Source organism: Lytechinus pictus, chromosome 2, assembly GCF_037042905.1.
Source record: "Lytechinus pictus isolate F3 Inbred chromosome 2, Lp3.0, whole genome shotgun sequence".
NCBI classification, from domain to species: domain Eukaryota; kingdom Metazoa; phylum Echinodermata; class Echinoidea; order Temnopleuroida; family Toxopneustidae; genus Lytechinus; species Lytechinus pictus.
Window position 1 is genome coordinate 4,422,100 of NC_087246.1, and position 136,447 is coordinate 4,558,546.

At 35.3% G+C, this 136,447-nt stretch overlaps 4 protein-coding genes and 2 long non-coding RNA genes across 8 annotated transcripts; 5 read left to right on the forward strand and 1 right to left on the reverse strand.

The window, feature by feature from the left end:
* Positions 1-5,192: 5,192 nt before the first annotated feature.
* On the forward strand, positions 5,193-7,388 carry LOC135156152 (uncharacterized). Its single transcript, XR_010295302.1, has 2 exons — positions 5,193-5,479; positions 6,119-7,388. It is a non-coding gene; the product is annotated as an uncharacterized LOC135156152 (long non-coding RNA).
* A 22,241-nt stretch (positions 7,389-29,629) lies between these two features.
* Positions 29,630-33,757, forward strand: LOC129254972 (nuclear receptor ROR-beta-like). Its single transcript, XM_054893521.2, has 5 exons — positions 29,630-30,050; positions 30,344-30,525; positions 30,749-30,988; positions 31,354-31,606; positions 32,565-33,757. The coding sequence occupies exons 1-5, from the start codon at positions 29,792-29,794 to the stop codon at positions 32,810-32,812; spliced, it is 1,182 nt and encodes a 393-aa protein (XP_054749496.1). The 5' UTR covers positions 29,630-29,791; the 3' UTR covers positions 32,813-33,757.
* Positions 33,758-54,244: 20,487 nt separating this feature from the next.
* On the forward strand, positions 54,245-72,368 carry LOC129254970 (tRNA (uracil-5-)-methyltransferase homolog A-like). 3 transcript variants are annotated; one of them, XM_064107682.1, is made up of 17 exons: positions 54,245-54,266; positions 55,281-55,713; positions 57,204-57,292; positions 57,974-58,049; positions 58,592-58,713; positions 60,006-60,155; positions 60,415-60,463; positions 63,483-63,546; positions 63,913-63,948; positions 64,717-64,934; positions 65,806-65,903; positions 66,356-66,465; positions 67,101-67,222; positions 68,350-68,425; positions 68,967-69,086; positions 69,838-69,934; positions 71,027-72,368. In XM_064107682.1, exons 2-17 carry the CDS (start codon positions 55,294-55,296, stop codon positions 71,190-71,192), a joined length of 2,013 nt encoding a protein of 670 aa, XP_063963752.1. In that variant the 5' UTR covers positions 54,245-54,266; positions 55,281-55,293; the 3' UTR covers positions 71,193-72,368. The 3 variants fall into 3 exon arrangements, with proteins under 3 accessions (XP_063963752.1, XP_054749495.2, XP_063963754.1); XM_054893520.2 differs by lacking the exon at positions 54,245-54,266 and adding an exon at positions 54,371-54,677; XM_064107684.1 differs by lacking the exon at positions 54,245-54,266 and adding an exon at positions 54,789-54,820.
* Positions 72,369-75,412: 3,044 nt separating this feature from the next.
* Positions 75,413-89,495, forward strand: LOC129254969 (uncharacterized). The gene is made up of 5 exons (XM_054893519.2): positions 75,413-75,628; positions 77,182-77,287; positions 77,883-77,993; positions 78,589-78,651; positions 85,639-89,495. The coding sequence occupies exons 1-5, from the start codon at positions 75,528-75,530 to the stop codon at positions 86,092-86,094; spliced, it is 837 nt and encodes a 278-aa protein (XP_054749494.2). The 5' UTR covers positions 75,413-75,527; the 3' UTR covers positions 86,095-89,495.
* Positions 89,496-91,167: 1,672 nt separating this feature from the next.
* On the reverse strand, positions 91,168-95,918 carry LOC135156162 (uncharacterized). The gene is made up of 3 exons (XR_010295312.1): positions 93,763-95,918; positions 93,207-93,326; positions 91,168-92,731 (listed from the first exon to the last, which is right to left on the reverse strand). It is a non-coding gene; the product is annotated as an uncharacterized LOC135156162 (long non-coding RNA).
* A 16,072-nt stretch (positions 95,919-111,990) lies between these two features.
* On the forward strand, positions 111,991-115,712 carry LOC129276383 (protein rolling stone-like). The gene is made up of 3 exons (XM_054912764.2): positions 111,991-112,934; positions 113,273-113,501; positions 114,224-115,712. Exons 1-3 carry the CDS (start codon positions 112,839-112,841, stop codon positions 114,727-114,729), a joined length of 831 nt encoding a protein of 276 aa, XP_054768739.2. The 5' UTR covers positions 111,991-112,838; the 3' UTR covers positions 114,730-115,712.
* The last annotated feature ends 20,735 nt before the right edge of the window (positions 115,713-136,447 follow it).

A 136,447-nucleotide genomic window follows, 5' to 3' on the forward strand; every position in this document is an offset into this window, starting at 1 on the left:
AAATGTAAGAAATGTAAATGAAAGAATGAATGGAGATAAATGCACTAATAAAATGTAATTTGCATTTTGTTGATGCACTTATATGAAAAAAATCAATCAATCAATTACATAAAGCCAAGTGAATTGTAGCCTAAGCGTAGACAAAAACCTAAAAGATAGAAAATAAAACAGGTGGGTGTTTCATGAAAGTTGTCAGCACTGACTACATTGTCAATGTTGACAATTTCAGTGAAATCCTTGGTTTTGATTGGCGGAAAGGCACTGGCCTCTGACTGTTACTATGGTAACTGTCGGAGAAAGACCACTTGTCAGTGCTGACAACTTTCATGAAACGGTCCCCAGGAAGGGGACAAGGAAATCTAGCTAGATCATAATCAGGGGCCGTGGAACGGTTTTCAAAGTGGGGGGGGGGGGGGGACTGAGCCAAAAGTGGGGGGCTGACCATGCAAAAAATCACAATAATATGATAATTTTTACGTTTTTGTACACGCTTCCGCAGCCCCTGATAATAACATAAATTATTATAATTATACTGTCCTCATACGTGTGATATTATTATTTAACGTTGACACTGATATCTCCACGTAAAAACTCTTTTATCTGGTTAGGATTTTCTCTTTGTGTTTCTTAAAATTCGGTAAGAAAATCTCATTCAAACCACAAGCGTAATCTTAGCCCAGCGGCTAAAGTATTGATGCTCTAGCCTACACTTCAAAATGTACAACCTGAATTGACACGGAATAACTCATTCTAATTCGTACATGCACACCATCACACACACACCATCAGACACACACCCACATATACCCACGCACTCACACATATATTCGTAAAGTTTAAAAAGTGACGAGAATCTTTAGAAGAGATGAGCCAAGAAAATAATTATTTGAACATATACCTCATGCAAAATCATTGAAGGATTTTTTTGGTTTCTCGCATTTCAGGAAGGAATTTCAATTGAGACAGACATAAATCGTTTGTCTTAGTGAAGTATCTATATAAAAGCTGATATTTTGTTTGGTGTTGAGTTGCTTTATAAAACAAATTGGCAACATAATGTCAATCTTTAAAGAATAAATTGACAAAAGAGCAAATTTAAAGTAACTTTAGAGTGAGTTTGGAAAAAGCACAAGTAAATTATTATTTTTTAAATTTCCACCAAGTAAACTCCTCAAAATTTTGAGAAGTTTATTTGGTGAAAGTAAAAATAAAATCAATCGTATCAAATCCGCTCTCCTTAACCTCAATCTTAGACTAATTAACATTGCTACTACCACTATATCTTTAAAGACGTATTTTCAAATTAATATCATTTATGATTTATAGTGTGACGTTATACATGTACTTGGCCAAGAAGTCTGGTCATAGCCTGTTGCTCCTTGAGCGTTAAAGTGTCATTAGCATGAAAGGCAAGAACTTCGTATAGTGTGTGAACCCTGATCTTGCAGTACACTCAAACTCTATTTGCACAGACATGACAGAGGTCTCTATTACTCCATTACCTCACGGCAGTGTAGCAGCGATAACCTTCATGGCCAGTCGTTTGTTCATGTTTTCTTAGATCAGCATCCGATTGCTTATATTATGGGAGTTGGCGCCACCCAAAATTTACTGCAGGGAATGTGTGCGAATTCATATGGAAATGAAATGTATCCAATTCTTTAAATTAAGGTTGTTTATAGCTTTCTGTCAAACATCCATAGGCCTACACGATGTTGAGAAATCTACTTATCCCGGGGGGGGGGGGGGAAGGGGTCAATTCCATTGACGAGTAGATCTATAAAAAAAAATTACCATGATAAATTGTATATAGCCTGTGAAAAATTGCTACTTCTAGGACCACTGGAAATGTTCTCACTATGAATGACAATGATATTAAGTATTTTTAAAATCATTCTCACGGCGCACCAAGAAATCTACAGTAGATATCTTTGATATATACCATTTTAGAATACAATATTTATTGGGGTCCGCATAGACTTCTTAGTTTTAATGAAAGCATGACATGAGCAAAACACGTATTCATTAAATGATTGGTAAATGAACAGAGTAACAGAGTTTCTTTCACATCTGAAAAAAATACACACTTACCACACAAACGCATTGACATTGTGATGTCACATTTGAGTAGCTCCCCCATTTTTTAATATATGGAATATAAAACCAATGAAATGCCATTTCCTAGAAAGTTGAAATAACTTGTTATTCTTGCATGTCACACAAACTTTACACCCCTTAATGATTTATTTTGTAATCTTGAACCATAAAAAATGTAATTTATCGAAGTGATATCACATGCACTTTTAAAAGAGTTGGGCAAAAAAAATGCCCAAATGTTAACCAACCCTGGGCAACATACTGTCCACACAACTATTGGTTAAAATCTGCCCAAATTGGGTAATAAAAAGTAATAATTGGGTAATAGATTTGCTCAATTTGATAATAATTGCCCAGAATATACATGTATATATATTATCAACATACATAACCCGACACAGTGGATAGTATTTTGCCCAACATTTTAAGTGTGTGAAATATGAAGCAATTGCTCGTATGTGACATCACAAAATCAGAATATTGAAAAGCCATAGCTTTTTGATGCTTTCAAAAAGGGATATTTGTCAAACCATCCTTTATGTTTTTTTCTCTTATTTCACTTTGATTTTATGACGTACTGAAGCATGTAGGTATCACTAATTATTGTCAAGAATTGATCTCATAATGAGAAGTGATGGTACACGGATATGAAAATGCACAAACAACTGCAAACGACAAAAATGCATGTTTGTGTTTGACGTGTAACTCTTCATTCAACAGTTCAATATCTGAAAGTAATTGTTTTGATAATAAGTATTGACACTGATAGAGGAAGAAATCTATTCAAATGCAGTTTTATGACGACAATACAATACTGAGGAGTGATATATCAGAATAAACTTTGGCTTAATAAAGATATAGTTGTGAAAAAAGGAAGATGTCTAGTAAGCCTATAGTGTATAGGGATGATGATTAGAAGTCTGGGAATAGGATTACCATGAAACCTATTAAAGATATCTAATAAACATACAATGAAGTATAGGTGAGGATATGTGTGTGTGTGTGACTAATCGTAAGTGTGGGAGTTGTGTGCGCGCGTTTCTCTGTGTGCATTTAAATATGAATATTAAATACATCTTCACATATACGTATTACCTTAAAATGAAATACGATGTGTAGCAAATACAAATAATTAAAAACATCCTGTGTAAGCGTCGACTTGGTCATATAAACCTTTTTTTAAAGAAATCCCAATACAAATCTCTACTGAAATTAAAGTCACACTTGTAAGATCTGAGTAAAAATTGGTAAATTCCTTTCCGATACTACGAAGAAAAATAGAGTTTTATAGAGATTTTCACTTTTTATAGAATAGTGTTTATTATTATTTTTTTTATCATAGTGCAAACAAAATTATCAAATCATGGTTGTGACAGTCATATGAAATAATACAGTTTCGATACAAAATAGTCAAAATACAGAAATCGTATACATGAACAGTCGTGATATGCTCTGAGAGAAAAGTGAGTTTGAAATCATTGAGAAAGAAAAAAAAAATAGATATAAATCAAAATACATCCAAAATACGTAAAACGTACTTAACACAACAATACTCATATGATATAACATCATGGCCCTGGAAAGCGGGAGTGCTTCAGCACCCCCAAGATTTTCCCTGGGGTGCTGCGTGTATTCATTTCCATATACAGTAGGCAGCACCCCCATGAGTTTTTCTACATTATATCAAAATTAGATTAGACTAAAAACTATCAAAATATCATGATTAAAAGGAAAAAATGCAAGGAGCTGCTACATTCTCTTAAAAAAGCAGAAGGCCTTCTAGCACCCCTCATATTTTAGATGAAATCTATAATAGAAAATAATTATACTAAAGTGTGTTTTATTTTTTGTTCTGAAGCATTACAGGGATAGTCATTAACTTTACCTGGGTCGAATGCACGACAATATGGATTAAACAAAGAATATTATTTAAGATTCTCTTGTACGTGTATAAATAATTTCATGATCATGTACCAATGTACGTTTATTAAGGGGGCACTTCAGCTTCACAATCCTAAACGAGAAAGTTTGCGTTCATGTAGAGATCTTTATCGACTAACCTATCAGGCAACCCGGAGCAACTTCGGGTGAACGTAGTTTTACTGTTGCTGCGGCAAAAGAATGGAACAAGCTTCCCATTACATTGAGATCTGAAACTTCTCTTCATAGATTTAAGAAACAGTTGAAAACTTACTTGGATCCAATATAGATGTAGCCGTTTAGTTGTAAATTGATCTAAAGTGTAAACGCTATGATAGAGTGTACGTTGTATAGCGTTCCTAAATGCCTTATTTATTATGGATCAATTTAAAGATCGTGTAGGCCTAAATTATTCTATCATCTACAACCTCACCACTGTGAACCCATTGGTCTTCTCTTCTTCTTAACCACTAGAAGTGAAGGATCTGAACAGATGTGAAACTTTTAATTTAACCCCCGTGTCGTAAAGCAATAGACGCAACATTTTCAAATAGTCAAGTTCGTAACCGTCGAGCACGTAAAAATCACCCCCAATTCTTTTAATCCATTGTCCATGGGAGAGGAAAACACATGTGAGATTTTTCCCCACCATCGAGAGCTTTTATGATATTTAGAGGGCATAAGCAATTTACTTTGCCAGGCGTGCAGGTGTATGCAACATGTCACGATACAGCGTTCCATTTCCTTGCCATTTTTTTTATTAGAAATGTAATTTTAGGTCCATTATTTCGTATCGTTTATTCTAGCGTTGAAGGGCATTTACTATGTCCACTTCGTAGGCCGATCCAAAATCTTGGTTTTCTGCGTCTTGATGCATGGCGACATGACAGTGCGCCAGATGATGTCATTTTAAATTCAGAGAAATAGATAGAGAGACGTAGGGAGAGAAAGAAAGAGAAAGAGGGTAGAAAAGCCTCAATCAGGTGTGGGATTTGTGTGTGAGTTATACAATGCGAGAGTTTGTGTGTGAGTTTGAATTTTCGCATGCATTGTAAACACGCGTAGTGTGTGTGAGTGTGTACGTGTTCATTTGTAATTGTGCATTCACACACACACACACATGCTGGTTCTTAATCCCTGTATCTACGTCAGAGAGGCTCAGTTGAGTATCAGAGAGCGGTACCGTTAAGACGTGTTACCCTAACTAGAGTACGAGGCTGGCCCTCGTACACCTTAAAATAATCCAAACTGACGAGGTAGCAGGATCTACCGTTTATTTATAAAACCCGGGCGCTGGTTTCGTCGCGGGAACATAACAATATATAGAAGAAGAAATATATATCATATTTTTATACAACGTAGTCATCTTTAGAAGAAATTGTAGTGTTCCATCATTCATCAAGCATCACCTTCCCACCACTATCATCATCATCACCATCGGTCAGGGCTGGACCCTTACAAGGTGAGTCTTTCCTTTTCAGTTGATGCTCAGCTGTGAATGTTGGATCAAGGATTTGTTATTCCTAGATTCTACATCAGATTGTAGGAGGTACTATCTTTTAAGCATCATCTCCTTGTTATTGATATTTAATTAATTCTATTAGCGATTGATGTCATGATGGGTCTGTGATAATGAATAATGTGCGGTTAGAATACTGAAGACGTGGGGGTGTGGGTCTGAGAAAGGGTGAGAGTATTTCTTCGCGACCGCTGGAACCATTTTACATTGATAGAATGAGGATGTGGTCGACAAGAAACATCTTTCTTCCATTTCATATGTAACCCAATGTGGTGTAAGGTGATAATGCTGGTTTTGCAGAGTAGAGTTGGGTTTCATTCCACATATCTATTAAAGATATCTTTTATATTCTGAACAAAATGAAATTTGGTTGATAATGATATTGCAATGACTACAAAATATTTTTATTTGCCTTTTTGCACCACTGGGGGGGGGGGGGGGTCGTTGAATTTCCAGAATAAGCGTTGTGGTGCATCAACAACCTTAATACATTTAATAGTCAATTTTAGTTCCTCCCATCGTGACGAAAATTTTCTTTGGTGTTCCATTTTTTTCTTCAAACCTTGCTTTCTTTAAATGCAGATCTACAATAACAAATGTATATTTCGGTAAATGCATTTTTGATGCTTAATTTTGGTGAAAGATTTTCTGTATGTGCTCACTTTCTCATATGTTGTCTGCTGTTGATTTATATTTGGAGCATTGAATGTAAAGATATTGGTCTACATTTGGACACTCTCTCCCGTGTCTCTACCAATTTTCTCGTCATATGGAATTTCTTGGTTGAAATGATCATGCATTCATTTTTGGGGTATAGATTTCATGAATAGGTTCACGTTCATGTATATTAAACCAGCGGACCACTATTTTTCCATTATGATATAGTCAGTTTGCCGCAATTCTGTTAACATTCTGATGAATAAATAAAAGTACATCAAGATTCTACCATTCTACATGCTTATGGATTGATTCATAATATGCAGGAAAACGTATGATAATGATGTCATTATTTGAGTATACGCCATATCACCCAAAATAGTTATGACGGTCTGTCAATAGGACCAAAGAGCACGTATGGGTGTATCAACTATCATTTTATTGAGTTCAATGAGGTACATTTGTATCAACTATCATTTTATTGAGTTCAATGAGGTACACTCTCTCGGGGTTGCGATGCTTAGTCTGTAACTCCTTGGTTTATTAACAGTCATGGCGTTTCATTCAACTCCATATTTTTCTACAACCAGTCCTCCAATTTCCACCTGACCGAATGACGAGTTCGGCTAAATCCCTCATAGTTCATTTCGGCTAAGAAATTAGACCAACAATTAATTGGGTAAAGTGATAATTGAGACAAGTGGTTATCTGTTAGATACTATCATGACTATAACAATCAGATAAATTACCGGAAAGGCAAAATCAAACGTGGTTTAAAAGGGGTTAGACTGAATGAAGATGGGCAAAACTGAAATAAGACCAAGTAATCATGGAGCATAAAACAATTCTCACCCTAAAATTCGTTGACCGGAAGCGCAGCATAAAGCAAGTATTATTTTGAATGGATAGTCACAATAACAGAAAGTTCTCTGCTTCTTATAATGTTCGTTTCAAAAACTGTTACAAAGATTATATGAATGAAAGTAGATGAAAAGACTTTCTTTACCATTGACGATGGCTATTCTGTCGACCATTAACTGAGCATTGCCCTGAATATGCCCTAAAAGTCAATGCATACAATAAACAACAAGGCATTTTATATGTCTTTTCATTTTCATGTGCATTATGGGTGAGTCGATGATGTCAAAGGCGCATTATGATAAAATATGGAACTCAAATATTTGAAGTTTTATTTTTTTTTAAATGCCAGAAGATAGGCACGATAAGAGAGAGTGTTGCGTTATTGTCGTTGCGTAAAAGTTATTACCCATGTTACATGTTATTTTGAGACGACTTTGAAAATTAATAGATTTATAACAGATTCAGTGTTATATAATACAACATTGGATTTCGCTTTATCAACTTGATTTTTAAGATGCATGTGGCCATTAAAGTACGTAATAATTATTGGTAAATTCAATGATTATTCATTGTCAAAGTTTAAGTCATGGTAAGATGAAAAGAAATCTACATCATGAGACATGATGTGTAAATGAAACCATTTTTATCTACGTTTAGACTATAAGTGGGTCTCTATTATTTTCATCCTTCATAATATAAAACCAGCTCCCTGGAGTTAGAGAGACCGTTCAGGACATGCAACATCCGTTTACAAATAATATAGATCAATAAAAGACAAATATTTATAATTGCCTTTTCAGTTTATTGAGAAAAATAAGAGCGATTTCATGTATATATTGGCATGTGTTGACTGAATCTAAATAATTGGTGAAAGTTGTTGAAGTTTCATATGACATGAAAGTAATCACTACTTGTTACGACCAGATATTTTAATGTAAGCATATAGGCACTATATGTCCGATGTAATTCGCGTTATCGAATGTTTTCCAAAGCTTTGGAAAGGAATATAAAACCACATGCGCTGATAGTATAGAAATTGAATCAAGAATGTATATTAATACTGAAATGATATGAGGAAATGAGCTCACAGGTTGCCATTAGCTATTGGCATCTTTTCTTAACATAGGAGTGTGGACAGCGGTGAAGTCATTTAAATCTCATAGATCTTTTGATATCAGAGTGATTTCCGTCGTAGTTGATAGTGATTCTATAGTAGATTAACAATTAAACTTGATCTTTAACAAATTGGGGTACCTGTGTTCTGTCTATCACACGAAGGAAAGGATATCATGTAATTTGCATACGATGCCCGTCCATGATGAAAACGAGTTCGATTCTTGCTGTGTGTGTTAAAAAACTCACACGTGACTATGACGTATGTCCGTCCAGAACGCTCTTGGGTCGATTCAACAAAAAAGGAGAGGCGGAGAGAGAGAAACAAAAAACAATATCGGGATCAATATAATACTCCGATGTCTGCTGGCATGTATCGTTAAAGGAAAAGAGATGCATAAGGATATTTGAATCATATTTCATTTTCTAATTAGATTTTGAATGATCATCAACCCTTGTCCTTGATCATGTTGCTGATTATGATGCCGTAGCTTGGCAACAAATTCAATACCGCCAAAGGGGTAACCAGCGGCCATCTTTAGTCTTTTTGAATAATCATACAAACTAGCTTTAAGAATCCGGGCTTCTGTCACCCCCACAAGATCCCGAAGGTTTAATATAATCCGTAATAATCCCCGAAGCATAACAATTATTGAAAGGTTATAGAGCAGGTTCGGCTCCAGCATTTTTCTGAAGGTGTGCATGTTGTCACCAAATTTTGACAAGCCCCCCCCAAAAAAAAAAAAAAAAAAAACAGGTCATCATTCACAAATTGAAAAATTGAAAAAAAAAAGAATCAAGTAGACACTAATGAGGGCATTTCCCCCCAAAAAAAACTTCACACGCAAATAAAAGGTCATCCCTCTCACAAATAAAGGCGCTTTGGATTCTTCTCCCCCTTTTTATGGGATGCGCCCGCACATCCCCCACCCCCTATGGATCCGCGCCTGAAGAGTAAGCAAGATGCTAGGTAAGATATATAGTATTGATCGAATGCATGGGCAACGACATCCTCTCGCGTGCGATCGAATGGAGAATGAAATTTCACTATTCACAATCTTTCCCCCATCCTTTCTCTCCTCTCTTCCATATAGGATATACCATTCTCATTATCCTGTGGCTTGCCATGTGATGGGTTGAGGAAGAAAAAAAAAACCCTTTAAGGTTGTGGTCAAGTGTGAACCATGTTCATTTATATTCAGCATACGCGCAAGAGGGAGGGGGTGGAGATGGAGAAACGAAGATATAGCATAGACTAAGACGGTGAAATATTTTTGATTGCGGTAAAATTTAATCATAATAATTATACACAAAAAAGCACGTGATTTTATAAACTTTGATATATCATGTGTACTGAGACATGGAGATTTCTATACACAAACTAAGATAATTTAAACAGATAAAGGCCCTATAAAAATTGAAATATTAGTCGATAGACTGATAAAGAGTTGAATGGATTGACGGGCGATAGACTTAGAATTAGAGATTAGAGATTTAGAACGGCTGGCACAAAGAAAACGGAGGGAAATGTGATAGTGAGAAAGACTTATTCCCCTAACGGCTATTAAGATAAGGACGGCCATTGACACATGCGATTTAACTTTAACTCCTTCAAATAACAGTTCCCAAACCAAACAGATATATGTTAATTTTCAAAGTACTGAGCTGAGTATAGTGATATGAATCTGTGCGCCATATAAATCTTATTCCAACAACACTTCATTATCTCTGTCATTAAGTCAACGTTACTTTGGACTTTACCCCCGTTTTCACTTCTACATTTGATTTGAGCAAACTGATAAATTTACACTTTATTTGCGTCATTTCATATTTTCTATTCATGTCGTTTCCCTCTAGCGAGTTTGATATATCTTTTGAAAAAGTTACCTTATAAGTACAGAACCGGGGTACCATGGCAGTGAGTCGTGACAGCTTAGGACTGCCTGGTACGACGGACATAATGGCAGACATGGTATATGGGTTTCACTGAATGGTAACCTCTTCATATGGTTTCGGGTAATTTCGCTCGATTAGAACCCATTTACTTGATGTGAACTTGGAGCGCTTATCCAACAGAATCATGATTTTGAATTTAAAAATAAAATGTTACCTTGGAAGTGGGTGGGGCGGGGTAGATGGTGGATGGATGCATGTGTGTGTGTATTATGTGCGTGAACTCTTGACTCTTTCAGTGTGGTTGAGTTTTAGAATGAATAAGTTTTTTCTCTATTTTTGTAAAGTTTGTGACTCGGTATTTTCTTTTCGGACTGAAGGATTGCAATTTTGCAACAACTGTATAACCGTTCCCGCTTTACCGTAATTGGAAAAGAAATGAAACAGATGCATTGAATTTGCTGTGAAGAATCCACTTCCGTCCACTTCACTTCCGTGGAACACTAAATGCTAGATGAATGTGAAAAAAAAGTTCGTTTTTCATTCGTACAAGTATGTGTGTTTTTGTCTTGGATGTTTCGTATGACAATGTCTGTAACGGATGCAGGTCTACAGTCACACAATGATACCTACTCCAAACCAAGATGTACCATAACGTACTAGATATTGGAATCTGCATCGTTGGTGTGACTGTACATTGGTTCAACGATCGACAAGTAAAGGAATCAAGAATGATAGCTCTCAGAAGATTAATGTCGCGTCCTCATGTTGAAGAAAGGTTGAACGTATCAAATCCATACAACTTGTGAATCCTTGCAAGATTTCTACGGTTCATCTTTGTTTCCCGTATTCTTCTCGTCACACGATCAGTGCGGGCCCAACGCATTAGTAAGGTGTCCTTAAACCAGAATGGCTTAACGAGGGAAGAGATACGAAACTCTCCCGGAGAACAGAGTATAAAGCAAAATGTGAAACATAAGCTTTCACGGGCAAGCTCCTTGGGGCAACGAAGGGTCATTTCCATTTTCTCTGCATCTACTGTAACGTTGGACTTGTCTTTGAAGATATCAGCATCGTCCTGTTATCATGATCCCATCAAGATATTTTTGATTTCGTTGAAGTAAAATAAAGATATTTGTTAATGATTCCTCTCGAATTACTGTTTTGATTACTCATATTGCCCATGATTTCACCACGTCTTCAAATCAACCTTGATGAACGCGCCGATGGGTGTTTAGTTGGTAATAGGATATTTATTTTTGCCCCTCAAAGATCGGTCTTTTCATTAATTCCCAAAGGGAAATTTCGTCCAGAATCTTAGCATGATTAGTTAAAGACTTTGAAGTGATATATTCGATTGTCCATGCAGTAGTGTTGACGAGAGGTATTAATTACAAATGATCTATAGTTTACTATTACTTAAATATCTTTTGGTACGTTTGAAATCAGTTGCGCTAAAGATTAGCAAATATATTTCACTGGATGAACTTGCCACTAACGATTAAATGCTTGTGACAAATATACAAGAAGAACAAAATAAAGAATTCAAAACAAGTGACATATAGGTCTTTATCTTTCGCTTAAAAACATGAAAAATGAGAACGGCCCTTTATTGATATTCAGTTTGTTCGACACGAGGACAGTAAAGACTCTCTCGGTTTTTAGGAGTTTGAATGAAAGGTATGGAGAAAATGAGATCGGGTTATCATCAAATCACCGGATAGCTTCATAAGATTGACCAATATAGAGCTTACTGAGAGTTCATGCAAATAACCGCGTTGATCAGAAACTGAAAAGACTATCCCGAAGAAATAGAATGAGCATGATGAGGGCACTCAGGACAGTCGAATCATTTTAAAGAAATGTCCTCTGAAAAAAAAAACCAACAGCAAAGAAAAGATGTTCATGACAGGATCCATTGATATTACATTGATCACCGCCAGGCTACAGGCCGAAAAGGGGCCAGAGTAACAGTTATTGCTAGGATGTTCCCACGACTTCTCCACCCATCTTGTTTTCCGTCGATCAATCCATTTCACCATTTCATTTTTGTTTTAACATGTTTAAAGGTCATTCTTATCTGTCTGACAGTTAAAATTGTATTCTCCTCCCTCCCCCTCTCCCCTACTCTGTCCCCTTCACCCTTTCCTTTCTTCACCTCACCCCTCTGAATCTGGATTTTCCCGAAACACCGATAGAGGGCTCATGTCAGAAACGTAGCCTTTTATAAATAGTATTTCTTGATAGCAGTACTTGATCAAGCCGATACAGTGTCCTTGCTAGGACAATAAAACACATCGCATTATAGTAATTGCTTCTTGGGTTTTCTATTCATCTGCAGTAGATCGCCATCGGTCATATCACATTAGCAGTCCAAACATTGTGTCTTCATATTTTTGCTAGATTATGTTTTATTTCTTCTCAGATTTTGTTGTTTCTTTCATCCGGGGGTATTAATTCTCCGAAAAGCCCGCGTCCCTCGATATTTGCATGCACTTATAACCGGCATCGCCGATGCAAAGTAAAAGATTCGTTGGAATTGCTGACCAGTAGTGAGAGAAGCGTTTGAACATTGGACGACAAAAAAGAGCTGCGGTGATGCCTCTGAAGCGTAGTATGTTGAGTTGAGAATATCAGTTTAAAAATAATAACATGTGAATATTTACTACAATAATATTCACTAGCCATCTTAAAATAATGTATTCTTCAATGGGTCGCGAATGTCGGCATCTCAATATAACTTCGCATTTTAGATTTCAGACACTTTTCATGTACATATTTCCTTCTTCATTTTCGGTTAAAGATCGGTGGTCTTTGATTATGTTTGCTGCCCCCTCAGAACCCCTGATAAGGGGGCTCCAAACTCTAAAACCATACCCTTAAAAACGGAAGTCATGGAAGTTACTTATGAAATGAGAGGGGCATAAGAACGAACATGTTTTAGATGGCTCTCTGCAAATTGGGATTAAACTTGAATTTGACATAAATTGCGGGTTTGAAAACTGACGCATGAAATGAGGGGCTTATATAGGAACGGAGGAGAACGGGTTGGGTCAATGAAACAGGGTGATCATGTGCTTAGGAACGCCCGGCAAGGCGTCAAAGGGGGTGGTAAAGGCGACACATAATGTCATACGTGAGTAAAAAGTTGGGAGTTTATTGTCTTTTTTCATAACCTCTTTTACCTCTCATTCACCCTAATAATTTTGCTGATTTTTGTCACATATTGTGATGAAAAATAAAAGAAGTGTGAACAAAGTATTCATTATTGCATTATACGAGCAACAACGAGGAACATAAGTCTAAATATCACCGCCTAAAGTATGCCAAGTCAAACCTCAAACTAACCTGGATTTCTGCCATCAGTTTGAAATTATATTTAGAGAAAATAAGAAACTGAAGAAAATCAATATATTCCGAGGAAAATACACACAATATATGTATTTACCCAGCGTTTATCGCATGGGGCAGTAACGTGTATGCATTATTCCGGACATTGTGTTTGATCGAGTTTGCCTTTTACCCTAAGGATCCACCAAACAAAGTCTCATCCGTGTGTCCCCACAAAAAATCCCAAACTAAATTTGACCCATTTCTCAACTTCTTCTAGCTAACAAGAAATAAACAGGGGATCACCTAACAAAATTAAGTTGAGGGGGGAGAAGGTGGGGGGGTCGCAAACTACAATACTAGCCTTCATTTTCTCTTGCTCACTTCTCTTGAAAATCCATCTCAAAATGTGTCCATTGCTTCTCCACCGAACACACTTCAAAATGCTTATACCCCGCGGTCATTCATCGAATTCATCGAATTTGAGTGCTTTTCAGTGTAATTGAACACCCAATTTCTACGTTTTTCCAACAACATAACCTATTTGAATGTAAAAGAAAAAGAGCCTTCCTGACGTACAATGGAAAACTCGAAATATCAAAATTTGTTTACGCTTGAACTTGGACTTTTTTTTTTTCATTTTCGGTATATGTCTATCGAAAAGATTCATGTGATATTCTATAAGTTGAAATCTTAGAATCAAATAGCAGATAGATCAATCATTTGTTTGGTAAGATGTCGGTGCTTGGTGTACATGTGTTAAATTAGGTTAGGGTTCACGATAGAAGCTCTTTAGTTTTGCATACATCTCGTATGGTATCTTACCGGAGAGATGACGAAACGTGATGAAACCAAGAAAACTGGTTTCAATAAATCCCCGAAAAGCCTCCTCATAACATGTTTGTATGATAATACACAGGCTTAAATTTTGAAATGTCTGCAAGTGGAACTTTATTGCATGTTCTGAAGAACTATTTATATCTAAATAAAAATAGGAGTAAAATTCACAAAGCAAAATGCTGAAGATTTCATCAAAATCTGATAATAAATAGCCAAGCTATTGAATTTTAAAGTTTGGCAATATATTGTGAAAACAGTTATATGCGCGTCATCATGAATATTCAATAGGTGGACTGATTCATATTTTTCATACATGTGTGAATAATATATATCCCTTGTAATGAAATAAGTTGCAGCTATGAATATCTAATGCACTTTTTGCAATTTTGTTCTTTTAAGGAAACAAGTGGGGATATGACATCATCACTTTTCTCATTGAATATTCATGAAGATATGCCTAGAACTGTTTCACTGGAATAATGCAAAATCTTTCAAATGCCATAACTTTGCTATTCCTTGTCCGATTTTGATCAATTTTCAGTGTTTTATTTCGATATCATGCAAAATCGACATTTACAAGTGCTTCAAAAGCTTGACCAACACGATATAGCGGAAATGTCAGAAAAGATTGGAAACTCTATTTATTCATGTAGTCATATATAAAAACATCTTCCAACAGGGTAAAAAGTTGGTCAGCTCGTAGGATGCTTACCATAAAGGTCCCGCATACCAATAATCAAAGAAGGACACACCTTACAAAAGAATGCTAAAAAGAATATCAGTTATGTACACCCATCATATACGAGTACATAAGGATGAACCAATAAAGAGAAAGGACAAAAAAAGGATGATTGACAAGATAATCAATACAGAAATAGATTTAAGGGAGATGGCAAATGAGATAAGATAAAGGCTAAATAGTCTAGAAAAGGTAAATTACCACGTTTTCATAAGGACATTTACGTGAAAGAAAAAAAAAGCCCCTATCTTTTATATTCTTGCAAATCCTTTCAGGAATATAGGCCCCAAAGGGAGAAACGCTACGGTCCCATAAGTAGCCCATGCAGGGATTCGGTCGAGATTTATCTGTGTGTGTTTGTGTGACATCTCAAGATGGCAATGCTAACAATTTAGGATTCTATTTAGCGCCATCTACATCGGCCATAGATCTGCACATTAAAAAATCTCCGCTGAGAGCACGATGATATGGCATCCCGTGTCGCTAAATATATAGGCATTCAAGCACTGCTTCTTAATAATTTTTCACTGAGGGCCAAAAATTGTTGAAATAAAGTACGCAGGGCCACCAGATAGAAAAGATATGATTTCACTTTCCTAAAAATTAATCACACAAGTGATCAGTAACGCAATGAGTCAAAAAATTGAGGGGTATAGAACATTACACTCTTAAAATTGTTGGGCAACATACTGTCCACACAACAATAATTGGTTAAGACTATCAAATTCTGGGTAGTTTTAAACCAGTGATGTGTGCTTTGGGTGAAAACTAAACAATATTATTTGAAAACTACCCATATAGTTGGATACAATTTTTTGAACAATTGTTATGTGGACAGTATGTTGCCCAACATTTTAAGAGTGTACGTATGGGGAAATCCCCCCCCCCCAAAAAAAAATGCGACTAGCGAAGCGAGCGAGCTAAATTTTCACCATGAAAATCTTAGGTTTGTCACAGATTTTTATGAAATATTCAGAAATTCCAATCATCTTTGAACCATGATAAAACAGACAGTGAGAATAACTTTTATTTAAAGAAAACGTAATCTTAATAATCGTTCTACTGGAATAAGATGAAGACACAGTGTCAGTGGAAGTTCAAACTTCCAAATAATTTCAATACTACTACTAATAATACATATGATTGATTGCAAACTTTCCATCCAATAAGTTGTTCAAGGCGCTAACAGAACAAATACGTCAAGAAGTTAAAAGTACAGGTTCGGAAAAAACAAGTATATCAGTACTACAGTTGTTAGCAATATAGGGGCAGATCGATGGCATCAGTTCTGTCGGTACATTTCTGTGCTCGTGATACTCGATGATGACTATCATTAATATATTTATTTTTTATCATAGATATTTGTAATGATTTTTGGCGGGCCGCAGATTCAAAACAGGGAGTCTGCAGTGAATTAAGCATTTAAGTATCTTCAAATAAAAAAGTAAAGATAAATCGGCTTCCTGGGTGTGATTTCCATGAATCACGTGATATTTGTTTCGTGAAAAGGTGAAAATTAAAAAGTTAAGTACAAAAAGGGAGATAGGGTCTAAACTTTTGTTCATGTGTCCATATTTTCTATTTCGATCCAAAAGCATTTCAATCCTAGAACAGTAATGAAACGCTTTGCAACTCATGGCGGATAGAGGGTGTCTGTATGGAAGGGACAAATAGATGCGGCTTATATAGGGAGGGGGGGCGGATTGTATGAAATTTTAAGCAACAGATAAGGCCGAAGACATTTGATGGAGCTATACTACATTTTTAAGCTCTTTACATATCAATATTCAGCGCGGTTCCTTTCGCCGCCAACCATGTTTGAAGAAAAAACAAAATGATTTTATAATATATTATAATATTAGCATATTATAATGCATTCACGTTAAACTCAAAGATCAAATATAATATCAGTCAAACATTATATAACTATTTTTGACAAGGAAAGAAACATAGTATGGAATGGATGGGATACCGAAACGTATATAGAAAAAGAAACCATAAAATTATTTATATAATTGATATTTATGCTCATTACTCCAATTCGTTCATAACGCACACATTCATACTGAGCTTGATAGGTTTCATATATCTTATCCTACATCGCAAGATATGAGAACCTACCCCTGCGTAATATGGAATCAACCATTGGCCTACTTATGAAACCTTTTAATTTGTTACGTAATAAGGCCTTGAATCGTCTTCGTTCGTATATATATTCTCATGAGCAGACACATGTCCGTTAATTCTTTTTTTTTTTTGGATTTGAAAGTATCTGTTTTATCATTGGGGATACATGTCATGTATATATAATTTTCGACAATCACATATACCGTCTTTATAAAGTGATTGACAGATTGACATGTTATCGTCGAAAAAAAAATGTTGGAATAAAGCATTTTCAACCTTATTTTATTAATATTGATCTAATATGACTTGTGGACTATCCTACCGCACTCATTCTGTCAAATTAAATGTCATGATCATTAGTAGCTGTTTTTATTTTGATATAGCGGGACACCTAACAAAGTAGACTTCCATGCTTGTCTATCTTCCGACATTTTTTTGACAGTTTGCTTTGGCTCTCCATGAAACATGATCAGGAATGATATTGAATGACCACCCTGAACTTGTTCATTAACAGACGAACGATCAATAATTGTGACCTGAAATTTCGCAAAAAATGAATGATATTTTAACTGTGCTTGAAAAAGCGCATGATTGTGATGTATACCTTGTCAATATCGATAAACAACATATGCAATTACTTGGTTGAATGTTGAGGAAATTCAGAGAGAGCTTCAAAAATTAAACAGAAAACAGGATTTTCAAACAAGAATTTTGAGGTTCACCCCGGGTTCACCCAAGCATGATATGTGCACACTATATAAAATTATGTACACTGTGTAGGACTAATTTCGGTGGAACCTCAAAGCATTAAAAAAAAAACCTCCTGCATGTATCTCGACTTTTATTTAAACTTACAACAATACCTCATATGAAAAAGAATAATAACTTTTTTAATCAATTTTCTTATTTTGACTTTTTTTTACGACTTCTTGATGGTTTTAGAGCGGCTAGTCACAATTGCTTCAAAAAGTATTTCTTTTGAGATGAATTTGACTTTGAAGGTCCTCTGAAAATGGGTGTAAGCCCTTATAATAAAGACGTCCTCAAAATGTATTATGCTTGAATGTGGAAGCTATAGGCATGCATACGTGTAGCCCGGCAAGTGAGATATCAAAGATGTTCCTCCTCCAGTCGATTCCTCTCACAATCGTGGGTAAAACATTGACAGTGCCATCAGTTGCCTCACCCTATCATCGTAGTCGACGCACTCATACGAGCTACTTGTGACATCTAGGAAGACCCCTCGTTAGTCATGCTCGCACGTAAGACACACGCATCGTCTCGGAGGTAGCTGCACGCAGTCTTACTGCTGGTCACAATATTTGGGTCAAACATGTCAGAACGGTCATCAACGCACACCGCTTACCCACATCAGCGTTCATCATCTTGTCATTTACATAACAATACTATTTTGCACCAGGACATTGTTTTGGAGAGGGAGGATGATGCAGACACTGGTGTTTACTTGCCCTACTGTGTCATCATCGGCACCAAACCTTAACTTTTCTTGTGATTTTATGATAAAACATTGCTTCAGTTCTGATATTGTTTGAGGGACGATAGCTTTTGTTCTGCTACCAATTTCAAGATACGAAGGAAAAGAACTGGCATTTGACATTCTTGAGGTAGGTGATGAATTTATTTGTGGCCTAGTAACTTCTTAGTCATTTTGTGAAGGAAAAAAGCATGGGGTAATTGTACAAGAATTAAATTATACATCCGAGAGCTTGTTGATATGTGTTGAATATAATGTGTTATTCTTTCTTCGTTTTTTTTTCTTCTTGCAGTATTAGGAAGAATTCCCTTGTTGATATTGCTACGTATAGAACTTCGGCCTATAAGATCCATACATACAAATAATCAGTTTCTTCAATGAGAAAATTATTTTAAAGGCCACTAGGTTATTTCAAACACGCAATATTTTACCCATTCCCACTCCCCGAAAACTTATTCTAGCTTTCACTGACCCAACATTTTAGCCGTACGTTCCCCATCTTTTGAAGCGGGCAAACTTGACTTAGACCGGGTAGAAAACGATTTAATCTCGTAAAAAATATATTTATTGAGTATAGTTATCGAATGTCACAAAACCGTATGTTGTTTGCACCTTTTTAATCTCTTTCGAGTAATGATATGGCACTGGTCATTATTTACACGGGAACAATAATGCCCACAAACTGATATGGATGAGTTAGCGCGGACAGTGTGTTTCAACCTCGTTGGGAGTCACGTTTTTATCGCGAAGAAGAGCCAAGATTTGCATATCGAACTGACCATAAAGTCACGCAGCATTTGACGTGGTGCATGGGGATATGCATGTATAAAGGATTCTACTATACTTCTTCGCTTAGGACAAACAGTTAGGATTTTAGTTGCATTCCATCTGGGAGAAATCCTACTCTAGTATGGTGACTTCTTTAAAGAAATTTGTCAAGTCTTTACGAAGTTTTAATAGAGTAGGATTTTGAGCTCCAAACGTTATATCCGCATGTCATTCAGAAGGTACATAAGTATTAATGGGCTATTATTATACTTCAGCTTTATTTTCGCTATATTTCGATGCAATCGAAGCAATCCAATGTGTTTCTCTCTATTGGTATCAGTGCACATATAGATGAAGAGAGTATATTCAAGAATAATGACTGATTAGTTTACTTCATGGCCATACGAACATCTTTTATCACGATTTTTTAACGATATTGAGATGTTTGATCGCTGAACCAATTACGCTTCACACGTCCCTGGTCTCAAAGACATTCAATGTCTAGAAAATAATAAAGCATATGGGTACAGCACAGAAAATAAGAACAAAAACCATCCAAGTACAAAGAAGAACACAACAGGTAGAAAACTGGGAAGAAGAAAAAAAAACAGAGATAGACAATGGATGATATTATAATAATTAAAAAAACACTAATTTTCGAAGGTGTTGTGTGTCGAAGGTTTGGAGATGGCGAGGGGGGGGGGGGTAGAAATATACTTAACTTATACAAAAATGGCCCCAGTATTGTCGACCCATGGTTTTAACGACAAAAGCATCGTCCAATGTTTAATTTTATTGACATAACGGTATAACATTACGTAATTAAGATAAATGATGGTAAGTGATCGATGATAATAGCATTATTTTGCTGGGCTTAGAAGAGTAAATAAGATAGAAGCAGATAACCACCATGATAATTTTTCAAGGAACACATTCTGAACCTGAGGTTACACAGGCCTAATTCATTCCCCATAGACTCGTGTGTTAAAATGGCACTTTAAAAAATTCATAAAAAATAAGGATGAAATTCGGGGGTCGAATGTTTACTACCAGTGGATAGGATATATGTCTGGCAATCCATATCTGACCAGAAAAGGGTCCCTCGACCGGCTCATTTTAAAAATAAATTGGCGTGTTTGAAGACACCGTCGGGGGAAGCAGATTCATCACCTCAAACAGCAAAATAGCCCTAATCCTTCCGCCAGTCGCAATATAGTCCAAAATTGGTGATATTTCTTCCCAATTTGGGAAAAGGAAGTTCAATAATTACCAAAAATAGAATCAGTGTTAGATGGACAATCATATGCATACACTTTGTTAATCAGCCATATCAAAATAAAAAAAATAGCAATGGGTTGGGTCGAATGAATATCTATCGCCTGCCTCTAGTGATTAGGCCCGTGTGGCCTGTATTATATGGCACATGAAGGTTTCTTTTTAATTTACCTTCCTGGCTTTTCTTTAACATCTGTACACTCACTTTATCACAAAGAAATGCATGAAATATACAGATGTGTTATGTAATGACCAATTTTAATGTTACTCCTAATGTCTAGTGCCCTATGGATTTACACACATCCTACCTGCCTATATGTAGCTCAACAATGGATGCAATGTAGGGCCCAAATCCTATAATGCAAATTGTAGATATGAATAGTGTGCATATCTGGATTCAAGATCTGCCCACAATATAAATACCAGATTCACATGAGTTAGATTAGATAACAATAAAAAGAAATGAGAATCAACATACAAGCATACTATACATTCACATCTTCCTATGACAAGGGCCCAGCCAAGGGATGTAAGAGAGAGACAGGGAGAGAGGGGGGTTAGATGGCTTGTATTCTAAATGGATGGGGGCTAGTCTGGCTAGAAGTCAGTAAAAGTTGAACAAGATAGCAGTAGCACTCATTCTCAGCCCCCCCCCCCCCAACATACAAACTATGCTTTTCTCTATACCCCCCCCCCCCTCCCTATTGAATCCACCACTCTTCAGCCAAATTCTAAAGTTTTCTCTTCTCCTTCCCTTCCCCATGAACCAATTTCACAAGTGCAATTAATGCAAGGCCTATCTAATGTGTACTATATCTTGTGATGGGTGCTATACACGATTTACAACAGCGCTCGTCGGTATACGAAAACACACGACAACGTGCAACGCATAGACAAACACACAGCCTACACAGCCTAGCCTAGGTACACAAACACAGAGTTACTAATCACAATTTGTTACCTGTTATACCCCCTATGTAGCCTTGTATATAGCCATGAAGTTCAGTTTTGGACCTCTTGATGATTGAAACATGTATACTAGTGAAAGCAATCTGCTACTGAAGAGTTTGGGCCCCTTTTGGACAGGTATTTCATCAACTTGAGAATTTCCCTACTAATAGGCTATGGTCAAGGATTATAGGTTACACAGGCCTAATTCATTCCCCATAGACTCGTGTGTTAAAATGGCACTTTAAAAAATTCATAAAAAATAAGGATGAAATTCGGGGGTCGAATGTTTACTACCAGTGGATAGGATATATGTCTGGCAATCCATATCTGACCAGAAAAGGGTCCCTCGACCGGCTCATTTTAAAAATAAATTGGCGTGTTTGAAGACACCGTCGGGGGAAGCAGATTCATCACCTCAAACAGCAAAATAGCCCTAATCCTTCCGCCAGTCGCAATATAGTCCAAAATTGGTGATATTTCTTCCCAATTTGGGAAAAGGAAGTTCAATAATTACCAAAAATAGAATCAGTGTTAGATGGACAATCATATGCATACACTTTGTTAATCAGCCATATCAAAATAAAAAAAATAGCAATGGGTTGGGTCGAATGAATATCTATCGCCTGCCTCTAGTGATTAGGCCCGTGTGGCCCTGACTTTTTCGTAGTATACTCTCCAAATCATCGCTCGTGGGCCCAGCAGCCACTGAGCAACGCCAGATCGACGGTGTTCTATATCCCTTAAGTTGTTGAACGCCAAATAGGGTAGCAGCAACTCCCATGTTTAACATATTTTGGTCTGACGCGGCCGGGATTTGAACTCCCGACCTCCGCTTAGTTGCGAGGTGGACGCTCTAAGACAACACACCACAAGCACACTAAACAAAATCTTGAGTTATTTCAGATAACTATATCAATTTGACATTTCAGTAACATGCATTGATAGAACAAGGCCTATAACAACACAAATCGAAATATTAAATACGCTGCAACGTGACTCGCTTTTATTCCCTTCTGTCCGTGTTTGGAACACATGGAAAAAAAAAGAATCAGACTTAAAACCAATTCATATATTAGCAATCAAAAATTGTATCATTTAAGCGCCACCTGATCCCGCGAATTTTGGAGGCAAGCAAATAGAATATTTGTGTCTGTTACATCTCACGGTGGTGACGTCTCGGTAAATTTGCATGATACTTGATTTTTAATGAAAACAGTTAGTCTTTGAGATCAGCCGTATTCCCATGAATGTATTACCATAGTTACCCCAAGTGGCTCTGCAGTAGATAGTATATCAGCAACCATGATTAGGCGGCTTGATGTCGTTTTGATCTTCTATACATCTATTTTTCCATCCACCTACTCTCCCCTCTGTATCTACCTTCTCTCTCTCTCTCTCCCTCATGTAGTCGTAAAGGTAAAATGATATTTATTTTTGATAAAAAAAAATCACATGTTAGCCGAATGTACATTGGTTCAATTTTTGTACATTTGTCAAAACATAATCTAATGATATAATGAAAAGAAATAACTACACCTTAAAGACTAAGTACATTCATGGTTGAAGGGCGCTATCATCGAAGTTACTTGCTTTACCCTTTATGCTTAACCTGTAACAACCCAAAGTACTTGTTTTTTTAAGGAGAAAACTGAAAAACCAGGCCTTCGTCCACGTATCACATTTTATCACATAACGAGTGGAAGAGTATGTAGTAGCTGGTACCCATACATAATTATGAAGCGTAAATATGGTCCGTCGGACGAAGATGAACAAAATGAAAGACGATCCTTGAAACAAGTTGGCTACCTTACATTTGGATTTGGAGAACATGCTACTAATTAACAGACATGAAAAGGGTTTGGAAATTTGCCGGGATGGGGAGGGGGGGGGGGGATTTGCAAGAAACAGATGACTACTACACTCTAAATTCCAAGGATTTAAGATCCAGATCGGCTTTGAATAGTGACCAGCCGAATATTAGATTTAGTATTAAACCTTGTAGATTTAAATATAAATCTAAAAGATTTGAATTAAAAAGTTTTGGATTTGAAAGTTGATCCTAAAGATTTAAAATAAATCCAATATTCGGCTGGTCACTATATATCCTAATTAGCAGCATTTACTAGCTAACATTGACGAGTCTCGCGCAATATGTGCATGAATCTATAAACTTCCACGAAATGGCGTCTTCCCGATGGAGCATGTGAGATCACGTGTTCTGAATCTAATCACATGATATCCAACGAGGTTCATATACTTGCAGCCGGGGCTTGCTGGCGTGTTGCTCATGCATGTACACAGACTGTGTCAGCAAGAGTCTCCCACCTTTGATGTTACGATGGTCAGGTCGAAATTAAACCCATTGGCCCGTATTCTGAAGTCAGGTTTAACTTAGACCATGGTCTAACTCTGTACTAAAATTATGGGAAGCCAAAAGTGTCAACATTTTTATTAAGTTGTATGTTTCTTATATTTACTGTGCTCTTTCCTGATTCTTCAATGGTGAAGACAATCATCCATTTATACTTCCTAGACAATTACGAATGATTTGAGAGCCAAATGAGCTGGAATGTGATATCTTGACTCCTAGTGATTTATGTAACAATTGGCTATCCATACTTAAACCACAACTTTAAACCTGAGTTTAAGTTAAACCCGACTTCAGAATACGGGCCATTAACATTCATGTCTTATATGCGTGTGTGTATGTGTTCGTAGATGTATGTGTGTGTTTGCTTGTGTTCAGGGGGATTAGAAACCATACGAAATCTCCTTCGATCGCAGACTGCGGGTGGGGTGGGGGGTTTGATTATGCCCCCCCCAAAAAAAAAAAAAAAAAACCGTAGGCCAATAATTCACAACATCTCTAATAAATGAATGCGGGATCCTTCAACTTCACTTTGATGATACGCCTTCGTGATAAGTTCGGTCACTTCGCTTCCTTGGTTGCATTTACTCATGGTTTACTTACACTTAAATAAATTCTGCATATAGCCATGTCCTTTATGTAAAGTAAATAAAAACTCCCTAATGAAGTTTGAATCAAGGACCACTTGATGTCCTGATTTGCAGACACATGTGTTCATGATTTATATTAATGGGTGTTTTTTTAACTGTTTGAGATAAGTCACGATAAAGAAAAAATATATACTGGTTTCATCCGCTTTGGTTCTTGGTAATTAATTTTGTACAATTTACATCATTGAGCACTACTTGGTGTGAAAAAAAAGAGAAATGCTTTTCTATTCTACAACGATGTTTTGCTTGGATAAAGTCCCGGGGATAAAGTTCCTTTGAAACGGTATTATTAAAGTAGTGTTTTAGAAGTATATCTTGTATTGCCCTCTGACATTGTCTGACCTGTGAAATGTCCTCTTTTGCCTGAAGAAAAGTTGAAATCAACAAAATAATTGGTTTCTGAAAAAATCATTTATTCCCATGCGTTCATATTTTTTTATTCACTTCTGCTACAAATCATGTAGCCCTGTACTTTATCTGGAGTAATATATTGAATCTCTTATAGTTTTGTGTAGGTTGTTTTGTTTTAAATGCTAATTCAGTCGAGTATCTCATAACGATATTGATCAAATAAAATGATAAGAGGAGAAATAATCCATTAGAGTGGCAGAAATTAGCATCTGAGTGCGTGATCAAGATCAGCGTGTCGTATCACCAGTAATATGGTGTGCATGGTCAGCGATATCTCGTCAACCAACCGTAAGAAAGTTTTGAAATTATTTGGCAAAGAATAATTCTATATAATTCTCGTAAATCAACACAGCAATCACACAATTGTCCCCGTCATCTGAAAACTCTATGCAGTTTGCCCCAATTATGGTGACCTATTATCAAGATTATGTTATGAGTATGCAGCATCTGTTTTGCTGGTATGGCTGATGTATACTGTTAATGAGCAATAAAGCCATATATTTCACCTTCAGAGGCTACATTCTCTTGGAAAAACAAGTCTTCGGTAAAATTAATGAAGGAGTTGATTTTCAGTTATCAAAGAGACATCCTTGTATGTTTTCTAATAAAATATGTATGTTTTTCAACCAAGTATTATGGATCAAATAACCTGTTTTGATAATACACACCAAAATGACAGAGAACACAATCTATCAATCGCTTTGTATTGAGGATCATTTTTACAATAAACTTTGATAATAATTTTGAATAAAGACATGAATGTTGAGAAATACTCGACACACATTCCATGCATTTGCATGTATACATAAATCACATGTATGTACATGACAGGATGATGAAATTGCAAACGTTGCATATTATTCAACTCTTAAATACAAGAACCATTTTGGCACGGGATTTTACTTACAATACAACCTTCTTATTGTTATCTTACTGGATTATGTTAGAATTACTTTTAATATATGTGTTAACACAGTACGAATCTAAAGGGTAGGGGCATCCAACCTTAACACTTTGTCAGAGTCTTAGCGCTCAAACTTGACAGTATTACATGTATCCACCAACGACACAAAAATGAGAATCTCTGGATGTATTCAAGCATGTTCTCAGTACCAATCTGGGGTTGGTTCCTATTATCACGGTTAATATGACTAAACATCGGCTACACCCAAAACGATGGAAGCATCAGTAAGAAAGTACATGTATACGTTGAACCTTTATACGCCTACAAAGCATTTGGCCAATAACAACTTTAAGAGTTATTTGAAACTTAATTGAAAGGTGGTGTCGATCTGTATAACAGTTACTTTGTTGTATATTTCATTACTGGCTACGCAATTATAAACAAGTATGCCAATATTCAAGAAATTGAATATTTTATCTTAACTGCATGATTTCTGTGGATTCTCTAATAATTACGTACAAATACAAATCTGGAATCTTGCCAAAAATATTTGAAAAGTTATGTTTATTCTCAAGTCAACAATATACATTATAATTACAGCACTCGTCGAAGTGAATTATTTCTTCAACCCAAGATTTTCTCTTCCTTTTCTCCACTAATGTACTACCAATTTCCCTCCTTATTCTATTCCCAATCTCAATTCATTTCTGTATCATAAATACTACCTCTTCTACCTCATCTTAGACTTCTATCTATGCCTCTGCCCCTATCTTCCCTCCTGTTTTCTCTCGCTATATTGGGTGGGTGTGTGTGTGTGTGTGTTTACGAGGTTGTATATGTATTTTTATGTAGGCCTATAATTTGTTATTTTTTATGTCAATGTTGATATCATATTGCTTATTAAGGGTATCCCTCCATTAGGCCTATATAATGTAGTCTGTCAAGACTGAGTTATATTCAAAACATATTCTGGTTTTTAAAGATGGAGAATGCAGTTCAATTGAAAAAAAAAGAACCTGCCATTCGATTCCCGGTGCATAAAACTGACCCCACCCTACAGTGAGTAATCATGCCTTTTGTTGGAGGTATCACTTCTGGCCAATCAACACCACCCCGGTTGGTACACATGTTGTGGCTCATCCGGCCCTTATTACCATTGAAAGTTAAGTATATACATAAGGAAAAGCACAAAACTTGATGCAGACAAATAAAGGAAGGCGTTTCGGCTTTTCAAGTAGTTATTCGCATTTATCTGGAAGCGTTTTACCATGATTTATATGGCGAAGTCAATCAGCCTAAACTAACTTGCATTAAGCATCAATGATGGTCTGTAATTCATTTGAGTTACTTTATCTTGATTGTGTCGGGAAGCAATTCTAAATGTGTGCGACATTTTATTTGAAGATAGTGCCCGTTGATCTGGTAAGAGACGTTGATATTTTTATAACTATGTAATGGTTACCTAATATCTGTTATACACAATGTCATCTTTATTAAATAGTATTTTTATTTATGATAATGTTGTAGAAATGATGTTATTGATACCAGAATCTTGATGTTATTTTATTATCTCTTGTTCTGAAAGCATCTAGTTTTATATCATACTCTGATCCTTTTGTGATGGTGATGATATATCGTAGTTAGAATAAGAATTATAATGATAATACTGATAATAATAATGATAATATTGATAATGATAACCATCATATCATAATAAGTCATAAAAGGAACTGTGAACTGAAGGATGTCGAAACTAGGTTACACCTATATACATCCAATATTGATGCTGACTGTTTGGTTTGATAAAACACTGCGAAGTAGCAATGCAATGGATTTAAAGCAGACATGAAGCAGTACCTTAAGAATTTAAAAACAAAGAAATGCTTAGGCATGGAGCAAGGGGGGTGAAGAGAGCAAGAAAGACGGGGGGGGGGGACGTGATTGAGATGCCAAGGTAATTTTGCTGAGTAAATTGTGTTATTGTTCCCGTTAGTTTACAAAATCTTGCATTTTTTGTAAACTGAGCAAACGGTAACCCAACGGCAAATCTAAGATATTTAGTGACATCAATGAATACTTGAAATAAAACAGGAATAATTACAATAATTTCTTAAGCTTTAATTGATCTTTACTTCTAAATTTTCCGTCCACGCAATCCCAGGTTTGCCTTCACAATGCTCTTAACACAGATTACAATGACCTACATTTTTCGAAAATTCATATTAAGAAATAAAAGAAACTAATTTATTTCCGATACTTAACTCTCATGGAAGGAAAGACATTTTGCATTTCAAGTTTCTACATTTGCTCATGCACTCAAAGGACTAAATTATCATTTTGTATTTGAAAAGCCATAAGTGGTAAATCTCATTAGCCGTAAGTCTACTTATATACAGTCGTTCTTGTATCAAGGCGCCGAAGACATAGAAATATGTTGTTGTACAAATTTGATGTTATACAAGTCATTTTTTTATAAGGGATATTCCTATAAAGGAAATTTTTCTTAGAATTGTTTCAATGTAGAAATTTGCTGACAATTATAATTATTTTAGGGACAGAAAATGCCAATTTACGCATGCTTGCTTTCCCCTTAATATTCTGGACAATTTATGTTCTGTGATACGTAATGCATTCGCGTGTTACAATTCCATAACGTGACATTTATTTTGATTTAACTGTGGTAAGAGATTGATTGCTCACCCGAAATACTTGATTGAAAGCGAATGTTATACATTATAACTTGGGATAATTTCCATGAACAAACTAATAGGCATGGGAATAGTTTGTTCATTTCGTAAGTATTCTCGGTTGATTGAATTACAACCTGTTTTGATTCAAAGCACATTGAAATAATATTAATGGTGTACAGTGTAATTGATCTTATGTATGCAGTTGAATGAATATCATTTTTAAAATATATTTTAATCTAACAAGAAACACCGCTTGTTCCAATATGAAGGCAGGAATATCTATCAGTTACAATGATTATATAATGATTTCCTTTGTGTCGAAACTGTCTTTGACGGGGGCCTCTGAGGCCAACGTTGGAGAACCCCTGATAGAGGAAGTGACACATCCATTAGGCATGTATGTAAACGATAGTAGCAAAGTGCCCTGGAATGACCAATGGTAACATTGGTCAAAGTTACATTGTTCAAAGTCGACAAACGGTCACACTAGAAGCCATTCTTATTGGTTTTTATTAGAAAGTCTTTATTGCTTAATATGTAGACTCCTTCTTTGGTGATTTGCCAGAATTTATCTCCCCATTCTTCTCTTAATCTCATGTATGCATACATTCACTTCTTTCCCTCATTTTTTTTTGTCCGGCGCCTTATCCTCCAGTTTCTTCCACACTCTCTGTGTTTTTCTTCTTCCAACCCTCTTCTCATCCGCTTTATCAATCATTCTGTGTACTTAGTCTGACATTTATTTTTATATTTTGCTGCTTTTGTTTTCTTATTTTGTGTTTTTGATAATTACGTTTTCGCTGTATTGGCTAGAGTCGGCCGAAACATATAGGCTTCTTTTCATTTCCATCACATTTTTATACAACTGGCTAGTAATCATTCTAGACTTCATATAGATGTTCTCTTGGGTAAATTTACTTCGTGTTTTAGAGAGACAGTTGAAAAGGCAACAGTGAAAGAACACAGAAATTTCCAAACGGCCAAACATAAATCTGATCATTTCCCATTAATTTGTTCTTTCAGATTGTACTCATTTCGTGGTGGTCACTTTGTATTCACTTATCCATCCCATCATCAATCGGACGACAAACGGCCTGTAAGAGAGTCCAAATTACCGACCTACACAATTATCTCAAAACATCGACCCAACTAAGAAATCACCGTGGAGTTTGATCAATCCAAAATGGCGCCTATCAGCAAGAAAGTCCCCATCAAGCCCATTCTTCCGTCGTGCCGTGTGTGCGGTGATGAGGCATCTGGGATACATTACGGGGTGACTTCATGTGAAGGGTGTAAAGGGTTCTTCAGACGGTGCATCGGGAACAAAACCCTCATCGTGCAGTGTCAGAAAGAAGGCCATTGTGATATTGGCAAGAATACTAGAGGGCGCTGTGCTCACTGCAGATACCAGAAGTGTCTTGCAGTCGGCATGTCTGTGCATTGTAAGTATAAATACAACGAATTGCACTTCGGTACATTATTAAAAAACTAATGCTCTAAGTTCATAAATTAGAATCACAGAACCTTTACGGATAGATTTTCCTTTTATATTTACAATAGCTCGTACGAAGCTAGCCGAAACTACAACCGTTTAGAATATACTGATAAAAGAAAGACTCCTGTGTCATTTTGTTATTTTTTTTTGTACGTTTAACATTTATGCTCGTTATAGAGATTTCTTCCTTGTAATTATGAAAATCATTCTCAACCTACATTGCTCTGTCCATATACTCAGCTGTTCGTGTAGGACGTTATTCTAAGAAACAGAAGATGAAAAACCTTGCCGAGATCCAGAGTCTGGCTACTCCTGAGCAGATCGTTGAGCGGGAAAGAAAGGATCGAGAAATTTACGCTCTCATTCAGAAGGTTGTAAACGCTCATGACGTCACCAGCTCTAAGATGACAACAACAGCACACGTAAGTCGATTTGTAGGTCCCTTATCACTAAGTTTACCGATTTATCGTGGGACTGATATTTAGGATTGATTTAAGCGATCATTATGTTAAATGAATAATAATAATAGGCATTTATATAGCGCCATCTATCTAGAAATATTCTATTCCGAGACGCACAAGAAAATTTGACTCCCCCGTACTGATGTATTTTATTCGCTTCCCCCCCTTTTTTTGCATTTTGTAGATCAAACTGAAGCAAGACTCCCAACAGATGCATCCTGATAGACTTCCTGTAGACCTGTCAGCCCTATCCCTTCCTGGGGCCAATGTTTGGTCCCACTTCTTGGATGAACCTTGTGATCTTGGAGACTTGTACTCTAGGATTTGTACCGTCAAAGGATACCTGACCGACGTCCTCACTCCCTCTGTTGTGAATGTGGTGCAATTCAGCAAGAATCTACCCGGCTTTTGTGATCTTCTGCAGGTACGGATATATCGAGTAATACTGGGTTGGGTTTAGGAAGGGGTAGTAGTCGTTGGTATGATTTTAATGGTGAAGATAGCTTTCTAAATTTATCGGAGGCCAAATTCTATCTTGTTTCCATTTAACTATAGACCTTAGTGATAGGGACGGTTAGTGTTCTGCGTACTCTGCAAGGTACTTAAAACTCTGTATAATTTGCAATATCAGTGTTGGTTGTTATTACTCATATAATAAAAAAGAATTCCATATCCCTTTGCCGTCGCGTACAAGGTAAATTTGAAGTGCCAATTTATTCAGCCATCCGAATTAAAATACATGTATAATGAATATAAGTCTTATCATTTTTGGTTATTTTCTTTCTGTAGGAGGATCAGATGACTCTTCTCAAAGCTGGTTTCTTTGAGATCTGGCTCCTGCGGACATGCATGGAAATTGCCTTCACGTCAGATTCGGTGTCATTTGGTACGGAGCATGGGTACGCTATGTCCCACCTTAGCATGCTTGGCTGTGATTACAGATTCTGGGACGAGCTCTTCGATTTCTCCAGGAGCTTCAACAATCTCCAGCTGATCAAGGAAGAAATCGCTCTCTTTACCACCGTTGTTCTTTTCAGTCCAGGTAAGTTTAATGCTTTCCAACTTCAGTCATCAAATAGTTTCAAATGTAATAGTTTCAAATATCTGATACAGGATGTTGGAATTTGTTTATCACAGAAATGTATGGCGTTAATAGACGAGTGTGTATTGTATTCAATATTGTCCACGAAATCACCAGGTCTTTATTTCCGTCTTTCGTCTACATGTTGCGGTTAGGACGTGATATTCTCAAGAAATTTCCAGGGTTCAATATTACGTTATATATTGATCAAGCTATCTATATCTGTTCACTCCCCGCCTAATACATGGCTAATATCTCAATCATTCTGTGCATGGGCGGATAATTCTTAAACTATCATTGATGCTGGTTTCTACACCATTAAAGAAAAAGCTGGTCGTGCAAGGGAGCTGTAATTAATGGGCATAATAAGCTGGAGGAAAAAAGGGAATCACTGTGAAAGATACGTATTGTAAGAGTCAAGTGCTAGTAGTTGGTGAATAATTGGATGAATGTATTCGTAGCGGAATAAGTGAATTCAAAATAGACTGTTCCTCAGGGAATGTATCACTTACTGTGTTTTAACGATCTTCCAAACGTACTAGCTCAGTTAGACATTAAGTATATAAATGCATCATTGTTTCGTAATAGTGCTTCTATCTTGTCTTGAAGTAATGTAATGTTATAAAATCCTATACCGAATTCCTTAAGTATCCCCTTGTTTGAGTAGGCGAGGTTATTTCTAGATTATATAAAATGTTTTAGCATATAGAAAAAGGCATTGTAAATCGGTAGTTTAAATGACGAAAATGTAATGAAAAGTAATTAAATTGCAATTGGACCTCTGTAGAAAAGTTGGATGACTTGGATTTTGAAATTGAACTAGCCGTACACGTTCATTTAGGTCGGGTTAATTTCCATTACGCTTAAATATTTAAACCATTATTTCTACCATTCTTTTATTTTGATCTGTGTCATGTAGATCGCCATGGCCTAGTAGAACCTAGTAAAGTGGAATTACTTCAAGATCGTTATCTCGAATGCCTCAAGAGGGAAGTGACAAGAAGGGATTGGAAGAACAAGCAACTCTTCGCAAGGCTCCTGATGCAGGCTACAAATCTACGTGCAGTATCCGCAATCTTCTTTAAGAGCACGTCCGAATTCAGGCACGCATGGCCTTACATGGAGATTCCTGCGCTTCTGCAGGAGATTCTCAACTATGATTGCTGATAAGGCAAACGACATATTATATGTTGATAGACATTATGTATATGAATTGGCTGCGAGGGTTTACCTCTATGTGTGCAATGTTGTCTTTGCACGTGCATGTGGCCTGCATGGCGTTAGGACGCTTGACTGTAATGTTCTTTTTGACTTGTCCTTGGGTCTCACTTGTTAAAAGGATGGTACCACTCATTTATTGATATTTGTGAAATGTGTAACGGTTTGCTTTGCTTGGCCTTAACGCATCTTTATAGTGAGCATTGTGTGGTAAAGTAGAATTGCAACAAATGTACTATGAACAAATTGTGTGGAAATCGTCGGCCTGGTGCAGACGATTTGTACACTACAAGTTCCTTGTATTTATTTTAATATCTTAATTCTTACTGTAGCCGTTATGGCACAGTTTCATTCTAGATAGATGTAGTGATAGGGGCATGATCAGTTTGTACTAGGGTAGGTTTTTAGCATTCATCTTCTGCTGGACAGATTGAATATAGCGTCTAGATAACAGCATGAAGTGCATGTTGAGTGTCTTGTTGACGTTTAAGCACTGTTGAACAGTGAGAATAGTCCAACATTCAGTCTGTTTCTGGTTAGAGACCAGCTGACCCGAACGTATGACGATATGCATTCATATACTGTATGTACCATGACTATGTGTAACATTGTTTATGTATCATACTCTTGGAAGAAAAATATGTTGTTTTGTATGTAAGCCAAAGAAAACTCTTATGTAACGATGATTTTTGTACATATTGCTAAATCAGGGTGAAAGTATATATATTTGTGGATGGTGTAGATATAGTTGGAAATGCTAAATACACCATGACATGTGAAAAACAAAGATGTAAATAAGATATATTTTATCTATATGAAACCTCATTGAGACTGAATTCTATCCGACTTGAAATAAATCAAAGATTTATATATCAGTCCACTCGTCAGGAAGCTAAAAAACGAGAAAATGCTTTTGACCCTCCAAAGATTCATTACTTCTTTTCAGGTTATTTTCGTGTAGTATAATTCGTATAATTATATATATATATATATATATGTGTATATATATATATATATATATATATATATATATATATATATATATGGTATGGATTACCTTTATGCAGTTCCATGATGTGGACTATTATGATGTCATGAGATGGATTCATCACTTTATGCAGCTTCTAACATGAAACACATTCAGTGATAATAAAAAGTAACTTGCATAATGAGGTGGCGTTTACCGCCATTTTTTAGGAGGAAGGGAAATGGCATGCGGAGATCTCCAGAATATAGAGTTAATAGATGGAAGGAGGGTGCAAGAGAAAAACTTTAATCCATTATATCATGATCGATCTTTTGCCCAACTGAATAAAGTTCCACTCCAGTCATCGGTCAAGTGCTCGTTATGATGTCCTACTCTGATGATCGTTTCTCGAAAACTTCTGGTGTAACCGGAAGCCTTGTAAAAAATACTATTTTCTCATGACGTCAGCCATTGAGCTGCTACCATAGTCAATTTTTCGTTTAGGCCTATATGAATCACAGTTGCACAATTTTGCTAAAACCCGATTTCAATCACTCATTCCTTTAAAAATTTGCATCGATTTGTATCTTTTGCCGTCATTTTGTCAGTTAAAAAAACATGCATGTACTCATATCGTAATAAATATGCGATGGGTTACGGAAGTTGTAAATGCATGTAAAATAAATAAAGCAGATATCATGAGCTTTAATTTGATGAATTGGTCAACATGGACTCTATTGGTTGAAGAAAGTAAATAAGGCGTTTAAAAGTCCGAAAGTACTAAGTATTTTGTCGGTGGTTTCCTAACTCTTTGGCCAACTGGCCGGATTGCATGTGTAATTTACGTAGACAAGTGCTGAGTGTTTATCAAGCTTTTCCATTGAGTATGCACTTCTACTATTTTCACGCATTCTATCCAGAGATAGCCTCTTCAGCTGCTGTGTTTACAATTTTCTGGTATAATGTACAGCGGAATTTTTTTAATATAACGAACGTACAATTGATTTTTTTTTCGTGCAAGCTCCTATTTACATGATTTAATACTTTAATGTGACATCAGCTTATAATGTTATGGGATAATGTTGACCATTTTGAAATAGTATATTCAAGTATAAATGCTCAACTACTAATTGAATGAATTTTATGAGCCCTTTGAATAATATATTTTCATCAATTGTGTTGTTGTATTAATGCCTATTTTAAAAGTTTGTGACAGAATATATTGATATTCATGTATTTGTTTAGACGAGACTTGCCTTTTATTTATATGTTTGGAATGATTTAAATCTGTCGTGCCTTTGCTTTGTACGCGTATACTTGACGGTAAAAATCGTGTATTCATCATGTTTAAGAAGTAATGGTATTTCAAGGAAACTATTTTACTCTGATACATGACTATGTGGTTTATTTCTTGCCTGGGAACACAAACATGCCTTTCTTTTTCACAGCAAACATTGTTGTTATATATGCACGTAACTTCTCATCCCTGTATGATGCACGATATTTGCCCTTTTCTCAAAATTGAACATAGTATTATTCAACGGGGAAATATTAATATGAGAAGTATATCTTAGATATAATTTTTTTGTTCTTCTCAATTTTCCGTGATCCTGGCAAATGATAGGCACTAGGCATAAACCTACATAACAAATTGATCTTTAAGCATCAGGCCTTTTTTGTTGTTTTTATTTTATTTTTTCCGCGCGGTGGAATGTGGTAGAAGATCTTTCTGGAAAAGAGCTTAAAATCAATTACAATTCACGAGACTAAGCGCTGGATTGATTTTTTTATATATATATTGACGCGATATTGACTGGTCAATAGTTGTTTGAATATGCGTAGTAAGAATATGAAAACAAATACTGTAGCAATTATAAATTTCATCAGCTTTCTGACGACTTATTTTGCATTGTACAGATATTGATTTTTGTGTGTGCAATTTTGCATGTATATATATATATATATATATCTAGATATATATATATATAGATATGTATGCCTTTGTTTCTCGAAAAATTTGATTTCTGTGTGTGAGATTTTTTTTAAAGGAGGAAATTATAATATTTGTTTTTATTTAATCCTTATATCAGTGTATTGTAGCGTTTTAATCAGACCTGTTTAAATAATGTGGCCATTTCTTTTCTTTTTCAGAGTGAAAAGGCAATGACATGTAGGAAAAAAGTCTAAAGTTTTAATATTCAGTTCCCGGATATTATCAATGGAGTTCTGATGTGTTTAATATTATAAATTCAATTTTTTATTGATGCCATTTCTTATTTTACCCCTGTTTTCTTTGACCAGTATTCTATCAGCGAGACCAAACGATAACATCGAGACCAAAATTCGGCATGACATGATGAGACTATACTTTCATTATATGCAGTCAGGGTAGTTAACTTGACGGCATATTCATGTTTATACATGTATAGGCCTAGTTGTGTCATGTATATGTAGAAATGCAAAACCTGTAAGATGTCAAGAATATCCAGACGATAATATTATAACATTATTTTCAATCAAAGGTATCGTGTTGCATGAAAATTGTTAGAAAGTGATCGTTAAGTTGTTGTTTTATAATTTAAAGTTAATGAATGTATACCACTTCTCTTTTCGCTGTGAAAAGGTAACTTAAGAAGCAGATGATGAGACTTACTATAAACCAACTCAAAACTCAATTTACTTGTAACATATATGTAACAACTGTGTTTTCGTTTTATTTTTTTAATATTTTTTTTAAAATCTTAACTGGCATATGAGACGTGATTTCTTTTCTTCGATCGTTATTGCCAATTTGTTAGTGAATATATATACGTTTTGTTTTGCTTAATCATTTAAATTGCTAAAGCCTAAAATCAACACCTTTTGTCATCTCCAATCAAACATGTTTATTAGTGAATGCTAAATTGAGACAAGTTTAATCTAGCATTGCTTTCATGTTGAAATGTTATGTTACCTTATACGTTGCTGTTCTGTTTGGGTTAAGTCGAGATATTTATGATAAAATCATTAAAAGATATCACGCTTTGAGTGGTCATAACTATGTAAAACTTCTTATTGTTACTTGGATGTTATGTGCACAAATTTTGATAATCAATGAGTGGTTCTGATGAACGAGACTAGCAAGTGGGTGACGTGATTGTTTATTGGTTGATTGATTGAATGTTTTTTTTTGTTCAGATGAATGGCTATACTTGATCCTCCATTGACTAATATATTGATTTGATTGGTTGAGTGATTTTGGGGGGTTATTGAGTGAATGGCTAATTGATCGTAGATTAATTTGATTTAGTGGTTGAGTGATTTTGGGGGTTGATTGAGTAAATGGCTAATTGATCATAGCTTGATTTGATTGATTGTGTGATTTTGGGGTTGATTGAGTGAATGGATAATTGATCATTAATTGACTAATAGATTGATTTGATTGGTTGAGTGATTTTGGGGGTTGATTGAGTGAATGGCTAATTGATCATTAATAATTGATTTGATTGTTTGAGTGATTGGGGGGGGGGTTATTGAGTGAATGGCTAATTGATCATAGATTAATTTGATTGAGAGGTTAAGTGATTTTGGGGGTTGATTGAGTGAATGGCTAATTGATCATTATTGACTAATATATTGATTTGAATGGATGAGTGATTTAGGGGGTTGACTGAGTGAATGGCTAATTGATCATTATAGACTAATATATTGATTTGAATGGTTGAGTGATTTAGGGATTTGACTGAGTGAATGGCTAATTTATCATTATTGACTAATATATTGATTTGAATGGTTGAGTGATTTAGGGATTTGACTGAGTGAATGGCTAATTTATCATTATTGACTAATAGATTGATTTGAAATGTTGAGCGATTTGGGGGGCTGACTGAGTGAATGGCTAATTGATCATTATTGACTAATAGATTGATTTGAATGGATGAGTGATTTGGGGTTTTGATTGAGTAAATGGCTAATTGATCATAGATTGATTTGATTGATTGTGTGATTTTTGGGGTTGATTGAGTGAATGGCTAATTGATCATAGATTAATTTGATTTAGAGGTTAAGTGATTTTGGGGGTTGATTGAGTGAATGGCTAATTGATCATTATTGACTAATAGATTGATTTGAATGGATGAGTGATTTGGGATTTTGACTTTGATTTTGAGTAAATGGCTAATTAATCAAAGATTGATTTGATTGATTGTGTGATTTTGGGGGTTGATTGAGTGAATGGATAATTGACTATGAGTTAACTAAAGGATTAATTTGATTGGTTGAGTGATTTTGGGGTTGATTGAGTGAATGGCTAATTGATCATTAATTGACTAATAGATTAATTTGATTGGTTGAGTGATTTAGAGGTTGATTGAGTAACTGGCTAATTGATCAAGAGTTGACTAATAGATTAATTTGATTGGTTGAGTGATTTTGGGGGTTGATTGAGTAACTGGCTAATTGATCATTAATTGACTAATAGATTAATTTGATTGGTTGAGTGATTTAGAGGTTGATTGAGTAACTGGCTAATTGATCATTAATTGACTAATATATTGATTTGATTGGTTGAGCGATTTGGAGGAATGAGTTAATGGCTAATTGATCATGAGTTGACTAATAGATTAATTTGATTGGTTGAGTGATTTGGGGGTTGATTGAGTGAATGGCTAATTGATCATGAGTTGACTAATATATTGATTTGATTGGTTGAGCGATTTGGGGGGAATGAGTGAATGGCTAATTGATCATGAGTTGACTAATAGATTGATTTGATTGGTTGAGCGATTTGGGGGGAATGAGTGAATGTCTAATTGATCATGAGTTGACTAATAGATTGATTTGAATGGATGAGTGATTTAGGGGGTTGACTGAGTGAATGGCTAATTGATCATTATAGACTAATATATTGATTTGAATGGTTGAGTGATTTAGGGATTTGACTGAGTGAATGGCTAATTTATCATTATTGACTAATATATTGATTTGAATGGTTGAGTGATTTAGGGATTTGACTGAGTGAATGGCTAATTTATCATTATTGACTAATAGATTGATTTGAAATGTTGAGCGATTTGGGGGGCTGACTGAGTGAATGGCTAATTGATCATTATTGACTAATAGATTGATTTGAATGGATGAGTGATTTGGGGTTTTGATTGAGTAAATGGCTAATTGATCATAGATTGATTTGATTGATTGTGTGATTTTTGGGGTTGATTGAGTGAATGGCTAATTGATCATAGATTAATTTGATTTAGAGGTTAAGTGATTTTGGGGGTTGATTGAGTGAATGGCTAATTGATCATTATTGACTAATAGATTGATTTGAATGGATGAGTGATTTGGGATTTTGACTTTGATTTTGAGTAAATGGCTAATTAATCAAAGATTGATTTGATTGATTGTGTGATTTTGGGGGTTGATTGAGTGAATGGATAATTGACTATGAGTTAACTAAAGGATTAATTTGATTGGTTGAGTGATTTTGGGGTTGATTGAGTGAATGGCTAATTGATCATTAATTGACTAATAGATTAATTTGATTGGTTGAGTGATTTAGAGGTTGATTGAGTAACTGGCTAATTGATCAAGAGTTGACTAATAGATTAATTTGATTGGTTGAGTGATTTTGGGGGTTGATTGAGTAACTGGCTAATTGATCATTAATTGACTAATAGATTAATTTGATTGGTTGAGTGATTTAGAGGTTGATTGAGTAACTGGCTAATTGATCATTAATTGACTAATATATTGATTTGATTGGTTGAGCGATTTGGAGGAATGAGTTAATGGCTAATTGATCATGAGTTGACTAATAGATTAATTTGATTGGTTGAGTGATTTGGGGGTTGATTGAGTGAATGGCTAATTGATCATGAGTTGACTAATATATTGATTTGATTGGTTGAGCGATTTGGGGGGAATGAGTGAATGGCTAATTGATCATGAGTTGACTAATAGATTGATTTGATTGGTTGAGCGATTTGGGGGGAATGAGTGAATGGCTAATTGATCATGAGTTGACTAATAGATTGATTTGATAGGTTGAGCGATTTGGGGGGAATGAGTGAATGGCTAATTGATCATGAGTTGACTAAAAGATTTAATTTGATTGGTTGAGTGATTTTTGGGTTGATTGAGTGAATGGCTAATTGATCATTAATTGACTAATAGATTAATTTGATTGGTTGAGTGATTTAGAGGTCGATTGAGTGAATGGCTTATTGATCATGAGTTGACTAATAGATTAATTTGATTGGTTGAGTGATTTTGGGGTTGATTGAGTGAGTGGCTAATTGATCATTAATTGACTAATAGATTGATTTAATTGGTTGAGTGATTTGGGGGTTGATTGAGTGAATGACTAATTATTGATCATACACATTAGCATTGGCGGCGGAAGCCAAACAAATTAGGGGGGACCACCAATTTTTTTGACAAGGAAACAAAATTGACAAGCAAAAAAAAAAAGGTAATAAACAAGAAATTTAGGGGGGGGGGTGGTCGTCTCCCCATCTCAAATTTAGGGGGTACAAGTCCCCCCCGTCCCCCCCCCCCCCGCTTCCGCTGCCTATGATCATACATTGATTTGATTGGTTGAGTGATTTTGGGGGTTGATTGGGTGAATGCATGGCTAATTGATCATGAGTTGACTAATAGATCAATTTGATTGTTTGAGTGGTTTTGGGGGTTGATTGAGTGAATGGCTAATTGATCATTAATTGACTAATTTATTGATTTGATTGGTTTAGTGATTTTGAGGATTGATTGAGCTTATGGTTAATTGATCATTAATTGACTGAAAGTTTGAATTGATTAATTTAGTAAGTTATTATTTGTTTATTTATATATTCATTTATTAATCTATTTGTTTTCAGTTTATGTAATTATTGATTTATTTATTTAGTGAGTTTGCGGGATATTTAAATGTTTGTTTGATCAATTGCTTATTGGCTGACATATTATTTTTGTGGAAGGGGAAATAATAAAGCGCACTTAACTTTATTTCTTGTATTCGTAGAACCCCACTAATGTTAAATGAATAAATAATGACAATTCTGAGTCTGAGAAAATTTTGAGGATACTTCTTTACCTTTATCACGGTTGAGCGGCATGTGCGATTTAATCTATCTATGCATTCATATCATGCTATATACAAATCAAGTTGAAGTTAATTCCTGCATATTGCTGCATACACGTCGAATCATGGTTCAAGTGTTGAAATTTCATCAAATTTTTGTTTGTTGTACTTAAAAAAAAATCTCAGCTCGAAGATAAAGCCCAATTAATGAAACCAATGTATGTTATCATGAGTCTCCATGGTGATGAAAGACGACTGTATATAATATATACTTCTCTCTTCTAATCATCACATTATGGATCTAAAGTACAATTACTAGTCGTAGAGTATAGTAAGAAAGAGAGGCAATCATTACGGTCTTCTAAAGCGTTGATTTCATCAAAGCATTGATTTTACTTTTAGAATATAAGGCGATGTTGGATATCTACGTATTATTTGGAGCTCCCAAAGGTGTTTAAAGCACTATGGGGTTCGAGGAATAGCACATAGTTGGTATAGTAGCTAACTCTCCAATCGATTTCAATGTACTAAATATAATACCTGCTTGTCAGAACCTAAGAAAATAGTGTGTGGAGTTCCGCAAGGGTCCTTGTTATGGCCTTTGTTATAATTATTGTACATAATTTACTGAATTGCAAATGTGTCAAATATCGCATCATTCATGATAATACAAATACTGTTTGCGGGTAAAGATCTAACTTCCTTGCAAGAACAAGTAAATGATAATCTCTCTGAACTGTGCATGTGGTTCAACCCCCGTTAATGTAACTTCATTGTTTTCATAATCGCAACAAGCATGTGACACTGCAAAATTACAACTGAATAGCATTGGATTCCTAAGGTTGAAAAATACAAACTTAGTACTTTTCCGTCTAACCTAAAGAAACTTGTTACAAAACAAAATAAAATAGTTAGAATCATAGCTGGAGCAAGCCCAAGATCTAAAATTAGCACATTATACTTTGAGTTTAAACTGCTTACTTTAGAAGCATAGGCGGATCCAGGGAGGGGGGTCAGGGGAAGTCTTGGGAAATGATTTTTAAATATATTTCATCTCACTATATAATGAATTTTCGCTCGCGCTCCGCGCTCGCATTGCCTGTTCGATGAGATACACATCTTGCTCAATAGGCTGATATGTAGCTTATAATATCAAGTTTTAAAATCAATATATACAAAGCATATTTCAGCTCAGACAACGAGTTTTCAAAAGTGCTCTGTAAAATGTCCGTTTTATGTTGTGAATATCATTTGCAGCTTTTTGCGCTGTGCGCTCAAATTATTTGATTTGCCAAGTAGGCCTCCATGTTGTCTTTGTTTATTCCATACGATTCTTTATATATTAATTATATAACAAACTAGTTAAAATCCACATTTTATGACAGTTTATCACAAAAATTCTCTCGCGATTTGCGCTCGCATTAATTTTTACAAATATATCAACTCCTGAATCATATTCATGATTACAAAAGTGCTTAAAATATCCAGGTTTCAGGCCTCAATGTCGACAAATTTCACTCACTCATTAGGCTTATTATTTAAATAAATATAATGAAATTTTCATGAATTCCTAATAACTGAATTGTCCCCTTTTAAGAAAGGAATATCGACAAGTTTCATATCGCGCTTAGGAAGAGGAATAGGAAGTCATAATTTTCATATGATGACAAATGTCCTTGGGCCTAGAATATCCAGGTCCTAGCATCGCACTCGCATCATTTATTAAGTGCTATCCACATCCACTTCACAATCCCCCTACACAGTGCTTAAGATATTGCCTAAATTCACCCTTTTCATACCGGATCAAATATTTTTCACTCGCGCTTCGCGCTCGCATTATTGATTTTCATGATAAAAAATAAATCAGATATATTCAGAATGCCCAATTTCTGGCTAACAATATTTTCAGCTCGTGCTTTGCACTCGCTTTATTGATTAACATGATAAAAAATGAAATGTATTCAGAACGCCCAGATTCTGGCTAACTCTAAAACACGCGCACACATGTTTATTGAAATACGCAGCTTGATCTTTATTCAAAACGTGCTACAATTATCCAGTTTCAGATTCAAATTCAAATTCAAATTTATTTCCACAATTAAAAATATGCATATATACAAATCATTGACATTAAAAGATATATTACACGTGGAGGGGTCAAAGAAAGCACAACTGCTTGTATAAATAGGCCCCAAAGTAAGAATAAATCATATTAATACAGGTAAAATGATCAATAAAAAAGTAATCATAATCATGACATAATTACAAAAAAGTCTAAGAGAAAGGAGGGGGTGAAAACAAATCATTACAATAAATGGAAAGCCGTGTTTAGAAGTGTTTTGTTTTGGAGACATGCACGTTTAAATTGATTTAAAGATTTTGATAATTTAACAGAATTACTGTAGGTAATGAGTTCCAAAAGAGTGGTCCAAAAAAAAAATAGATCGTCTAGTTAAAGCTATGCGTGGCAAAGGAGGGTGGTAACTGTTTCAATTTCTAGTTTGATATGAGTGATACAAATTATTGATTTTAAAATAATCTTGAAGCGACTTAGGTAACATTGTGGCTGTGGCATTTGTACATGAATAAACAGGTCTGTAATGATATGATATTCTGAATCGGTAAGATATTGTTTCGTTGGAAGAGATGTGCACTTTCAGAGAGGTAATCGGAATGAGTTATAAGACGGATTGCTCATTTTTGTAAAATAAAAATTTTCTGTATATTTCTTTTAGTTGTAAATCCCCATGCAATCACTCCATAGTTAATGGTAGATGTGATAAAAGCATGATACAACATTTTTAGAACTGAAGTTGGCAAAAAATTAAGTTTAGCTATTACCCCAATCTTTTTGGCAATTTTATTACAGACCTGTTAATATGAAAGTTCCAAGATAAATTGTCATCCAAATAAATACCTACAAATTTTACATTGTGAAGTTGAGTAATTTCAAAGTTATTATAGAATAATTTCAAGTTGTCTATCTTATGGCTGCATGTACTCAACAACATATAATTGGTGTTTGAAGTATTCACAATTAAATTATTGACTGACATCCACTCATTAATCTTTTTAAGCTGTGAATTCATATCTCTAAACAGAAAATCAACATTACTACCAGACATAGAGACACACGTGTCATCAGCAAATAACACAAAATTTAGCATATTTGAACACTGGGGTAAATCATTTATAAATAACAGAAAAAGGAGTGGACCGAGGACTGAACCCTGGGGCACTCCATATCTCACTGTCATGGAGCTTGACTCACATTTGTTAAATATAGTAATTTGTTCTCGATCGGTTAAATAATCTGTGATCCATTTGAGTGGCAAGCCCCTTATTACCATGGTAATCTAATTTTTTAACAGAATAGAGTGGTCAATAACATCAAACGCTTTAGAGAGATCAATTAAATATTGCTAGAGTATGTTCTTCGTTATTAATAGAGTTGTGTATCTTATGTGTGAGCTCCAAGACAGCTGACGATGTGGAGTGCCCCTTCCTGAATCCATACTGGTTGTTAAATATTATATCATTTTCATCAATAAAACTAATAATCCTGTTATACACACATTTCTCAAGTATTTTAGCAAATATATTTAATACAGATATTGGACGATAATTGTTCGTATTTTCTCGACTTCCACTTTTGTGTATGGGAGTGACCTTAGCAATCTTCAAATATTTGGGAACAGTACCTGTTGATATGCTTAAATTAAAAATATTATATAATGGAATGCATATCAATGAAATTGTTTTTTTTTTCAATACTTTAACAACTATTGAATCCATACCAGGACTAGAGTCGTTTGACATATCTTTCACAATATCATAAATTTCTTTGCATGTTATTGGTTTAAAAACATAGATTTCAGGTTACGTTGTGGAATGTAATCCTGAAATGAAAGTACAGATGAATAGTTAATAGCAGTATGTTGATTTATCAATTTTTCACCAATAGTTACAAAATGATTATTAAATGCATTCGCAATAAGTGAATTGTCAGACAATGTTTGACCATAAGGAGTAATAATTGAGTCAATAGGTTTAGAATTAAGTTTCTTACCCATTATATTATTTATTAATTTCCATGTAGAATGGATATTGTCTTTCACCTGTTTGAATTCTTGTGTGTAATAATTAGATTTGACTTTGCGCAGCTGATAAGTCACAAAATTTCTATATTTTTTATATTTCATTTAAATTTGTTGGATTTCTGATATATATTTCTTGTATAGGTTATTCTTTTTTATACATAATTTTCTAAGTTTCCTAGTCATCCATGGTTTTTTAATTCCTTTTCTTTATGGAATAGCTTCTTATGGGGAAGCAGTCATTGTAATGACGTAAAAATATACCTAAAAAATGATTGTACTTTGTTTCAACGTTGTTACTTGAATTAACATCAAATTGAGAGTTAGACAACTTTATAAAGAAGTTCTGTAACGATAAGTCATCAAAGCTTCTCTTAATGCAATAAGTATCAGCAGGTTTGTCATTATAATAGGAGATTGAAGGTAGCAAAAGATGATCACTTACATCTGTCACTAAAAATTCCAGAATTAAATCAGATGATGACAAAGACAATGATGACAATGATTTTATTTACCCATGTCACCCTAATTCGGGTATTGGGGACACTATCATATAGAACATAGCATATTCAAAATCATTTTAAGTTTATTTACAAATATGCAAATAGATCAGAAATACAAATCAGAAATACAAATAGATCAGAACATCAAAATTTTCTGCTCGCGCTTTGCGCTCGCATTATTAATGTAGGAAGACACCAAATTACCCATCCTTTTTTATGATTTACAAAACATGAATAGGGTGTCCCATTTTAGGTCTGAAATCTCTTTTTTTCCCGCTCGCGCTCCGCGCTCGCATCGATTGTTTGGTTATTTACCTATACCTTTAATGATTTAAAAAAAATGCTTAGAATGTCATTTTTTAGGTCGGAATGTCAAAACTTTTCAGCTCGCGCTTCGCTCTCGCTTTATTTAATAGTTGAAATATGCATAGTATTAATGGCTAACTGCAAAACGTCGTTAACAGGTCCCTTTTCGATCAAACCGGAACCCATATTAAAAAAATTCTGCTCGCCCTTCGCGCTCACAGTAATTATCTAGTTACATACGCATCTTGTTCAGGTTTACAAACATCGCACAGAATCATCAATTTTCAGGACAAAACACATGAAAATGTTTAGCTCGCTCTTCGCGCTCGCACTATTTAAATAGGGCTTATGAGATTATTACACTTTAATGTTGTTTTATGAAAATAAAGCTAAGAAATGACTGTTAGGACATTTTCACGACCAAGAAAAAAAAGAGAAAAGGAAAGGGTTAAGGGTGAAATATAGGCCTATTTTTTCCAAGTGTTATGTAAAAATCTATTACAAACTTTGTATTTTTGTAATTAAAAAATGTCAAAAATTTTTCTCGCTCGCAACTTCTTATTAATTTTGCACAAAAACGCCGCATCGAACCCCCTCAAAATATTTGGCTCATTACGCCACTGGGACGAACCCTTCAAAGAAACAAACAAAAATCAACTTTAAGCGGTCGATCGGGGAAAACATGGGTGAACAAAATTTGGGCCCCTATTGGCGGAAGCTGGATCCGCCCCTGAGAAGATATTACAACCTACCATAATATTTTATTTATCAGTGTATGATCGGCTTATGCCTGTTAATTTTCTCAGTTGCTTGATACACACTCCTCTTCATTAATTCATTTGCAAAGACACATGACGTGTTCTTGTCAACATAATATTCCTTTAATAAGTCTGAAAAAGTGGAACAATTTACCTACAGACATCAGGGATCCGTACAAAATGCAATAGCATTTGAAAGCTATTGAAATCCTTTAATCTTATTTGCTAATCGTAAATCTGTTACAGAAATTGTGCATTTGATATTGTAACAAGTCTTTATGAAACGGGACCCTGAAATGCACTAACTTTGAATAACTTTAAGACAAAACTTAAGAAAAAACGTATTACGTCTGGTCGAGTCCCTGAAATTTGTGATTTACTTTATATTAGTTGTAGGATTCTGTACTCGACCAAAAAAGTAGTAGGTATGTGCCGCGGGCGAGACAAAAAACGGGGGCCTTAATTGGAGCGGGCTTATTGTAAAATGGAGGGTCCTCGGAACGGGCTTCGGAACTACAAATGTTTGTGAAAACGGGGGAACTTGGAACGGGTCGCTTGCGTGTGAGTGCGTATGGTACGGGCATACGTGCATGCAGCTAGCCCGGCGGCACGGGCGCCGGGTGCGCTAGCGCAGAGGCGATAGTCGGACAGCGTTCTGCGGCTGCTTTTCACCAAAATTGCGGCTCATTGTAGCAGATCAATGCGGCCGTAACGGAAAATATGCGAATTAGCTTTGAAGCGGAGTTCTTTCTTCTTTTTTTTCACGATAAGAAGAAAATGCTATTCTTTGCAGGGGCGGATCCAGCCTCCGCCAATAGGGGGGAGGGGGGCCGAATTTTTTTTCACCCATATTTTCCCCGATCGGCCGCTCAAAGTTAATTTTAGTTTGTTTCTTTGAAGGGGTTGTCCCAGTGGCGTAATGGCCAAACAAATTTGAGGAGGCTCGATATGGCGTATCGCGTAAAATTAATAAGAAGTTATGAGTGAGCGAAGCGAGCGAGTAAAAATTTTGACATTTTCATTACAAAATCCAAGTTTGTGAAGTGCGAGCTAAACAATTTTGAAATTTCATGTATTTTGTTCCAAAATATTGAACATTCTCGGCAATGTTTGTGAATCTGAACAAGATGCGTATGTAACTAGATAATTACTGCGAGCGCGAAGCGCGAGCAGAAATTTATATAATGCGTTCTGGCCTTGTTGAAATTTGCTAAGGACGTTTTGCAGTCAGCCATTAAGACGATACATATTTCAATGATTAAATAATGCGAGCGCGAGGCGCGAGCTGAAAATTTTTTGACGTTCCGGCCTAAAATATTAACGTTCTTTGCACTTTTTGTAATCAAGAACGGTATAAGTATATAACCAAACAATTGATGCGAGCGCGAGGCGCGAGCAGAAAAAAAAATGAGATTTCAAATCTATAAAAACGGGACACTCTCTTCATCTTTTGTAAATCATTAAAAAATTGGGGTATAATTTGGTATCTTCCTACATTAATAATGCGAGCGCAAAGCGTGAGCAGAAAATTTTTGATATTATAATCTGAAACTGGAAATATAGGCCGATACACGTCGACTAGCTAATTCTTCAACTCCGGCAGAATCCGCATCTACTTCTACTTCGCAATTCAACTCGACCACCATCTCGACAAGAGTACCCCCCACTTCGTCAACAACCACCCCCGCCAGGAACGGAAAGGATAGCCCAGCAGACACCTTCGTCTCGAACTTCACAGCCGACGTCTTCTTTTCCTCGGCCTCGTCAACCTCCAGTCCCCTCCCAGCCATCCACCAGATTCCCCCCTTCTGTCCCATACCCTCCGCAGTATTACTTTCCTCCCGGAATCCAATTTCCTCAATCGCAAACACAACCCCCTCAAGTTCTACCTCCTGTGCCTCCTCCAACTTTTCAGCCGCCCATTTACCCGAGCTACCGAAGGATGCCACCAACTCAACACCCATTACAGTCTCAACGATCCAACAACATTCCGCGATCTTATGCTTCAGTAGTTCGCTCATCAACATTACCTTTTTCATATGCAACTGGATGCACTAACTGTGGAGAACCCAATCATCGCTCGTCCAATTGTCGGCATGGTATTCAACTACAATGTAACTTTTGTTACCAACTAGGTCACAAGGAAAAGTCATGTCCTTTCTATTATTACTAGGATCACGGCCAAGAAGAGCGTGCCACAAACGTCACGTCTGTTCCACCTCCTACCTATTCTAATGAGTTTTAAAAATGTGCAATCTGTCTATCAGAGCAACATGGTCTAAAAATAGGCCATCTCAATGTTCGTAGTTTGATTGATAAAATTGATGAAATCCGTTTTTTGCTTAATAATGTTCCTTTCGATATATTCTGTATTTCTGAAAGCTGGCTCCATGATTTAATAGATGATTCTAATGTTCTAATTGATGATTATGTATTGGTAAGGAAGGACAGACCCGGCTCTCGACGTGGAGGTGGCGTCTGTTTTTATATCCGCCACAATTTATCTTTTACTCAGAGGAATGATCTTTTAACAGATTTTCTTGAAGCAATATGGATTGAACTTTCACTTAATAGAAATGATAGAATTATTATAGGTTGTGTTTACAGACCACCAAATTCTGATAAAAAATACTTAGACTATCTTACCGAAACGCTTGAGAAAGTTACAACTGAAAATAAAGAACTTGTTATATTAGGTGACTTGAATTATGATTATAATACTAATAATGACTTAAGCTGTAACCCTATTTTTATGTTGGAAAACTTATTCTCATTAAAACAAATTGTTACACAATTTACTAGGGTGACAGAAAACTCAGAAAAATGCCTAGATCATATATTGACTAGTTGTCCTGATAAACATTCGGTATGTAAGGTTGCAAAAATAGCTATTAGTGACCACTATCTTGTATATACCTGTATTAGTATTAAAGATGAAATAAAGTCGAAACATAAAACAGTTACTTACCGTGACTTTAAAAACTTTGATCAGTCTGCTTTTGTAACTGACTTACAGACTGAATTTTCCTCTATACATACTTTAAAAAAATGTAATGACATTGAAAAGGCGTGGCGCTTTTGGAAATTAAAATTTCTATCTATTTGTAATAAATATGCCCCCATAAAACAAAGAAGGGTTAAACAGAGGTGTTGCCCATGGATTACTAGTGATATTGTTAAACTCATGTATAAAAGAGATTATCTAAAGGATAAGAGTAAGTCCGATCACAATTTAAAGAAAGATTTCCGTAAGATTCGAAATCACATTACGAAACTAATCCGTAAACGTAAGAAGGATTACTTTAGTCAAATTGTCAGTGAACATAATCACGACTCTAATAAGATCTGGCGTGAACTAAACAGAATTACAGGCAGAGGTAAACGACAGGATACTATTCCTTGTAATATTGACGCAGATTTTCTTAACAATTTTTTAATTAATATTGGTAAGAATTTGGTTAATGATCAAACTGGTCAATTTTTATGGAAGCATCCTGATTGTATTTATGAATTTAAATTTGAAAATATTGATGAAAACAAAATTTTAAAATGCCTTTTAAATCTCGGCACTGAGAGTAACAACGATATACTCAATATGGATTCGAAACTCTTATGCATAGCGGCTCCGTGTATCGCAAATTCTTTTTGTTATTTATTCAATGAAAGTTTGGAAGAAGGCACTGTTCCGCTTGATTGGAAACGTACTAAAACAACCCCTGTATACAAAGGCAAGGGAGACAAAGGTGACCCGTCAAATTATCGACCGATTTCTGTTGCCTGCCATATCTCAAAACTCTTTGAAAAAGAAATACAAAATCAATTATTATACTATCTTCGTAAAAATGACTTGATAAACATTGATCAGTTTGCCTTTTTACCCAACCACTCAACAACTACTTGCCTACATAAAGTAGTTGATGACTGGTTGGAATCTTTTAATAATAAAGAAGTTGTCACAGCTTGCTTTCTTGATATTTCAAAATGCTTTGATTCTATTAATCATGAATTATTATTAAAAAAACTGAAATGTTATGGGATTAAAGGGCTAGAAATAGAATGGTTTAAAAGTTACTTATCTCAACGAACACAAATCGTTTATTGTCATGGTCAGTTCTCTAAACCAGGAGATGTAATTACAGGTGTGCCCCAAGGTAGTGTCCTTGGCCCCATTTTATTTTTATTATTTATTAATGATATTACAGATTGTTTGAAATATTGTTCATGTAATATTTTTGCTGATGATGTTGTCATATACTTCTCGCACAATAGTGTTGACAAAGCCATAAATACACTACAAAATGATTTAATCTCACTTACCTCTTGGTACCATAATAATAAATTATGTATAAATATTGATAAGACCAAAGTAATGTCGTTAAGTCCAAGATCTTCTTATCATATGAATATATTTATAGATAATAAGAAAATAGAACAGGTGAATAATATTCGATATCTTGGAGTAACGATCGATAGTAAGTTAAATTGGAATTTTCATGTTCAAAATCTTGCCAAGTTACTTGCCAAAAAACTTTTTGCTCTGCGAAAAATGAGCTTTTATCTGGATTTAAATGGTTTGAATCTAATATATAAAACAATCATTCAACCCAATTTTGACTATTCTTGCTCGGTATGGGGTAATTGCTCAGCAAAAAATAAACAGATACTTACACGGTTACAAAAAAGAGCTGCAAGGATCGTATCAAGAAATTTTGATTATGAAAATACAAATGGCCTTGATTTAATTAAGTCATTGAAATGGCAAATTTTTGAACAAAGAAGGGATTATTTCTTAGCACTACTGATGTATAAATGTATTCATGGATTTGCTCCCACTAGAATGTGCAATAATATAGAAATGAACTTTGATAGACATGGTTTGAATACAAGATCTGCCGATTCTCTTAATGTAATCTTGCCAAAACCTAATCTAGAATGTTTCAAACATGGTTTTATGTATGCGGGAGGTAAGCTTTGGAACACCTTGCCATACGCTACTAAAAATTCAACATCTGTACTATCTTTTAAGCATTTGTATAAGAAAGCATTTTTTAACTAAGTGTTGACTTATATGTATTTTTACCAATGTAAACGTCCAGCTGCATTTATTTTAGTCTCTTTTAAACCTTTCGTGCAATATGTTGCAAGCTTCGTTTCCTTTTTACAATAGTAATTTTTTATCCTTGCACATTAGTGAATGAGTCGTGTGTGGATTGTTTTTATTCACGTGTTGTTGCAGGGTGATCTGTCTACTGTGATTGTTTACTGATAGTTTATGAATGAATCTGGGTTGGGTTGACTGATTGTGATTGATTGTGGGTGAAAGTGTGTTGGGTGATGGGGTGGATGGATGGATGCGTGGTGTGTACTCTTCAAATGGGTCACGAGGTTTGCAAATGGTTCCTGGTTCCTCTTCTCTTTTTCATTTTAACTTGTAAATACTGATTCTCAATAAATTGTGTAATACGAACTGCCACTGTCATTCTTATTTTTTTAGCTTATCATATGCAGCTGGTCGTATTCTTATATCAGCTTAGAATTTTGATGTAATTTTTTTAACCCTTTCAGGACCTTGATGTAAAACAGTGTTTTTATACTGATCTTGTGTTTTTTCCTGAATAAATATATTTCAATAAAATAAAATAAATAATGATTGAAATAGAGAACAATTAAGCTGCGTATCTGAATAAACATGCGTGCGCGTGTTTCAGATTTTGACCTAGAATCTGGCATTCTAAATACCTTTTTTTTTGCATCATGAAAAGCAATAAAGCGTGCGCGAAGCGCGATCGAGCTTAAAATATTTGACATTCCGATCTGAAAAAAGGTCAATTTAAGCTCTGTATTTCAAGCACTTTGTAGGAAAATTGTAAGGTGGATATGAATCACAGTTAAAAACATCTGATATGTTTCATTGTTATTACTTCGAGTTTTGACATAGGACAGGGACATTCTAAGAACATTATGTCATCATATGAAAATGATGACTATCTTCCTATTTCTCTTCCTAAGCGGGAGATGAAACTTGTCGATATTCCATTCTGAAAAAGGGTCAATTTGATTATTAAATAATTAATATCTTATTTATTAAATCTAATAAGCCTAATGAGAGCGAGAAATCTGTTATTCATTATGGCCTGAAAACTGGACATTTAAAGCACTTTTATGATTATGAATAAGATGCATGAGTTAATATATTTTCAACAATCGATGCGAGCGCCAATCGTAAGCCGAAATTTTTGATAAACTGTCATGAAATGGGGATTTTAAGTAGTTTGTTATAGAATTAAAATTGAGATATACATATCAAATCACCAATCAAAATGCGAGCGTGCAGCGTATTACATTTGGATAATTTGGCCTAAATAGGGATATTTGAGAACTTTATGGAATACAGGAAATATAATAGGTACCTGACAAATCTAATTTTGCGAGCGCGCAGCGCGAGCAGAAAATGTTAATATTCTGAAGATAAAACATAAATTATTACAGAGCACTTTTAAAAATCCATTTTTAATTCAAACAAAATAAAGAAAGTTCGATTTCCGAGCTGAAATATGTTTTATATATATTGACTTCAAAATTTGATATGAATCTCCGTATTCAGCAGAATAATATAAATCACCTAAAAGTCAATGAGAGCGCGAAGCGCGAGCGAAAATTTCAAACTGTATAGTGAAATTAAATATTTAAAAAACTATTTTCTTAGTCTTCCCCTCATCTTATATTTTATTTACTCGTCTTCCTCGATCCTCTTATGTTTCCCCTTCTTTTTTACTCCTCCTCCCTTTTCCCTTCTTTTTCATTTTTTCTTTCTTTCCCCCTTTTTCCTTTTTTTTTGATCCGCCAATAGGGGTGGGGGCCGGGCCCCTCGGCCCCCCCCCCTGGATCCGCCTATGCTTTGGAGCGGCTTTCTTTGTTCTTTTTCTCAATAAGACAAAAAATGCTATGCCTTGGAACGGAAATTTAAAAATGGGGGTCCCCTGATCCGCGGCACAAACCCACTACTAGCATGCATTATATACTGTTCGAGTACCCCCACCCCCCGGGCACTGACTGCCTCGATCCTTCAATCCTGAAGATTCTTGCAGTCTTGTAGTACCGGGGACCGGCAGGTGCAATTAATACACCGGGTGAACACCCTACTCTTTGACGAAAAGTTTATTGGTTTTAACGTGCATAGGTTGTGACTCTCCTATACACGGGACCATGGGCGGAAATCCCAGGGGGGACAGGGGGGACTTGTCCCCCCTACTCAAAATAGTAGGGGGACATAATATCAAATGTCCCCCCTACCATTTGTGGATTTTTATGATGGTAAGAAATACATCATTCAAAATCGAAATAAAACATGTATTTTAGGACGAGATGACCTTACTTTTGGGATGATAACCTTTTTTTTTTTTTTTTTGGCTTGTCAAATTTTTTTCCATCGAAATGACCTTAAATTTGGGGTGATAACCTTTTTTTTTTTTTTTGCTTGTCAAATTTTCCAGCCCCTTGTCCCCCCTACCTTTTGGGAGAGATTTCCGCCCCTGCACGGGACCAACATTTGCGTCCTTTCCGATGGACGGAGTGTTTTCCAACTGCATTCACACCCGCACTGAACACAGTGGTGAGGCACGCTAACACACAACGCGCGCTAGCATGGTTAATCTGACGACTTTTTTTCTGTTTCGATATACTTGTAGGCGAGGCCTATACAAAGTTGCCCTGTAATGTATTAAGTTTTTGTTCCCCCTTTGTTTTCCCCTTAGGCTAAGTAATTGTTTTGTAATGTTGGTACTCTGTTTTTAGATATAAAAAGTTTTTTTTTCATGTAGGGCCTAGCTATTATGTATTTATATTATCTATGTCACGGTGCACTCATTACAAGCTGTGCTTTCTGAGTTGCTGCATGCCTCTATTGTTTTATTCAAGTTCTTGCTCTTATCGTTGGAAATAAATGTACTTTCATTCATCTATCCATCACTGACTGAAAAACAGACTAAGCTAGTAAAGAAGTTAGAGATCGAATGGTCATGCGAATTCATATTGTTAATGTTGCACTGCTTAAAAGTGGCCGTCTGATCAGCTGTTCCAGTATTTTCTTAAGACAAACTTTCATAATTTCAGTGATCTGTGAGGTGAGTAGACTTTTAGACATCACCTTAATGAAATATCGGCAAATCCAACTTTGATCTGTTTTCTGTCTCTTTTTGCACTCCCTGTACACCGTGTGTACGCAATCTGGCATTGAGATCCAGTCCCACATGTTTATTTTTGTGCAGTAATTTTTTACGAACGATTCAATTAGTCTTGTTCTAAGACTGTAATTCAAAGACAAATGAATGTAGATTTTAGAGAAAGAAGCGAGAACCGAGAAAAGATAATAAATGCAAACAGGATAGCAAAAAGGCAGAAAGGATGAAATGCAAGGCATACACACCTGCAAGACAATACTCAATAGCAAACAAAAAGTCCTGTATTTACAAAAAAAATCATAATTTTTCATATTTGAAAGTGAATTTGAAGTGGAAAAAATAAGAAAACCCTGGGCCTGACCTTGCCTGAATTTCTGTTACGAGTACGAGCAATCATAATTTTGCCTACCTGTATCCCCATCACCATGTGACTGTGGCAATAACGTTGTAGCATTGATCTATGTTTGACAGATGATCTTAATAATCATTTCCAGTTGATAACATTTGCTCATCTTATGTTTTACTGTTATTGTTATGTGTTTATAGAACAGTTACTGCCATGGAAGGAGGGGATAATCAAAAGGATGATGCAACATCCGAGAGTCTTAAACTGCAGGAAGAACTACAAGATATACAATCATCAGGTGACCAAAGCAGCAGTGAGCAAGCCACCAAGGAAGGAACTGAAACAGATCATATGATTCCAAATATCAAAGAAGAGAATGCAGCCTCTTCAACTTCAACTGGAGAAGAAAAATTGGCTGCAGATAATTCTTCCCATTGTGACACAGAAGACAATACAGATGAGGTGATAGACAAGAGACAAGGTTCCGATGATGAAGGCTCAAAGGATGTCGATGAGGATGAAGATATGGAAGGAGAAGATGAAGGGACCAAACATCAGGGACGGGAGGGAGAATTCACATCTGAGATATTCAAAATCATGCTGAGAAATCTACCAACAAGATTTGGGTTTCAGGTGATTTTTTATTTTATTTCAGGTCCAGTGTTGAAAGATGGCCATCTACCAATTTGAACACTGAACTTGTAATCCCCAGATCTATCTGGATTGTTTATTATGGAAACTTTTTATATGAGCACAGTAATAAAATGATAACCCTACGCAGTAAAAGTACATTTTGTTTGTAGTTACAAGATATGCAGCATTAATAGGGGGAAATATTTATTGATACACCAATGATAGAAAAATACTTTTACATTATTAAGGTGATTTCCAAGAGATAGTTACTCTAAGAACCAGATTGTGAACAAGTTCTAGTATAAAGGTCTATATATGACTAATTACTGAACTGCATCCACACCAAAAAAAAAGAACCCAGAATTATTGCTCATAATGAATGCAGGGCTACCATAATTGTCTTCTGGATTATGAAGTCCCGGGGGGGTCACTCTCCACATGGCCTGCTACGCACCCGCGTCCAGAAAATGCGTCGAAAAGGGTCCCGTTTCAGGCACTCAGGCGTCGTTGACGTCTATGGCAAAAAGGGTTGCATTTCAGCACTATTCGCTGGTTAATCGCCGTTTAGGGTAGCCTTTTCTCTCTCTCTTCACGCCATTTAGGGTTGCTAAGTTGGTTATGAAGATGATGCCAATGAGGGGTGCAAATATGAATAGATCTACGCCGGGATACAAAATAATCCTCGCACACAACGGCCAGCGCATCACTTATGAGAGAATACCCCCTTACAGTATAGCTCTATACTATAGGCAGCAGCCTAGGGGTTTAGGCCTTTAGTCTATACCATTTTTATTTGATTCATACCGGGGATTCCTATGATTTGTTTTTTAATTATTATTAAAACAAAAAAAGAAGATATATAGAGGTTTAATTGATGTATGTATTTTCAACACATTAACTGGTATGGATTCCATTTTTTTCAAGTTTTGATGAAATTGGTAAAAAGAATAGTAAGTGAAGCATCAGTCAGTCAAGGCAAGCAACATTTTTCACTTGCATTCGTTAATTTAGGCTAAAAGATGGCTATTCAAAGTGGCTAACGGGTGTCATTGAGAGTAAATTATGCTAGCCTTACTTGCAATAATAAAAAAAATGCCGGAAATTTATACCTGTTGTATGTAACATAAATTTAACATCAGTAATCAGTATGGTATCAAATTAATTGATTTCGATATGATTACGCCACTTAGGGTATCGAATTAGGGGCTTTTCCCTGTTAACGCCACTTAGGGTGGCTTTTCTCATGGGTTACGCCATTTAGGGTTGCAAATTTAGTTAATGTAGTTACGCCGTTTAGGGTGCATTTATGAGGTTGTCGTACACGGGTGGGTAGCAGTCCATGTGGAGAGTGACCCCCGGGTATGAAGTACTTCCTTGAGATTCTTATTCAATATGGATCCAGAAGAAATATTTGCAGTCACAAATTTGACACCTTTCTTTTAATAATTGATTATACTGTGATAATTTTTCTCTATCTGATTGTAAAACAGCAATTACGGAAGATGTTAGCAGGTCTACAGCTCAAGCCAAAGAAGTTGAAAGCTCTTAGAAATAAGGATTATGCCTTTGTTACTTTTTCGTAAGTATTGGTTTCAGGGAACTTAGTCATTGAAGTTAAGTTTTGGAGGGACCTAAGGAAAGAGACCCTTTTTTATAGATTTTTTATCAAAAGCTAGTCAGTATCACAACATAGCTTGTATGAATCTAAATGAATTACACCAAACAATTTGTCATCTTGTATGTTGAAGACAATGACAGACCCCTTTATCCACAAATATTGTATGACAGCTGGTCAACAAAAACTTTTTTGCCCTTCATTTACTGTCTTACATCCAATCATGGAGGCCCAACTGACTGTTGAGGTCTCTGTATTACTAAAATAATTCATAGGATATCTTGGGCACAATTTTTGATGATATAGCATACAGTGTATCTCAATAGTGTAGGACAATTTGTCAAGTTTAGTTTCAATTTAATTTGTTTTACTGCCAATCGGCAACACTAGACATTGGCTTTATCTGATTGATTTAATTAGATTTACCTTGATTCCATGAATATATAGTCATAGAGAAGAATTTATGTGATTCATCCCTTTTTGATATCCAATATTCATTGTGTAATGTTACTTGGTTGAATCATTTATGCGTTATTTTACTACAGAATTTTAGTGATGTTGCATTATTTTCACATGTAATGTACTATATCTTACGAAAAATCCACTGTTTGGACATATCAAATATGTCTTGTTTTTATTCTTTAGATGTGAGGAGGACAGACAGAAAGCAATGGAAGTTCTCAACAAGCATGTATGGAAAGGAAGACGATTATCAGCTAAGGTAATCATGTTTTCATTATGGTTAGCCTTATAACTAAATTTACCAATATGCTAAATTTATGAGTTATATGGACAATGATCTGATAGGATAATTGCAAAATGGAGTTACAGGAAGGGCCATTTGGATTGGAGCTTGAAATTTTGGAGGAAATCATAAAATTCCCTTTTCCCCCCAAATCACCCAAGTGGTGAAGATTTAGTTTTTAAATTCATGTGTCAAATTTTAACAATGGTGTGCCACATTTCCCATTATACATCAACACATAAATTTATTTAAAATCGACATTTATTTAATAGTATATAATTTCTGCTTCTGGAAAGGTGTAAAGCTGTTACACTATTATGGATTCCACATTGTCAAAGATATTAATGCACATGTTCAAACAAATATGAATTCTGTTCTGATAGTTAAGATCTGTAGACCCTATAATAAATACAGATAGGAATAGTCATGTAATGTCAATTTTAAATGCCATGTTTTTTCTATTAAAAAAAGGCAGTGAATAAGATGAGAACAAAACATAACTGCCATTTTCCTTACAGTTTGCCAAGCCAAATGAGGATCCTATGGTAGCTCTGAAACGCAAACAAGAGAATCAAGGAGGAGGGGGCAAGAAGACCAAAGGGGATCAAGATACTGATGAAGATCTTCCAATAGAAGATAGGTAGGGACAGAGTAATATGGAGGGGTTAATTTGAATTGAGTTGAAATTTTTCATCAGAATTGTGTATTTCCATTTTAGCTTTGCAGAATTTGTATTTGATACACCAAATCTTACAAGGGCTCACAGAATTTGCATAATTAATGTTACATTGCAGTACCATGCTGTTAGCTATTCCAATAGTGTGCGTGCAATAGGGATACATTGTTGTGTGTGGCAGAGTGTATATGTAGAATCACTGAGCCTGACAGTACACAAGGCTATTTAGTTGCCCATGTTGAAAAATTGTGCGTATATAACGGTCCTTACTGATGAGTATTAGTATACTTGTTTTCAAAGTGGTATGGCAGTGTATCCTATTGCCGGACACCTTTATTTCAGTGCTTTAAAAATGACAACTAGAGGAAATACAATCAAGAAAAATTCGCACTTGCTATTCCAAATATTATGAAAATTATGAATATGGTAAAATTATTTTATATTTACCAACCATTTTCTTTGCATCACACTTGCCGCATACCCCTCCACGAAAAACAGTTATTTTCGTGCGTGACGAATTACATCATGATTCTGGACGCGTGCCGGACGGGTAAAGATATTCTTGATTATAATGATGTAAGAACAAATTTGTGTGATTTTTTCTTTTTATATCATATCATGAGTAAATTCTAAGTTTTTGTTTGCTGTTTCAATATCGATTCTGAGCAGATGTTGGTAATAAATTCGTGTTTGATAACTTATTTTATTTTTTCTTGTTGGCTGCATGTTTCATGGAACTTTCCAATATAATGCTCGTTCGTATCGTGACGCTCATCAAGTTCTATCGATGCGCTGCCGATCGTCGACGGCTCTATACTCACGGTAAACCTCGTGCACGGATACCTTGAGAACTAGCCGTTGATGATCACCCACAATACACCACACCTCATTCGATCGAAGGAGCGGACGAGATTAAAATTCGGCAGATCAGACCCATATTTCCGTTAAAAAATATATCAATTGTTAATGCAAAACTATGTTATTTGATATTTTAAGCATTTTCTATCATTTTAGAGATAAATAAGGTAAAAGTTGAATTTTTTCGCCTTGTTTTTGCAATCCTATTCTATGTATTGCTCTGTGAAATTGAATTGCGGAAGTCTTACGGTACGAAATCGTTTTCGAACGCAGTAATATGCGCGTCCGGAATCATAATAGTGTCCGGTAATACAATACGTGACTATAATTCTCTTCCATATAGTACTTTTATCTCAAGTAGAGAATTCTGATTTTTTTTTTCTGGTTGATGCTTGTAGATTAAACAATGCAGTCACTCCTCTGTGGAAACAAGATTACCAGGATCAACTCAAGGAAAAGCGGCAAATCAAAGAAGATTTATTAAGAAGGCTTGCCATAATGTTCTTCAATGATATACCTGCAATGCGTACTCACATCAGTGAACAGAGGTGAGATATTCTCCTTTACATCAAATTTGCTTCTCTAAAATATATAATGGTAAAATATGCCAACAGTCATATATCCTCAATGCAATGGTCTTTGTCATTTTTACATTCATTTCCTTTGCAAAATGTTTGTGAGACTTCGAAAACAGCATTTTATACCAACTTGTGTGACTTCTTAGGTCATGCTAACAAGTCAACATGTTCCAGTTAGTCAAGGAGTAATTTATTTCATGATGTTATTTCAATAAATTTTTTTTCACAGGGAGAAATATGATGGCTTATGTTGTCAACTGGAAGATATTAAACCATCGGTGAGTGCTCCTCATATTTGCTTTAATTTTTCAACATATATTCATGTATTAAGGGTATGACTGTGCCCTAACCAAACCGCTGTCTGATTTGTGTTTTTATTCCCTTAACATCACTGTTATAGGCCTACTTATCAGTCATTGTAATTTAAAGATTAAGAACATAGATTTCAGGTTTTCCACATTTGAATGCGCTCATATTACCGATTTGTCAAGCTCTGTCCATTTTTTCATAGTGTATATATAGACCACCCCCTTCTTCAGCAAATATATTCACAAGTTCTGACTTCTTGAAGAAATTTGATGAATACATGTGAGATATCACTATGTCCAGGAAAATTGGTGCTATTAGGTGATTTCAATGTCCATTGGGAAGATATGAATAAAAATGATGTGCTTCACATGAGGAACACCATTTCTTCGGCTGGGCTCGTTCAGCATGTCCAAGGTCCAACACACAATTTTGGTCATACTTTAGATCTAGTTTTTACCAGAGATGATTCAGTTATCTCACAGTGTCACACATTCGACACTTGTATTTCTGATCATTATATGATTCGTTTTTTACTGGCTCATCAGAAATCAGAGCCAGTCTCTGTTACTTCTTCCTTACGTAATTACCGCAAGATTGATAAAGCTCAATTCAGTAATGCTTTACTTGACTTAGTTTCATCTCAACCAGAAGATTTAGATAATGTGTCTGATTTTGACTGGTATGTTTCTGGCGTCACTAAGGTACTGGATACCTGTGCCCTCTGAAGCGACGTAGACCCTGGTTTAATCAGTCTGTACTTGTTGCTCGCCAGCACCGACGTAAAGCAGAACGTAAATGGCGTAAAACACGACTAGATTCAGATCGCACATTGTTCATAGAAGCTAATAGGAATGTATGCCAAATCATTGATACCGCTAAAGAAGATTTCTTGAAAGATAAGTTAGGTTCGTGTTCTGTCAAGGAGGTATATCAGATCACTCTTTCACTTTTGAACAAGAAGTCGAATCAACTTCCCTTATATGAATCTGCAGCCATATTAGCTCATCAATTCTCTTCGTTTTTTGTCAACAAGATAAGGAGAATAAGAGCTGAACTTGATGCATGTACTGTACCTGTTAACATTCAGTTTGGTGATAATGAAAATCAAAATATTCCACTTTTCGCAGAATTTCAGTTGCTTTCTCAGTCAAATGTATCCAGAATCATTATGTCTTCTGCTACTAAATCCTCTCGAGTTGACCCCATTCCTACATGGATTTTGAAAGAAAACATTGTTCATTTATTACCATTGCTCACAAATGTAATCAATCAATCTCTTTCTACAGGTATTTTCCCTGATCAAGCACATTCAGCAATCATCAAACCTTTTTTGAAGAAATCAGGGTTGGATGTAAATGACATCAGTAATTATAGACCGGTCTCAAACTTAACATTTCTAGGTAAACTCATCGAGAAGGCGGCATGTACTCAACTAGCTGATCATATTGAATCTAATAATATTTTTGATCCTCTCCAATCTGCCTATAGGCCAGGTCACAGCACCGAGTCAGCTCTGATCAAAGTAAAAAATGACATCATGTTTTCTCTCGACTCAAATAATGTAGTTTTTATGGTGCTGTTAGATTTATCTGCCGCGTTTGATGCAATAGATCATAACATTTTCATATCCCGGTTATTCAATAGAATAGGCATTAGGTCCACAGTCTTATCCTGGTTCCAATCATACCTGTCTGGATGGACTTCGCAAGTTGATATTGATGGCACATTGTCAAATCCCATAACTCTAGAATTTGGACTCCCTCAGGGCTCAATAGTCGGACCCATAGGCTACTCAATATATACTCTTCCAGTTGGTGATATCATCCGAAATCACTGTATCAATTATCATTTTTATGCTGACGACGTACAATTATATGTTTCTTTTGATCCGAAGACTCCTGGAGCTCTCAATAATGCACTGGTTAAACTCCAGAATTGTATATCAGATAAAAGACAGTGGATGATAGTGAATAAGCTAAAACTAAATGACAAAAAAACTGAATTTTTTGTTGCGGCCTCTACTAATAACTTGCGCAATCTTCCAAATGTTCAACTTGATGTTGATGGTACACTCATTAGACCATCAGAAAAAATACGAAACCTTGGTGTCATATTTGATTCCCGCATGTCAATGTCGTACCATATCTCTCATATCTGTAGCACAGTCACTTTTTATTTAAGGAACATTTCTAGAATCAGAAGGTTCATTGACCAGTCTGCCTGTCACAATGCTGCTCGTTCATTGGTTCTGTCTTGTATCGATTATTGCAATGGGCTCTTTTCTACAATTCCCTCTAATAAATTAATTTGTATTCAACGACTACAAAATTGGGCAGCACGATTAATTTTACAGGTTTCCCGAGATCATCCTTCCCAACCACTCTTTAATTCTCTTCACTGGCTTCCTTTTAAACAGAGAATTACGTTCAAATTACTCTTGATTGTCTACAAAATACTGAATAAACAGGCTCCACAGTATTTAAGTAACTGCTTGAATCTGTATACACCAACTAGAGCACTTAGGTCGGCCAGTGATCACCTTCGCCTCACATGTTCATTAACTCGTACATTAGCTGGTGACAGAACTTTTACGGTGTCGGCTTCAAAATCCTGGAACGACCTGCCACTAATAATTAGACAGTCTCCAACATTAGCAATTTTCAAAAAGTCATTAAAAACTCATCTCTTTTGTTCTTTGTAGTTTTTAAAATATTACATTTGATTAATTCATTGTAAGCGCTTTGGGCCTAATGGGAAAAGCGCAGTACAAATAATAAGTAATAATAATAATAATTTGGTTTGGGTTTTTTGTATATTTTATAAATATTCAATTTTTAAAATAAAGTACAACCCCTTTTTTTATGTTGAGTTTGTGTACGATGTAATTAGATGTGTGTCTTGGGGTTTTTGTCTACAAGAACAAATATACTGTATGGAATGAGATTTTGTTGGTTTCTGATGTTAATTCCTAATTATTGTTTTATTCAGCCTATAGTGACCGGTTATCGGAACAAGTGTGAATTCTCAATTGGAAAAAATCCAGATGGAGAAGGTGAATTTTTCAAACTTTTTCAAAGTATTTGTATTGTAGTAAATGCACTGCAAAATATGTTTCATTCTCCTTCCCAAATTAATGAATTTTGATTGATATCATTGTACATTACCAATTGAAAATGAAGTAAAAAAATTAAATTAAACTTATTGTTGTTAACAAAAAGTTGTTAACAAAAATCATGTTAGTCAAAACTTTCATTGACTAGAATATCGGAGGAATATGAAAGAAAAATACAATATATGGAAGACAAAAATATTAATCCAAAGTATCCTGCCAATAATTGATCAGTTGTATATAGTTTGAAATTTGTTCATCTTGATGACAAAGATGTCACACCAGTCAATATTTTGAATTTCTCTGCAGAAAAAACTGTCGGTTTTCGTCTTGGTCTATATAAAGGTTAGTATATGTAGAGTACTTTTGCACATAGCCTCTTTATAGAGGGTTCCCACATGACGTCACAGTCAGCCATGTATGAAGACATAACAATGGGAAATTTGTGCATCATAATGTTTTGATGCTTGGGTTTTAAGTGTTTTTCCTCCAACATGGCTGCTTGGCGAACCCACTTTAGACTGACTTTTCAAAGTGACTTTTTTCTCTTTAGATTATAGATTCAATAGGTTAGTTGTATTTTGAGAAAATTTTATAGGGTTTATTAAAACATACTCATCAACATCGTAGTCAACAACATCACTTTATTTGAAAATTACCTATCATTTTCATTATCATCGTTATCACCTGTATCATCATAGTCATCATTATCATCATCGTCATCATTCCCTTGTTTGATTTGTTGCTCCGTTCTATCCTTGCCACATTGATATGACAACGTAGATCCTTTTGACCAATACCCTTTTCTATGCACCACATTACTTTCCATTGTCAGTTTATCATCGTCTGGGTCTAGGAGCATTTACAGCCAGTCTGCTCACCAAATCATTTTCTTTGTTTTAATGCATCTTACCAAAAGTTAAACCATCAATAGTGAATGCAGAAATACTGATGTATTAAAGATTCTTGGTGCTTTAGGGATGGATTCCTGCAAAAAAAAATAGTATCGAGTTGTATCTTGTTGTCATCTCATATCAGACATGTTCATTGTACATGAGTCCTTTCTTTCATTTGAATCCTTATATTGTATTCCACTGTTATTTCTATATGCAGGTGGTCAGATATCAGTAGTGAATCCATCTGCATGTCCCAATGTACCAGGAAATTCCAAAGCTGTTGTCCAATCCTTCCAGACCTATATTAGACAGTCTAGTCTTTCTGCATATGACCCCATGACCCATAGAGGACACTGGAAGATGTTAACGGTCAGAACGACCCAAGGGTCAGGGGTCATGGCCATGGTAACCTTTCATCGGCAGTCCCTCGCTGAGGTAAAACATGCAGCATTGATTGACAATGAAACAATTAAGCTGATTAAATTAAAAAATATTCCTTTTCCATAGATGTGTTTATTTTGAATTTGCCGCTTTGATAAATTCAGTTTTTTTAAGATCAATTATAGACATTGATCACATTATAAAGTATAGGATTAGTGAGGCTATCTTTTAGGCAAATGCTGGAATTTAGGCTCAGACAATGATTCAGTTTGACATGATGTATTATTGTAGTCTACATTATTTCATTATGTTAGCTGTTATCAGTGGTTAATTGTGCAGTGTAGTATTAGCAATATTTTCACAATACAATGTATGCTGTTTGTTTTGATTGATTTGTGTAAGTTGATTTGTGAAATGTTACAGGAATATTCTTACATTGGAACAAACTAATTTGGTTTTTAATTGTATTTCATTGTCGGTCGAAAGAATTTCAAATACAATTTTATATTACCAACCTTTTGAGAAATAACTTCCACTGCAGCATTTACTGTTGCAATAATACACTGATCATTATCTGATGCATTGCTCATTAACTATTTTGAGACGTATGAATCAGACTGTGACTTTGCTCCCGCCTTGTTCATTAAGAACAAAATTTGATAGATAGATAGATAGATAGATAGATAGATAGATAGATAGATAGATAGATTGATAGATAGATAGATAGATAGATAGATAGATAGATAGATAGATAGATAGATAGATAGATAGATAGATAGATAGATAGATAGATAGATAGATAGATAGATAGATAGATAGATAGATAGATAGATGATAGTTAGTATGAAGTAAATGTTTCTATTGGTCCACAATAGACAGATGTTAACATTTGATGGGTAAATGTCAAATTTTTGTTATCTCAAAGGATGATGTGGAGAAAGAGAAGCAGAAGCTTGCTGAATATTTTGGAGAAGGGGAAGGAAAGTCTTGCGGCATCACCTCTCTTTTTGTGCATGTGCAGTGGTGAGTCAAATTAAAATTATTTGAAATAATGAGAGTTGGAATGAGTATGATCCAGGCAAAAATGAAAAATAAAAATCTTCTGTTCACGTCAAAATGAGTCTTTATTGAACTTCATACTAATTTTATGTTCAGATAAATTTCAATTTTTCAAAAACCTGTATTTGATTGCTTCTGTTATATCCTAAAGGAGTCTAGAATTCTTGTAGACATTGTTATGCAGGGGTGTGAAAATTCAGCTTTTAAGATGTTTCAGCTATTTTGCTTTTGATTTTCAGCTTAATTTCAGCTTATTATGGCTTTCTTCTGTGCAAAAGTATGGAGGCTCTGTCAATTTCAGTTTTTTCAACACTCTTCAGCGATTTTAAGCTCTTTTTATTTATGATCACTCAATTCCCTGTTTATGTTCATTATGCTTTTGAATTTAATATATTTTTTCATTGTTTATCTTTCAGGCAAGGGGACAAAAATGCCATTAAGTTTGATCATATTCACGGAGATCGTTACATCACTGAGGACTTACTGCAGTTGAAGTTCAAAATATCCCCCGAAGCTTTCTTTCAAGGTGATTGCTACATTGTTAAACCTACAGTTTAGAAGCAAATAGCCTGTTGGTCATTCCTTCAACAACAACAACAAAAGAAATAAAACATGAAAATGAAAAGAAATTTGAAGTGAAGGAAGGGAAAATAAGTGATGATGGGGATTTGGGAAAATAAAGAAGCTTCCATGGCTAGTAAGATTGATATAATTGATCTTCTTGTTTCCTTCATTTAAAAAATGCACTAACTCAATGGAGTCTTTTTCAAATTTCTGAAAATAAGTACTGGTATTCATTCTACACATCAAAAAAGGATAATCACTATTAACTCTGAAGTCAACTAAATACCATCCTGTCTCTGATATCATGATGTAAATCATTGTTTTATCTAATAATAAATCAAGCCCTAAGATGGAGGAATAAATCTCTCAAGCTTCTATTTAACCCATTAGAGGTTGAATATTTTTGCTGTAAGACATGTTTTCCATACACTCTAGCCCACATATATGCAGGCTGAGTTTCAAACAGGTTAAAGATTTCATGTGTATCTTTTCATGCTGAAAAGAATGTTGATTGGATAAGTTTGGGGTCATTAATAACAGATGGTTAAATTCAAGTTTACTTCCTTTCTTTTCTATGATATTACTATGTGACAATAGTGAATACACCAGCAGCTGAGCTTCTTTACACAACAATAGGTGACTGGGCTCAAGTCACTAAAATAACAACACTTCTAGATATCTGCTGTGGTACTGGAACAATAGGAATCTCTCTCGCCAAGGTAAATCAACTTTACACATACTTATAGGCCTGCATATCAACTTTTATCAACTATGATACATATCAGCCAAATAAAATGCATGGGAGATGAGGGTTGTTAAGCCCCCTAAAATCTAAAATAGCCTTTATAAATGACTAATAATCATATTTACCATTGATTTCTATTATATTTACCATTAGCTAACATTTATTATATTTACCCATTTATTACAATTATCATTGAACCAAAGTATAGCAGCTCAAACGAATTTACGGTCAATTGATGACAGTGAGTAGCCCCTTGCTGAACATGTAATACATGGTTGAGAGGTTGTGGTATTACAGTCAGGAGGAGTCTATAGAGGAAAAAAATATATGCAAGGTTCTTACTCAATTGTTTTACATGTGAATATTTATTTAATCGTTTAATCTCAATCATTCCAAGATATTAAAGGGGAATTAAATCTGTGGAGATCCTCTCATTGGCAATGCGACAAAGATGTGTGATGTCGTATGTGAACAACTTTCCCTGGTATGGACTATGAAATACCCCCAAAATGTATTTTTGTTTTGCTCTTATGGTGATACGAACGTTTCATCCATTATGTATTCTTTAAAAATCTGTATTACATGCCCTCCAATAGAAATAATGCATGATCTACTAATAGATGTGATAAAAGAGGCAGTTTAAGAGAACTATATAGAAAAATATGGGAAAGTTGTTCACATGTGACATCACACATCTTTGTCGCATTGGCAAATCATGGAGGATCTAAATTATAATGATCCGAACTTTAAATGCTCATAACGTATTATATGTTCAATTTTTCTCAAATTTTTGTTGATCTGTTTCTTTCGATTTTTTTGTTTTCACACAAGCTATCTTGTTTCAAAGGTTTAATTTTTCTTTAAGCTTAATCAGCCTTTTTTTTATTTTTGAGTCATTCAAGTTACATTCTATTAATCATGGCTGTAATTAAACTGTGAGGATAATACCATTACATGTGCTCTACTAATATTAAGTCTGTCATTTTTACATCAGTTATCTAACCCGTTGATGCAAATGTGTCATTTAGAATGAGCTTTTTAATTAGTTTGAAAAATCTTTGTAATTTTTTTTCTTGTTCTTCATTCATTCCTTTATCCAAGAGAGTAGATAAGGTGATTGGAGTAGAAATGACCGGACAGGCTGTAGAAAACGCTAAAGAGAATGCTGCAATAAATGGTATGTGCACTCTCTTTCTCTCTTTCTTTCCTCTCTCTGTAGCACTCTCTCACCTGTGCCAGGAGTGTCATTTTCTTACAGGCATGCTGAAAAATCAATAAATAATTATCAATATTTTTTATCATTTTTTGCACGTGCATCCAAGGGGGGGGGGATAGCTCAATATTTGGGATGTGACTATTTTATATAACAAGCAACATTTCACTGTGGCAAGAAAAAATATGTTACTGTATTACACTATAAGGAAAGAATATCCTCCAAGGACCACTAATTTTCTCTTTGAATGGCTGTCTTAAAGGTGTGGACAAGGTAACATTCCACTAGAAAGCAATATACTCCTAAAGACCACTTCTCTGCAGGTACAGACCTTGATTGAAACTCTGATCAACAAATGAGTCTTGAGACAAGTCTAGCTCAAATACAACTTTCTGTTTCCTACTTGACACAAGTCCTAGTCAGGGACTCATCTTCAGACCACTTTCCTCAAGTGAAGGTTAACAAACCACTAAGGTTCTCTTTACTTAATATCTCTCTTCTATAGGTGTGGACAATGCAACATTCTACTGTGGCAAAGCAGAAGACCTATTGCCAGGGATTACCAATAGGCTTCATAACAGTCTTGATGTCGTAGGAATTGTAGACCCACCCAGGGCAGGATTACGTAAGTGACTTCTATTTTTACTGAAATAAGTGCAAAACTTTGTAGAAAGATAAATGACTTAATTAAATTTTTGCCCTGTAATAATATATAAGAACTGAAAGCTGCTAGATTATTTTCAAAAGTGATTGGTCAACCCCACAATGGGTTTGTTCATTCATGATAACTGGTTTTTGGACAATTTCAGGAAAAGTTTGTTTATTGAACAAAGAACAGGATATACATTTTTCTCATGCAAATGGAATTTCTTTTAAAACTGAGCCTCTATTGAATGCATATCCTAAACCCATCACCATTGAAATTGTGATCTACTATTGAATGAAAATCAAAACTACTGGCTTATTCTGCTTGAAATGTACCTCTTTAGTCCAGTACATGTGTGTGTAAGCTTATAAGAGGAATAGACCATTTTCTGAATCTACATGATGCATTAGTACCTTAGTAATCTCCAGTGTCCAAAATAAGTACAAATGTGACTTTTGTCCATCAGGAACTTTCACTGATATTCAGTCAGAAAGAAGGTGCATGAAATAATGTTTACTTAGTTTAATAAACCCAATGTAAACAAGTGGCAGAGAAATTATTGCATATTGTGTATGATTAGAGTGTGTGTGATCATATTCATTCTATTATGCACCCTGTCTGTTGTATTTGCATTTTAAGATGCAGTTTACTTTTGATAGAAATTTTACAACTTCCAATTAAATGCAATCATTCAAATATATATTTTCTTATTTCTTCAACTTCTATTTAGATCAACGTGTTGTCCAAGCAATCAGAAGATGCCCAAAGTTAAATCGTCTCATTTATGTATCGTGTGATGCAAAGCAAGCCTCCAACAATTTTCTGAAGTAAGTTTGGCCTACTGTAGTTATAAAGTTTAGGTATCATGCGACCTTGTAGATAGAAGCATTGTTGAATGTGGGGGGGGAGGGTTATCCCTCTGGGACTGCTGCCTATGTTGAGGAAGACAGTAGCTGTTTACATGTGTGTAACATATGATTCAAATGACAAGTGCACTAAAAAAAAGGTTGATTTCAATTAAAAGATAAAAATCAAACTTGCATAATGTAAAATGGATGTAAAATAAGAAAGTTCAAAATTTTGCATATTTATGATCATGAGAGTAGAGATCAATATTGGGCACTGATGGTGAAATTGATGATTTTGAATTGAACAAAAAGCTAAGAGATGGTCTTCTCATATACATGTACATAATAGATAAAAACTTCACAGTAGAAGACACATGACATGTGAAGAGAGAAGACATTAGAGGGATGAAAGTGGCTGTCCACATCTTGACTGACCCCACCCCTACACTATCCCTAATAAACCTAAGGGTTCTCAAGTAGAGGTGCTACTCCACATGTGGCACAGTTATTAGACATTGCCAAGATGTGTATTTTAGTTGCTAAGAAAAAAGTAAATTGTATTTTTTATCAAATTGTGTTAATTTTGTATATGTTGATTTCACTAGTAATATAAATTAGTTTTGTGGCCAATAAATAAGCCTTGTATTTAAATTTATGTGGGGGGGGGGGGGTGGGGGTTTCAGGAGCCCACACTATGACGCTTTGGAAAGAGACACAGTACATATTTCTGATGACAAATTTTGCATTTTAACAATACTTATTGAGAACTCCTGGTCAAACCTTGCCCCACAACTTGTGTTATCACTTCATCATGAATTCCCCAGAATGTTTTAGTTTTATTGTGGGGCCATTTCAAGAATGTATACAGTTTAGGGCATATCTGTTTATGGGGACACTCCTTTATTTGAAGCACCTTTTTTCTGCTGGGTGATCCAGCATTTGCCTAACTTTTTATTTTGGTTCATGTTGTATTTCTCCTTCATTTGCCCTTCATTATTACTTTTTCACTTTTTCTACACATTTATTAAAGTCTTACTCAATTCTATATCTGTTTCTTTTTGTCGTGTGAAGTTTGTGCAGATCAATGTCAAAGAAGCAGAAAGGAGTTCCGTTCACATTAGTCAAGGCAATCCCAGTCGACCTGTTTCCACACACAAGCCATTGTGAGCTGGTTCTGCTCTTTGAGAGAAACCTCGGTAAAAAGATTGACACCAACAGCAATAGCTCATCTTCATAGTAACAAGCTAATCACGGTTCCGATGGTAGATACAATTGCAAAATTAACAAGAGTTATAACTCTTTAAAAATGGACCCAAGGATTTTTCATCACTATATCATTTGCATAGCTTCATTGAATGAAGGTGATGCCAAAGGCATTGATATAATTGACAGCAAAATATAAACAAATCTTAATCATAGCAATGATAGCAGACTTAAATACATTAGCATTAATCTGGTTATATTCACCTGTATTCATCTCAATCCTATGTGCCTTTGGTGAGGTCTACAATAACAGCCACTAAACCAGACATTGATATTGACATCAGAACACTAGAGGAATAGGGATGAGATCATGAGACATATTTTAAAAAATATATTGCATAATGCCTGTTTATGCTCTGCATGACATACATGTATCAAATCGTAGACTTCCTGCAAGAAGGGACCTAAATGTGACGTCATTATGATGTAATAAGCAAAAAATTCTAACGTGCTTTATGCATATAGATGCGTCCTTTTTCTGGAATCTGGATCGCGCACTCACATTTGCGACTTTTTTTCCGGGAACTAGATCAGTGGATTGCGTATTTTTCTTCCCGGAAAAAGGGCATACAGTATTCATTCTTAAGATTAGAAACCGTTAAGAGAGTTTTAAATAAAATATCAATTAAGAAAAAATCTTGCTTTGTCAGAAAATTTGAGAATTAGGACAGAAAATAATACGCTAGCTGCTAAAAGCACAAAAACAAGGTCAAAACATAATCTGCGTTTTCTCGAAAATGTATGTTTTGCGCATGTGTGCGCTTAGTCCCTTCTTGCGGGAACTTGACAAAATGATGAATGGATTGGCCAGTGGTGGACACATATGTATTGGGGAATAGGCATGCACCAAATAACACTGGACAGTTCCCCCCCCCCCCCATCTAGGAATGGTGATGACTACCGTATTTGTGTTTGTCAGATTTTCGTGGAAGAAATTTGTTGATCCATCCTACATAACTGGACCATTTTCTAGGGGGGAGGGCTTCTTCATTGACCCCCATATTTCATGAAATCCTTGATCTGGCCACAACCCTGTATATGTACATGTATGCCGTACCAAATGAAACTTTGAATATATTGTATTGCTTTGCTTTTTTTTATTTAGGGATTCACTAATGAATACCTGTAACAAATAGAATTCAGAATTAAATTCTCTGTCTTCAGTGTCATTTGTATGTGTAAATAAGTGTTTGATCTATATGAAGTCTCTAAAGATATATGCTACAATGGAAATACAGAGATATGGAACATATTCTTTTTAGGCAGTGAAACTCATACAGTGCCAATAGGTTTTGCTTGTTTTTTATTTCCTTGACAGTTACGCCAATGATTTGGTTTTGCATTTGATTACTATTGTCGTATGATGAAGGGATCCTTTCTAAAAATTGTATACATCTTCCAATGGTCATTTCAAATGCACAGCCAGCACTGTAAAATTTAATGCCATGATTACAGCTTTTCTAAAGTTAATAAAAGTATCACTAGATGTGATGCCATAACAAGGGCATTAATACTAGAACCTATTGCTTTTAATATGATGATGATGGTGATGACGATAACAATGGCAGTGATGGTGGTGGTGGTAATGGTTACAGTGATGATGATGACGATGATGATGACAATGAGACAATAATTACTTTTTATCGTCATCAACCTGCAATCCAATGTGTTGGTTCAAATCCATTGCTCCAACACCATTGAGCCGCTGTGTGACTTTTCCAGTTCATAAGAAATGTGTCAGATTTCTACTGGGTTTTGAAAACCATACCCTTCTTAGCAATCGGTAGGCAGGTCCTAAAAAAGTAACTTCAAATTTCATCCAAATGATATTCATGACTAGAAAGTTTTTGCATATTTAGTGAGCTGGGTTTGGATGAAAAAATCCATTTTAATCTAGTCATATTTTTCTAAATATTTATCAAATGTCTTGTTTTTAGTATTTTTGTAAAGAAGAAGAATTATTTTTTTTTAGGTCGTGTTGGAATCTATTGCAACATTTTGTAATCTACATGTAGGTGAAAATATGCTCAAAATAATTGCTTTCTCCTGGCCAAGTCAATGATTTTACACTTTTTGTTTTATCCCAAATGATTTTTAGATCATGATAAATGTTTAAAATTAAGTAGGATTTAAAAGAAGGTGTGGTTTCAATCAGGTCAAGATCTTTAAAACCACAAGAGTTCATTTTGATTGGTCAAAGAGACCACGCATCAAACTAGTCTAGATTCTATCAGTATTGGTGCGTATGTTATTTCTCTCCCCTTTTTTCATTCTGCATGGTATCCCCATTGATCGTGATATCCCCTCTTTCACTTGTGGTGCCTGCGAGTGATGTTAAGTGACGGGGTTTCTCGCTCTCTTTGTCTATCTTTTTTCTCTCTCACACATTTTTTTATGTTGTTTTGCTACTATTTCAAGTTTTAGTTCTCATATGAAGCTGTGTTAACTGTAGGAATGGATCATCTTTTATTGTTGTCCATTGTTGCTTGTGTCATGCAACTGCAATAAAATGTATTGTAGGTTATTTTTATTCCATCATTTTTATTTCTTCTCTCTGTACTTGTACTAAAAATGTGCTGTTATTATCATATCACCTCATCGTACCTTCATATTTCACTCTCAGTAATATTCATGGAAGAAAATCAAGAGTGAAGAATTAAATTACCTGTATGTAGAATGTATAATCTTAGATTAAAATACATTTGATGAATTTTCTCATGTTTTGTGATGAAATCTAGAATGAGAAATTAGAGAGAGTGGCATGGTATATTAGAGTAAACTCCGGGAGTAAACTAGGCCTATTCATACTTGATTTAATGTAATCTTCACAAGGTTTGCCATTTTATTTCAATGGAAAGTGAATAGATTTTTTAAGAGAATGAGTGAGAGTAAGCCTACAAAGGCATTTGCTCATGCAAGTCCCAGATTATAATTTCAGTATTTGGTAACCAATGTGTTTACAAATGCATATAGGAGACCTTGATATGTTTTTGTATTTGTTTTTTTTTAATTATTATTTTGTACATTTATTTGTGTATATACCCTATTGTCCCGTATTTCACGATTTTGAACACATTTAGGTTAGAATATTCAAGCATGAATTTTCTTTCTCAATATGAAAAGTAACAAAAGGGGAAAGAGTGAAATATATTGTTTTTAATGATATGTCTAAATCTATCACAAAATTTTCACTCGATTGCTTTGCTCTAGAGATTTTTGAATGATTTTATCCTCTTCACCAAGATCAGCCCTCTGAAAATGTTGGGCTCATTACGCAACTGATCTGATCTCGAAGTGTCCCATATTTCAATTCCAAATCTGGTCACCCTGCCAGAGAGAGGCAGGGGGGTGGATTTTTATTGGCCTCCTAGATAGATGTGTCTGTATCTATTTAGTTAGATTAGAGAATCAGCAGTAGCATATCCAGTATAATAATAATAATAATTATGTAATAATAATAATAATCATAGTAATAATTGTAATGATGATAATAATAATGATCTTAGATGACGTGAAGGGACATATATCTTCCTTATTAATTTCTTAAGGGGCCAAAGAATTAAGAGATATAGGTAATTAATAGGATAGGATTATTGTAAGTCAGAGTGCTGCAGGACAGTAATTAGGCCTATACTTAGTTTGTGTTATTCTTGCTGCAGAGTTCTGAATGACTTGGAGTTAAGCTAGCAGAATGAGCTGTCGTGTATGTTGCAAGCAAAATAGTCTATTGGGGTGTTGCAAGAAACATGCGATCAATTGCAAGTCTTTTTTTTCGGGTCCCTAAATCAATCATATATCTTGCAATTAATTGCAAATTCATTATTGATTTCTAATCTGCTCTTTAATTGACACAAGGAGTGCAACCTGATTCCTTACAGCTAAAATTGATCTATCAATTGTAAAATTGCAACCGAATATTTCATGCAACACCCCAAAGTGGCATTTCACGAATGCTTGAACAGTTGCTTTGTAAGTTTATTTATAAACTTTAATACAAAGATTCGTTCTTGTTTGGATATGCCTACAGCATTGGGGAGAAGATAATGAAATTCAATAACGGATCCAGCTTTTTGGTATAAGAGGTTGGGGTTTGACCATCAGAAAAGAAAAGTAAATAAATACCCCCCCCCCCTCAGATCTGCAACGGAAATTAAATTCCAAACGCCCCGCCCCTTTTTCAGGAGATGATCACCTGATCCAATGTAGATCACGTGATGATAGCTGCATGGAGTATTCGTTCTGAATTTGGTTTGCGCTGCCTCCTGCAGCTGCATATTCTTTGATAACTGAAGAACATTCTCATTAGAAAATGCCGTGTTTTTTAAGTGTTATTCAAAGCCCTATTCAAGCTTTCCTCAGACCTGCTGTATGGATCCCTGGCCTCAACAGACTTCACAGTCACAGAGAAAAGTAGGTATTTCTAAAAATTAACATTCGATTATTTTCTTCTTGTAATTAATAAAGTAGGATAGTACTAACGACTAACGTTACGTCGCCTCGTAATTCAGGAGCGAACGCAGCGCCGTGCCGCTGTGTTGAAGAGATCGCGGAGCTGAGCTGAGCCTGACCAAAAAGTCACCAAATGATCTTGAAGTGCACAAAAATCATTTCGTACTTTATTTTTTACTAAATATGATTTTGATTGGCTACTTCTGTTTAGGAATTCTTTATTACTTAAAGTTAAAGTGACAATAATCAAACATGAGTGACAGTTATAATAATATATTCATAACCCACTCACACGTATTGCGAGGTTAGTATTAGTATACTAACCACGAACCGCGTTTGGCAGTGGATTTCTAACTAGTGGGTCGCGCGTGCTGGGATCTCACTTCTTGGGTCCACAACACACGACTTCTATGGCTTTAATTTTATGTGCGCGGCGGCATGTAATGAACCCTTGGGTGACAACTACAAGATGTACAAAATGAAGATGCCGCCCCCTTAAAAGTATTGATTTAAAGGACAAGTCCCCCCCTAACCCAGGAGCTTACCGTGTATTTGACCATACTCACGGGACTAGGGTGATTTATGGTCTAAATATTTCTCCAAATGAATTGTGAAAACAGAAATTATGCACTTACCACGTTTATATGGATGAAGGTCTAACGAGTGGCAGTTTCCTGACATCTGGGCACAGACTGGAACCTCCTTCTACCCCCGTCTCGATCGGCCATTTTTGTTATGAATTGTAACTCCCTGGGTTAGTCCCCCCCCCCCCCAACAAAAAGTTGATTTGAATAAAAAGAGAAAAATCCAACAAACATAACACTGAAAATTTCATCAAAATCGGATGTAAAATAAGAAAGTTATGACATTTTAAAGTTTTGGTTAATTTCACAAAACACTTATATGCACATCCTGGTGGGTATGCAAATGAGGAGACTGATGACGTCATCCACTCACTATTTCTTTTGTATTTTATTATATGAAATAGGGAATATTCCATTTTTCTCCTCATTGTCAAGTGAAACGACGATTAATTCCTCCCTGAACATGTGGAATGAGCGTTGTTTAATACTATATGATTCAGTCAAGTTGGTCCTTATATTGTCAAATCTATAAAAAAAAATGAAATATTGTATAATTCAAACAATAAAAAACGAAAGAAATGGTGAGTGAGAGACATCATCAACTCTCTCATTTGATTTGTGCATATCCCTGTTTGGTAAAAAAATAAGCAAAACTTTTAAGTGTCATGACTTTCTTATTTTACATCCGATTTTGATGACATTTTCAGCGTTTTGCTAGTTTGATTTATCTCTACTTATTCAAATCAACATTTTTCTGGGGTGGATTTGACCTTTAAAGTACTTGATACTGAAAGTGTCAGCAAAATTTAGTCCTATATTGATGATGTCCAATATGTCCGTGTGGGATTTTTTTCTAAAGAACTTTCTTTATTGTGCTGTATGTGGATTTCCTCACTATATTCTGACCCTATTTAATTTTCTTTTTGTCAGGTGGGTAGCCATGAGTGGAACAGCGGATGAATTTATTGATGAACTAATACAAGCTGTGGATAGAGTTGCAGAGTCTGATTCAAAGACTACATATGCAGTCAAGCAGGTAGCTATATATAATCCTGTACCTTTCATTGAATACAATTTTCTTAAGGTTTAGGGTTACGCTCAATCTCATTCAATCAGGTTTTTGTTTTAATTATCCCATCATATTTTTTAGTTTCAGTTTATTTATTTTACATCTCTCAGGGTTTTTATTTGATCATCACATCTTGTTTTTCAGTTTCAGTTTATTCATTTTACATCTCTTTGAAAATACTAACACATTATACATTACTGTATATTTATAGACCAACAATGAGTAAGTATGAAAATATGACAGTCTTGTAAACTGTTGTATAAAAGATGTGTGAAGGAAAGACATGAGGCCATGGGGTTGTAAAAGTCTGTCAATGTCAAAAAGCCCCCCCCCCCAAAAAAAAAAAAATATATATATATATATATATATATATATATATATATGATCTGGTTAAAATGATACTGGAGTAAAGCAAATATTTTTTTGTATTAATTTTTATTGATAAAATTTCATCAATTTAATCTACAAAGCTCTAACATATTTTCATTTTAAGTTTGATTGTTTAATGTGTTTTTCTACTGCAGTGTATTCTTTATTCTCTTGATTGCATTACCTGTTACAGGTTGATCGTGAGAAACACAAGGTCCAGATCTACAACTGGACTTGGGCTGAGTGGCTAGATGTGGTTGAAATTGAATTTAGAGATGGAATAGCAGGAGGGGTAGAAGCAAAGGTAATAAAACTATGATGATTTTGTTTGTAGCTCATTGACACAACTAATTTTAATTAAATAATGACAAAATATAAAGAAGACACAATAATTGCATTGCTTATCAGGTAATCTCTTTCTTTGCAAAGTTACCAATTAGCACCCCATTGTACACATACATGTAAATCTCTGTGGTGTGTCGGAACTTCAAGAAGAAAAAAATTACAGATGTGGGACCAAGAATACTACCTTTTATGCAAGGATCACATTGTTGTAGCCTTTAACTTTACCCCGTATCTCACAAAGCCAAATGTAAAAATTACAAATTGAGTTGAGGCTCAAGCCTTTTCTTCGATCATGTCTTTTGGATGGTCATATGATTTATGTTTTTTTTTAACTCAAGCATACTGTTTAACACAAATCTCTACTCCTTAGAGATCCTAGATTTCGCTGAATACATTTGGAAAAGTCGACCTTCCATAGATGTCTGAATTAAACCATTTTTTCAGACCAAAATACTGTATTATGCTAACAATATTTACTACATGTAAGTTGAATTTCTTTGATGTCAAGAGACATAAGACAGATTCCCCTATATATTTACTCCATCTCTTGACAGTGTTTCTCATTCTCCAGTGGTTTCTTGCCAACTTGGTTCCCTCTGTGCTTTCTCTTCAATGTGGTAAGTATAGTATTCCATTTTAGGTCATCTTTGAAGTTGTTCTATTGTATTTTCTTGCAGGAAATATGATAATGGCTAATACTAAATGATAAATACATGTGTGGTGTGGTTTCAGAATTTACAAAGGTCAGAATGAAGTGATCTTTCTAGCTTAAGAGTTATATGTACTGGTATTGATTGGAATCAGTACCGGTGTAGAAGTGCCATGGTGTAGGGGTTCTAACTCTCACCTGGTAATCAGGGGGTCATGTGTTTGAATCCCACCATGGCCTAGCATCCTTTGGCAAGGCGTCAATCCACAATTTACCACACTCACCCAGGTGCTGATTGGGTACCAGTAGAAAACGACCATCATTGTGGTTGGTTTGTGTGTGCCTAGCAGGCTGCTAAAAAGCTATGAATCCAGTGAACAGGTAATAATAATTGTGAAGCACTTTGAGCAGTTGTAGATTGATAAAGTGCTATATAAAAGCCCATTATTATTATTATTATCATCTGCAATGTTGAAATAGTATACCCGATGGGTGTTTCATGAAGCTGTTCACAAGTTACTAGCAACTTTACAAATGACTGGTAATCCGTTCTTTTGGTAAACGATACACACCCAATTTTCATTGGTATTAATTTAGTTCCTAAGAAAGGATCACCAGTGAGCAGTCATTTGTAAAGTCATTGTAATCTATGAGCAGCTCTATGAAACAACACCAGGACAGTAAAAGAATGAAATCAAATGTTGAAAAGAAAATGGACTCCATGGAAAGAGGAAGTCCGTCCAAATGAGAACCTTCTTGTTTTCTGGGAATATATTCTTCTTTCATTTCCAATCTCATCACATTTCACTCCTTCACCAGTTTATCTAGTTCATGACATGTATCACACCCTTCTATTCTGTGTGTTATACTAATCTCTGTTATCACCTCTGTATTTGAAGTTCATTAAACTTCTGTTGCATGATTTCATTTCTTTTGGTTTTGCCTGCATTGTATAAACAAGACATTGGCGCCATGTTTTTTTTACTCTGCTGTGACATCAGCAACATTTAAATCTCAACCAAGATTAAGTCTTTGAAATGTCATAGTAACTTAGAAAGAATATGGACTTATTTAATGAAACTTGGATATAAGAGTAATCAAGTACCACTGATCATCTTGCAATAGTTATAGGTCACATGACTAACGTCAAAGGTCATTTTAGGTCAATAAACTTTGTATTTTTTATCATTTTTTTTTCTCCCTTTGGTAAAAATAAGCACTGCTGCTATACTGAATTTAATAATGCAGGCGAGAGGCATTCCACTTGTTCATATTTTAGAATAACATATAATTACATGGAGTATTATTGATCTTAGACTGCAGAATAAAAGTCTAAATTTTCTTCATGATTTTTCTTTCAAACCATTAAGACTGTCATCATTCACTGATTTTATCATTTCTTTTTCTTTTACTTACAGTTGCTATGTAGCATACCCTTTCTAGATATTGGATTAAATGCAAGGCGATTAAAACGATTGAGGAAGTCAATGGACAGTAGCTGTGAATTGCAGAAATCAAAATAGATATCAAAGTTATAAAGCCCTTAAAACCAGTAAGATTTCACAAAGTATGTGACATAAGTTTCAATATCATTAGCTGTAATAATTATCAATGTTAACACTTTCTAGATGAGATTTTATTGTTTTGACATTTAATTCTTATATGTCTACTGATATCAAAATTATGCAAATTCAATAACATTTGATTAATTTTGTGTCCAACCATCTTTACTTATCCTGTTAGTTTGTTTATGCCATTACTAACATTTTCATAATTAGTTAAATTATTTTAACTTACAAGTAATTTTCGCAACATTCCATCCAAAGCTAGCAACCTTTAATAAAAAAAAATATCAATTAATTTTGCATTTTCTCGGTAGCTTTCATCTTTCTGGGACTGTGTTGATCTTGACTCTTTTTTCCCACTCTAGATGGGTCAATATATGGTTTCACCCGGAACAAATTGCAACAAATAATTTTTCAACTGTTTCTGGCAGTATTTGACCTCAGGAATAACATACTAAAAATCTACCAAAATCCGCATATGGGAAGGTAGTTATTTTCAAGATGGCGTCCAAGATGGCCGCCATTCACTGAAAATGGATATAACTCACGCATTATCCACCCTAGAATCCTACTTCGGTTCATATTCCATGGTCCAGTGGGTAAACGAATTCATTGATACAAGTTAGAGTGAATATTACCACTCCAGGGTACCAGGAAAATCCAAGATGGCGCCCAAAATGGCTGCCGTAGGCTAAAAAATCCACAATTAATCTATTAAGTGGCTTTCATTTGGTTTCTATTCAATGGTTTTACTGGTGAAGTAGTACATTAGGACAAGTTACAAGGACAGCCAGTGGTCTTGTGTGTCCAAAAATCCTGGCCTGGCTTCCAGAAATTGAGTTTAAAATGGCTGTTAATACTTAAAATGGACATAGCTCATTATCATATCCACCTGGGAGATATGATTTTGGCATCTAGACCATGGTTTCAATCGTCAAATAATACATTGGGACAAGTAACAAGGACAATCAGTGGTCCGGTATGTTAAAAAATCCAAGATGGCTTCCAAAAATGGAGTAAAAAAATGCTGTTGCTACTTACAAAAAAAACGAACAGTTTGTTCAAAATCCGGGAATATGATTTTTGTGCATATACCATGGTTAAAAGGGGAAAAAACATTGGGATAAGTTACAAGGTCAAGTATGTCCAAAAGTCCACGGTGGCTAAAAAAAAATAGTACAAATTAGCCACTATTATTTACAAATGGATATAGTTCATGTAATTTCCGTCAAGGGCATATCATTTTGATGTCTATACCATGGTTTTGAAAGTCAGAAAATTAGTAACAAGGACAGTCAGTGGTCCAGCATGTCGAAAATCCAAGATGGCTTCCAAAAATCGGAGTCTAAAATGACTGCTGTTACTTTAGAAATGGACATAGTTCATTTAAAATCCACCAAGGAGATGTGGTTTCGGTGTCCACACTATGGTTTCATGGTTGAAATAATACGTTTGGACTGGTTACATTGATATGCAGTAGTACAGTTTGCCAAAAATACAAGAGGGTTTTCAAAAAATGCATCTAAAACGAGTCATATCTCTCAATAATAGTCAGAGTTCTACAATATCTATCTGTAAGAAATAATGTTGGTGTCTAAATTGTGGTATGAAGGGTCAAATAATACATTCGGACAAGTAACAAGGATGGTTAGTATTACAAAAAAATCCATGGTGGATTCTAAAATTTCATAAAAGTGGTTGCTGTTACCAACTCATGAAACAATATGATAACTTATCCCCATGCATTTAAGTGTAGATGCCAAGATTATTTCTCATAGGTGGATATTGTTTGAAGTATGTCCATTTTTAAGTAACAGCAGTCACTTTAGAACCCATTTTTTTTTAAAGCCAACTTGGATTTTAAGGCAAAATGGAATACTGCATATCATGGTAACCAGTCCCAAAGTATTTTTTGACCCTTGAAACCCTAGTGTAAACACCAAAATAATATCCCCAAGTAACAACAGTCATTTAAAACCCAATTTTTTAAAGCTATCTTCGATTTTTGGACATACCTGACACCTGACTATCCTTTCAACTTAACCCAATATATTACTTGACCCTTTAAACTCTAGTGTATACATCAAAATCATACCTCCAAGGTGTATTTCTAATAAACTATGTATACTTTTAAGTAACAACAGTGAATTTACACCCCATTTTTTTGAAGTCACCTTGGATTTTTATAAATTACAGACAACTGACTGGTCTTGTAACTTACCCTAGTGTATTACTTGACCCTTTAAACCATGGTTTAGACACCAAACTCATATTCCCCAGACAGATATTGAACAAACTATGTCCTTTTATAAGTAACATCAGACATTTTTTACTCCTTTTTTGGAAGCCATCTTGGAATTTTTGACATACTAGACCACTGACTGTCATTGTAACTTGTCCTAATATATCATTTGACCCTTGAAACTATATTTTAGACACTGAGATCATATCTCACAGGCGGATTTAAAATGAGCTATGCATGCCACTTTTAATTATCAGCAACCATTCTAGAATCAATTTTTGGAAGCCATATTGGATTTTTGGTCATACCAGACCACTGACTGTCCATAAAACTTGTCCCAATGTATTATTTTGACCCTTGAAACCAGTGGTTAAGACACCAAAATCGCATCTCCCAGGCCGATATGAAATAAACTATGTGCGCTTTAAGTAACAGCAGTCATTTTAAAATCAATTTTTGGAAGTCAACATAGATATTTTGAAATACCAGGCCACTGACTGTCCTTGTGACTTGCCCTAATGTATTAATTGACCCTTGAAACCAGTGGTTTAGACACCAAAATCACATCTCCCAGGCCGATATGAAATGAGCTATGTCCGCTTTAAGTATCAGCAGCCTTTTTTTAACCCTAAAGCTCCCGGGGTATTTTGATTCTTGTCATTCCGGGGGGGGGGGGGGGGGGGCCATTATGGCCCCCCCTTAAAATCTCATCCGCCGATTGCGCAAGCGACGCAAAAATTTGCACGCTGGTAGTGTGTGATGTAATCTACAAGGCTGTATGGTAAAATTTTCCAAAATATTGAGATTTTATTTCATATGAATTAATTATGCTAATTTATGCATAAATCGTACTTTTTGCTCTTATTCACTAAATAAAGCTCCTAGAATGCTAATTCTTGGTAAAAATATTCTTTGTAGCATTCTTAACAATCGCAATTTAAAAAAACTTCGGTTTGGAAATCAATTTCTTATGTATTTTATTGTTTTATGAATTTCTTATGTATTTCTCAGTTTTTTTTACTTTTTGTTTTTTTATTGTTTTTTCAATGGAAATCGTTCCAGACTTAATTCTGATCATAAACAAGGCAAAATTAATTAAGTTTAATCAGTAAAAGTAGAAATAATGATACATTTATGAATTTTGGCTAAATACACTATTTGCATTGGATTTGTACATGAAATCACGTTTATGAGCAATTTTGGGTCTGACATGCACTTATATAATGTTGCGTAATGTCGTAACCGCGTACCCGGGCGTCACATATTTGGTCTCAAAATTTGCGCGAGACTTGAAAGTAAAAAGTCAGTGAGCGGCGAGGTCAAAAAATTTCGCGCAGCAGATATATCGCGAAAATTGTCGAGGGGGGGGCATAACCCCCCCGGGAGAATTAGGGTTAAGATCAATTTTCGGAAGCCATCTTTGATTTTTGGACATACCAGACCACTGACGGTCCTTGTAACTTATCCTACTATAATGTTTGACCTTGAAACCAGTGATTTTTACATCAAAATCACATCTTCCAGGCCAATGTCCGCTTTTAGTATTAGCAGCCATTTCAGAATCATTTTTTGGAATCCGTCGTTGATTTTTGCACGTACTAGACAACTGGCCTTTTTTGTAACTTGCCCCAATGTATCATTTAACCATGGTATAGACATATAAATCATATTTCTTGATATTGAATAAACTATGTAGGTTTTTTTTTTAAGTAGCAACAGCAATGTTAGACTCCATTTTTGGAAGCCATCTTGGATTTTTGAACATACTGGACCACTGACTGTCCTAGTCACTTGTCCCAATGTCTTATTTGACAATTGAAAACATGGTCTAGACACCAAAATCATTATGTCCCAGGTGGATATGAAATTAACCATGAAATGTCCATTTCGCTTATCAACAGCCATTGTAAGCTCCATTTTTGGAAGCCATCTTGGATTTCTGTTGACACACCAGACCACTGGCTGTCCTTGTAACTTGTTCCAATTTACTACTTCACCCTTAAATCCTTTGAATAAAAACCAAATTAAAGCCACTTAGATGAATTGTGGATTTTCAGCCTACGGCAGCCATTTTGGGCGCCATCTTGGATTTGCCAGGTACACTGGAGGGCTTATAATTCACTCTAGCCTGTATCAACAATTTGTTTACCCCTTAGACCATGGATTATGAATCGAAATAGGATTCTAGGGTGGATAATGAGTCAGTTTCAGTGAATGGCGGCCATCTTGGGCGCCATCTTGAAAATAACCACTTTCTAGGATGCTGAATTTGGTAGATTTTTAGTATGTTATTCCTGAGGTCAAATAGTACAAAAAGCCGTTGAAAAATCATTTGTTGCAATTTGTTCCGGGTAAGGGTATTTTTGGTTGTAAATTGACCCGTCTACTAACCATCTGACATACATTTTACATAGCATGCATATATTACCAGTGGTGCAGCTAATGTCATGCATAATAGATTTTCCTTTACATTTTCTGCATTATTTAGTAATACTTTTCTTGTCTTACATATTCTCTCTCTATAAGAAACCAGTCTAAATTCAGGGTTCCCAGCCCATCAGGGAAAAATGCCTCAAATGAGGGAAAATCAGGAAATTTTGATCGGCCCAAAAGTCAAAAGCACGGTTGTCAGTCAGACTATGTTATTTTTTGTTGCAGATGAAAACAACATCCATTGAATGACTGGTTATGGTGGTACTAATTAGTTTTACATTATTGTTTTTATACTGAAAATACACATAATTCACTGCAACAACTTAGAAAACATGTGAAAATTGGAATGGGTTTCATAATTATCAGGGAATTTTTAAACTTCATCAGGGAAAAAGCAGGGAATTCTGTTTTCTTGAAAAGCTGGGAACCATGAAATTCAAGCAAAGTTGAAAATAGTTCATAGTTTATCATTGACAGTCAGTTAGTTTCTGTTCCATAGTAATAAGTGAAAATGTAAATAAAAGATTAAGGATCCATAAATTCTGAATGATTTTCATCAGGACTTTGTATTTCACACTGAATTAATCCAATGTGAGGGTACTTTCAATCTCTGATTAAAAGAAAAAAAACATGGCAAAATTGCAAATGTCTTTTTGTATGAGTTTTGTGACTCTTAATGATAAGTTTTTCTTTATACCTTTTATTTTTCATGTAGGTTCTGTTCTGGATTCCTTTCTATGATAACAAATTCAACTCTACCAGATTGGAGCGACTTAGAGTTTCCATGGCAACTGAATGCATACTTGTCCCCAAGAAGAACGAGGAACCAAATGAAACTACCCCAATCGTGTCTGACAAATTCACACCAACAACCTCCCCACCAAGACAGTCTTCGGCAAGTTTCACAGAAGCCACAGATACAAGGCACAACACCATGGCAACAGAGCATTCTCAAGAGAAAACCACACCCACAAACAAGGACCAAGCTCCAGCAGCTGACACTGTGGTGGTGGTACCCTCTGTGGAAGTTTTAGATCCAGACCCTTCTGATGGGATTCCGACTGGTACTGTTGTGAATGATACCAGTACGACAATAGAAGGTGCACCTAGTGATGGGGATGCTCATCAAACAAGCCCCTCAGTTTCAAATACTGAACCGGTCAATACATGAAATTAATTTGTGATTTTGTTGAAGAGAAAGGACTCTGCTAATTAACAATAAGGGTCACTATGGAGGTGATACTATTTTCATGGGGTTGTCACCCCCCTAATTATATATTAGAAGTATGTAATACTCTACACAATATTTCACAATTATCCACCTCTTCCGAGAAATACAGTACTTAGTAGAACAGTATGACCATTATTCAGTGGTTCCTACCATCTTAATTCTGACCATTCCATTGACAGGTAGAGCCTACCATGATCATAGATTAGATATACAATTAATTATAAAGAATAATATACAGTACTGGGTATATCGATTAGTCCCTTTGAAAGTACTATTAGATTAATCAATTCAATGCCATTAATGTTTAATGATGATTATGATGTCATGCAAATTGATATAGTGCTTATTACAAATGTTCAAATTTTAGGACCAACTTTGTGACGTTTGAGTACGTGGCAGGTTCCGAAGTCATATAACTCTTCATTAGTGCAGGTACAAGGAATGCCTCAAAACAAATTCAATGCACATTCTGTTTCAAGCCAAAATTAAAAAAATGTATATTTTTTTCCTTTTACCAATTGACAACAAATAGTATCATGTTTCAATTGGCAAAATGGTTAAGAATAATTTCCATTAAATAAAGTAATTGAAATAAGCCGATTTATACAAAATTCATTTATTATTAAAATATATTGGAAAGTTATTCTGATGTGATACTTTATTCATAGTAGATTTTTTTATTAAAGAGGGCCACTTTTATTTCTTGATTTTAGAGCAGAATTCTGATTTCATGCATAAATATTCAAAATTAAACAATTGTTCTTAAAAATATCTATCTATGCAGTTTTGTAGATAATATCAAAGGTGACACGCATTCCAATTTTCAACATGATCACAACCAAGATCCTTGGACCCCATCCTGCTGTATGGTCTACCAAAATATCCTGGCTTAGTCAGAGTTAAAACTGTAGTGATATTGAACTGTTACATATAATCACACATTGACTATACTCCAATAATAACAGATAAATTTGAAGCATTTAATTAATTTGGTAATCTTATTTATTATCAAGTGACATGTATTTCAACAGAAAGCTGATAATCATGATAATGGTGAGTTAAATACATATTCACATAAAGATCATACATGACATTATTTATACTTAGTGCTAAGATATTGTATACAATGTATAGCATTTATTTCAAAATATTGTTACAACATGTATACAATATTTCTGATACAAAAATGTTGAAGTACCATGTACTGTGTCAGTATTACATTCAATTGTGCAATTTAAAAACTTTGTATAAAATACAAAGTAGGAAAAAATGTATGTTGTGCATTGTTTAATTCAAGATTAAATCACTTATTCATGACAATGTTTGTTTACCTACCCCTTCCAATGACAATGATAATAATATAATAAGAGACATTCAGTGATTCAAATAAAGCATTGGTGATTTTGCCTGCAGGCTGAAATGAGGGCATAAAATCTTTCTTTTTTTTTCATAGCAATATGTACACCTGTGATCATTAGCAGACAATACTAGTAGATTACAAGCTGCCATGCCTCAGCTGGATTCTTTTGTATGCTTAGAACATCATGCTTTAGAACAAATTATACGAGTATATAAGAAAAACATGTACGACACACACACATATACGGTATATATACATACGGTGGCAAATAATGTTGCAAAAAGTACCTTTTTATGCAGCAATACAACTTTACTGTTATTGTATGGTTATGGTTATTTTAATCCACAAAAATGAATGATTTTTTTTGGTTTAAATAGAATTATTAACCTAAAGCCTTACACAGACCGTTTTTGAATTATTTTCTTTTTCTCATTTTAAGATTTGCTCTAGGAATTTAGAATGCAGATTTCGGCAAAAATGAAATAAACTCTCATTTACATGGCGCAATGATTACATTTCTTTAAAAGGTGCTGTATGTTGAAAATTGTGATTGAAGTTGTTGTTTATCTACTTTATATGTTAGTTTTTGCAGACATTGTTTTATTAAATGGTGCCTTGAGAAATAATGATTGAAAGATCAGCATTTTGCATTTTATAGATGAAGTTCTCTCCAACAAGGAGTTGACTTGAAAAGTAGAGACTAATAAGTATAACATTGAAAGTTTCATCTGAATCCGATTCTTTTATATATCTTTTTTTTTTATTCTTTTTTTTTTTATGGCAATACTGGCAACCCTGGAATACCTTCTTTCCTCATGGAACATGTGTAGTTCATTGCAAATATCTGAAGAGCTTCTTTATCACCAAAGTTATAAGAATTGAATATCCAGTGAAATACAGAAAAAAGGTAAAATCTGAGATATCATCATCTTTTCTACATTTGTATATAGGCCTGAGGCCAGAATGTGTAGATAATTGTTGTTTTTTTTAATAAGCAAAATTAAAACATGGCTTTCTTGATTTACATAATTCTGATGTAACTTTGATGTATACTTATTTGATTTTATCAATTAATTCAATCAACTTGTTGGGGTAGATTTGGCCTTTAAGTATCTGTTATTTGTATTTCATGTTAATGTTTTGAGAAATATATGATTATGCCAATGCATTTTTCACCAAAGATGACCTTTATGCAAATTAACCGTTTATACAATTTTCCTATGTATCTGACTTGAATATATTATTATTGTTGTTTTTTATTATCAGAATTTCTTTTTATGTAACCAAGTTGGGTTTATGTGATTTGCAATCACTTAATACGACAATACATCAGACGGTGGCCTGTACTGTTTCCAGAAGAAGAAGAATAATCATTTGTAAATTTTGTAATTTACTTTAATTCGTTATAATAAAAACAGAATAATAAAAAAGAATTTCTTTAAAACAAATTGTAGCTATTTAAAAATGTTGTACATTATCTGATATAGATAATGTAAAGGAGTTGCCATCTCATGAAAAGTAGAGCAAATAATGGGAATATATTCTCAGCTACTTGATTATAATCAATTTAAGCAATTTAAACAATTATGGAGTTTATGTATTTCATGATCCTTTTCTTTTATCTTAATAAGCAATAGAAGTTTTTATATACTCTTTACAACCAAGTATGTATAAATGTATAAATACTAATGAATTATCTGTGAAATATTATCAATTAGGTACAAATGTGCTTGAAACACAGTACAAAAAGGGTTTGAAAAATTATGCTCCCAATGTCCCCAATTTTATTGCATCACTATCGTTTGGTCAGTACAGTGTGAAAAGGTATTTAAGGAATCTAAAGTAACTTTCTAACAACAAAACATACTTTTCGATTTCTTATTATGTAAGGTTCTTGAGTTCAACGCGAATGATATTGCAGTAACAGAGAAATAGTTATTCACTTATTGCAACATTGAATAATGAAATTTGAAAAAACGAATATGGCTTAACCCTAAACTGACCGGGGGGGGGGGGTTGAATCAACCCCCCCCCCTTCAACATTTTCTGCGATCATTCCGCCGTGCGAAATTTATTGACCGCGCCACTCACAGAGTTTATACCAAGCCCCCGAAGCTACCGCCATTTTGTTTAATCCATTAGAAGCTAAAATAAGCCCTCATTAATATTAATTTCGTACGATGCTCCCTCGTCAACTGTGGTTTTGTACGTGTATTAAACAATACGCACATCAGCGCAATGACAAAGGTCAACTTGGCAAATTCATTAATGTATTCATTTTGTTACGCGCTCGTGACGCGAAGGATTCAGCGAATCAAGCAAGCGCAAATCTGAGACGATACGTTGCGCTCTATAAAGTATCGATATCACAAGCGATATCACTTAAAAACAAAGCATCGTTTGTATTGTGTCTTATAGGCCTATGCTAATTCTAAAAGGGAAGATGAAAAGAGTAGATCAAGTCGTGATTAGGTAAAGAGGTCTCCAGTGCTGTTGCCATTCTCAAATTGTCACATATGTTATTGTTAAGATATACAAGTAAATCAATCTTAGTTTTTAACAAATGTAAAGAATCTCGACTCTAAATAGCCGGCAGAGCTAGGCCGCGGAAAGATCAAAGGGGGCTGTTGTACTGACCCAAAAGTTTTATTTATTTTTTTTTTTGGGGGGGGGGGGGGCAAAACATGGTTGTTACAATTTCATGGTAATTTTCACTGGTTGAGTATGGTTACTGAAAAAAAAATAACTGTCACCACTAAAAGAGTACATTTCTTGTTACAAATTTCGAGAAGCAAAAAAAAAATTCCTTCATGGCCCCCGTGCCTGCTTTCTTCATCTGGCGTCCGTTTCATAATGAATTACAGCTATTTAAACATCGCTATTATTGTGATTACCGTGGTAACCTTGATTATGATTGGTACCTCATGATGAAACGGGCCCCATGCAGTATACGTTTCCTGTCCCATTTATTCTCCAGCATTTCTTACTCTGTTTTTTTAAAATCATTTTCCCACTCAAGTTCTTTTGTGCCGCCTTTCTCCTACATATGAAGAGCTCACTTTCAAAAGGGGTTAGGTCCATTTTTCATCAAATTTGATTTTTATGTCCTAATGTATAGTTTTTATTAAAAAGTGAACTAAAATGGCAAAGAAAAATCACTTTTTTCAAAAAGGGTTAGGTCCATTTCAGTTTTGTTGCAAAAGGGATTAGGTCCACACAGATTTTTTTTGGAAAATAATATCTTAAAAAATATGAAGACAGGTGAAAAATATGAAGACAGGTAGACTTCTTTTATACCCAATTTTATGTTCTCATGGTAGGGTATCATGAAAATTCAGTTTTGCATAATAATATTGCAATATGGGAGAATTGAAAAAATTATTTTCTTGGAGTGGACCTAACCCCTTTTGCAACTAAACTCTTCTGAAAAACTCATTTGTCAAAAGGGGTTAGGTCCATTCTTCATAAATTTTATTGTTTTTTGTCTCTAAACCTCTAAATTTTTAGTCACTCTGATGATACCAAAGAACATTTGAAATTCAAATGAAAGCGTGAAAGGAAGTGGCAAAGAAAATCACTTATTTAATCAAGAAATTAGATTCATTTCAGTTTACTTGCAAAAGGGGTTAGGTACACAATGATATTTTTTTTTTGAAGAATATAGAAAAAAATTGAAGACAGGTAGATTTTTTTTATACCCAATTTATGTTCACTGTTCACATGATAGGGTAGTACATCATGACAATTTAGTTTCTCATAAGAATATTGCAATATAAAGTGAGAATAAAAACAAGTGCCCCTAACCCCTTTTGCAACTAAACTCTTCATATATTTCCTTCTTCTTTTCCCACTTGTTATCTGCCCCTGGTTTCCATAAATCTCGTCTTATTTCTCTTCCACCGCTTTTGTTCCTACTTCTCACATTCTTGCTCTCTTACCACCCCCCCCCCTCTAAATTCTCTTCATATTTGCCCCTCCATTTCTTTCTCATCTCTTTTCAACCCACTTCTCATCACTCTTTCCCTCTCTCGATCTCCATCTCATTTTGAATTTTGCCAATTCCAAATCCCTTTCATTTTAGCTCTGTACAAATACTATATGAACACAAATGAAAGACATAAAGGAATTTTCTGGTTAGTAGTGAATTTTATTAATTAGCCAGAAAAAAATATCACATTATCAGAGGATTAAGCTTTACATTTTTCTTAAGCGTATGTCCATACTTTGAACCAAAAGAAAATGTTTTTTTGTATGCTGGGGCAGCGATCCTGGGGGGGGGGGGGGCACAGTTCCCCCTACTTTTTGAAACACTGAAAAAGTGCCTTTTTATGAAAGAAAATTAAATGCCCCCTCATGAACGTGTACTGTGTTCTTTCACCTGACGAGAACCTGTTTTAGGTGTTACCAAGTGCTCTTCCTTGTATGCAATTTTTTACCCCAAAATGCCCCCCCCCCCAAAACGTGTTCTGTGCCCTTTCATCTGAGGGCCCGTTTCATGTGTTAAAAAGTGCCCACTTGCCTTCTTTCTCGAATCACTGCCCCCTTTTACCCAAGAAAAGTGCTCCTCAAGAACTTGTTCTGTGCCCCTTTCACCTGAGAAGGACCCATTTTATGGTCACCATGTCAAGTGCCCTTTGAAACAAGAAAACAATATTCTCATTTCTATAATATACTTATGAAGGAAATCCTTTGTGCATTAAGTTTAATAATTCATGTGAGTGGGGGTATATAAGCAGTTTGTACAGATGGAGGGGGGGGGGCTTGAAGGACTCTTGCCCCCCCCCCCAAGAAAAATCACGACCAATAAAAAAAAGAGAAAAGGAAAGAAAAGGGTGAAATATATCATTCTGAATATTTTGTCGAATCTATCACAAAATTGGATTTTCTTTTTAAAAATGTCAAAATTTTGCTCGCTCGCAACTTCTTAAAAATTTCACATAATACAGCATTTTCTCTGTGCCTCCCCCCCCCCACTTTCAACTTCACTCCGCCGCTCCTATTTGTATGTTTATAGCTTCTCCTTTTGCAACCAGTTTGAATGAAAATCAACCTGAAATTTCATTCGTCATGAATTTGGGGTTGTGATAATATATATATATTTTTTTAATTGCACTTGAAAAAAAAAACCTTTTCCATCTACATCAAGTGGTTCCTCAGTCAGACTCTTCAATTTTGAGTTGTTGGATTTCTTGAATGAAAACATCTGTTATACCAGTCCTAAAGATTTAAAAATAGAGAAAGAAAATCAATGAATTTAAATTAAAATTGTCATGATTTGTAAACATAAATGTTTTAAGAAAAGTGAGACTATACATATATATGTTTCTTTAACACATAACATAGGAAATCTTATTCTACTAATTATAAACTTGTACTTCTATAAAGAATATTACTTAAACCTGTTCTATGCAATTTACATACCACTCTCCATTATAACTACATGTACTCTATGAACAAATATCAGAGATTTCTCATAAATATGAATATATGAATTAACATATGTAAATTATATAAATAGTCAGAATTATAGTTGATATGTTTTGTTGCACAGAATATTTTGATCTGTGATTAAAAACGACACTATCTATAATCTAAAAACAAAATTGAAATGGGTTTTTCAAAGGCAGGTCTATTTGTTGCAAAAAAAATGTGAAAAACCTCCATTATTAAAAATAATCACTAATTAACTCACTCATATAACTGCTGTAGGTTGTATTTCTTTTTGTGGTCCAGTCACTGTTCTATTAGGCCTACTTCACCAATTATTTATCATCATCAATCACCTCCATGGAAATTGTAAAACTGCACCATCCTATTGGACAAAATGTAAAATAACAAGATTACAAAAGAAATATGAAATATGAATATCACACTAAATAATGAATAAAATGAATTTGATAAAATATAAAACATGAAAAATAAATATTGCTTTGTTTATAAACAAATAGGAAATAAAAACATGAAAAGTAAATATTGCTTTGTTTATAATCAAATAAGAAATAAAAAGGCCATTTAATTACTAGTAGATCAAGGACATGACCTTATTTTATAAATTTACCCAAGGTACATAACTTTTGGCATTGGTTCTATTTTAGACTCGAGAGCCTGTATATATAAGAAGTGTATATTCAGTACAGATCCTACCTCTTTGTGGCTCAGGTTATCTTTATTTAATGTAAACATGGTTAACATTCAATGCATGTAATGTATCTGTAATTTTGTATGGGTAATTAGTTTAACTTTTATACCTGGATGAGAATCTGCAAAATGATGCATGCACTGATCATCTTTAACCATATAGGTAGACCTCTACTGTTTTTCGTGTTCTTCAAACGCAACCTGTTTGTAAAAGAAAAGAGAGCAATAATAAGAAGTGATCTTTTTCATGGCCGTATGTATAGGGGGAGAAGTTTGGGTGGGAGCTGAAATGTGAAAACCTTCATCAAAAAAAGAATTGCATGACATCCTTCAATTTTACTTAAGAAAATGCACAAAACGGCCCTAGGTAATATTGGTCGCTTCTGGCCCTCGCTTTCTGAATTTCAGGTTTCTCTAAATTTTTTCACGTCTGCCCCCCCCCCCAAAAAAAAAAAAAATCTGCATCTTTTTATTTCCGAATCTTAATTTGATTTTAACATAATTTCATAATCTCATGCACTAGGTCTAGATCTATTTGTAAGAAAGTATAGATCTAGTCCAACGAGACTCAGTGCTGTGCGACAGCATTCATGTATCTAAATTAGGTCTAGATCTAGACTAACGATGGACTCTTGATCTATCTAGACCTAGAAAGTAAAGCTTCGGTTCTAAACCGAGATCTATATCGATTTAGAAATGTTTTATGTCTGACTGACTTTTATTCCTGGCTAAAAGTAAACTTCATTGCCATTATTGACCGAGAGTAGATCTAGATCTAGTCCTTGGTCCACTAAAACTGACAGTCATACTCATAGGGCCTACATGTAAATGGAGTCGTTTAGGCCCAGACGTACCTAGATCTATTCTAGGCCTAAATTATACAGACCTAGATCATAAGCCCTGAGGGTAAGTTTCGAGGGTTGGGAAAGTATAAGTTAGATGACTAGATTTGAATTAGGTAGGCCTAGAATGGCTAGATAGCATCGATGAATAAAAGTAAATTAAGTCTAAATAAGTAGGATTAAGAAGCAAGACTAGATCCTCTGTTAACCAAGTTCGAAATTAGATCTATCTAGATCTAGGTCCTACTCCTAGATCTCAATAAGACAAACATGCTGAGCAGCATGTTATTTCTAAGACCGAGTCTAACTATATTCATAAATGGCAAAAAGAAGCTGCTGAAAACTGCTTATCTAATAAAAGAGAGCCAATGCCAATGGAGTAAATTAGAAAGTCAAAAGGGGCCTGAGCTTTCGATCCTAGCAGAATCTTCGTCGGAGGCAAAATGACAATAAGTTAAAATGGGCGACAATAAGTTAAAATGGGTGGGTGCTAAATGCAGAAGCCTGAAGTTATGCAAAACAAATATATCTGAAAGTGAAACTGAGAATTGACACATTGATTCAATGACAGGCTTATCTTCATCCACACTCAGCTTAATTCACAGTTTATTCCTGACTGAGTCTCGATCTACTGAAGATAGATGCAGATCTCCATCTAGATCTAACGTTACAGTGTACAAAAAGAAGCTTCATTCTTCTTGTTTTAAACAATCGTGGGTTGGTCCTTGTTGGAGATGAACCATAGTCCAAACCGCCCCGATTTTCTCTCGATGCCCCGATTTTCTCTCGATGCCCAGCCGGCCGGCTAGGAGCCCGTACAAAATACATGTGGTTAACACAGCGGCATAACGGCATAATCACAACACTGCAAGCAACATACAGGCTGCACTGGGCGACGATGACAATCTAACTTCAATTTCAAAGACCAAATTCTGCTTTCCTTTTACAGAAGAATGATAGCAAACCCTCTAATTTGTTAAAGAAATAACCTAAGATCACAAAATACAGTGTGAAATGTGTAAATAGTCCACTGAATTCATGTGGTTATATCAATTTATACGTACTCACCGGAGTGTTCGTAGGTCCATTTTGTGTGAAGAAAGAAAAGTTTCAGAATGAATAAATTAGATGACGTAATGAGGTCAAATGAATAATCAATTCTGTAACACGATACCACTAGTATCGATGACAAAGAATCGGGGAAATCGCGTATTAATGACGCTCTTAGCCAATGAAAAGGCCGGATTATGAATATCTTCATGCTCATGAATGTCAATGAGGGCTTATTTTTGTCTTCAAATGATCGCGGTAGGCGGAGCCTAATCTCATTTGTTTTGTGCTGAACGCGCACGCAGCTTTCGGTCTAGTAATATATTATAAGGTCTTTGGTTTATACTTTCAAGTCTCGCGCATCTTTTGAGACCAAATTTGCGACGCCCGGGTACGCGGTTCCAAAATTACGCAACATTTCGTAAGTGCATGTCAGACCAAAAATTGTTCCAAAACGTGATTTTGTGTACAAAGTCAATGCAAATTGAGTTTTCTCATCTTATTCATAAAGATATGATTATTTTTACTTTAAACAGCTGAAATCAATTGATTTTAGCATAATTATGCTTCGAAAAGGTTGTGCAATAAATGTGGTGAAAAAAACAAAGAAAAACAAAAGGTTGAAAAACAAAGAAATACATTAGAAATTCATAAAACAATAAAATACACAAGAAATTGATTTCCAAACCGAAGTTTTTTTTCAATTGCGATTGTTAAGAATGCTACAAAGAATATTTTTACCAAAAATTAGCATTCTAGGAGCTTTATTTAGTGAATTAGAGCAAAAAGTATGATTTATGCATAAATTAGCATAATTAATTCATATAAAATAAAATCTCATTATTTTGGAAAATTTTACCATACAGCCTTGTAGATTACATCGCACACTACCAGCGTGCAAATTTTTGCGGCGCTTGCACGATCGGCAGCCGAGATCTCAGGGGGGGGTTGAATCAACCCCCCCCCCCCTCCCGGCCACAGAACAGCCAAAAAAGCCCGGCCTAGTTAGGGTTAAGATTATTCATTTTTAAATTGCTTCAGGCTTCCAGTGCTCTTCTGTTCAGTGAAGGACAAAGTCTTTGTGATTTCGAAAGATGCAAGATGAGAAAGACAAGTGAATAAAACTTGAATGTTATATTTAATTCATATTTATATATCACACACCTGTGAATCATAATGTACTTTAAGGAATAAAGTAAGCATTTTATTATGAAATTCTATAGTGAATAGAGATGCGTTTTTGTACTTCGTGTGTGATTTATTTTATCTCATTCATTATCGTCTGTGATTTACATCCTTCGGCAAATTTTTATAAATCTCAATCAAGATTTCTCAACATCTGTTCAGAATAAACTAGTTTACTTGAGTTGAGTTGAGACATTGAAACTATCTTAATTTGTTGGTATGACTTTTTAGAAAGTGATTTTCATGAATGATCGATGTACTGTCTTCAATGAAATGTTACATACCGACTACCGAGTCATATAAATGTGTACACAATCAAAGAGATCCTACTTCTACTTCAATGGAGACACCAAATCCTTATACTAGTGTTGTATCATTGCTTCATCATACAAGTTTGCAAGTAATACTGTCCTTCTTAGATATCAATATTTAGAATTCTGATATGTTTCACTGGATGAATTTGTAAATTTTCCTGCAAAAAAAAATCAATGTACCCGATCGAAGCGGTACGTTCCAATATATTTTAAAGGTATAGAATGAGCTGAAAATTTCATTATACCTTAATTTGTCTGTAGTTTTTGGTAAATCTGCTCTGTTAAAGGAAACTAAAAACACTGCCAAGAGGGGGTGCTAGATATCAAAAAAAAAATCAATATTCAACTTTTCACAAAGAATATACGGTTGCACAAAAGATTACTGACATCTTTGCTCTAGTGAGATTGGCACGTCAGATGATACTAAGTTCACTTCTCATTATTGACCCTTCACCAAAGCTACACAGGCTAAAGTAATCTCTTTAAAAAATAAGTGTCAAACAAAAAGTTGTAGACAATTTATACCTCTTTCAAACGATTTCAAATTTTATTAATGCATGTAAGCTGTCATGAAACCCAATGAGTGGATAAGCATAATCAGCTGTAGTAAATGTTGTAAACAATATCACTTATGCGAAAGGCAATCCATGAAAACTCATTTGAAACTGGAAATAGCAGATATGGAAAGGGTGATTTTCTTCTTTAAAATTATCCGCCAAATGATTTTTTTTATTTGGTGTCCTTTCATTGTATTTGCTCATCCATAGGGAATAATGAACCATATAGAGGAGACTCAAAGCGTTACAATATGTCAATTTGTCAATATTGAATCGATAATTGTAGTATTGCACATTCTTTGATGTGGTATCACGTGATCAATAATCACAAGTCAGAGGAACTCTTTTGTGAAAAGTTTTGTCAGTTATTTTCACTGTACTTATGTGCAGTATAGCTTAAAACGGGCGGATCCAGGAGTTTCCAAAAGAGGGGCACATTTTCCCGATGAAAATTTGAGAAGCAAAAAAAAAAAGAAAGAAAAGGTTTCCACCTAAGATTGAACGTCATTTCGTCCGCGACAAATTTGACCAGCAAAGAAAGGGGGGCACACTTGGGTAAAATTGGTATATTTACATTATAAAATTTAATTATGGCTCTTAAACGGGGGGGGGGGTGGGGGCACGGGTCGAATGTGCCCCCCCCCCCCCCCGGATCCGCCACTGGCTTGAAACATCTTTCGGTGAAAGTAATTGACAAAGTTTCCATTAACGCTTCAGGGGTCTATATCTACCGATAAATGAAAAGGGCCAACATTTTGGATTTGATACTAGTAGTTCAAAGTATGATATGTATTGAAATAATAAGGCGTGAACGGTAAGTGTGATCGTTCTCTGATCCTTTTCATAGCTGTGTCATGAGAGGTACATTCTTTTCTCGGTCATCATGAAGGTAAGAAGCTGAGGTGGATGTTGATGCCTGGGGCTCTGGGGGTTTGTATCCCTCCATCGCTAACCCCCTCCCTGCGTCATGTACGGGGTAGTTGAAAATGGTATCCCATCGGAACATCATCATGAATATCGCAAGACAAATCATAAAAAGGACATAGAGACTAAAGAAACAAATGACGATGACACTCATCACAGAACGGGTCGAACCTTGAACTCTTGGATGTCCTGTGACTTGTTTGGTGACTTGAGTTGGGGCTGGTTTGCTCGGAGAAATACTACTCAGAGGTGAGTTCAGAGGATCTTGAGGTGTAGTGTCTGTCATTGTGAAGAAATTGGACCAGGAATCTGTGCTTGTCGGTGATACAGTATTAATTGGTTCGACATGCAAATAAAACTGCGTAAGCTGACCATTCTCGGAGGTGGAAAGAAAGTAGTTTCCTTCATCAAATCTTGTGGCATTTTTTATAGTTAGATGGAGAGAGCAGTTTCCACTTTGAGAAACATTATGATTCGTCACCAGGAACTTTGAAGAAAGATTAATCAAACCTGGATGAGTTGATTTGTAAAATGGCGCCTTTTCTTCGTAGTTTAATGCAACCTCTTTGGCTTCACATGGGTAGGGGAGGTTAAACGTACCTTCTCCTTCTTTAATAGTTAGTGCCGTGGTCCCATGTAGGCAAACTGCCACACAAAATAGCAAGATCAGCAAATCACTCTTAAACATTATTGCCATATCTAGGTGCCGAATGTACATATCAAAAGTAATAAAGAGTTATCTGATTATTGGTCTATAAACAAAGTCGTTAATATTCAGCTCATCCATTCGTTTCTTCTTGAATTATTTCTACCATGTCTACCTGAAGGACTGAGAAGATATATGTTTATCATCAACCTGATGTAGAAGATATGTCGAAAACAAGAGTAAACAAAAAAGTTCAGAGGTTCAACCCAATATTTGCCATATGCCAGCGATTAAAGGAGTTGGCAAATAATTATCTGCACTGACCTGTTGAGTATTGAGATCCCCCTGCAATTAAAACACACATAATTGCATAGTCAAAGTTACAAATATCCAGGAACAATATGATTAAAAATGATTGAAATTGTAGTATACCTTTCAGTAAATTACGTGCCGATTGAACACTTAATTAATTCGCATCGGCTATTTCACCTTTTTGACTCCGTTCATGATGTCTGAATAAGTCTTTGCTATGAGTGTTTCATGTATATTTTGAACCACTAAAATCAGTTTAGACTGTTTGACTGTCCCGAAATGGCTTCAGCCCCTGATTTGTTTTTTACCGGTTTCTCTTCTGCCTTTACAATCGTAATAAAACAAGTATGAGGCTCTTTCTGACGATTGGTCCAATATTGATGTAAAATGTTGCCACAATCATGTATTTATAACTATTGCCGTACAGGACTGGCGGCGATGACGGAGGCACCCCCCCCCCCCCTCGATTTTCTCTGCCCCCTTGATAGACCAAACAATCTCTAGAAATTGCCATTGTTTGTTAAGGTTTAAAAACAATTGGACTATAAGATTTTAGATTGAATGGAAATTTAGGTCATAAACCTACACACTGCTGAATCGTTTAATTATTTTTCTACAATTTAGGCTCCGGCTATTATTTTCAAGATAGATGTGATCGAAGTAACTCTTGTATCTTACCTTTACCGAATTTTAGTTCTCTAAAAGAAGTGTGTGTCAGGCCAATTTCTTCTGCCGAGAGAAATGTAACAAGGAATAACCAAATAGAATCAAAATGCGAAACAATCTTGTCTGATTCTGTTCACACAACATGCTTTCTTCCTATTGATCACTTAAGTAACGGACTGAATGCAGCCCGGGGTCCGTCTAATACACACGCGTGACCCCAAAAAACGTTTTTTTTTCAGTTTTGGACGCAGGCCGCGCGTGCACTTTTAAGGGTATAAAAAAACAACGATTTAAAAAAAAGGGGTAGTTTTGAACGACTGGCCAATGGTTAATCGCAGGGTCAAACGTTTTTAGGGTATTTTTTCCAAAGCTTTTTTTTTCAAAGACTAGCCAATCGTGTCTAGGGGATTTTTCCCCAAAGCTTTTTCCCCGGGGTCATATTCTGGCGACAACTTGTTTAGGGGCCAAAATTGGTATCTAAATACAAAGCCCGCGAAAAACCTGTTTAGGGGGTTATTTTGCACACAGAGAAAAACTCTTCTAGGGGGTGTTTGGAAATAATTTGGCCACGCGTGTGTACAGCAATGCATTTGACTGCATGCCCCCCCCCCCTCCCCGGGGGGGGGGGGATGCAGGGGCGGGCTGCGAGTGCTAGAACCACTGAGGAGTTTGGAGGCAACTGCCTCTATTGTTCTCAAGAAGTGAAAATGGAGGAAAGGGGAGAAAAGAAAAAAAAAGTAAATGGGGTCTCAAGTAACTATTGATAAGAAATGACCTAAACATTTAGCTGCCTTTGCTCACTCACATAGCGGCGCACACTCAACCCCTCTCCCTTCTTCTTTCTCTCTCATGATGTTCATCTCTCCTCTATCGGTCTCATTTCTTATCTTTGCTGTCTATTCATAGTACATCTCGGACAGAAACAGAAATAGACTTTAATTGTAACCGGGAGAATAACGAATAAATTTGTAATGACACAATATTGCTTTTACTAAGAAATAATATTTTACCTTTTCTTCAGACCTGATAAAAATGTAAACTAAAGTAAAGGGAAAGAGAGAAAATCTACTTACCAATTTATGTAGGCTTATACCTCTGTCATCATATGAACTAACACATATAACCCTATATACTTTGTAGTGCTGTGGTGAATGTTTATTCTATATTTTCAGAATGTTTATAATTCTATAACGTTATCTTTGACCTTTATATTATGCTTGGGTCGTTCAATGGATTTTATTACTTCGATCGTGGAGATTTGATGAATAACGTGGCCAGATGAAGGTGTGGTTTTTTTTTTTTTTTTGGGGGGGGCATGGATACATTAAATGATCATGAATGTATCAAATCAGACCGAGCTAATTATGAGAGGGGTTTTCGTGTGAGGAAGTGCATGTCTGTGATCGCGTGGGAGGGTGTGTACATGTGTTTTGGTTTGGTTTTTATTGAAATTTACTAAGGATTTTGATTTTTTTTCATTGAAATCTAAGAAGGATTGTGTAGAATTTATGTATTCACTGCCATTTCAGGAAAAATGCAACGAAATTGGGATTTGAGGGAACCTGGGCAAAGCGAGAGCCCCCCCCCCCCTCCCCCCCGCATACGCTCTTATCGGGAATAACTTTATTAAGCGTGTCGTAGACGGTATGAAGTGTTTATACTGTATCTATTTTTTTATTTTTTGTTTTGTTTTTATTTTGGGGGCTACGGCCCCCCTCCCACACCTCGCGCAAATCGTACTCTAAGCACGTATAGTGTTGACTGTTGGGGCAAAAGGTCCACCCTTTATCAAACATTTTAGTCTTAATTTTTTTTATACCGTTACAAATTTGACCCTAAACACGTAGCATTCCTAGCTACGTGTTTTTTATTATTTCATGTTTTTGACACCCTTATTATTTTACGTACGCAACGTGCCCTATCATGAAAAAGACATCCTTCTACGTGTTTTTGGGGTCGCGCATGCATGTATCCACTCGTCAAGGCCCCCCCCCCCCCCCCACCGGGAGTTAAACTTGATTGACTACTGTTTTAAGGTGGTCCAAATTCATATAGATGTGATTACCTTGATACAAATGCCCTTGGTAAACAAAAGAAATATATTGCGAAATTGGGTTCATTCTTTTCATTCATCACTGTCATAAAAATTTGCATAACCATGATTGATAACATAATATGGGCCACGCGGAACGGTTCAAAAAGTTGGGGGCTGACCATGCAAAAAAAAAGAATCACAATCGGATGGTCATTTTTCTTTTTTGTATACACGGTTTTGGAAAAAAGTTGGGGGTGGGCTTCGATCGGCTCTAACCCCCCCCCCCCATCCGTTCCGCGACACCTGTATGATATACGCAATGAGTTATATTTCGTGAACAAGCTGTAACAAATATGGTTACTCACTTCTTATGATGTCATGAAACTACATTAAGAAAAAGACAAAGTGTAAACCAAGTAGGCAATAAATACATTATAATTTATCATAATATTTGCGCATTTATTAAGCATGTTAAGTGAGTTCACATGGCTTAAAAGTCAATAGGCTATCAAATATTCAACAAGCCACTCGTGTAGTTTCTGTGACTAGTTATGTGCATAGTTGGGCTGAATAGGTCAAGCTGCTGCAAAGTGGGGGGATGGTTGAAATTAAACACACTGGAAACGACCTCATGTTATGTTACATTAAAAAACATTTATATTATACTGATAATTATTTTTCTCCTGGATTTAAATTGAATTTATTTTTCAATACTCATAAAAGATTTTCTAATCAATAATTTGCCTTATTAATTAAAAAAAGCCAAAGTTGACATGAAAATTACAACGTATTTACAGCAAAACAAACATAAATCTACACGGAGATATCGTTTTGATTTTTCATACGTTTATCAATGAATAAATTATATGAAATGTTTGTATTATGTTTATCATTGTATGTACAACTGTGAAACGGAAATCATTAAACAAAACAAAATCTGAAAAGTGCAATATGACATTTATTTATTTATTTATTTATTTAAAAACAGGGAAGCCCATTCAACAATGTGTTGGTCTCCCATGGGGCCCTGTGACATAACTAATTATACCAAATCAAACATACATATTTCAAAGAAAGCCTATACATGCATGAATTATTTTCGGAGAAGCACATTTTGAAGATACCCACGAGGAAAGGTTTCATTAAAAGTGTATTGTAAAAATGTGTTTATCTTACAATATTATTCAACAATAAAAAAAAACATTGCTAAAAAATATGATTTCGTAAACTTCCACTTAATATCACAATTCTAAAATATTAATTTTGTTTCTATAAGAATGAGAAATGTCGCAGCAATTCGGCATTGGGTGTGTAGCTTAGAACCTGCGATCATCGAACATTCATATCAGTTCGTGCTTTTATTGGTCCAAATTTTGTTAAATTCAATTATTTGTGTTTAGTATTTATTAAACTACATTACACTTCATCTTTATTGGATTTCTTTTTTTCACTGACGTCCTGCATTTTGATGAGCAAAAAGTTATTTAGAAAAATATGTAGACACATTGAAAGTTCACTGTATTTTATTTAGATCAACTCTGTTCATAACTCATGAAATACAAATTCTGGTTCCCATTTTTATTAATAAGTCTTCCAATCGTTATTTCTACAAAAGATTATGATAGAATTTCATTCTTAATTTACACACAAAAACTACTAATTTCTCATCAGTCTGCGTGTTAAGTATTCATCATCATAGGCGGCGGAAGCGGGGGGCGGTGGTCTTGCCCCCCCCTAAATTTTTGTTGAGAACCTTTTTTTTTTTTTTTTGCTTGTCAAAAAATGTTGGTGGTTCCTCCTAAAATTTTGCTTGATAACCTTTTTTCTTCTTTTTTTTTTGCTTGTCAAATTTTTTACCTGTGTCCATCCCAAAATTTCAGGTGGACCCCCCTAAATGTTATGGCTTCCTCCGCCAATATTCATCATCCCTCTGTCGATCCTTTTCCATCTATGTATTCTCGGGGGGGGGGGGTTTTCTCTGTAACTGTCTTTCCGATTCTCTCTCTTGGTTTTTGCTCTCTGTACACGAGGGAAAATATTTTTTGGGGGGTGAAAGCAAAGAGAGTGAATATTAGTTTCAATCCTTCACTCGGGGATCTTTGATCACTCTTTAGGAGAAACCTTAAACTGATGAGAAAATGTCTTTACTGTCAGAGTCTTTACGTACTATTCCATACGCACACAAATAGGTACATATTACGAAGACGAACAAACATACCAAACCAATTATAATAGATTCAGAATGTATAACTAACCCATCAGAAGTTTTCGCGAGTGTAATATCTTTTGATCTTGGTACGTCATGTTTATTCGAAGATGAATGTTCATGAATTACGGTTGGATCTATAGATTGTAATTTTGGGGGACAGGTGTATAAGGTGACATCGTGAACGGTTCTGTTATTTATTGGATCCCATCCCCAATCTTTACACTCACATTTATCTTTTGTTCCTTCTAAAGGAGAAAAACAACAGTATATATGATCTGAAAGGGTGGCCAACATCATCTGCACCAAGGTACTTCCATTGTATTGTGGCTCAGTAAGAGGTGGCGCCCTCTGGCCCCCTTGGTAGCAGACTATCTGCCCTGGTGAACTCCCTGAGGAAGCTGAGCAATGGAGCTTCACCCAATCCCTGTGATATCTTCTTCTTGGCTCACATGATGACTTCCTCGGATTTTCCTTAACTTGTAACCGAACTCTTCTGACGTCAGTTATCACGTCATCATTGCTATATGTAGTCAGGATATATATGCCTTCATCGTATATGGTGACTGGATTTATGACGAGATAAATAGAACACTTGTCCTGTACGGCGCTAGTTTGCTCAGTTACTAGATAATTGTGACGTTTGGATTGTACTAGACCTTTAGAATGATAAACTAAATAAGTATCGCCATGTTGATGTTGTAAAGTAATGTATGTATCGCACGGATGTGAGAAATAAAGCTCTGCCCGTTCACCATCTAAAACGCGAAGAGCTATACAGCAATGGATACTGATGAGTTTAATAACTATCAAGAAAATAATCATCATTGTATATTTCATCCCTTTCATCAGTTGTTAAGTTCTCTGAATGAAGATAAAGTTTTGTAAACATGAACGATTCCAGGTTCAGAGTTTTAGTAGTATCTTTAAGCTACCATTTTCCATTCAACTTTCACTTAACGCTCTTCATTGTTATATTTTTATGAACTTATGTATCAAATTGCTTTATGAACAAATTCCAACTAAGACGTACTAATTTTGTTTGGTCAACACGTGTTTCAAGATCCTCATGGTGTGCCTGATCTGAGTGTGTATTTTGTCGTTGTTTCTTCGGCAAGCTAGGTTTGTCACTTGGATTTCTCTGACGATTCACAGTGGACTTGGTTCGTAATTTGGTAGTGAAATATATTTTGTTTCTCCTGAAAGAAAGAATAAAATGGAGAATACTTTTATTTTCCGAATTTTTTTAAGAGTATAGCAAATTTGATCTTGAGTAAAAGAAATAAGCGAAGTTGTCTGGTTGTCCTGCGAAGAAATTGGTGAACACGTCCCATTTGGGAACTGCAGACTCAGTGTCGCGCAGCGGCGTAACATGGGTCGGTGGCCAGGGGGGGGGGTGGCAAGAGCCAAGAATTTCCCGGTCATATCATGGTATGAACAGGCGCAATGGTGTAATGAGGCGACTATTTTGAGAGGGCCAGATATTGCGTATCGGGCAGAATTTATCTTTAAAAAAAGTTGCGAGCGAGCGAGCAAAAATTTTGACCTTTTTAATACAAAAATCAAATTTTGTGATAGATTTTGACATGATATCCAGGAAATAATTTATTTCACTCTTCTCTCTTTGCATTCCTTTTTTGTGGTCTGTACGCCACTGTGAACAGGATTCTTTGCGGCAGTAGCGTGAAGAGTAGAAAAAAAACGAGGGGCGCAGTATGACACATGTGCTAAAAGCTGCTTAATATAAGTCCCGAGCGAGCGAAGCGAGCGAGAAAAAATCACCTTTTCATGAGAATCTAACTTTGAGATATTTTAGAAATTATATTTAGTAAATAAAATGATATTCTACACTTTTCCTTTGCTTTTCTTTCCTCCCTTTTTGTTGTTCTTGTTTGTAGAACTTTTGGGGGCCAATGGCCCAACCCTTCAATACTCATATACATGTACAGCAGCTATGCGGTAGGGGTCCGGAGCGGAGCCCCCGGAACTTCTTGATATCAAAGCCATTTAAACCTCGCAGATCGCCGCTATTTTAATCAAATCGCGGGTATATACAGAATATAGCTTTTACACATTTATTCAACCCAGTTGCGTAATGAACCAAAATTATTTGAGGGGGCAAAACATAGCAATGTGGGAAAATTTACATCCTACATCCACTGCATGTTGGTTCTATACTCTTTCTATTTGTCATTATATTGATTTGTTTATGCATTGTTTTTTATTGTTCATATAATATTGTATATTGTATATTGTACATTTTTAATGGATGTGAGTAAAGTGAATTGAATTTGTTAAAAGTTTTGAAATTAAATTATAATTATGTGATAGACTTTTCCATTATATTCAGCAAATAACACATTTCATTGTTTCCATTCATTTCATTATACGTTGTCTCCTATAATTTATTTTATTTCCTCTTGGGTGTGGAACTAAGACCCCCCCCCCCCGCGCCTGTACGCCAGAGATTGAACGTGATTGAACGGGGGCGTTATAGAGCCATTTGATGGTTATATAGATGAAGAGCCCCTATTGTGTGTGTTTGCTTATTTATGAGGCGCCGAATGTACCATTATTATATAGAACAATTATTTGTTATATAATCATTATTTATTAAATAATAACTATTATTTATATATAATTTACATTTTATTTGTAAATAACTACTATTATATAAAATATCATTTCTAATTATTTATATATAATTCCAAGTAATACTTCATTATTTGTAAATAATAATAGTTCGACATTCCATTATTTATAAATAATGATTATTTGTTTTTCATTATTTATAAATAATGGAATGTCGAACTATTATTATTTACAAATAATGAAGTATTACTTGGAATTATATATAAATAATTAGAAATGATATTTTATATAATAGTAGTTATTTACAAATAAAATGTAAATTATATATAAATAATAGTTATTATTTAATAAATAATGATTATATAACAAATAATTGTTCTATATAATATTGGTACATTCGGCGCCTCATACTTATTGGCATACAATTTAGCAAGCTTTTAGCACAACGTTGTATGCAGTCAATCTTTCTTCCCGCTCTTTATTTTGTATCCTCTGCAGCCCGGTCGCGTTATTATATTTTTCTTGTCCCTTTTCTTTGTTTTCTAATTTAGCTTTTGACTAATTCCATTCTTCCTTCGTTTCCCGCTATTGTTTGCCATTTTGTCATCTTTTAATTTATTTCCCATCATGCTATTGCATTACATAATGATAAGCCTATTTCGGAATAATTTGTTCTTTGTCAAATGTTCTTCTTTCGTACCTTTTTCCCGCTTTTTTTCCTCTTCCATTAACATTTTTTTTTCGTTTTCTTTTCACTTTTCCCTTTCCCTTTCCTTTTCCTCCATCCCTTTTCCCCTTTCCTCCCCCTTTCCTTTTCTTTCTCCCTCTTTTTTTTCCTTTTCCCGTTTTTTATTTTCCCGGTGAAATCCGCCAGGGGGGGGGCAGCTTGCCCCCCTGCCCCCCCCCCGCCTGTTACGCCACTGGTGTCGCGGGATGAGAAAAAAAATTGCCTTTGCCTAATAGTCTCGCTAGTTTTGTCTCTGTATTTGGTTTTAGGGTAATGAGCAAGATGAGTTTCGCGAGTAACGACAAGCATGATAAGTGCTGGAGGCCCGGCTGGAGGCTACTTAATGATTTGAATTATATCTGATGAATTGGTTGTAAACATTTTGTTACCAAGACAAAATGTAAACGAGTATAGGAGCAAAATGATTAATGTTTATCTCGAAGATTTAAATGTGAAGTCCCAGGAACCTAACCCTACTGTAATTGTAAGGTAGACACTTAACTCTGCATAGCATGGCCTGCTACCCATCCGTGTCCAACACCTTAATAATGCACCGGAATTGAAACTCATCGAAATAGCCAAATATATCCTGGTAAAAGCAATACAATTAAGTGTGGCGCGTCAATTCTTATACCGATTTTAGGGGCGTAGCCAGAGAAATAAAACAATAATATCTTTTACCCTTCAAAATGTACCTCTCGTCTAAAACATAGTAACTGTAGGCCTACAATTAAAAAATTAAAAAATAGGCTCACTGAAAAATATTCATAATTCATAGATAATTTTCCCGAAAAATAAAAAGTGGCTAAATATTATACATATACGTGGCATGATCTGCAATCAAATAACCAAGGGCATGCGCATTACTCGACAGATGATAAAAATATGATATCTTGAAAAATAATCTTAAAGTGATAAACGTCAATCATAAATCTAAATGAAATTCGGTACTTAATATCTACAATATATCTTATTTGGCTTCTTAGATTTCTTCTCAAGACCTATTGTTTTACAGTTTCCTTTCAATTTGTTAGAATGTATACGGGCGACAGTAATGGAAAGACCAAGAAGATACTTACCGTAATCAAAGTGTTGAATGTTGTGATAAAAGTGGATGCCTATTTCTCTCTCAAATCATACGTGCGAATTTGTATAATGATTGTCAAGCTTGTCGATCTTATATGGACAATGCAAAAGGAAAGGACAAGCTGCAATGAATAATGAAATATGGACACTTATCTTAAGCTCTTGACTCCTCTGAAGTCTTAGAATTAATGTGAGTTATACAAAAATTACAGTCTTATCTGTATCATAATTTTTATAAGCATATAAAATTTATCGATGTTTTAAGTCACATGCACGCAAAAAAAAATAACAACAATTTGCTGGAGTAACATTATGATCTACCCCTTCAATTTCTCATATTGATTGATTCCTGCTGATAAAGTATATAGGGATTATGTTTGAATTATTAGGCTGTCGATCATTAAAATACACCCGTGATTTGAATTAACAATATGAGACTCTCATGTTCACGAATTGATCTTTCCAGACGATTTTATTGCATTGTGAAGTTGTGATAAAATCGTTTAAAGTAAACATTCAAACTGGTCCAAAGTCCGTCTTTGTATAAAGGTAACTCCAATACTCATCAATTCTGTAACAAATCTTGCTATAAAAACATATTACCATGGCAGAAATGGGCATGATGATGTAGAGGCGGATCATTTTAGAGACAAAATGTTTAGACACAGCGGGGATAGAATCCGATCAGAATCCGAACATTGCAAGAAAACTTTATTTGTGATTAGAATTCAAGTAAACATTATTTAGGCCTCATCGACTTGAACTTTGTGCGTAATCTCGGACCCCCCTCCTTTTCTCTCGATCTTCTCTCCCCCCCTCTCTCTTTTTCTTTCTTTCTTTCTTTCTTTCTTTCTTTCTTTCTTTCTTTCTTTCTTTCTTTCTTTCTTTCTTTCTTTCTTTCTTTCTTTCTTTCTTTCTTTCTTTCTTTCTTTCTTTCTTTCTTTCTTTCTTTCTTTCTTTCTTTCTTTCTTTCTTTCTTTCTTTCTTTCTTTCTTTCTTTCTTTCTTTCTTTCTTTCTTTCTTTCTTTCTTTCTTTCTTTCTTTCTTTCTTTCTTTCTTTCTTTCATTCTTTCATTCTTTCTTTCTTTCTTTCTTTCTTCCCATTATTATTGTGAATAATAATAATTATTATTATTATTATTAATATTATTATTATTGTTATTATCATTATTATTATTATCATGTACTTTATAACTATTCTTTTTATTGCACAGTTCGAGCCTCCTTCTTCCCTACACTTATATTATTTGCATTCCCAGGACCAAAATCCAATTGAAACCAGTTGGATTTCCAACTGGTTTCAATTGGTTTCAATTGGTTTCAACTGGTTTCAATTGGTTTTAACTGGAATTTAACAATTTCCAATTGAAACCAGTTGGGCAACTGGAAATCCTAACTGGAACCAGTTGGGTAACTGGAAATGACTTCCAATTGGGAATGATTTCTAACTGGAACCAGTTGAGTAACTGGAAATCCCAACTGGAACCAGTTGGGCAACTGGAAATCCTAACTGGAACCAGTTGGGTAACTGGAAATGACTTCCAATTGGAAATGATTTCTTACTGGAACCAGTTGAGTAACTGGAAATCCCAACTGGAACCAGTTGGGCAACTGGAAATCCTAACTGGAACCAGTTGGGTAACTGGAAATGACTTCCAATTGGAAATGATTTCTAACTGGAACCAGTTGGGCAACTGGAAATCCTAACTGGAACCAGTTGGGTAACTGGAAATGACTTCCAACTGGAAATGATTTCTAACTGGAACCAGTTGAGTAACTGGAAATCCCAACTGGAACCAGTTGGGCAACTGGAAATCCTAACTGGAACCAGTTGGGTAACTGGAAATGACTTCCAATTGGAAATGATTTCTTACTGGAACCAGTTGAGTAACTGGAAATCCCAACTGGAACCAGTTGGGCAACTGGAAATCCTAACTGGAACCAGTTGGGTAACTGGAAATGACTTCCAATTGGAAATGATTTCTAACTGGAACCAGTTGGGCAACTGGAAATCCTAACTGGAACCAGTTGGGTAACTGGAAATGACTTCCAATTGGAAATGATTTCTAACTGGAACCAGTTGGGCAACTGGAAATCCTAACTGGAACCAGTTGGGTAACTGGAAATGACTTCCAACTGGAAATGATTTCTAACTGGAACCAGTTGGGTAACTGGAAATCCTAACTTGAACCATTCAGTTGTGTAACTGGAAATCCTAACTGGTACCAATTGGGTAACTGAGATGACTTCTAACTGGAAAGATGGGTAACTGGAAATGAATTCTAATTGGAACCAGTTGGGTAACTGGAAATTATTTCCAATTGGTTTCCAATTGGAAATTTTCCAGTTACCCAACTGGATCCAATTGAAACCAGAAATTTGCATATTATTTCCCAGTGTGCACAGATTAATGTTTTATGAGATTAATCATCATTAACAATGTATCTATTTAATTCTTTACAATTTCAAGTACCACACTTTTTAAAGATTAGTATTTAGAATACTTAGCAGTGAAAACCATGTTCATAAATGTTATAGATTATAATTAAAACAGATTAAAGGATAATTAGTACACCACTAACTGTTACCAAATTACATCAAATAAAAGTACATATATTTGAAGATCTTCCATATATATATATATACATGAAAGTCTGTATTTTATCAATGCCATTTACATTGGTAATAATAGACATATAACACTGCTTCTGTGTTGGCATGATAAATAGTTACTGCAAATGCTAATTAATTTGTAACTAATTAAGTTCGTTCCAACTGGAAGTTCCAATTGGATCCAGTTGGAAACCAATTGGTTTCAACTGGTTCCAGTTGAAACCAGTTGCCTCCAATTGGTTTCAACTGGAACCAATTGAAACCAGTTGCCTCCAATTGGATTCAATTGGTTTTAATAGGGAAATTGGAACAACTGGCACCAATTGACAACAATTGCCAACTGGTTCCAGTTGCCCAATTGGTTTTAACTGGAACCAATTGGCAACTGGTTTTCAATTGGTTTTTAACTGGAACCAATTGGCAACTGGTTTTCAATTGGAACCAGTTGTTCCAATTTCCCTATTGAAACCAGTTGGCCAACTGGTTTCAATTGGTTTTGCCCTAATTGGTTTTAACTGGATTTTGGTCCTGGGTTTCATCATTTTAATAATTGCAAGGGGATTGACGTACAAATGTAAAAAAAGGTTGTGATCCATTTCATGATACACTGACAGGTCCTAGCTAAAAGCGGTGCATCTTTTTGTGAACACATTGCAGTGCAATTTTTGTACAGTGAGTGCCAGAAATAAGGCCGATAGGTTATATAATATTACATAATCGTGTATCTCTCTCGAGCATCTTTGAGATATCACAGACCTGCATGAACGCTCTAGCTCTATGTATATATACGGGAGGTATTATTATATTGGATACAGCATTCCCTAGCTTTGATCGCTGCGAAGATTCTGATCATCGGTTCCTTCAAATTTTCAATACCTTAATACAACCTGCACACTGGTACATACACTCGGTTACGAGTTCTCTCATTCTTTATTTACTATTTCAAAATCATCAGTGGATGGATATCCAATATGAATATATCTCGCAGAGTAGGATCCGAAGTATGATCTATAGGCGTAGAATGCAGAAGAGGTGAATTGCAGATTCATTGAAAGTTGTGATCCTTCCTATATGCCATTACCATTCGCGAATTAATTTCGTAAATGGTCGAGATGGCTACGTGACCACTTTCTCTATCGAACCGATGTCGACAGCGCCAAATATATTCTTCGTCTACTATCCATTGACTTTTACATGAAAGGATCTACCATCCAATATACATGCATGTATAATGGGTTTGTGTTTCACGGACGTAGTAATGGATAATTTCATTTGAAATGTTTGACTTGGGAGGTACTGATCTGATTAGCAGTTAATCTTCATCACCCTTGATCTTCATCGTTGTAACCCCAATTTGAGCATTACTACATTAATTATTATGCACGTATAGTGCCAAGATAGACTTGATTAATATATATCCAATTGAACAACATGAATGAAGAGGAAGCATCAAGAAAATGGTACTCAGTCCGGAAGGATGATTTCAAGTTAACGTGTGATTGTATTGATGAGGTTTTAAAACAACATGTAAGTATTTATGATATAGGCCTAAATACTGTGTTCCTTGTAAATTCATGGTTTATACTATCATGGTTGCGTATAATTATGATTTAATGAAAAGCTTGTTTGTTTATGGTATCAAAATTTCCCAAATTCTAATATATGAATACGCCAATATTGCGGATGTGTGGGTGTGTGTGTGACACCAATTCCCCCCCCCCCTCTCTCTCTCTCTACATATCTGGGCGCCATTTTCACTAGTAATTATTCAATTGTTGCAAGTACCATATGGAAACTTTGATTGATGGTAATGTATTGATGTAACTCCTCGTACCCATGACTTCATTTTATATTCTCTCTTCCAGGGTCGTATTCCTTTCATCATTTACGCTATCTACCGTTTGGTTTTGGCTCTATACTTCTTCACATTCCTTATCTTCTTTGGCGTAAGCAGTGCCGAATTTCTTGGAGTCAAATTCCTCATCTACCTGACCGATTGGACGTACATATTAGCGACACTTTATCTTATAGTTGCTTGTTTCAACACCATCGCGACCACGAGCTGTTACTGCATTGGTGGCTGCATAGGAAAGGGTAAGATTTGCGGATTGCATGCTCAAGATACCAATCAACATAATCAAAGTGAAGACAATTTTAAAGGATCTGTGACGCCTTGGACCTGTTGCATAAAATATTTTTTTCAATGGGTTATTGTCAATGGCATAATTTTGTTTGCCAGAGTATCTCATGGCAAAAGTTAATATGCAACAGACCCCTGCTGGGCATGCTTGTCGGTATATGACGGCCTATGGCAGTTAAATTCTTTTATTATTTAACCAAATTTCTCGATTTTAAGATTTATAACATCTTGATATTAAAAAGTGATATCAAGATGTGAATTAAATTGATATCAATAAATGGGATTAAATGATGAGACAACTTGTCATAGTTACGTACGTCAGCATACGCTGACTTAGAGGTCGAGGTGCCTTAGAGATGTATATGTTGGTTCATACTTAATTGAGTTCGAAACTTATAAGAACTCCAAATGGTTGACTGAATTAGTGTTATGATCCTCGACAGAAGTGGACAAGTGTCCCGTTTTGTGATCAATGAAATGGTTTCAGTAAAATAAAACAAAAATGTGATAGTGTGTGGAAGAGCGAACTTCAAAATGACAGGTGATAACCAGTTAATATCATGACCTCTGTAAAATTGCTGGTGTAAGTGTCCCACCACACACATACTCTAATGGGAGGGGGGGGCTTTATATTTCCTTCCTTTATTTGATTTCCTATTTACTCCATTCATTACAGGCGTTGTAAGGAATCAGTTTCAGTGGCTCCTGCTTAACATATCCGCGACGGTATCCATGATTGTCACCGTCGTCTACTGGACAGCACTCCGCCCTTTCATGAACGAAAAACTCCCAATCTATCTCGACATCACCATCCATCTCTTACCCGCCATCATTTGCCTCGTCGACATCCTCCTAACTACTGTTATCGTCCGCTTCGTCCATGTCGTATACCCGTTCGTCTACCTCTTCATCTACCTCCTCTTTGCCGTGATTTACTGGGCGGCAGGTGGAACAGATCCCGCTGGAAATCCCTTTATATACCCTATCATTGACTTTGGAAATTATCCCGGGATCGCCGTAGCGTCAGTATTCGGGGTTTGTTTGGCAACGTTACTGGCACAGGCGGCGTTGAAGGGTTTATACGCGTTGCGCCATCGTTATATTGACGAACTTAGACTAACTGGAACAATATCTCATCACAGTCATGAAGTGTTAGAAGTTCAGCTTGAAGATCAAAGCTGAAGTAAACAAATCCGTAAACCCTAACTGATATCAAACAATAATTAATCTTCGAGAATGCAAGTCATCTTACATATATTTTTAATGAATTTACATAATGGAGTACAACCTTGCATTCTGCACGTTTAACGTTACATAATTATACATGTAGTATGTAATTCGAAAGTCTGAAAAGCACGAGCTGTTTTTCATAAATGAAAATACAGCGTTTAAAACGGAAATAATGAAGATTATTCAGTCTGCGTAAAAAAAAATATCACCAGAACTCATTGTGAAGTTAAATTGACAACGCTTCGTTAGAATGAGACGGGATGAAAGGGTTATTGACTCTTATTCCTGCTGTTGCTGTTGCTGCTGCTGATGATAATATAATGATGATGATTTTTTAGATAATGAGGATGATAAGGATAATGGCGTCGATATGATAAAGACAATAATGATGACGATGGTGGTGGTGGTGGTGGTGGTGATGATGATGATGATGATGGTGGTGGTGGTAGTGATGATGGATGATGATGATCAATGGCATACCGTGGGTCACGGCATTGGTCAGGCACAAGCAAAAATTTTAAGTCACTTAGTGGACGCGCAAAGCGCGCTCAATTGCCAGGTAAACTGACCTAATATAGACATTTTAAGGACTGTCCCATTAAACGGATATGTACCTCACTGATCAAATAATGCAAGCGCGAAGCACAAACTGAAAATTCTCCACTTGCCATAGGTCAAAACTAGTTTTCGGCTAAATACATTTGTTTATACAGGGCCAAAATTATGGAACTCCCTTCCTTCTTCATTGAAGCAATCAGTTAGCCTTAGTGTTTTTAGAAACAAGTTAAATACCGATTTACTGAAGAAATACTTAAATCAGTAAACGAATGCCTGCTTGTTATATCTCGTCTAACTTTATAAATTGTGAAATTGTGTTCAAAATTTAGAATAACTCATTAGCTGTGATTAAAAATTTGAAACATTATTCAAAATCATTAATTTCTGCCATTTTTTCCTCTTCATTTGCCCCATTGTGGTATTTCCATGTGTAATCGACATATCGTTTAACATGATTTTACATGATTTTATTCTGTTTTTTAGAGAGAGAAAGTGCCGATTCATAGTAGGCCGATAATGAAACCTACGGCAACTACTATTTCAACAACATATGCCTATTTGCCAAAGGAACATTATAGGTCAGCGGTAGGCTTGACATTGTAACTATTTAGCTTGAAATCGTGAGAGCCCCAAGCAATACATAAAATAAACTGATGCAACTTAAGTCATTTCCACATTTCAGGGTTCAATAGCGGGAAGAATCCCCCCATACAAGTAAATTGGAAATGGAATTCTTGTTAAACAAGTTTAAAAATAGTTATGATGTTGGCCTCAGAGTTGTTTATGAGATAGATAGCGACGATATGTTGCTATATTTATAGTAGTAAAACCCATTTCCTGTTTTCTTTAAGCTTTCCTATTCACACCAGTATCTACAATAATGAAGGATGAAATAGAATGCGCAAATTAAAACTGAGGAAACTGAGAGTGAACCATAGGAGACTAGTTTCTTTAAGTCAAGTGGATGATTAATTGGCGTGCTGGTTGAGGTGTTGTGTCGGGGAATAAAAACGGGGTAGGTTGTTCCATCATGGTCAATAGATGGTGTTGACTCAGTTATAGGTAAGGTGGCATTGAAGCAAGTTTCTTTGATGAGTGTATCATTCATAGGATTCCATTCCCAATCATCACACGAACATCCATTCATGCTTTGGCCTTGGAAAGATGAACAACAATACACAGGATCAGAATGCCTAACAAGAAATTTCTGCTTGATGATTTTTCCACTCTCTCTCGGCTTGTGCAACGGCTGTATCGTCAATCCACCTTGGAAACACACAATCTGTCCTGGCGAACTTCCTGCTGATGCCGAACAAAGTATTCTGGTCCATTTTGCGCCATCCTTGCTTCTTGATTCACAGGTTGTTTTACCTAGAGGATAGGCAACATCCAATCCAATTCTTACATCCTCTTGAACACTTTCTCCTTGCTTGTAAGCACTGAGAACATACATCCCTGCGTCCTCTCTAGAAACCTGAATTATTTCCAGATGAAGTGTACAAAGATTTTCCATCCCAGTAACATTCAGGATGGCTATTTTATAATTTGGTGGCAATACTGTCTTACCAATTGAACCATATAACGCAGGTCTTATTCCATTGCGGAGAGTTACCGTGGTACTTTCGCATGGATATTGGAACTTAAGTTTCACATCCCCTCCTTCTTGTACTGTAATTGATGCACATCCATCTAATAGAGCCGTTGTAACAATCAGAATAAGAATGTTAATTATCGGCCTCCCCATCGTTTCTTTCCTCAAAGCTGAAATAACAATCATAGAAATAAACATCCTGTAACATTTCAATGTGTATGCCTTGATGAACCCTTCAACAAAGTTTCCGAACAAGAGTGAATTTTGACACACAATCTATCGACAAACATGAATTATCTTATGGAACCTTTATGTTTATGGGGATCAAAGTATAATTATTTTTAACTATCGTGTATATATTTGCTAACTGCATGGACTTTCAATCTAATAAAATTACTTTTTTTATAGGTGTTTTCCACTTATTTGGTGGCATATAGAAAGCGAAGTAAAATACATTTTTAGTGTGTTGATCACTTATTTATTCCCCTTTTAAATTAATCAACTTAATCTTGAGGCGGCTTGGCCTATAAACTGATTGTGGCAATTACAGTTGAAACGGTTTTAGGTTTGAATATGAACAGCATGTCATATAGAACGTATATCTATTTTAAAAAATAGTTCTAGGCAAAGACGTTCAAATGGGATTTTTTCAATAGTTAAATATAGTTTAAATAGTTTTTAAGTATGCCTATACAGCTTATTAAAGACAGGAAAGTGGAGAATCTGGAACGGGAGCAACGTTAAATTAAGGCTTGTAGGTAAGGCTTATTCATTTCATTAAAAGGAATTTTAAGGAATATATACATTTCTTGTTCTGCAAGTATGGTGTTTTGGGTTTTATATCTTCGTAGAAAACAGTGGCTGATTTTCCTTCCCTTATGCCTCCTTCCAACTTTCATGCGATCCGTTGCGAAAACCACGATTGGCCTTTCCTAACAGATCGCGAAAATGTTTGGACCATTCAAAAATTTGTCTACGATCAATACGATTGCCACGACTGATCTGTTACGAACTGATATGACGTGATACGATCTGATATGACGTGATACGATCTGATATGACGTGATACGATCTGATAAGACCTGATACGATCTGATATGACCTGATACGATCTGATATGACCCGATACGATCCGATATGACCTGATACGATCTGATATGACCTGATACGATCTGATATGACGTGATACGATCTGATATGACCTGATACGATCTGATATGACGTGATACGATCTGATATGACGTGATACGATCTGATATGACGTGATACGATCTGATATGACCCGATACGATCCGATATGACCTGATACGATCTGATATGACCTGATACGATCTTATATGAATCGTGAAAGTGGGAACTAGGTATAAGCATTTGATATTGCCAACTGCGATATTATTATCTTCCCCTCTGAACCAGTGCATGCTGAATCAAGCCATTTGCCCGATATAACGAGCACCCTCTACGTTTCTCACAGTAGAGGGTTGCTGGTCTTTGATTTCTGTCAATATGTAACAAGTCTTCAATGTCCAATGAAATCCAACACAACTTTTACCAAGGGAACCTCGATGACTTTCAGAATTAAGTCAAATAATTGATATTTCAATACGAGATATGGGAAGGCTTATACCAATCCCTATTTTGTAGGCCTTTGTTATACACAATTTTTTTTAACTTATCATATTTGTCGATGCTATAGAAGTTAGAAGCTCTCAAATCACCAATTGAAGGAAAACAAAAAATTCCATAAACAAACAATTATTATGAATTACCTGAAATGTACCAAATATACCATAATTTATGTGCCAATGTTTAATTTTGGATAATCAGGAGATATTCTTTCCTGTTTTTTGTTTGTTTGTTTTTTTTTTACCAAGGGAACCTCGATGACTTTCAGAATGAATAAATATTCTTTACTGTGATGTAAAGTACGATTCTGCGCCAAATTAATGCAGCATGGCTGTAACGAATTAATCCAGATGCAAAGGATGTTCTATAGGCCTAGACATATACATGATGAGTTGCAGTAAATGTCTTCATAAACCCCTTTTCAATGAAATTAACTTGAAATTTGATACTTAAAAGTGTTAATTAAAAAATTGTCATGTTGATTATTAAAAAGGTATTTTGCTATGCCTTACTTTTGCGCAAATCAAAATTTACATCAAGGCAAAATGCCTACTGATTTTTCAAGCGTAAACCTATACTACATGAATATGGTATCAAAAAAATGTTGGGATGGAAATACTCTTTCGGGCCATAAATTATAAATATGTAGTCATGACAAATCCTTTCCTTAGATTGGTGATTTGTGTGGTGTAATTTTTTTTTCTGACTCACACGGCATTTGGTTATTTATTCGTTATTGGTTGTTACTGGAATAATTTAGTTTCCTCCTGATACTTAATTAAGACCTTTTACTGAGAAAATTAAAACAATTTTTAACACTTTAAAATGTCAGAAAAAAAATATATAATGTGATTACCGTTTGAACCTGATCGATTATTCTATTTACAGCAATTAAAACAATTTATTTTTAGATATTATCCGTTAGTAACACAACCAACAAGGGCCACTCAGAGCAAAAATTGTTTTGTTACTTGATCTATGAATAAAGAAAGAAAACGGCAAATATTGTAATTTAATGTATAGGGACTGCTCTCATTTCATCATCTTCTGTATTTATCAAGTTTCTTCTCATAATGTCATTGTACAAACAAGCAAAAAATTAAACACGAAAATAAGTTAGCCTTGTATGACACATCATGATGAAGGCCTGAATACCCTAGTAATGGTAATAGTGTTTTCTCTCTCTCTCTGAGCTTCAGTGTGAATACTAAAAATACCTCACCATCACCCTACATTTGTAATTTAATAATAGTTTGATTATAGTATTTTAAATCACTCTTTATAGTGTAACTGAAGCGTATATTTCGTGATGGAATTCCACAATGGCTCTAGGACTTAGTCATCTGGTTTATCAAACTGTTGTTTTCCTAATAACCATCTAGCGTTATGAAAGAGCGCAGCGAGCGAGGAAAACCAGCATGAAGAGAAAGTTTGTCTACAAAGTGTAACATGGATCTATATTTTAATCACATCGGAAAGTGTAACTTAGTCAACAACGTCATGGACCCGCGGAGGTCTATCAATGCGTACCATAATCATTTCGTTCTTCCATTAGTATTTGACAATCTCGATTGCCGTCCGAAATCACAATTTTTACCACAAGCGACCGACCGCTGACTAATGCACGTTACTCCAGTAATTATGTAAGTAAAAATATATATAGGACTAACTAGCAGTTTAAAAGAATTAACATGTATTCAAATTCAACTTCGTTATAAATATGAAAAGTATACCAAAAAATATAACCGATACTGGGTAAGAAACACTGCGAGAGAACAAAACGAACGAACACTGTTATGGATTTTTTTTTTTATATTCTTGTCGGCAAATTTGCGACACTCCTTTGTTAAAAAAGAGAGAAAATGTGAGAGAGATCAAGGAAAGAATATGATACATGACAGGAGTTTCATTAAATCAAAGTAAAAGACACGGAGAAAAGAAAGAAGACCTAAATGACCTTAGCTTTTAGTCTTTCTCCTTTTTTTTCTTTCCCCATCTTTTATCCCCCCACCCCCCCCCCCCCCCTCCTTCTACAGCCGTCCTCTCTTTTCCCTTCATTTGTTGACATCGGCATTTACGACTTGCCGAAAAAAAAAATGATTAGGAGATGTCACCCCCACCTCTAGGGACACCCCTGAAAGCGACAAGAATAAGAAACGGAAAGAGATATATTCCATGGTTTGACCAATTGACCACAGTTCATGAATATTCATATCCCTTTTGATATGAACGAGATCAGATGAATGAAAGTGGGTGTGTATTTCGTCGTATTTATGTGCAGTGAAGCGAGGCGCATGCCGAGAAAGCGCCACTCACATTCAAATGGTACGAAGCACAACCCTATTTAGATCGACCGTTCGAATAAACATTACATTGAGTCGGTTCAGTCGTAGCCTGGCGTCGCGGCGTGAAGAACACACAAAGAGCTAGCTGTTCGACGATTATAACTTTATCCTTGTGAAGACCGGTTCTTTGGAAGAAAGTGTGAAATTAATCATCAGCAACCATGAGTACGGCAGCACCTACTACTGTCAATCCTGATGACAGTAATGATATCGCCGTACTGAATTGGGTGGACATTGTCGTGATCGTCGCCTACTTCGTTTTCGTCATGTTGGTCGGCGTATGGGTAAGTTCTTGCATCACTGGTGGTAAAATACCCCCCACCCACACACACACCTTTCATTATTGTCATATTTTGAGTAAATATTATCACTGTAAATGTGTATCATTAGGCCTATCGGGTTTAAGGACAGGCGTCATCGAGATATACGGTATGTCAGGGGCTAGGGGCAGAACTTTGGCATTATCATGATCACCACGAGGAGGACATGACCCAAGGTTCGAACCATGTACCAATCAGCTAATTATCTCAGCTAATATCTTCATCTTTGAGATTTGTCGCAGGTTGCAAATTTTTCACATTCTTTATATTAGAATCAATGATATATAAACCATCAGCCAATAGTGCAGTCATTTTTGTAGTTCATTTTTGTTCCCTTTCATTTTTTCTGGGGTATATTATGATGAATAATCGTTTAATGATGATTACTATTCTCCATTGATGAGGGAATCATTGTAAGTTCAGGATGTATTATTTGGCTTGAAAGAAAACTGAGGTTACGCATTCAAACGTTAACAATACGATGTATATATTTTTGAAATATCTGAAACAGAACGAAAAGCCAAAGAACGCGGCTGATTGGTTCGGTAAATATGCGGGTGATAAAATATTCCAAGTCGCATAAGCCTAATTACAATTCCACCATCAGCTAAGATATTTGAATACTCATAATGGCATTCATATTCAATTCGACAATGAAACACAGTACAGAGCTGATTAAATCACAACCTATATGTTTAGCTATGATTGTATTCACACATTGAGAGAACGACGTCAGCAAATATGTAATACATAATTATTTGTGATTGAAATGTTGAAAAAACGAAATGTTTAGAAAACAATTATGTGAAATGTAGAATTCGTTTTCTTTGGCTTATACACTAAAGTTTATTAAATTGTTCTCTCGGTATAAAAATAACGCACAATGATCCATGCTATTATTCTGCTGTCTCTATGAACGGCAAAAAAAAATGGATTTGTGAATACCGGCCGCTCAATCTATTGAATATCTGTAAAGGAGTGCTTTAGAAGAAGAAAAAACATAACCCTGTTTGAAACTGGTCTTGCATGCTCAGTGAGTTTTCATTTGCGTGCTGTAGCCACCAGCCGTGCTTTATATCTTTTATTATCAATATAGCTGGTCTTTTTGTACAAAGTAAATGGCTGCCTCGCATGGCCTTTTTCATATCCAGTAAAAATAATTGACAACGAATCGACGTCCCAAGGAAAAATCTCCTTGGCAACATGAAGCGTCCGGATAAAGTTATTATTTGGCGATAGCATACATTGATAAATTATTGATCATGATACCGCTACTTGAATATGTATGACTTTGTAATGCTTTTGCTATGCTGATCAGTTACTGGAACTGCAGAATCATACAAGATAACACTAATAATGGGAACAATGAAGTTAATAATGATAATAGTAATTCAAAGGGCTGAAAATAATTACATGTAAATAATTATAGTAAAACTCACCGAGCAAAACTCTCAAAATTAATCAAAATCTGATAATAAATAACAAAGTTTAGCAATATGTTGTGAAAACAGTTATGTACATGTCATCACGAATATTCATTAGGTGGGCTGTTGATGTCATATCCCAACTTCCCTGTTTCTTATGTTAATACATTAAATCATAATTGTATCATATTTTCATATCCATTGAAACAAAATAATTTGCAATAACACATTAAATCAGTATAGTCAGACAATTTTTCCATCCTTGAATGGAATAGATTAATAAATATAATTTCATATGATAAAACACAAAATAATTTGTGGGAATGTGACATCGTCAGCTTGCTCATTGCATATTCATAAATATGATGGAGACATGCATGGAACTGTTTAATCGAAATGATGCAAAACTTTAAAATGTCATAACTTTGTTATTCTTGTCCGATTTTGATGATTTTTTCCCCAGTATTTGTTTTGTTTAATTCTACTTTATCTGTTCGGATCATATTATTTTCAGCATAAAGTACCCATGTAAGTAAGCATGATCTTAGTTTGGGTTTAAGTTCCATTTATTTTACACTCATCTTTTAAAAGTATACAAGAAATTATTCACAAAAAATAAAACAGAACATTCAATAGTAAAACACCATACAGCACATCCAAATAAAAACATTACATTATCAGAGTGAGGGGTGAACTTGAAGGTAAATGAGACCTTATTCTGGAAGAATATGCCCGATTAAAAAAAAAAAGTCAATTAAAACAAATTATTTAGATGAATGTTACATTTATGATTTGAATGGGAAGAGAAAACAAATTATTGTGAAACGGAGTATGCTAAAACATTTGAGTGTATAATTCATATCATTTTACTTCTCTATACGTGCAAGTTTTCTTTTGTTGTGAATGAAATTGCACACTGGAGCAACAATATGGGGGGGGGGTCCAAATTAAATATCGCATTAATTGTATGAAACGGCATAAAACAGAACAGAGCGGAAAAAGAGATGAAAGTGTAAAAGAACCTGAAAAGTAATTGCGCGTAAGATTCGATTTAAATTAATTTTTGTATTTTCTTGACCTAACATTTCATTGTGGCTGCATGTATTGTTTATTGGCGGATTGTAATTTGATGCATTTCTAGTTTCATAAGCATGGATAGACGGCTTCAAAGTGAAATATTCAAATGAGCTCATGGAAAGAAATAGCAGCAAGTGCAAAAAAAATATTATAAAGCACGATGACATGTTATGCAATCAATAGTTATCCGATACTAAGTAAGCCTGTTGATCATATTGAAGCATGCACAATGACCTCTGTTGTACTTTTACCCGCCTGTTGTACAGTAGCGTAACAAAATAACGAATTATCTACCTATGACAAAATATTCATGATATACAAGCTCAGTCAACATTATCGATTACAGAAGTCGAGACACGGTCGACTTAAATCAATAGATCAGTTCAACACAATGCTTTCTCCCATTACCAAAGAATAATGATGACCTTGGTTGTTGCAGATCAACGCATAGAGGGTATAAACTCATTCTGTTTTCTCTTGACGCCATTGTATAGAGTACCAAAGTGATGAGGTCACAAAAAAACTTTTTTGTATATCAGCATTTTTGATACCATATTTTGGTAGGGCATGATGAAGAACCCCCACTACTAAAATTTGGTGAGAATCGGTCCATGGGGGTCTGAGATATGACTTCATGAATACATAATTAGCCCCATTGAAGTCAATGTATTATTGGCCTGGTTCTAAATGTTAGGAACCAGGCCAATAATACATTGACTTCAATGGGGCTAATTATGTATTCATGAAGTCATATCTTGGGGCCCCATGGACTGATTCTCACCAAATTTGGGCTGTGGTGTTTTTTCATCATGATCTACCAAAATATGGTTAAAAAACCGCTGAAATGCAAAAAGTGAAAATTTATGACGTCACACTTCGGTACTCTATTGGAGTGGTGGTGGATGAGGCAAATAACTGGGGAGCATTTCATGAAAGGACTTGTCGGACGTTTTATCCGACAAGTCCCACTTTATCTGACAGTTACTATAGTAACAGTGCCTCTCAGCCAATCAGAATCAAGGAAAGATGTCAGATCTGACAACTTGTCGGACGAAAATATTGATGAAACGGTCCCCTGGGGAGCGTTTCATGAAAGGACTTGTCAGACGTTTTATCCGACAAGTCCCATTTTATCCGACAGTTGCCATAGTAACAGTGCTTCTTAGCCAATCAACATCAAGGAAAGATGTCAGATCTGACAACTTGTCGGACAAAAATGTTGATGAAACACTCCCCAGGTCATCAGCCAATCAATCTGGCCTGTGTCATTTCATCATCACCATGCACAAGACCAAAATTATTTGATACCACTCCCTATTTATAGATGCTGCTCCGTTGTTGTTGTTATCGACAGGGGTGTCTGAATCAAACATTTCGGAGGCTTGAGTCTTAGATCCAGCGTCTGATTTATTAAAATTCCTCACGAACAAGAGCGAGAGATGAAAACATAGCGTTCAAATATCATTATCTGTAATGGATTTTTGGGGTTATATCCATCTCCTAATAAAAGAAATGATACCCAAAAATATTGCTTAGATATCGTCATTACTGTGTCTTTATTTTCGGATCCCGCTCCCTCTCGATACTCTTCACCGGTACACTTAGTGACTGCCACCCTTTCAATTATTTTGCCCACTCTCTGACAAAGAAACATGAACATCAATGTAAGCTTTAGAGTAAATGAATTAGTGGAAAGATAATGAATTTTTTTTCGATCTATTATACCAGGGGTTCTCAAACTTTTTCTTTGAAGGGCCAGATGAGACTCCAAATAGACCTGAAAGGGCCAGGATGAAGTGGATAATTAGAAAAAATGTGCGCGAAGCGCAAAGACCCTTGCGGTCGGGGTCCTAGATGCTCTCTTGTGCAATCTGGCCCTATTTTGGGAGCATTTAATCCAGCAAATTTATAACAGTTTCATATGGAACGCAGGCAAAATTAGAAAAGCTTTCAAAATACAGCGAGATTCAATATTAATGATAACAAAATTGTAGTACTTTGTTAAAAGGAATCTAGATTGTACCTATACATACCTGGTATCGGGGAGACAGATAATGTCTTGAAGTATCAATATTTTTTGTAGTCAAAGTAGATTGAATAATAGAGCATGTCTGTCGTAGACTCTAACAAGGATTTCAGTCTCCTAGTCTTTTTCAATATGGGAAAAGTGACAGTCTGTCAACAAAAAGTTGCTTGAACCTTGGCACAAAAGGTATAATTGCCAGACGAAGGCACTGGTGCAAATCTTCTCTGGTCAAGCAGGGGCTGCAGAAGCGGCGGGGGGGGGGGGGACTTCTGCCCCCCACTTTTTTCCAAAACCATGTACAAAAACGTAAAAATGACCATGATATGAATGGTTTTTTTTGCATGGCCAGCCCCCCCCCCCCCCACTTTGAAAACCGTTCCACGGCCCCTGTCAAGGTACTTCGGTATGAGTTAGTTCTTTAAAATGTTCATTGTGGAAAATGCAATTTCGCACCTGTTTGTAGATCCAAACATGGTGAGAACAGCGCTGGTCATCTAATAAGAAAGTAGATCGAACAGACAGAAAAGACTCCACTAAACTTTGTTTAAAAGTCAAATTTATTTGACTGCCATTACTTTTATTACGGTTAGGTCTAAAAGGATACTTCATATTGTGACTTAAAAGTGATTAAAAAACCCAACAGAGTCTCGTGGGCCGGATTAAAAAGCTCCGCGGGCCGGATCCGGCCCGCGGGCCGTAGTTTGAGAACCCCTGTATTATACAGTCAATGGGTTGAAGGGAATCTGTCATATTTAGGAAGTCATCCACCATCTTTATGGGAGAAGAAAAGATGAAAAGTCGAGGATACGCCCCTTTGTGTACCATAGATATCTCCTATTTGTTCGATTGTATAAATTAAACCGTGAACTTATATTCCCTGTTTGAATAATCTGTGGTTTCCGTATTTAGGCATATATGCTATAACTATAGTGTTGAAAGAATTAATTACGTCATGCTGGTTTGTTTTTTGGATTGTGGGAGCTTTAAATCGTATTCCTATTCACCATAATGTTTTTATATAACATTGCGTTGTATCTCTACTTTGACCTATTTTTGTTTCCTTTTCTCTTTAGTTGATTTACCCTTTTCCTTTCATGAAATTTCCTTTATTCGATTGTTCTTGATTATCATTATTGGATGGGAAGATAGGGGACGGGTCTTCAACCTCTCCAATTTGAATCCGCTCTATAATGTATGAAATAATTATTCACCCTCATCGCCTCTCTCGCTCTCCCTGACACACCCACCGCACACCCACCCACACTTTTTTTTTCTATTCCCTTCCTCCTTCCCGATCTAGATTTTCTCTGTTGGGGGAGGGGTGCGTTTTCTTTTCAATAAGTCCATATATCTTCTCATTATTATAAGAAGATTAACGTTGTTATCTCAATGACGATTGCATTCGTGTAACAGGGGAATACCCTACAAAGTTTTGATCTGAAGAGACGTTTTAATTTCTGCACGTATCGTATGAGTAGTATCTCAATGTACAAAATAATAAGCACTATTGTCACGTACTTGTGAATGTATTTGTTTGTACTAACTACAATGATAGTGATAAAAAATAGACCTTTGTGTATAGATTTTGCGCGAGAAATGTGTATAATTATAGAGTGTGATTCTTTGGCTGCAATATTGTTCGTATTTTCAGTACCTCTCCTGTGTTCTTTTCCCCATTTTTGAAATAAATACAGAGACTGCGAAATTAACTGAATCACCATCGTTGTTTTAGTAGTGTGTTACAAAGTTTTGAAGAATTATGAGATTTTTTTAGTGATTGTTTTCATTTATTCCCACCATTTATGCATAAGCTGTAAGCTGGTAAATTCAACACAAGACTTTGTTATTTAATGATATATGTCGAAAAATAAGAGACAAGAACAGAGTCTTATACGGTTCCGTTTCTCGTAGCTGATTTTGCGATATCAGACAATGGACTAAATTGAAATAGCACTTGGCCCACACGTACACTCTTAGTAATTATTTATCCCTGCATAATTGTAAATTCAATATTGCAGACCCGTGTATTTTCTTTATTGTTTGCTTATTCACATTAAATTCCATCATTTGTAAAAGAAAACCACCAAATTTGCTTCAAGAAACAGTTATGAAACTCAAATAGTATGATCCGCTTAGAAGTTGTATAAGAATGAATTTTGTATGAATGGGCAAATATTTACTTAAATCTTATATGATTGAAATCGGGAATAATGCACTGCAGCACAATCTAAACAAAAAAAAATGCTCTTGAAATTGACCCGAGTATATCTACTTCGTTTCAGTGTTTGGTCCAAGGTTTAAAACTGTGATAAAGTAGCATACTTTTCATACAGACATTTACTTGCCCAGTTTGTGGAATACCCTAGAGGATTTGAATGTATATTATCCTCATTGTTCTATCTGGTATAATTTACAAAGTGTCCACAATATGGACATATATAACAAGGTTATATAAAAAATGTCTCAAATACCTTCTTGTCAGTTTCATAGAAGAAAAATTATGTTACCTTCTTGTCAGTTTCATAGAAGAAGAATTATGTTACCTTGCACTCGTGGAAAGGACTAATAGGATTATACGTTTATATTTCTCCATACAGACCATGTCGTCTGTGATCTTTTTACTCATATTCTTTCTTTTATGTTTTTATCTATGGAAGTTGTATTGGGAGAGAAAACGAAAAGCATGCATCTTTTGACTGCTTTTACTTGACATTTAGAGGAGAAAACAGAATTAAAGTGAAACAGTATGTGAACCAAGGACATTCCGTGCATTCTATATCATTTTCTTTTTAAAAATATATTAGAAGCTTCAGAAAATTAGAATGAATAATCTTACATGCACTTAATAATCCGAACAAGGCATATCTCCTATTTATTATTGACGCTGTCATGGCAACCAACTTATTTTGTTAGAATGATCTCACCAGCAACCACTGTCATTTAACCATTTTCCATGCAACTGTTATGGTACAAGCTCAGTGTATTACGGGAAATGTCAGTCAAACAGTCAGACCAACAGACTCGATTCAAACACGACCTAAGGTCTGTCATTGAAAAGAAAGCAGTAGTTTTATCTCGATTGGTGCGACTAGTGTGTCTGAGCATCGCAGACATTGTAACATTAATCATTTAGGTTTTATTTTTTCAGATTCGAAGTCTTAATTCTGTTCATTTCGCATGTTATTTTTTAATAAAACAATATGCATAACACAGTCATATGCATATATATATATATATATATATATATATATATATATATATATATATATATATATATATATATATATATAAATGTGTGAAGTTATACATATACTACAGCTTTGGCAACTCTTTTGTATTTAAATATTGTGTGAAAGAAATGGATGAAGAGAACAATGGTAGGCGTAGCTTAAATCAAGGTTCCCCAGAGCTATCTACCCTTTTTGGAAAAATTGGTGATGCCGAAAAAATGTCTCTGCCGGGAATCGAACCCGGGCCCCCAGCTTTGAACGCCGGTGCCTTAGTGTTTTTCCAATTTTTCCAAAAAGGGTAGATAGCTCTGGGGAACCTTGATTTAAGCTACGCCTACCATTGTTCTCTTCATCCATTTCTTTCACAATATTTAAATACAAAAGAGTTGCCAAAGCTGTAGTATATGTATAACTTCACACATTTGTATACTTTCTCCCATACGTGTACTCTATCAAAGCAATAGCTTTGATCCAGCTGAGGCATGGCGGCTTGTCATTGTTCAAAACCCACCTTCACCCGACAAAGGAAATTATAATTGGTATGGTGTCGAAAATCTGTCTATCTGACGGTCAATTGGATCGGGGTCGCCCTAGCCACTAACCCGTCTCTGTGGTCTAGTGGTTAAGGCACCGGCGTTCAAAGCTGGGGGCCCGGGTTCGATTCCCGGCAGAGACATTTTTTCGGCATCACCAATTTTTCCAAAAAGGGTAGATAGCTCTGGGGAACCTTGATTTAAGCTACGCCTACCATTGTTCTCTTCATCCATTTCTTTCACACAATATATATATATATATATATATATATATATATAAAGATTAAATGTTTAACAATGAGTCATCATAAATTCACGACAGATTTCAACACTGTTAATTCCATATGCTCAGGGAGACCCGTAGGAGACAATGATTGGAGGGGCACTGAATTGTTTATGAACCATGCTGTGCCCCTCCAATGCTTTGTCTCCTCCGGGTCACGGTCCGCCACTGGGTAGTAGTACTATAGATGTTGGAATATTGGAAGTAATTCAGCACTAACAGAAGAATAAATTGCTAATTTTGCTTAATAAACAATCGTACTTATTTTTACGCAGTTATTTTTTGTATCATTAGTCAAGACAAAATCTAACATTCGCACATGGCCCAATGCTTCAGACATATACAAAATTGTTACTGCAATGACCCCCCCCCCCCCCTCATGAAGACCAATGTCATAACAGGTATTTTATGCAAAGAAGAAAAGAATTTAAGTTATGAAAGAAGCCAGGGAACCGCCCATAAAGTGTTGGCATTTCTTATTCTTCCACTATTTATTTCCTATACTTTCTTCAATAGGGCGAGGTTTTATAAGCGGACTATGGGCCCCTTGTAGAATTTTATTTGATCGGTAAACTTGGAGATATTGACACAGTGGGAGGCATTCTAAACACGTCTCCTAACTTGTCTAGGGCAACTAATACATGTAATATGGAAATAAATATGAAATACAGGCTTAGAGAATATAGGAATGTAAAAGAGTGGGCGAGAAATGAAGGAGAGAGCGGTGAGAAAAAGAGAGGGGTAGAGGAGAGGGGGCGAAGGGGGGGGGGGGGGTGGTTCAATAGCGAAATTAGTCAATCAACATACACTTATACATAGAGACTTCATGGAGTATTATATAACACCTTTTAATAAGATGTACATTTACGATTATTGAGGAAATGTTGTATATCATGAGATAAATTTTAAGTCATCTCGAACAATAAAAATGCTAGACGCTATCTGACCACGATAAAATAGTTTGATAACATCTATGCAACATTAAGAAGCAATACATATATTTATTAAATTATTCCCATAATGTTTTTTTTTAATAAGTAGCAATAAAATTACAATACACAATGGAATCCAGTTTGCACCCACCATTCGTTGCCATGTCCGGTAAGCCTCTGGCAAGCTATCATTTACGACATAGATTAGGTAGCACGCATCGAGTAAGATCTATAATATCAAAACGTATGATCTGTATCTGTGTATCATGTTTTATTTTCTACATATACTTGATGATGATTTTGCAAGATAGAGATCACTAGGTAACAATCAACCATAACCGGGCGATGATGTGAGACCTCGTCAAACTCAAATAGATTTGTTTACACTGAAATGTGAACAATCACTAATATAGACCAGTGCTTGCTCTTTCTCGCAGTGTTGTGTAAATACACTTTCTTTGTCGGGTCATAGTTCAGGAATGAATGAGATGAATAGAACTGATGATTGAAACGACAATGACTTATGTGTAATTCAAATTTATTAATTGATATATTATACAAATGTCGAGAATTTTCAAACAGTTACTTTGATAAGTAAAATCTATGTTTCAAACCTAACAGTCACATACAAGACGTGTTGTGACCATAGCAATTCAATTTCAATGTATTTCATACAATAAAAAATATTCAATGCATGCATTCAATGAATACAATTCCATGTCCAGTTATATCATAAGTTGATTTGGAGCATGTCTTATTCAATCTCAACATGGACCTATCTAGTCCATGATCTCAAGCACTGCTGAAGAGCTATTTTGCCGACATCCATTTATGGACAGTTGTAAAACAAGATAAGACACACCCATAAAACAATGCCATTAAGTTCAATTAAAGATTTTAATTGAATGGAACATAGTTCGAACGGTACATCGTTCTGTCTATAATGACCATGAATGCATTTAAATGGTTAGTTTACAATTGTATTTTACGCATCCATATACAGTTAACCCTCTTCTTCCTTTAATAGTGATGTAGTGTAGGCTACATGAATCATCAGGTATTGATATACGTTATAGTTTTGTTAATTGCACACGTACATGTAGATAAGATGTTTATGTCATAAATGTCACGTTTTTTTGTATGCTCAATCTACTTGAGATGTCATAAAGTCCTACATTTGGCATGAATATTTGCAAAGAAGAATCAAAATGTGCCCCCATTATAATACATTTTATTTACACCAGACTACGAATATATTATTTTACTGGTACATGTATCAATTTCCTTTATTTCAATGTAGGCCTATGTAACATAGATGAAAAAAGAAGCGTGTCACTCGACGTTAGATCCTTGACCAACCCTTACTTTAAATGCTCAAAGTAATATCAAATCCAAAATAATTAACAATGACCTTTGTGAGGAGCTCAATATAGTTGTTTCTAAGCTCAAAAACCCAAAATACCGACATCACTCCAGGTTTGCTGCATATTGTATAATTAGGAGTTCTGTTTTTTTTTTTTTTTTTTTTTACTTTAATGTATTGTTACGTTGGATTTGATTTTGGTTAGGGTTTTTTCCCATGTTTAATCAAACCCGATTGATGGCTGGTACCATACGCAAACTTCTTCCTCGATCATGTCTATATCATACGGATGCGGTTTTCTTAGGAAATAATCCTTTGACTTATTTGGTGTTGGCATGCCTTCTATACATTGTATCAAATAACGCCGGTCTTCTCCAAAAAGAGGAAATGATAAAATTGATATGACCATCATTCGTAATGAATGACATGAACTTTATAGTATCATATCCGGAGTCTTGCTTTGCAGTGAATGACCTTGCTTACAATCATTAATGCACATTATTTTCTTCCCCCAAATTGCTGGTGCCGGTATTTTGCTCAGATTATTCACCCGCGTTTACTTCTTCATTTATAATTTCTAATGATCTTCATATTATATGATGGTCACATTCTATTGTGTCTAGATAACCTCTTTATAAGATTGATAGCTTATCTACCTGTTCATAATATGTATTATTCCATGAGGGGAATTTCATAGGTGATTTATTATGCGCCATGTAAAACAAGAATAGCAAAGAAAGGTAGTTTGAGATTTGATGTCGTTAACAATAATATACACAATGTATCGCGTCGCAAAATAAGCTTAAGAAAATTAAAAAGTTGTATATTATGAGCCCTTTTCCGAATGCCCAGTACATTTACTGGGATGAGAAGGTGATATTCAGGAGAATTGGGCTTCGGTGGAGATCATAATATACAAAAAGGTGATTCTGGTTTGTGCTTCTCAACAAAACCCTTCTAACGAAACCATGCACATTCCACAGGAATCTGTTATGAATGACTGGACAGACGAACGGGCCCATTCAATGGGGTTTCTTTCAAAATAAGGCCCGTTATATTAACATAACAATAACCCACCTCGACAACGCCCACTGTAGACGAAAGATTATAGATGTAATTAGTCAACATCTTTGCACTGATTTCGTATTCTTCTCGCACAAGGTTACCTTAGATGAAACCTATGTTACTAGGTCGTTGAATTTGTTTTGGTCTTTTTGTTGCCAATCTTTGGACTTCTGTGATTTCTTTCAAACTAACCCGTGTGTAGGCTTATGTTTTCTGTCTCTATGATGATAATCACACACTGACAATAATAACAGTAAAGATGACAACAACAAAAAAATGAATAAAATGGTAACAATAATTATGGCAATAATATTGGATAATTTTTAATATAATATTTCTGTTCATGTTGTAGTTATGTGTTTTTCTTATGTCAAACGTCCAGTAATTTAACTCATGGAAAATGACAGTGGTATTAACATGAGATCTATAACATTAAGCTATTCAATATACCAGGTGTGCAATATTTGTTTTTTCGAAGGAAGTGAAAGATATGAGCATAGAACAGTAACGTACAATGTCTGAAATATAATTACACGTAACACTTTTCTATATGGCAAGTCTACCAGAAGCTTCATTTAAATGGTTACTTCGGGCTGATAATAATGATTTGAACAGTATAGGCCTAAAGCAAGACCTGGGGAGTGTTTCATCAACATTTTCATCCGACAAGTTGTCAGATCTGACATCTTTCTCTGATGTTGATTGGCTGAGAGGTACTGTTACTATGGTAACTGTCGGATAAAATGGGACTTGTCGGATAAAACGTCTGACAAGTCCTTTCATGAAACGCTCCCCAGGGGAGCATTTCATCAACATTTTTGTCAGGTCTGACAATTTTCCTCGATTATGATTGGCTGAGAGGCACCATTATCATAGTAACTGTCGGATAAAACATCTGACAAGTCCTTTTATGAAACGTTCCCCAGAAAAACAGAACACTGAAAATTTCATCAAAATCGGAAAAGGAATACCAAGCTAAGGGCACTTTAAAAAATTGCATTATTTCGGCAAAACGGTTCTATATATGAATATTCAAATAAAAATCAGAATGCCCCTTTCATAAACCCAATAAAACACAATTATGCGGCTAATAGCAGCATAATTTGGTCGTAAAATCAGAGGAGGACAAGAGTTATCCGCATTATTCTGATGCTGCTATTATCCGCATAATAGCGGCATCGGGACAAGATTTAAGTTTATGAACGTATTTCCAAATAATGCGGATAATTGCCATGGGTGCGGTCACAAGGTCACCCTTTTCCAACACAACCGCATTGGAGGGGGCGTGTCCAGTTGTCATGACGATTATCCGCCTTTTTCAGGACGGGCGCTCGTAAAAATAATTTATGGAGTTTGTGAACGCAATTTTTATTGAATTATCCGCATTACTCTTAGGCGGCTAATTGGAGGATATGTTTTATTGGGTTTATGAAAGGGGTATAAATACCACCCTTTTCAATCTCCAGCAAACGATTATCAGTTTGTAAGGGTATGTTTAAGATTGAAATATTTATTGACTTCAGGAAAGTATTTTTTCCATAGCAACGGATCCTATTACAAAATAATGAGTGGTTTCCTAGTATACAGCCACCTGAGTGGTTTCCTAGTATACAGCCACTCCATTAACAGAATGATGGTAGGAGTTTGTAATCAAATTGGTGAGGCATGAAGACTTATGGAGGGTGGGAGGGAGGCGTTGTCCTTCCATATTATTCAAATGTAAATAAATTTTTTGTACTAATACAGGCAGTGTTATATAACTATCTCCGGTCGATCAGTCAATGAAATGAACTGAAGTGAAGGTCCTATTTTCGGTATCACACGTGATAACTCTATCACGTGTCTTGATTTACTTTCAGTTATTAGAAATTCGTCTGGGGTATATAATAAAGATTTCCAGGGAAATTTTATGATGTTAATACCATCATCAAATTAAGTTATGTAATTTAATCAATGTGTAACAGCGAGTGCTATAACTTCATATTTGATTTTTTCCCCAAAACCGCTCGCTCGCTACGCTTTCCCGCGGAAAAAATAAAGCCTAAATAATCAATCATAAATCACTTCGAGAGACTTTGCTCAACTTAATTACTCCAAAAAAAAAATACTTCACGCAGATAATATTATGGTGAAAATATCCGTTTGCACCAAAATGCCAGTTTTTAAAGATGATAAAAGTGCTTTTTTGCTTCCCCCACCAAACGAAAATACGTTCCGCCGCCCCCGGAGAGGGAAGGGGGATGAGGGGATAGACGGATCAATGAAATTGATTAGTTGTCCTTGTACAGGGATTATGAATCTCCTTTAGCATGCTCATTGACATTATCATGTGGTTGCTTTTATTATGCAAACCAGTCATATATAATTATGTAAATATGTTGCAATGTTTATAGTTCTTAGTATTCATGTGTTTATTCATTTAACACCTATTCTAATCTTTATGTGGAATGCTTGATTTCGCTTTTTTTTTCAAGTTCTGGCTTTTAATGAAATTATATATCTATTGAACTCGATTTTACCACGTAGTGGAAAAAAATAAGTGAATCTTAATGGTATATATTTCGGGTTAGAAATTAATTAATGGCTGAGCCTTTTGTTTCATTGTATTCATGGTTGAAAAGATTTCAGTAGAAGGATCTGTTTAGCCTGCTTTATTTTAGAATGGAAATATAGCAACGTTGATCAATGAATTGTGATTGGTTATATTATCCTATCAAAAATTAACTTAAGCATCGGAATATAAAGAGTACCAATAATACTGCGACATTCAAAAGGGAATCAATATCATATGATAGCCCACAACAATGGCTCTAAGAAAGTCTGACTTCATTTGCATGTAATGTGTCTTCCTTCAGTAACCAGGCAGTCAGTATTTATTGAGAGGGAGAAATGTAAGAGAAAGAGGTGATTGTATTCCTGATGTACTTTGAGCTCATATTGTTCCTTTGTCAAGACAAGCCCGTCTGTAGTCATTTATACACATTGGAGAAAGAATACAACAAGCCCCCTTTTCTCATTCATGTTATCATGTGTATATTTTTTCTTCTGTTATATGAATCAAGATATACAGATTTTCTTACAGAAATATGAGATAAGTGTAATCGAGTTTTAGTTTTGATAAAAAGTCAATATGCAATAGTCTATTATCTATCATATGTATTTCAGTACGTGTCATGCATACTTATGTAGGAAGAATGTCATTTTGTGAGAAAAAATGAGAAAGGGAGTGGAATGTTATTTCCTCTTCAGTTCATTTCATTTATTTATAATTCCATATAAAGATAAAACAATTTACAT

What these genes read in the sequence shown, in the direction of transcription:
- LOC129254970 (XM_064107684.1), top strand. An exon ending in CAACAAGATTTGGGTTTCAG is followed by an intron (nt 55,714 to 57,203) that starts GTGATTTTTTAT and finishes ATTGTAAAACAG; the next exon opens with CAATTACGGAAGATGTTAGC. An exon ending in TCGTCTTGGTCTATATAAAG is followed by an intron (nt 63,949 to 64,716) that starts GTTAGTATATGT and finishes TTCTATATGCAG; the next exon opens with GTGGTCAGATATCAGTAGTG.
- LOC129254972 (XM_054893521.2), top strand. Translation starts at nt 29,792, where the DNA reads ATGGCGCCTATCAGCAAGAAAGTCCCCATCAAGCCCATTCTTCCGTCG. An exon ending in AGTCGGCATGTCTGTGCATT is followed by an intron (nt 30,051 to 30,343) that starts GTAAGTATAAAT and finishes CCATATACTCAG; the next exon opens with CTGTTCGTGTAGGACGTTAT. An exon ending in CGTTGTTCTTTTCAGTCCAG is followed by an intron (nt 31,607 to 32,564) that starts GTAAGTTTAATG and finishes TGTGTCATGTAG; the next exon opens with ATCGCCATGGCCTAGTAGAA.
- LOC129276383 (XM_054912764.2), top strand. Translation starts at nt 112,839, where the DNA reads ATGAATGAAGAGGAAGCATCAAGAAAATGGTACTCAGTCCGGAAGGAT. An exon ending in ATGAGGTTTTAAAACAACAT is followed by an intron (nt 112,935 to 113,272) that starts GTAAGTATTTAT and finishes TCTCTCTTCCAG; the next exon opens with GGTCGTATTCCTTTCATCAT. An exon ending in TGGTGGCTGCATAGGAAAGG is followed by an intron (nt 113,502 to 114,223) that starts GTAAGATTTGCG and finishes CATTCATTACAG; the next exon opens with GCGTTGTAAGGAATCAGTTT.
- LOC129254969 (XM_054893519.2), top strand. Translation starts at nt 75,528, where the DNA reads ATGCCGTGTTTTTTAAGTGTTATTCAAAGCCCTATTCAAGCTTTCCTC. An exon ending in CTACATATGCAGTCAAGCAG is followed by an intron (nt 77,288 to 77,882) that starts GTAGCTATATAT and finishes TACCTGTTACAG; the next exon opens with GTTGATCGTGAGAAACACAA. An exon ending in CAGGAGGGGTAGAAGCAAAG is followed by an intron (nt 77,994 to 78,588) that starts GTAATAAAACTA and finishes ATCTCTTGACAG; the next exon opens with TGTTTCTCATTCTCCAGTGG.